This window comes from Diabrotica virgifera, chromosome 9, assembly GCF_917563875.1.
Source record: "Diabrotica virgifera virgifera chromosome 9, PGI_DIABVI_V3a".
Classification (NCBI taxonomy): Eukaryota; Metazoa; Arthropoda; class Insecta; order Coleoptera; family Chrysomelidae; genus Diabrotica; species Diabrotica virgifera.
Genome location: NC_065451.1, coordinates 159,466,721 through 159,610,899, shown reverse-complemented (window position 1 = coordinate 159,610,899; position 144,179 = coordinate 159,466,721). Strand labels below are relative to the sequence as shown.

The window sequence follows — 144,179 nt, the reverse complement described above, 5'->3', positions numbered from 1 at the left end:
ATCGATAAAACATTACGATCTGTCCGAAAACATCGGACAGCCAAGTCAGTGGCGTCGCTTCACGTAATGATCGCCTAATTTAGTTTTAATGTTGTTCTGAAGCTATTTCCTTGTGGCATTTTTATAATTACGTATTTTTTATGGGAAATAAGCCACAATTTTACTAAAAAATGAATTTATTAACGTTTCGAAGCCCAAATCGGGTTTCGTTGTCAAAATACAAAATACTATTAAAATAAAACAAACATGTTGTTGCTAAGTAAAAAAATTCTTCTAATAATTTATTCAATAGAAAGTCAATAGAAAGAAAATACCACGATTAGTAAGTCAATAACATATCGAGTTTTTATACAAATTTTATATTTTAGTATTACTTATTGTATATCTATGTAATATTAATATTATTTATAACTTAAACATATTAAAGTCAGAATTTGGTATTAGTTTTTTGAAGGTAGATTAAATGTAAGACCAAATACTTACGATGTCGGGATAGTATCACGAGGTTTTTTCCTGGTTTTCCCTCGTGATTTACTATGGAATCTCTAACGCGAGAATTTTACTGTCATCGTTGCATTTGGTTGTCTTTTTAAAGACAGATCACATGCTATGATTTTTTTTTTTTGCGACGGATATTCTTGAGTTGGGATTGATTTCATGTAATCGAATGAACTATCTTTTAGTAAAGTCGTCCCAGGAACGCAACTCATAAATATTGGCGATATCATTTTAAAGTCTTCTACTTTAAAATGTATAATATACGTCTGAATTACCAATATAAATGAGTCAGATTAAATAAATTATTAGAAGAATTTTTTTACTTAGCAACAACATGTTTGTTTTATTTTAATAGTATTTTGTATTTTGACAACGAAACCCGATTTGGGCTTCGAAACGTTAATAAATTCATTTTTTAGTAAAATTGTGGCTTATTTCCCATAAAAAATACGTAATTTAGTTTTAACATAATGTCCTTGTGGCAGTTGAGATATTAAAAATATACAAAAACTTTATTGAAAAAAACTTTTAGTTTTAATTATTTAACAATGTGGTAAAATGCAAAATTTAATATTTTTAATATAAAAATTTAGATTTTTGACATTTATGTGGCAGTTCAAAATAATTTTTTTTTATTAATATTTAATATCAAAAATTTTGTTTTTATACACTTCAACTTTTTTCAATTGCATTTTACCATTTTAGTAATTTCGAAAAATCTGCCCACCCTAATATATATTGCATATAATACTATCTCTATTGATAACATATGTATAGTCAAAGTAGTGAAGCTTAAAATAGGACAAAACCTCCCAATTTTTACAGAATAGATCGATTTGCTTGAAAATTTGGGAATAAATAGTGGATAGTCCAAGGATCAAAATCTATATCCTGCCGAAAGGCGCTTTTATCATGGGGTGGTTGCCACCCCATCTCGGGGGTAGAAATTTTGTATTATATTTTGACCGCAAAAGTTGATAAAAACATTAATTCTAAGCAAAAAATGTTCTATACATGTCTTTGAACTTGATGAAATACTTGATGAAACTAATTTAAAGTATTTAAAAATATCTATGTCCAGAAATAAAAAAAAAATAGTCTCTAGCTCAAAAATTAAGTGACTTACAGTGGCGGCTCGTGACCTCATTATGCGGGTAGGCGACACATATACCTTTATATTATATTCTATACCAGGTGGCCAAACTGTGGCTCGCGAGCCACATGTGGCTCTTTGAAGTATTATTTGTGGCTCTCAATAAATGTCCCCGAATTACTTTTACTTTTTGTGTTTCAAAATGTCTTAAATTACTGGCAACAAATATAAAACACTAAGCAGGACTTAAACAAGGAGATCCCTTATCACTGTTGCTATTCAATTTGGCCTTAGAATATGTAATAAGTAAAATATCATCTGAGCTGAAAGGAGGATTTGCGAATCGAGGATCAAAACTATTGTTGTCCTTCGCTGATGATATAGGTGCAGTCGCTCATTCTACAAGAGACGTGAGAGAGGTGTTCTCACAACTAGAGGAAGAAACAGGTAGTCTGGGCCTTCGAATAAATAAAGATAAGACGAAATACATGCTAGTAACCAAACATCCAAAGCCAAGAGTTAGGCAGAACATAACTATTAATGACCACAACTTCGAAGTAATAAAAGAGTTTAAATATCGAGTGGCGGTAATCACAGATTACAATCACATTATAAAAAGAGGTTTCAGCAAAGATAGCTGCGTGGAATGCAGCATTGTACTTCCTATCATCATTATGAAGATCTAAGCTGCTAACAAACATCTAAATTAAGACTGCACAGCCAATTATTCGTTAATTGTTACATATGGAAGTGAAACATGGACTCTACATCAGTGGGAAATAAATCTTCTTCAGATGAAAATCCACTAATGGATGTTACCGATCACATTTTCCATTACCTCTGTGTTTCTTGCAATATGTATCAGAGATTGTATCTCGTCCATTGTATTATGTTTCGGAGCCAGGACATTTTCTTCTGTCCCATTCCTCTCTTGCCTTCAATTTTACCCTCGATTATAAATTGGAGGACTGGTATTTTTCATTTCGCATGATGTGACCTAGATACGCCGTTTTCCTTTTCTTAATAGTTTCGAAAAGTTGGCGTTCTTGGTTGATTCTTTTAAGGACACCTATATTTGTAACTTTCGCTGTCCATGGTATTTTTAGGATATGGCGATGAAGCCACATTTCGAAAGCTTCTAATCTTTTTATATCCCTCGTTTTAAGTGTGCAGCCCTCTACGCTATATAGCAGCACCGATCATACGTAGCACTTAGTAAACCTTAGTTTCAGTTGAAGATCGAACTCTGAACAGGTCAGTCAGTACCTTCCCGAATTTTACGAAAGCTTGTCGAGCTTGCTCAATGCGACATTTTACTTCTCTGTCCGATGCTCAGTCTTTAAAAAGCCACGTTTCCAGGTATTTAAATTTGCTCACTTTTTCAATGGACTTGGTACTCATTATTATGGTCGAGTTTTAAAGTGCATCCATGTTTCTGGAAATGATCATGAATTTGGTTTTTTTTGGTATTAATCTCTAATCCCATTCTCTTACTGTATTCTCCGATTATAGGGACAAGCTATTGAAGATCCACTATGTTGTGGAGAGTGGTACTGAAAACATCGTCAGACATACAAAAGCTAAGATAAGATGGGCAGGTCATGTGGTAGATCAGAGGAAGACAGAGTGTTAAAGACGGTGTTTTCGAAGTATAGAAGTAGTAAAGGCTGCTTGTAGAATTATTTGCATATTGAAAACAACGATGTGAACCATTTCATTTCACTTAAAAATTCGTGAACTCCGAACAGTGAGAGAAAATTTTAATCCCTTTTTTCCACTTTTTAGATAATTGTTTAATTGCGGCTCGCGAAAAATTTCAAATTTTGAAAAATGGCTCGGACTATCACCGAGCTTGGCCACCCCTGCTCTATACTCTACTATTATACTCTACATATTTATACTCGTATACCTATATACACAGTGTGTCGCATTTAAGATGAAGACACCCCTATATTGCGGCTATCAAAATAAATACAGATTAAAAATTTTGCAGTCAAGTAAGTGTGATGGTTCATATTTTTAAGATAGTCATGGTCAACTCAAATTTAAATTTTAAACGCTATCTACTGCGAATCTACAAACAGGGCGAATTTTCGATATTTTGCTTCGCGTTAGAGATATCGGAAAAAGTTATTTGGAAAAGTTGTTCCAAATATTATTCTAACCCCACGTATTAAATTTCACGACAAAATTCGCACTTTTAGTTTTTTCAATATTTGTAGTTAGGATTCTAAAACATACAATTGGCTATCCCGAGGTGCAGCTCGGAACAACCATTGTCGAAGGCGCAAAAACATGTAGCCTAACTTAGCCCCAAAAAGTTCCCGGAAATTCTCGTCCACTACATCTAGACAAGCCACAGTTACAGCGCTGTGCTTAGCGTGAAGAATCAGAGGAGAGACGCATATCATTCTGTTCTGTTCTTTAGGCGGATTTGAAAAGTGCCTGACTTTAGGTTAGTATCAAAATAATAGTGAGTAGCTCTACTACGAGAAGCATACAATAATTACAACTTCGAAGAGAAATTAAAAAGTAGCTTTTTTATTTTAGATACTTACGTATTGTGTCAAAATTTATAAATTACAATTTTGAAATAAGTAATTTATATTAATAAATAATTTATTATTGTATTGTACCGGGTGTCCCAATAAGAATGGCTCTCGGCCATATCTCAGGAACCGTTTATAGTAAAGCTTTGAAATAAAAAATTTTATAACAAAAGTTGCCTCAGGAAAAGCCTGGAAATTATTTTCATAATTGTGGGACCACCGCTAGAGGGCGTAATTGAATATAAAAAATTAAAAAATCTAAATTTTACAAAATTTTCCTAATGAAGGGGCACTGGAAATCCGATCGTCGTATTCTTCATAAAATTCTACGCATATTTGATTTGACAAGTTTAGGTCTACCTTTGGAAATAAGAGGTGGGGGTGAGTGGGAACCTTGTTATGAAAAACTGGCTGTGAGTCCGGTTCTGCTTAATCAAATTTTGCAAACTTGGTCTTGTTGAAGACAGATCTTTTTCGTTAATGTAAAAGTTATGATTTCGAACCAACTTACTGAGTAATATGCCAGCTAGAAGGCGTTATTTAATTTTTTTCAGAAATCTAGTGTTCCTTGGAAAATATTAAATACAAACATGCATTTTTAATACCATATTAGAAAATTAGACAAAATTAGCAACAGAATAGCGAAAACCGCATGTTAATACCTTTTTTCTATCTCGAGATATCTTACAAAACGTGTAAATTTAAAAACATAACTGTTACTGTCACCGGTAAACGAAATAATTCATTAAAAGTAGTGTGCTATGGAAACAACAAAGAAACATTTTCCAGCTGTCAACGTATATTAGGTCTTTTCAACGCTTCTCATTTGTTTCGAGCCTCGTTCATATCTCGTATATTAATATTATACACGGATTATACGGCATATGACAGAGGCTCGAAACAAATGAGAAGCGTTGAAAAGCCTTATTACAAAGAAATAAAAACAACTATTTAGTGATGACATAAACGTTCAAATTTTTGCCCATCATTTTCGTTGCAAACATTTACTCTTTCAAGAGTAGATTGAACAGCAGTCTCAATTTCTGCTCTCGATATGCTTTGAATGGCGTTTATTATTCTCTGGATAATGTATTCTAGAGTAGTATATGATGGGCAACAATTTGAATATTTAGGTCGTCACTAAGTAGTTCTTTTTGTTCTGTGTTATATTTAATTATAATAGTATTGTTTCTCTTTATATTGTTGTTTTAATTAATTATGTTTTTATACGTTGACATCTGGAAAATGTTATTTTGTTTTTTTCCACAGCACACTACTTTTCATTAACTTAGTTTACCGGTGATAGTAACAGTTATGTATAAAATTTACACGTTTCTCGAGATATCTTGAGATAGACAAAAGGTATCGACATGCCGTTTTCGCTATTCTATTGCTAATTTAATCTAAATTTATAAAGTATGATTAAAAATGCATACTTGTATTTAATATTTTCCAAAGAAAACTAGATTTCTGAAAAAAATTAAATAACGCCTCCCAGCTGGCTTATTACTTATTAGGATGGTTCAAAATTATCACGCTTACATTGAAGAAAAAATCTGTCTTCAACAAGACCCAGTTTTCAAAATTTGATTTAGCAGAACCGGACTTACAGCCATTTTTTCATAACAAGGTTCCCACTCACCCCCACCTCTTATTTGCAAAGGTAGACCTAAACTTGTTAAATCAAATATGCGCAGAATTTGATGAAGAATACAATAATCGGATTTCCAGTGCCCCTTCATTAGGAAAATTTTGTAAAATTTAGATTTTTTATTTTTGATATTCAATTACGCCCTCTAGCGGTGGACCCACAATTATGAAAATAATTTCCAGGCTTTTCTTGAGGCAACTTTTGTTATAAAATTTTTTATTTCAAAGCTCTACTATAAACCGTTCCTGAGATATGGCCGAGAGCCATTCTTATTGGGACACCCGGTACATTTGAAGAGGTTAGGCGGCGCCTACCTTGCCTACCCCGATGGGCCGCCCCTGGTGACTTATAATGAAAAGAATGTAAGTCCCTATTTTTTTCAACGAGAAAGTGTTCGGAAGCAACCCCCTAATCACCACCCTAATTAAAATTATACATTGACCTTCTTTGGTCTTCTTTATTTATGTATTGTTGATAGGTTCTAGAAGTTCGACCGGCTTAGGAGGATTAGTTAAAAAAAATGGAGTTAAAAGCGAATAACAAATTTTTGTAGTTTGGAAAAAATGGATTTCTTCAGAATAGAAAGATTAGCATCAGAGATACGAAAAAATGTTTAAATATGAAATTCTAGCTTAGCTAATTCCCAAGAACCTGGTTTGCAAAATTTTTTTCTACGGTAAAAATTGAGTGAGATATTGACAATTAAAACTTGTAATAACATGCCACCTTTACCTACCCTATCAAAGTCACCTCTTTTTGCGACTGAGCATTTTAAAAATAATTAATATTAATAGGCTTACAGATCTTATAAAAACCTACAAAATTCTCTTTACCAAACTTTCTAAAATAAAAAATAAAAAAGTTACGGTTAAAAAATCAATATATTTTTTTGAAAAAAAGGAGAAATCCAATTGGAAGCATAATAATGTAAGTTAGCGGTGTTTTTAGTCATTGGCCTTATTCATTCTTCTTTATTTATGTATTATTAATAAATTATAGAAGTTTGACTGGCTTAGAATGATTAGTTTTTATAAAGTGTAGTTAAAAGCGAATGACGAATTATTGTAGTTTGGTAAAAAATGTCATTTCCTTCAGAATAGAAAGATTAGCATCAGAGATACGAAAAACTGTTTAAATATGAAATTTTAAGTTATTTAATTCCCAAGAACTTGGTTTGAAAAAATTTTTTCTACGGCAATAATTGAGTGAATCGTAAATGAGTATATTATCGAAAAACTTCGATGTTTTCGATATAAAACTAACACTTTCGATAGCGAATAAATCGATAACTATTACATTTATCAAAAAAATGTAAACATTTTTTGCTTAGAATGAATGTTTTTATCAACTTTTGCGGTCAAAATATAATAAGAAGTTTCCACCCCCAGGATGGGGTGGCAACCACCCCCATGGTAAAAGCGCCTTTCAGCATCATATAGATTTTGATCCTTGGACCATCCACTACTTATTCTCAAATTTTCAACCAAATCGATCCATTATGTAAAAATTGCTAGGTGAAAAGCTTCGATTCCTGGACTAATTTATCAACTATAAAAACATTTTGGAATGTAAATCCACAGAGATTGGGTGGAATGTTTGGAGTTCGTTGTGCAGTATTCTGCAAAAATATATGGCATTTTCAATCGATATCTTAGATTCAATTATCTAATATACTACAATGTTCGACAGCAATCTGCAAAAAACTTTTTAAACTAAATTACAATGTAGGCCATTAACTGGCCTCTATAGTGACCAGACTTATACATGTTGTAGAAACTCCAAACGACATGAACTTAACCCATGACCAACACTGAAATAATGGAACTGTTTTAATTCAAATATGATTAATTAGAAATATGAGACAAAATTAATTAGAGATCTAGGTTATCAATAAAAATAATCCTTATAAATAAGTAGATGTATTTATTAAGTACATTAGCTCTTAATGTACCTAAGAATTAATATTTTTTGCATTAATGTTAAATATAATTATTTTTTAATACAAAAAATTATGTTTAGACCAATTCCTCGTTTATTAAATGAGATTACCTGATTACCTGATTACCTGAAATAGTAGAAGAGCATTTTCTTTGAAGAATATTTGGTATTTCTTTAACGACTTTGGTAGAACTAAACTTCTTTTAAAATTAAAATTAGTTTTTATAAACTTAAAAGTAATAAAAACTGTAGAAAAAACTTTGACAATTAAAACTATAAAGTCTTTAAGAAACAGTACATATTTTAAATTATGTATTGCAGGCTAATTTTCAAGAACAATTTTTTGTCGTTTAAAAAATACAGAGTGAGTCTGTAATTTGGAATAAATTCAATATCTCAAATACTACTCGTTTTTTTTTAAATGCTTAAACCCGTCGATTAGTATTTCAAATTGTCCTTTTTGACATACAATAATAATGTAGGGTAAAAGCACCAGTTATTGGCCTCTTAAGGAGAGCACGTCAATATATCTATGAGATGTTTTGTCACTGTGGCCTATTATAACTATTTTTAACATCATGGAATTTTATTATTATTTCTACATATTGCAAAATTTTATTATGTTAATATTTCATGTCTGAAAATATTTTATATGTGTTCTTTTGTAAATGTGCAAATGAACCAGTTATTGGCCACCCTGTTCCAGTTATTGACACCATATGTGTTAGTGATTGGCCATCATTTTTTACAGTGATATTTACCAAATAATTCGTAAGTTAAAATAGGTAGATAGGTAGGTGTTAGGGTAAGCAAGGATTTTGTGTTGAGTGTGGACACAAAAAAAGATAATTCAAAGTAAACTTTTATTTTTTATTCTGGCAAGATTCGCAAACATATACTTGGTCTGTGTCGCCATAGAATCTTGTTATGCAAGTTACATGATATTATGTTCTAAGACACATTTGGCATCTAATGCCTTCCTTACACTCTGTAACATAGTATACATATAAATAACACACACCTTTAGAAACTTTTTGTTTTTAAAATGTGATCGAATGTTTGATACCAAGTTTGTATGTATTTTTAAAACGCGGAAAAACATTTGTTACCATGTTTCGATTTTCGAAGTGTGAAGGAATATTTGATAATAAATTATTAGACAAAATTGTAATTTTTGTTGAGGACTGATTTGTATTATCATCAAATAATTTCCGTTTGCGTACAATTTTTTTCTCAGGGCTTGGGATTTAGTGTGAGCGAGAAATATTTTCTGACATAATCTCAAATCCGCTTCTGGTGTAGGTGAATGCTTAAAAATGTCAATATTATCTTGGTTGTTTACAGAGCTTGATGATTTTTTGTGAGAATGAAATTCTGGTGTAGGAACTTTGACAAATTCAGGTAGTGGTGACTCAAAAACCTCAGTATGGTTACTTCTACTTTCCTGGTTTAGAGGAGAACACACTTTCAATGCTTTTTTTGTCTTTTCTTGATATTTTTCAATAGAAAAGTAAACTTTGAAACCTTTTTTTAATTTTTGCCAACTATTTCACAACATTGTTTATAAGCAATTATTGTATTTGGATCAATAAGTGTTGGTAAATCATTGGGCTCATCCAGATTATCTTCAGTTTCAAATTCTTTCCCAAGACATTTTGAATAGTCAAGAGCAGAAAAATTCCAAGGAAATATACCGCATGCCCTAAACCCACTTCTCATAACATCTGGATTTAACCTATCTATAGCAGATTTTAAAACAGGGGCAAGCTGTTGTACTTTCGTTAACACTTTTTGGGGGCTGTCTCTCCTAAACTGAAGCACAGATTTGTTCCAAAATGTTTTTAGAGGCTTAAATGCAGTCACATCCGCTGGTTTCATTAATCTCGTGGCATTAGGATATAAAGCCACCTACTAAAATAGTTTTCAAATCTGAACAAAGGTGACTTGTACAGTTAAATGGGTTTTATGCGCATCAACAAAAAGTATCACCAGACGTGTAATATTATTTCGATCTAAATAAGGGTTAAATATATTTCCAATATATTCATAGAAGTTTTTGTTGTCCATCCATCCATTTTCTGTTAAACCAATACCCCACGAATTCGGCACAGCACTTAATATATCATTTGGCAATCTTTTATGGGGATAAATTATCATAGGAGGTAAAATATTGCCTATTGCAGAAAATGTGAACATAACTGTTAAGTTAACCTTTGGGTTATATTCAATTTCATAGACGTTTCTGGAACCCTTCATAGCCAAAACCTTTTTATTTTTGGGACATAAATAAAAACATGTCTTGTCACCATTGAAGACTCTCCTTGGATCTTGAAGAACGTCCGAAATTCTTTTTTTATCTAGTTAAGATTTTATGTCGTCAAACCATTTGGTAATATCTATTTGATTAATGTTTGAACTTGCTAAAGTCACTTCCTCTGAAGTCCTTAGCGAAATGTTGCGATTGCGCTTTAGAAATGCTGATAGCCATGTTCTACCTGGTCTATTTTCAACAAATGGATTACCTCTAGGGTTACTCTCTAAAAATCATTTAACGGAGTCCTTAATGTCGTCAACACGAACAGGAAATCCTCTATTTTGACAATGAAAAATCCAGCGTTTCAGTTGTTCCTCTTCATCCTTCGAAAGAAATGGATCTGGTCCATGCGTTATCTTGTTATGAAATTTTTCACTTTTCCGGTAACGTATGGTGTCTCTGGGAATATTAAAAATTCTTAAGGCTTCTCGCTCACTCATACCATTTTTAATTAACTCTAACGCTTTTTTAACATAGTCTTCGGAATACTTTTTTATAATTGTTTTCAGTTTTAGATCGTTTTCGCATATTTTCTAAAACAATTTATAATAATTAGTTATTGGCCACACATAAAACACTAGTTATTAACATATGTCAATCACTAGATTCTTACAAAATCTAATGTTTCAGTTATTGGCCATCGAGGCCAATAACTGATACATTGATAATTTCATGCATTAGTAGTTGGCCACCTTAAAATTTACGTTATTTGAATAAATAACGTTATATTCGTTATGTAGTTTGGAGCAGGACATACACTATATTCTCACAAAAACATAAAATATAAGGTAGAAAGTGAATTGCAGTATATAGTACTTACCGACCAACGCAGGTTTTTCTAGGTAAATAACAAAATTTCGGTTGCACACTAGCGGTACAGAACAGTGTCTCGTTCAACATAGAATACTGACCAAAATGTAATGGTTACCTTGAAACTAGATGTGTCATACTCTAGGAGACAAGTTTCCAAACTTAAAAAGTGTAGTTAGAATTAACAAAATACCAACATTTTCCTAATTCTAATCAAAATATATTAGTAGGCCAATAACTAGCACATGGCCAACAACTGGTGCATTTACCCTATACAGGGTGTCCCAATTTAAAGATATGACGTCATCGTTGATGTTCTTAAATGGCAACACTGCCATTTTGATAGCTATTTTGATAGGATGTGTAAAATTATACATAGCTGCAAAATATCAAATTTTTATTCTCTACTTTTAATAGATAATAAGCAATAACAAAGTTATGTCTGTAATTTGGAATAAATTCAATAATTCAAATACTAATTGTTTTTTTGAAAAATTCTCAGACCCATCGATTAATATTTCAAATTGTAATTTTTGACATACAATAATAATGTATATAAGGTGTACCAATTTAGAGATATGATGTCATCGTTAATTTTCTTAAATGGCAACACTGTCATTTTGATAGCTCTTTTCATAGATTGTATACATAACTGCAAAATTTTAAATTTTTATTGCCTTACCATTTACAAGATAATAAAAAATAACAAAGTTATGAAAACAAGTAATCAAATAATAATTGAATTTAATTATTTCAATTAAGCAAATGCTCATCATGTTGCCCTCAATTACTGTCAAATAGTCAATGGGCAGCATTATGAGCATTTGCTTAATTAAAATAATTAAATTCAATTATTATTTGATTACTTGTTTTTCATAACTTTGTTATTTTTTATTATCTTGTAAATGGCAAAGAATAAAAATTTGAAATTTTGCAGCTATATATAACTTTACACACCCTATCAAAATAGCTATCAAAATGACAGTATTGCTATTTAAAAAAATCAACGATGACGTCATATCTCTAAATTGGGGCACCCTGTATACATTATTATTGTATGTCAAAAATGACAATTTGAAATACTAATCGACGGGTCTGAACATTTTTCACAAAAAAATTAGTATTTGAATTATTGCATTTATTTGTTGTTAGATGACCTACCCCATAAAAGTAGAAAAATTTTATGCGGGAACTTTAACATTGATTATGCTGCTGCTTGTGGTACACAAATATCCTTGATCAACATATTTGAATCGTATGGTCTAACAATGCACGTTGATTCTCCTACAAGGATTACAAAAACTTCATCTACCATAATTGATTATACTCTCTCAGATTTCTCACCCCTTGATGTCCACTCTACAATTATTAATGCTGGACTATCTGATCATGAGGCAGTTTATACGAAGTTTAATATCTTTAGCAAACCCTCCTCGAAAACCCGACCTTTAGGCAGGATTTTTTCTACCCGGAACTTTCGTAATTTCCAAAATTTATGCTTAACCTCTGAGTGGCACTTTCCTGCTATGGACGTGGATAATAATTTCAGTGATTTTTTAGATAAGCTTGTCTTTATCTTCAATAAAGCATTTCCTTTAATTCCAATTAAGCCAAAACAAATAATTAATTCCAAAGAAAAACTTGGATAAAAGGGACCTCAGAATTATCTTCAATATTTACTATAACCAGAAGGCGAATATTAGAGTAGAACGGGAAACAACCGAGGAACTCGAGATCAAAAAAGGCGTAAGGCAGGAATGCATACTTTCACAAACCTTGTTTAACTTATATTCAGAAGATATTATAAACAGAGCCCTTGCTGACCAAGATATAGGAGTTAAAATAAATGGCACTTTAATAAACAATTTGAGATACGCTGATGACACAGTATTAATAGCAGAAACCCCGGAAGATCTCCAGACACTGATAAACAGAATAGTAGAGTGCAGCGAAAAGTTCGGTTTATCACTTAACATCAAAAAAAAAACAAAAATAATGATGGTGTCGAAATCTCCACAAAATTTTTCTGACATAACCGTACATGATCAAAGAATTGAGCGTGTTAGAAAATATAATTACCTGGGAACTGTTATTAATGAAAACAACGACAACTCTGAAGAAATCAAGATCAGAATAGAAAAAGCTAGAGCTACTTTTACCAAAATTAAAACAGATTTATGCGGAAGAGAGCTAAGTTTAAATCTTAAAATTCGCCTCATGAGATGTTACGTGCTGTCAGTTCTTTTCTATGGAATGGAAGCTTGGACACTGAAAAGATCGATACAAGGAAAATAGAAGCATTCGAGATGTGGATGTACCGCAGGATACTGAGAATATCGTGGACAGAGAGAGTGAAAAACATGGAAGTGTTGCGAAGGATGCAGAAAGAAAAACAACTTGCGCTTACTATTAAAAAGCGCAAACTGCAATACTTGGGACATATAATGAGGGGACAAAAGTACCAGCTACTACAATTAATTATTCAGGGAAAAATAATAGGTAAAAGATCCATTGGCAGAAGAAAACATTCATGGTTGAAGAATTTAAGACATTGGTACAAGTACAGCAGCTGCCAATTATTTAGATCTACGGTATCAAAAATACGCATAGCCTTGATGATAGCCAAACTTCGGAACGAGGACGGCACCTGAAGAAGAAGAAGCCAAAACATCGCAAACCCTGGACTACTAAAGATATCCGAATATCTTCCAAGAATATGCGTTCTCTACTCTACATCAAGAAATTTACTACCAACGTCTCTATCACTGAATATATCACCAAGTACAGGGCAACCTATCTTAAACTTATAAAATCAGCTAAAAACGTCTACTACCAAAACCGTCTGGGAAGCTCTAAAGTGTTGCAAAAGAAACTTGGTCCATAATAAACGATCTTCGAAATAAAACCCACACTGCTCAAACATTTTCCCTTCCAGACCCTGAAAATCTAAATGAATACTTTGTTAATGCGAGTAAAAATATTAAATCAACTATTTTATCACAACAAAATCCCATTTCCTATCTCCCTAATTCAAGAAAGTTCTCGAATTCATTCTTTATATAACCAGTCAATAAATCTGAACTGATCCAAACAATCAATAGTACCAAAAGCAAATCTTCCTGTAGTATGATGGTATATCGATAAAAATTTTTTCTAATCTCCCAGAAAATGTGTTGGAAGTCCTCATCTCACTGATTAATGATTCTTTTGAGAAAGGCAAATTTCTAGAGTGCCTAAAGACTGCCATCATTGTTCCTCTTCATAAGGGTAGTGAAATATCTGCAATTATAGACCTATTGCACTTATACGGGTACTCTCCAAAATTATTGAGAGACTCATAAAAGCCCGACTTATGTCCTTTCTCGTTGAAAAAACATTTTATCACAAAATCAGTTCGACTTTTTAAGTAATAAATGCACCACTGATGCCATGTTTTCTGTACTACATGAGGTTTATCAAGCACTGAACAATAATCTTCACACTGCCACCGATTTTTGTGACTACGCCAAAGCTTTTGATTGTGTAAATCACAACATTTTGATAAAAAAACTAAATTGCTACGGAATTCGAGGTATTTCTTTGAATTGGTTCCAATCTTACTTGTATGATAGGAAACAACTGGTTAGAGCAAATGATACAGACTCTAGTCTCAAAAACATTGTATGTGGGGTACCTCAAGGAACAGTATTGGGTCCTCTACTTTTCCTTATCTTTATTAATGACATCACTAGTTTAAAAATCGATGGAAAACTCGTTATTTTTGCTGATGATATCAGTATCACTTGGAGCAACTCAAATATTGCAACTCTTCATGCTACTATAACTTCTGATCTACTTACAATAAAAACCTGGTCTGACTCTAATTTACTCTCGTTTAAAGTAGACAAAACAGTAGCATTATCTTATAAAGGAGCTCTCCAACCCTTACCTCTTAATAACAGCCAGGTCAGTACTGTTGATTCTGTATAATTTCTTGGTATTTTTTTAGACAGCAACCTTAAATGGTCCCTCCATATTAATTTTTTAAGGAAGAAATTATCTTCAGTTTGCTATGCTATAAGATCTGTTTCAAATGAACTCAATTTAGCATCTTCCAAAATAACATATTTTTCTTTGTTCGAGTCACATCTTCGTTATGGTCTTACTTTTTGGGGTTCTGGTACAGCTGCCCAATTCGATGTTATTTTCAAATTACAAAAAAGAGCAATAAGATATCTGTTTGGCCTCAGAAGAACAACACATTGTAGAAGTTACTTCAAAGATCACAGACTTTTAACCCTTCCATCTTAGAAAGTGTTTGCTTAATTCGTAAACATCTACATGTCTTTCCACCAAGACCTAATCATGACTACTTCACGAGAAATTCTACCTTTGACGTCTATTTACCGACCCCGTCATCTGAGTTAGTAAATAAATTTATATTATATTCCGCAAAAAAACTTTACAACCATCTCCCTCTACAACTTCAATCTGCAGTATCTTTCCCCAAATTCCGTAAACTGACAAAAGCCTACCTATCCGAAAGACCATATTATGCAGTAGAAGATTTTCTTAATCAATAACTAAGAAATTACAGTATCCTTTGCACAAGTAGAATTTTTATTGTTATTTTTCATCTGTATTTGGGTGTCATATGCAGTAGCTTAACTTTTAAACTTAATTACTAGGTAGACTATGCAATTTGCAATTTATTTAAATTTTTAAATGTTGCAATTGATTAACTGTTTAACTTCATTATTATTTATTTTTATACTGACGATTTATGTAATTTTAGTAAATTGATTTGTTATTGTTTTGTTTTCTTAACTTTTTGTAAGCTTTGTCGATATAATTGTACAATTTTTCATGACAATAAAGCATACATATTTCTATTCTACTCTTATCTATTCTATTCTATATTACAAATTACAGACATAACTTTGTTATTTTTTATTATCTTGTAAAAGCTAGAGAATAAAAATTTGATATTTTGCAGTTATGTACAACTTTACACACCCTATCCAAATAGCTATCAAAATGACAGTGTTGCCATTTAAGAAAATCAACGATGACGTCATATCTCTAAATTGGGACACCGTGTATACATTATTATTATATGTCAAAAGGGACAATTTGAAATAATAATCGACGGGTCTGAGCATTTTCCAAAAAAACGATTAGTATTTGAGATATTGAATTTATTCCAAATTTCAGACTCACTCTGTATAATATTAAGACCAACCAAATATATAGAAACATAAGCTTGTCAACTGCACACCAGAGAGTTATTTAAAAAATTTAATAAACACGAGGGAAATAAATGGAGACAGCATATTGCAAAAAATCACAATTAAAAAGAAAATCGACATGCTTCGGGATTTTTCCTTGAAGTCGTCTGCTTATGAAATAACGAATTTATTCATTTCATTTGCACCATACTGTATATTTTAAACGTTACTTCGATATGTATGCTTTGTTAGCAAGCATTTTCCGTTTATGTATTTCCTCCGCCTTGCTGCCATCCTCAGTTATCTGTAGATCCAGGTACGTGAGCTGTTTGACTACTTCAGTGTTAGCGTCGTCCATTGTCAAATTCTGCAAACTTCATTGGTTGCTTGCTTGTGTTAGGGCTTTAGTTTTTTATCTTAATTGACGACTAGCCTTATTTATTTTGCAGTTTCTTCAAGCTATACATAAAATTCTGTGATGTCTGTTACGGTTCTTTCTCATCAAGTTTACATCATACATATTCCATACATATATTAAACATAGTAAGATACAACACGCAATAGCTTGACAATGAAGAAAAAAGAAAAAGATACCAGGAGGAATTCGACAACAATATAGGAAGAAAATAGAAGTAGTTAACGAAATTATCGAAGAATCCTGGACAAACTTAAAAACTGCTATCAAAGATACATCCGAATAGGTCCTTGGCAAAAAACTCAGGAACAATAAACCATGGATTTCAAAGGATACTTGGGACAAGATTGTACAAAGAAGAGAAATTAAACAAAAAATATTAACAACAAAGCAAGATAGAAAAAACGAACTAAAAGAGGAATACAAGAGAAAAGACATCGAAGTCAAGAAGAGTTCAAGAAAAGACAAAAGAACATACTACGATAATTTAGCAACAGAAGCTTAACAAGCTGCAGCAACTAATGATATGAGGAAACTTTATGAAAACACAAAGAAACTCGCCAGGAAATGGACACCACACAACACACATATTAGAGATAAAGATAATCAAATACTAACAGCAGAAAAAGAAATATCAAGACGATGGATGGAGTATTTCACCGACTTGTTTAACCACAATGTGAATTCAGAAAATATTGAGAAATAAGAAAACCTGGAACCGTTAGATATTGATATCTCCAACTTCAGCAGAGAGGAAATAATAGAGAGTATAAAACAACTCAAAAAGGGAAAGGCAGCAGGTCCAGATGATATTGTAGGTGAGCTGTTTAAAGTAAAGACTGAAAAAATGACACATTTACTGTATAAACTATTTGAAAATATATGGAGTCAAGAGAAAATTCCCAAAGAATGGACAGAAAGCATCATAATAACTATCCCGAAAAAAGGCGACACCTCAAAGTGCGAGAACTGGAGACCTATAACCATGTGTTGCGAGTAAAATAATGACCCGTATCATGCTTATGCTTCATTAATAGAATGAGAAATAAAATAGACCAAAAATTAAGACCAAATCAAGCTGGCTTCCGAGCAAATAAGTCATGTATAGACCAGATCTGCACGCTCAGAATGATCATCGAGCAGTCAGTGGAATGGCAAAGTAAACTATATCTAAACTTCATTGACTTTAGAAAGGCGTTCGATATCTTACATAGAGAAAAATTGTGTGAAATAGTAGAGAGTTATGGGATACCGGACAAATTCTTAAGAATGATAAGGTTGTTTTATGAAAAGACCACAGCAAAAGTATTATACGACGAGAATTTAACAAAATCAATCGACATTAACAGCGGTGTAAAGCAGGTTTGTATACTGTCTCCCACTCTGTTTATTATTATCAAGGACTGGCTTATGAGAAAAAGCAGCAACGGTAAAACTGGGATACACTGGAATACCTTTGAACAATTAGAAGATCTTGAATACGCAGGTGATATATGTCTACTTTTAGCAAAGAGACAGAGCATGCAGAAAAAAAGTGAGAAATTAGCCAAAGAAGGTAAAAAAGTGGGTATGGAGATAAACATGAATAAAACTGAATTAATGAAGTTAACACACCGAGACAAATGGGCATACAAATAGGAAACCAAGAGCTGAAATCAGTGGAAAGAGTTAATTACCTAGGAAGTATACTGAACACGACAGGAGGAGCAGAGGAGGATATATAGACACGAATTTCCAAAGCACAGACAGCATACTATATATAATATGTTAAATATTATATGGAAACAGCGCCGGATAAAGGGGCGGGCGAGCCGGGCGATCGCCTGTGGCGCCGAATTTTGAGAGGCGCCAAATTTTGAGGGATGCCGATATAAAAATAAAATATTTTTTTATAACTTTGAGCAATATTCCTAAGACATGATTGAATAATAATTTTACTAATAAGAAAACTATTGCGACCTATAATCAGAATCAATAACTCAAAAAAAGATTAATAGACAAAAAAAAAAAAAAGAATTCTCTAATCACAATAATGTAACTTAAGAATTTTTATCACCCATAAAATATTAATGCAAACTAAAATGTTTTTTACGATCTAAAAAGTTTATTCAGTTTTTAAAAGGACATTTTTGTCACGTACAGCTGGTTCCTAAAAAAACTGATACGACTCTTAAAGGGTATTTTGTAGAAAATTGAGCAGTGTATTTTGAAGGTTAAATACTTATTATTTACATACTGTCACTGTCACTGCAAAATCTTAAAATTGGTCAGATAACTTATTCTGTCCAACCAAATTAGAATGCCGGAAAGAAACATTTTAACGTAAGCAGAACAACAGTTTTTAATATTAATAAAAGATGAAGAGAACAAGAAACGCTCGAAAGAAATCAAGGTTCTGGAAGACCAAAAATATCTACCGCTCATGAAGGTCGTACGCTTTTGGAGAGATTAGAAGAGAATCCTTTTGAAGATGCGAAAACTGCAAGAATTCAAAATAATATCAAAATTTAGACCTTTATAATTATTACAATTTATGAATATGTAATCAGTTGTTTATTTGTTTATTTTATTATTTGTCTGTCATAATAAATATAATATACATAATGTCAAACCAATCAAACACACTGCTCAACATGATCAAATCTTACTAAGAGTCGTATCAGTTTTTTAGGAACCAGCTGTACATCACGTATACGCTGTGAGCTCGTACGTAGAGGGGATATTTAAAAATTTGCGAGCGCCAGTAGTGACAAGTCTGTAAACGTTTACTGGAAATTTGACATAAATGTCAAAGTGAATAATTTAAAATTAAAGATAAAAACAATAATTATAAAAAAATATTAGTTGGTCAAAGCTGTGGTATATATTTTTACCTTAAATATACTTACGTTTTAAATACTGAATTTAAGTTTTTTTAATGTTCCATAATATGTAATTATAAATTAATCTATTAATCTTAGCGCCATCTACACGATAATTATGAAAGTATCCGAAGTAAAAAATTAATATTTCATCAATAGAACGTCAAAATGATTAGCAAAATCTTAAAAAAATCGATTAGAATTTAATTACTTTTTTGCGTTGTAAATACAGTGGAACTTAGTTATAACGTCATTGAAGGGTCCATTAAAAAAATGACGCTATATCAGAGTGACGTGATAAGAGAGGTATAGAAAAATAAAATTTTAACGAGGAAAAATTTTATTACAGCAATATTCCTATATTAGATACATTAGATATATTATTTTTTTAATGAATCTACATCAGCAAGAGCGCACTTCCTAATTTTTTAACATTTTCTCCGTCCTCTTAAAGGCATTTAAAATTATATCCTTGTTTTTTAGGATTGAGCCAAGATGACACTCGAATTAACAAGTCCAAATTGCTGACATACATCAGTAATTTAACCATATTCAAATGTTCTTATAACACGCACTTTATCTTTAATAGGCAAAACCTTCCTTTTAGTACTACAACTTGCCATATTAAAAAATAAAAAGCTAATTACTAAATTAAAATATGAAACAGAAAAATTTGACTGTTAGTACGGTACTGACAAATGAGAAATCATAGAACTGTAAGGTCACATAACTGTACAAAGAAGGGATGATTTAACTTTCTCACATTCTTGGAAGGAGCAATGTCGCAAAGCCGCACTGCACTTTATTCTTCATAAAATAAAAATATGACAACCTACTGTAAAATTTTATGACGCTATAGACGAGTGTTACTTTATTTTAAGCCGCTACAACCGGGTTTTTAATAATGTTATTGAATAGTTTTTGACCGGACCTATTAAAAATTGACGTTACAACCGAGATGACGTAACTACCGAGGCCGTTATATGCAAGTTCCACTGTTTTAAGCGATAACAATTAAATAATAAATTTAAAAATTACCGGTGAAAGTTGCATTACTAATCCGCTAGGAGCGACACCAGCGAAGCTCAGAGCGTATACTTAAAAAAATTGACAAAGATCAAATTTATGAATAGTCAGGGATATTGTAATACTGGCGTTTGTGTATATGTCAGGGATGTTATAAATGCCTCAGTGGTTAAGGTTAAATAATTTTGTCTTTTTGTTCTGTACACTTTGTGTTAACAAAAGTGGCGTGTGTCCGGGGTGTGAAATAAAACAAAGATTTGTTAGATATTGGGAATTTGTGGCATTGTGGTATTAATTAGCTATTTTTTTATTTTTACGTTATACAAATTTCGGTAAGTAGGTATCCACGTATAGTATAGTATAGTTGATCCAAAAGATGGCATAACCCAGACATCCAAAGTGAAAGTTATCCTTCAACACCAAATTGTTCTATATGGTCCACACAATGTCCAGAAAAAAGTCGCACCATTTTGAGCGTCGGGTTTGGGGGGGAGAGGGGGGAGAAATCGGTAAATTCGTAGTTTTTTAAGTTTTTCGCCAATATTTCTAAAACTATGCGGTTTAGCACGAACAACCCTCTATACAAAATTGTTCTACATTCAATTTGAAATAAAAAAGGTCCTATGCATAATCTTTCTAAAATGAATGGTTCCAAAGGTATGGAGGTAGTATAGTATAACTGGTCCAAAAAAAGGCCTAACCCAAACATCCAAAGTAGAAGTTTTCCTCCAACACCAAAATGTTCTATATGGTCCACATATTGTTCAGTAAAAAGTTACACCATTTTGAGCGTTAGGTTTGGGAGGGAGATGGGAGAGAAGCCGGTAAATTAGTAGTTTTTTTTAAGTTTTTCTTTTTTTTCGTTTTTCTACATGAAATTTAAAATGAAAAATGTTCTATACATAATTGTTATAAAATCAACGGTTCCAGAGTTACGGAGGGTGAAAAGTCGAGGTTTTCGATACTTTTTATATTTTTTGGGCAATATTTATGATATAACTATACCAAAAACCCAGACATCCAAAGTGAAAGTTATCCTCCAACACCACATTGTTCTATATGGTCCACATAATGTTCAGAAAAAACTCACACCATTTTGAGCGTCGGGTTTGGGGGGGGGGGGAGAGGGGGGAGAAATCGGTGAATATAAAAAGTATCGAAAACCTCCAATTTTCACCCTCCGTAACTCTGGAACCGTTGATTTTATGACAATTATATATCGAACCTTTTTTGTTTTAAATTTTATGTAGAACATTTTTCTATAGAACATTCCTTACGCTAAAGCATAGTTTTAGAAATATTGACGAAAAACTTAAAAAAACTACTAATTTACCGAATTCTCCCCCATCTCCCCCCCAAACCGGACGCTCAAAATGGTGTAACTTTTACTGAACAATATGTGGACCATATAGAACAATTTGGTGTTGAAGGAAAACTTTTACTTTGGATGTCTGGGTTAGGCCTTTTTTTGGACCAATTATACTATACTACGTCCGTAACTTTGGAACCGTTCATTTTAGAAGGGTTATGCATAGGGCCTTTTTTATTTAAAATTTAATGTAGAACAATTTTGTGTAGAAGGTTGTTAAAAACCGCATAGTTTTAGAAATATTGACGAAAAACCTAAAAAACTACGAATTTTCAGATTTCTCCCCCCTCTCTTCCCCAAACCCGACGCTCAAAATGGTGTGACTTTTTTCTGAACATTATGTGGACCATATAGAACAATTTGGTGTTGGAGGATAACTTTCACTTTGGATGTCTGGGTTTGGTTCTAACTATACCATACTAGTAATAAAAAATATAAAATTTATGGTAGGAAACATAATATTAAATTGCACATTGTCAGCAGGTAAACGACGGGAATTTTGAACATTTGAAATGATTTTTTAAAATTATTATTCTCATCCGTAAATAAATTTACCTATTATTTCATTGAAAAGTAATTTATTTCTTCTTTTAACAATTTTTTCTGCCAATAAACTGCGTATGAATCAATTAGAAATGACAAGTTCTTCTTCTTATGAATATATAGAAACTTATTTCGAATACTTTGTAAGGTTAAGATGTTTTATTTTTGCATAAAATGGTGCGTCGCATGAAAAAAAGGAAAGATAGATTTTTGTATCACAAATTGAAGAGGAATTCCAAAATGATTTTTTATTTGAAATATCTCAATGGCGTACTTTTTTTAATTCAGACCATTACCCGTATTCGGACCAATTCTTAATTTTATGTAAAAAAAATGCTCAATAATTATCTCTTAAAACCTATCAAATTCCATTTGCATATCATAACCGGTTTTAGATCACTAAATAAATCGTCAGTTTGTAAGAAAAATTTCAACATCCCGTATCTCGGAAACGAAACATTTGCGGACATACGTTTATAGAAACTATCATTATTCTTTCATGTAGCCCTTAAAGTTTGTCGCACTTATTTAAAAACACCCTGCATATTACTAAGGATTTATGCAGTTTTCACTGTATTGTTGTCTTAAATGGACTGCATACTCTATTATCCATTTTATAGCTACATACTTTGTTATTATTGTAGACTGCTTTTACTGCTCTTATTAATATTCGTGGAACTTCGATGTCTTCCATTGCTTCACATAGTTTGGTTCTAAGTATCGAGTCATAGTCCTACTTATATATGAGATAAGTAATAAAAAAAATAATGAATGATTTTTAATTGAATTTAGATGATTTTAAGGCCAAGGATACGACAGTGGCTCTAACATGGATGGAAAAAATAAAGTTGTACAAACTCGTGTTTGCAAATAATATCGTCTTGCTTTTTTATGCCATATGGACGCCACTTCCTCAATTTAGTCCTTGGTGATACAGCTATATCTTGCGCACAATCAACATCTTTTTTTTGGATTGTACAACATTATGCACATTTTTTTCTGCTTGTTGACAATCTGCATTTATCTTTATCTTTTATGTCGCCCCTTCGTCGTTTGAACTTCCTTATGCTATGCCATATGTTGGATCAGTTATAAATAATAACTAAGTACTGTACTATTTTTTAAATAAATTTATTTTTACATAGTTCTTTACAGAACAAACTTTGGAACCAACGATCATCTCCAAACAATAAAACAACTCATCGAAAAATCCATAGAATATAACAAGCCCTTAGTTTTAACATTTGTAGATTTCCACAAAGTATTCGACTCAGTAGAACTCGACAGTGTTATAGAAGCACTAAACGAGAGCCGCATTGATAGCCGATATTCGAGGCTAATATGTAATATATATAAAAATGCGACAAGCTCGATACAACTACACGCTAACAGCAACCAAATAAAAATCCAAAGAGGTATCCGACAAGGTGATACTTTATCACCTAAACTTTTCATATCGGCTCTAGAAAAAGCGATCAAAACCCTCGAATGGGGTGACAAAGGAATAATTGTGGACGGAGAGATGCTACACCACCTAAGCTACGCAGATGATATAGTCCTGATTGCAGAAGATTTGGGACAAACAAAGAAAATGTTGGAAGAACTTAGTACAGTCTGTCATAAAATAGGCTTAAAAATGAATATAACACAAACAAAATATATGACGAACTTAGTACCAAGTAAACACCTTGAAATACAAAATGAACAAAGAGAACTGGGAGACAAATATATATATCTAGGTCACGAAATTAAGATAGGTAAGGACAATCAAACAACCGAAGTATCCAGAAGAATACAAGGATGGGCAGCATACGGAGCTCTTAGGAACGTTTTTAAGAGTGACATTCCAACTAATATGAAGAAAAAAGTTTTCGACCAATGCGTGCTACCGGTGATGACCTATGGTGCAGAAACATTATCGCTCACAAAGAAAAACGCACAAAAACTAAGAGTAGCGCAGAGAACAATGGAGCGATCAATGATAGGGGCCACTCTGCGAGACAGGATTAGAAACGAAGATCTACGAGCTAAGACCAAAGTCATAGACGTCATTGAAAGACACTGTAACTTAAAATGGAAATCGGCTGGACACGTTGCCAGAATGAAGGACGGAAGATGGACTCGTAAACTAGTTGAATGGACCAAGAGCCGATAAGCGTAGCAGAGGAAGACCACCAACACGATGGCAAGATGACTTACGAAGGACAACAAAAAACTGGTTACAGCAAGCACAAGATAGAACACTTTGGAGACAAACAGGGGAGACCTATGTCCAGCAGTGGATTGAGAGAGGCTGATGATGATGATTTATAGTGAAACTTTGATTTTTTTGCTGGTTTTTATATTTACAGTAAATTTGTAGTTATATTCTTGTTTGAAAAGGCGCCAAGTTTTATTTTGCCCCGGGCGCTCAAAGCCCTAGGACCGGCCCTGTATGGAAATCTAATAAGACAAAACTGGACACCAAAGTAAAAATCTTCAATAGTAATGTAAAGGTAGTACTATTATACGGATCACAAACTTGGAGAATAACAAAACACAAAACTGGAAAGATTCAATCCTTCATCAATAAATGCTTACGAAACATTCTAAGAATATTTTGGCCCAACAGAATCACAAGCTCAGACTTATGAAAAAAAAAACGAAGCAAGAACCAATACATAAAGAAATACGAAAGAGAAGATGGAAATGGGTGGGCCATACTCTGCGGGAACCAGACAGACATAACAAAACAAGCATTGGAATTCCAACCTCCAGGAAAACGGAAAGAGGGGAGGCCGATAAATACATAAAAAAAAACAATTATTAACGTGGAAAGAAGTTAGAGAAAAAGCACAAGATCGGCAAAAATGGAGAATGACGGTAGATGGCCTATGTTCCAGTGGGAACGAAGAGGATAAGTAAGTACAGCCCATCCCCCTGTTTTAGCCCTTTAGTTATCTAAAAGGGATCTGTCAGTTGATTCTAAACTCGCACTTGCACTTCTGTGTGAGTCATGGTGGCTTGAACTAACTTTACCAATTTCCTTGGTATAACAAATTCTTGCATAGTTACATATATTTTATCTCTATGTTATTATTACTATTATTATCATAGACTTGTCGAAAATCTACAAAGATTTGGCAAATATCTATGTCGTGCTCTCAGGCCTTAGCTAATATTTGTTTTAACGTTGAATATCTGGTCAAGACTAGACCGTCCTGGTCTGAATGCAGCCTGGTATTCTTTTATAGTCCAGAAAACCACTGCGCATCCGCTAGGAAAAATATTCCGATTCGGATTTTTTGCACCATCTTACTCAAAAAGGACCACTTTTAATAAGTTTGCATGTTGCCAGGACCAAAAGTGGGTCAAAAATTAAACGTTTTTTTTGTTTTTTTTCCTAAAATTATTTTTTTTTTGCATGGAACAAAGTTTTTTTTATGTTTTTTGGATCATTCCAAACAGAAAAGGTCTTTAGTGACATTTCTCTAAAGTTAATAGTTTTTGACATTTATAAGTGATTATAAATTGAAAAATTGCGAAATTGGCCATTTTTATCCCTCAGAAACTATGTGAAAAACTGAAAATTTGAGTGTTGCCAAAGTAGGTGGATATTCTTTAAACATCGCTTGATGAAATTCCGAAGAGTTTTTTGCAATACAATATTCAAAACTCCTTTGTTTTTTAATTGCTAATCAAGCGTGCGCGACACTATTTTCCACCGACAGTATGGTGCAAATGAAAGGAATAAATTCGTTATTTCGTAAACCGACGAATCCGGAAACAGGTCGATTTTTATTTTTAAGTTATGATATTGTGGAATATATGGTATACTAGTGACGTCATCCATCTGGGCGTGATGACGTAATCGATGATTTTTTGAATGAGAATAGGGGTCGTGTGCTAGCTCATTTGAAAGGTTCTTCAACTCTCTATTCAGTAATATAAACATTTATATAATTATTTATACAGGGTGTCCTTCTACTTCTTTTTTTTTCAAATAATTTAATTTAATAAAAATTTTTTGGACACCCTGTATAAATAATGGTGTACATGTTTACATTACTGAATATAGAATTGAAGAACCTTTTAAATGAGCTATCACACGACCCCTATTCTCATTTAAAAAAATCATCGATTATGTCATCACGCCCAGACGGATGACGTCACTAGTATATCATATATGCGACAATATAATAAGTTAAAAATAAAAATCGACCTGTTTCGGGTTTTTTCCTTAAAGTCGCCGGTTTACGAAATAACGAATTTATTCCTTTCTTTTGCACCAAGCTGTATACACATGCAACGGTGGAAAATAGTGTCGCGCACGCGTGATTAGAAATTAAAAAACAAAGTAGTTTTGAATACTGTATTGGTAAAAACTCTTCGGGATTTCATCAATCGATGTTTAAAGAATATCTAATTTTTGAAGGATAAAAATGACCGATTTCGCAATTTTTCAATTTTTAATCGCTTATATGTCAAAAATAATCAACTTTAGAGAAAAGTCACTAAATACCTTTCCTGTTTGGAATGATCTACAAAACCTAAAAAAACTTTGATCCATGCAAAAAAAAAATAATTTTAGGAAAAAAACAAAAAAAAACGTTTAAAACGTTTTTGACCCACTTTTGGTCCTGGCAACATGCAAATTTGTTTAAAGGGGTCCTTTTTGAGTAAGATTGTGCAAAAAATCCGAATCGGAATATTTTCCTAGCGGATGCGCAGTGGCTTTCATTTGTTTGAAGTTCAAGTGAAATATACATATTTATAAATAATAGAAATGTATTAAAAGCTATATCTTCCTTGGTTGGTTGGTCCAATTCATTGTTTTCATATAACTCTACCTAAGAAGAGAAGAGCAAAAAATGTGTGCTGGTTATAGAACCATCAGTGTGTTGATCTATTTATTGAAAATATTTCTAAAGGTAATACATGTTGGTTGTTGTTCTCTGGTCGTATCTCTATGTATAGTAAATGTGAGGAATACTTAAGTCACACCCGATTTGGTTTCCGTAGTATTCTGGGCTAATTGGCAAAATACAAGGAAAAGTTATTTACCAGCAATTTTATTGCTGGAATCGAATCTTATGATTGTGTATATTAATAATATAGGTATGCAAAGTCCGCAGATAGTGTGCTACTTTTATTATAAACAAAATGGCGCCTGAAAATCGTGTTTTTTTTTAATTTTTGCTCAATAACTCCAAAGATTTTAACTTTACAAAAAAACACTCAAACAAAAGTTCACCGTAATTAAATTCTGCATAGAGACGTGTTTCTCCCGATTTTCTTCGACGAAAATTTTCCACGGAAAATGCGGGGTTTACCAACAAAATCTTTAATTTTCAACTAAAATTTTAGATAAGAACTATAAGAATCTAGATAAGATTCTTTATCAATAATTAAATAACTTGGTAATATAAAAGCACTTTTTGTATAAATTATAATTCCAGCAGCCGATGGAAATTGAATAAACAGTTTAGCAACAATTAAATTGCAAATTAAAAATTTACGGTCGCTATAATAACCACAATAATTACGATACATAAGAATAACTATAATTTTTGTATAAAAGACACTGTACCTATCTAATGTATTTTACAGAATTAAAATTGGACTATTTAAGCGACCTCAGGAATATTTTAAAATTATAAACAATTTTTTGGCTATAAACAGATAGAATATTTTGGTAAATAATAAATTAAATTAAATTATGAAAACGGGATTGGAAAAAAGCGGCAGGACGCTTCTTCTAAAAGAAAAAACGTTTAATTATGATGACTGGTTCCTGGGATACAACCGGTCAAAGTTGACCGGCATTTACGGCAAAAATTTAAACAATAGGATTATAATTTTCGAAGCATCACCTTTTTATTTTGGTCCTATTTCTCCACACCAATTTTCATATCTTTAAAATACTTACAACATATATTATTATAATAAAAACTATCGATATTACGAGTGAAAATTGACAAAAATAGCAAAATTCCAATAAAAAATTAGGTTGGAGAAAATGTAATCTCAAAGTTCTAAATCGGTATACGTTAAAAAAAATGCGTTTTCTCGGCTTCCTATGGAGCAATTTTCTTCAACTTACTGCAAGTGTACCTTTTAACGTTAAAAACCGTACCTGGATCCCGCGTATGGAAAAAAAGTTGATTAATAGCAAGCTGAAAATTTGTTAGTAGCTTAAGGGTGTCTAGTCGGATAGACTTTGATATATGGGAACACTGGAACAGGGGCAGTTTTAATTGTGGAATAGGTTAAATGTTTGGAACGGTCACACCACAAAAACGGCACATTTATTTTGTCCGACAGAACAGACTTAAACTCTCCGACCAGAGATTAAACTCTCATGCATAAATCAGACTGCTATTTATCACCTGTCATAATTCCTGTCATTTGACATATTCTACATGTTCCACTGATTAAAACGCCCATTTGGTGATAAATAGCAGTCTGATTTTTGCATGAGAGTTTAATCTTTGTTCGAAGAATTTAAGTCTGTTCTGTCGGACAAAATACATGTGCCGTTTTCGTGGTCTGACCGTTCCAAATTTTTAACCTGTTCCACAATTAAAACTTCCCCTGTTCCAGTGTTCCCATATATCAAAGTTTGTCCGACTAGACACCCTTAAGCTATTAACAAATTTTCAGCTTGCTATTAAGCAACTTTTTTTTCATACGTTTTTTTCGCTAAACTGTTCGTTCAATTTACATCGGCTTCTGGGACTATAATCTATACAAAAAGAGCTTTTATTCTACCAAGTTATTTAATTATTCATAAACAATTACTTATCTAAAATTTTAGTTGAAAATTAAAAATTTTGTTTGAAAAACTCGCATTTTACGGGGAAAATTATCGGCGAACTAAATCGCGAAAAACCCGTCTCTAAGCACAATTTAATCACGGTGAATTTTTATCTGGGTATTTTTGGTGTAGAGTTAAAATCTTTGGAGTTATAGAGCAAAAATTGAAAAAAACACGATTTTCGGGCGCCATTTTGTTTATAAAAAAGTAGCACACTATCTGCGGACTTTGCATACCTATATTATTAATATATACAATCATAAGATTCGATTCCAGCAATAAAATTGCTGGTAAATAACTTTTCCCAAAAATGGCCTATTCTCCGATAATTAATCTGCCCAGATTATAACGGGTTTGGAACGAGAGGCGTTGTTGGGGATGAACATACTTTTTTAAAATATGATATTTGTTTTGGTACACATATACTGTTGTATTGTTTATTGACATTCAAAAGGCATTTGACCATGTTAATCACTTTATGTTGATCAAAAGTCTAAGACACATTGACCTAGGTGGCAAAAACGTTCGCATAATAGCAAATTTATATTGGAATCAAACAACATTAGTTTTAGCAGACGGTTTGGCACTACAGAAGAACAACAAGGTTTTAGGTCGGGAAGGTCATCCACTGACGCTATATTTGTAATGAGGCAAGTTCAAGAGAAACCGTTGGAATACAACAAGTTGCCATATTTATGTTTCGTGGACCTTAAGAAAGCATTTGACAGGGTCACATTAAAGGACGTTATCCATTTGTTATACTCGAAAGAGGTACCTCTAGGAATAATTAAAACGATCGAAATCATCTACCAGAACAACACAATAAAAGTAAAAGTGGAAGATGAACTAACTGACCCAATTGAAGCCGGCAATGGCATAAGACAGGGGAATTCCTTGAGTCCTTTATTGTTGAACCTTATCATGGACGAAATAATAAAAGAAGTAAGAACTAAAAAAGGATACCAAATGGGAGAAAAACAACTTAGAATAATCTGCTATGCAGACAATGCAATATACTAACCCCTCAAAGTGTAGATGATTTACAACGTATGCTGCAAAAATTTAACATAACCGCCAGAAAATTTAACATCGTAATTTTCCCAAAAAAGACAAAATGCATTGTTATAAGCAGATCCAATAAGATGTCAATTGGAGCTGGAAGGTCAGATAATAGAACAAGTGATGGAGTTTAAATACCTAGGCATGACACTTTCTAGCTATACGGAAGGCTCGAAACAGAAGTGGAAGATCAAGTGAATAGAGCAAACAGAGCCGCAGGTTGCCTGAATGACACAATTTGGAGAAATAAAAATATCGGAAAAGAAATGAAAGACAGAATTTACAAAACAGTGATCAGACCAATAATGACATACACGGCAGAAACACGACCCGACACAGAGAGGACAAAAATATTGCTCGAAACAGTGGAGATGAAAACCCTCAGAAAAGTCGATGGTAAGACTCTATGGGACAGAGCCAGAAGTACAGATATACGACGGAGATGCAAGGTAGATAACATTAATAACTGGGTAAGAAACAGAAGAATAAAATGGAATGTCCACATAAGCCGAATGACAACAAATGAGGTAGTCAGGACAGCGAAAGACGGTTCCCTAATAGGAACACAATCAGTGGGAAGACCACGAAAACGATGGAACGACAACTTACTAGAAGCACATTGAAAAAAACAGACAGAGTCATATCTATACAAAAAGAAGAAGAAGAAGAAGGTTTGGAATTACAGGCTGTTAATATTAAAAGAGGAGTTCGGTAGGAATGCCTCTTGTCGCCCCTGTTTTTCCATGTTTATCCCGAGAGAATTTTTATAAATGCAGAGTTTCTGGAAAACAAGAAGGAATAATTGTAAACGGTGAAATCTGGTTATGATTTGAGAATACGAAGTCCAAAGTAAACAGTGAATTATTGATTCTCTGGTAAATAATGGGTATAATATAGTATATTAAGTATGGAGAACGGTAAGGGTTTTGTACCGATCGAAGACAATTGTTTGGAGGAGGAGCAGAGCGACGACTCCAATTATTGTCTGAGATCGGTTACCCTTAACGTTCGACATGCTTATAACGTTTTTTGCACGATTGATACCATTATAAATTATAAAATTAAACATTTTCGTCATATTGACTAGTTTCATTCATTTTATCAAGATAGATACTTTGGTTGTTAGGTAATAACTAGGGTGCATAACAACAATGGAGAATTGAGTTTTTATTTAGTTGTCAATAATTTTAAGTACATCCCAAACAAGTGGGATTTCATTAAATAATTTAACAAATTGTACCATAAGTTTCAATATTAATAAATAATTCGTTAGTTTTCTTTATTCTTTCAAAAAATAAATTAAAATTAAGAGATTTTTTAACTCGACGGTAAGTGAATTACTTACCGTCGAGTTGGAGTACTTACCATCGAGTTGGATTACTTACCGTCGAGTTGCTAGTAAATGTCACCTACTGACGTAAAATCTGTCACGGTAAACAGTCAAAAATGATCAATCGTGCAAAAAATTATATACTGCTACAACTTAAATTATAAAACAAAATCGGTGAATAATTTTTTCGAATTAGTCTCCAATCACAATGATATTTTCAACGTTTACTCTTGTCCCTACTCTTTAATAAAATAAAGCTTAATATGTTTTGACCACTCGATTGAGATGCATGTTAATGACCACTCTGTATGTTAATTATTAATTGTTTACAATAAAAACTATTTATCAATACATAGCATTTTTGTCATAACATTCATATGTACCTACGTAGCTTTAAATATGCGGACACATCAGTAATAAAAAGTGCAGTCTAACTTGTGAAATCAGTTCTGCAGCAAAATGATCGCTGCAAATATTCTACTTGTTTTAAATTTTTTAACCGCATTTGGAAAAGCAAAAGGTAAGTTTTATTTATAAATATAAAAAGAAAAAAAATATAAAATGTTACTCTTTCTTTCTTCTCCCCTTCCTTTTAACCTATCTGGATGTCGTACTTGGGCTAGATAGTTTCATTTCCATTTACTCATCTCTTCAATTTTTTGTATTTCCTGCCATTATTGTCAATTCCTAGAGTGATTTTTGTTTAACTGTTCTCGCCTCTACTACTTGCTATATCCATTTTTTTTTTGCTTCACCTGTCTCTTTTCCTTTTTACGATGTTCTTTGCTTTCTAACTATTATGTTATATATTTTTATTCTTGTTTGAACTGTATTGTATTTAACTTTGAACTTTTTAAAAAATGCACAAGGAAAAGAAAATGTTTTTCTTGTAGTTGACTGTATACCATCAATCACAAAAATTGGAAAAAATCATTCGTAAAAGGTATAAAATTTTTATTAAAATCCCTTTAAAGGGCTACATCACAACAAGACGTTTTCGAATTTTATAAAAAATTATCAGTGTTAGATAAACTGGATGCTAGCTGAGCCACCAAAGAAAAATATTCGTGTAAAAACCCTTTAAATATAACATAGATGCGTTAAAACTGCATACTTTAATAAAATGCCTTATGATGGTCACATGTCAACTAGGATAATGCCCCAAGGTAATGTAATGAATTTCCCAACAAGTGGGATCCAAATTGAGTTGTTTACATTCCAATGACTTAATGGCAACTGACTCAGTATTTCTCTCACTCGAATGTACTGCGTTGGGCTTCATCCCTTTTCGTCATTGCTCAGGTTTGACAAACATATGGGTCTAATCAATGTTCTGTAAATAGTCATTTTGGTTCTTTTGTCTAATAATTTCGGTGTCATCAATCTTTTAATAGCTCTCCCCTCTGGAAATGCGTGCATTTATTTCGACCCTTACGGAATTCTTCTGATTTCTGTGCCCAGATATGTGAAGGCATCCACACGTTCAAGAGTGTAGTTGTCTATTGTGATATAATTTTCAGTGTCAGGTGTTCTTTTGACGGTCATGTAATTCGTTTTTGCTTCGTTTGTTAAAAGCTCCCTTTATCGTGCTTTAGGATCAATGTTTTTGAACGCTCCAGTTAGTCGTTTTGAAGTGTAGAACTACATCGTCTTCATATGCAGTAATTTGTACTGTCTTGGTATTTCATTCGTTTTTCTGACGAGTGACTCAAGAACTAGGTTCTTCGTTTTCGCAAGAACAAGACCAAGACCAAGACCGCCTAATTTTAGCAAGACCAAGACCAAGACTTACCGTGCAAGACTTGAGCAAGAACAAGACTAAGCCTGCGAGACTCTTGCGTCTTGCAGTTGGAACTAAGGGTCGTTTTAGGGAGTATATAAGTTCGGCTATATTCTTAAATACTCTATGAGAAACAAAAAAAAATTGTAAAAAAATTTTGAAAATTGGATTTATGCGCATTATGAACAATACCATAAACCGGTGCCGCCCAAAATCCCGACAGCCAAAATCCCGACAGCCAAAATCCCGACGGCCAAAACACCGACACGCCAGAATCCCGACATGCAACAATCCTCGCATAAGTAAACATTCCGACTTTTGTTAATACTTTTAATACAAAATACTTTTGTTTAGTAACAAAAAATAAAAAACAAGAAATAAATGTAATTATATGTTAAAAAGAAACTTATCAAACCTGTCGGGATTCTGACCTGTCGGGATTCTGGCCGTCGGGATTGTGGCTGTCGGGATTTTGGCTGTCGGGATTTTGGGGTAGACCCACCATAAACATACATAGCGAATAAAAATACCCATTAAAAAACACGACACATTTGACATGTACTCAGAGGTCATTATCATCATGTAAAAATAAAATATTTTGTACATTCTTTCCCAGCAGCCGAATTATTCGCTCTGAAATTAATTGTCCAGATTTTGAGAATAGTCGCCTTCTAATCATAACATAACATTCCTGCTTTGCGACGCCTACAGTAATATCGAATATCGTATATAAACTCTTTAAAAATGTGTCACCCTAGCTAATAGAAAATAGACTTAATAGGTATATAAGTAATTGATTTTTTTCATCATTAGTTTTCTAGGAATCCAAACACCAGAAATCTTATCGGTATGCATAATATTATAGTAAGACGTTTTTCTAAGATATGCAATAGGCTAATGGGCAACTGCGAGACTTGCAAGACTCTTGCTGCAAGACCAAGACCAAGACCGGGAGCGCAATACCAAGACCAAGACCAAGACCAGGTGTACTGGCGCAAGACCAAGACCAAGACTGTCTAAGTCTCGTCTTGGTCTTGAATTTGGGCAACACTAATTATTATCAGTAGTAATTGCACAAGAGCTCTAAAATTCTATATTAATTTTAGAGATCGAGTGCAATTTGTTGCGATTTTTTCATGAATAAAACGGTTAAAAACCAAAATTTTATTGTAATTTATGTATGTAAGTACAAATTAGTACAATTTATTAAACACACAGTTGTTATAAATATTTTACGGTTGAAAGTCACCACTTTTATAATTTTTAAAATATTTATTGTCATTAATGTCACTGAATGTATTTTTTCGTAGCAACAAAGGGCATCTGACGTAATATACTTGACGACGGAAAATTATCAAAAATTATCGGGTATAATATCACAAGAGAGTGAGAATAAATGGAAAATAATGCGACAGTTTTTCGAAAATTTGTTGTCTGGCAATAGACACGAGTAAAAATGAAGCATTATTTTTTTATTTATTCTTACTGTCGTGTGATATTCGCAAGGTTATTTTTTTAATACGTATATTATGGATATTTTCTTAAATTTGACAGTTGTCAAAACTAGGAAACAGGTTGCCATTAAACAGAAACAATCTACTTAAAAAATTCTATCGGTAATTTTCTACAGTAGATAATTCTCAGTATAATTTTAATCTGATTGGACAGAATTAAACACGTGATCAAATATCTTACTATACGATTGGAAGTTAAAATCATCAAAAAATAATCGAGATTTAATTTAGATTTATGTAGCTTTCTATTGGTCAGAATCTCCTATGAATGAAATAATCATGTATAATGTAACTCTTAAAATCGCGATATCTTACCTTTTTCGTGAAAAATCCAAAAAATCTCAAATTTTCACCTTTGACCCTGAATAAATTTTATTGCACACATAGGATCGATGGGGATTTTTAAAACTTTATTTGTTATGGTAAACCTTTGCGCTCACCTGCGCAATTATGGCAAAAATTTGGATTTCCAGCGATTTTTGTTATTTGCCAACTATTTTGATGTCTAAGTTGACAAGATTAATATACGTCACGGAATCAGCAAAATTTAAATCATTAGTAATAAGTTATTTATTTTTAGACAATCTGTATAAAGAGCTGCCATCAATATTTCACATTGACGATTATGAGAAATGTAAAATGGAGTCAAAATTGTTCTGCAAAGTATCTGTTACTCTTAAACCATTGGATAATAATATATCATCGAAGCACTGGAAGATGATAGAGGTAATAATATGTCAACTGCATTTTGAATGTGTTATGAAATAAGAGTAGGTACGACATATTCATCTTTTTCTTCTTTCTGCAGTCTGTTTCCTTCCACTCCTGGATAAAAGCTGAGTTATCCACTCTTCACTGTTTTGTGCTATTGGATGCCAGTTTCTCCATACTCTTGCTTTGGTGTCGCCAAGCCATCGTTTTTGTGACTGCGTAATAAATATAGTCTGGGCAGATTATTGGAGAAATGGTATTGGAAAAATGCGACAGGAGGCTTCTTTTAAAAGAAAAAAACGTTTAATTGCCATGAAAGGTTCCTGAGATACAACCGGTCAAAGTTGACTGACTTTTACGGCAAAGATATAAACAATAGGTCCTCTTTCGGACCTCTTTCTCTATACCAATTTTCGTATCTTTAAAATACTCATAACGTATACTATTATAATAAAAACTATTGATATATTACAAGTGAAAATTGCCAAAAATAGCAAAATTACAATAAAAAATTAGGATGGAGAAAATGTAATCTCAAAGTTCAAAATCGGTATACGTTAAAAAAATGCATTTTCTCGGCTTCTCATGAAGCAATTTTCTTCATTCTTTTTTTCCCAAGTAACTCGAGTGGAGCCCACTAACTAACGCATTATTAAATGTCAAAGTTGCTTTTGTTTTGTTATAATAAATTAATTTATTTATTATAACAAAAATTTTTAATTTGTTTAAATAAAGATTGTTTAAATAATTATACAGCTTTCAAATGAGAATATTTGTGTTTTTAAAGTTAAAAGGTGCACTTGTAGTAAGTTTATATAAAAAAAGTCTACAACTGGAAAAAATATGTAGTTTTCTTCTCTTATAAATATATTAATCTATTATAACAAAACAAAAGCAAGTTTGACATTTAATAATGCGTTAGTTAGATGGCTCCACTCGAGTTACTTGGGAACAAAAAAAAAAAGAATGAAGAAAATTGCTCTATGGGAAGCCCAGAAATAGTATATTGTACAACAAGAGAGGAAAAAGACATATTTCTCACGAGCGCAGAAGTTTGTTGCCCGCAAATCAAGCGAGGGAGAAATATGTCGTTTTCTCACGTGTTGTACACAGTACTTTTTCTATGTATGCGTTTTTGCCAAGAGTTGAAATTTCAAAATGAAATAATTTAGGGGCTTTTATGTAGATTATATGACAAAATTTAAATTAAATACATATTATACACATATGTAGGTATTTAATATTCTTAATATTTATATACTTTTATTTATTTAAAATTATCGTTACCAGTTATATTTGAACAGTTTTGAAAGGTAATTCCTGGTAAGTTTTGATTTGACACATTTTATTTGACAAAAATATTTGTGTTTGTATTGTGCATGTTACCATGGAAATCGCGATTCTACGTATGGAACCCGTGAGAAAAAATATGTCTCACTTCAATGGCCGACTTTTCTCACAGCCTGAGAAATTGTTCGTTTTGAATGTATGTAACTAGTGAGAGAAGTTGCACATAGTATAGTATCTATAGAAAAATGCATTTTTTTAACGTATACCGATTTTAAACAGATTACATTTTCTGCAACCTAATTTTTGATTAAAATTTTGCAATTTTTGGCAATTTTCACTCGTAATATCGATAGTTTTTATTATAATAATATATGTTATTAAAAGTTTGTTTCTTTTAAAAGAAGCGTCCTGCCGCTTTTTTTCCAATACTGTTTTCATGATTTAAGTTATTTTAATATTTCCCAAAATATTCTATTTGTTTATAATTTTAAAATATTCCCGAGGCCGCTTAAATAGCTCAATTTCAATTCTGTAAAGTACATTAGATAGGTACAGTGTCTTTTTATTCATAACTCATAGCTATTCTTATGTATCATAATTATAGTGGTTATCATAGGGACCGTAAATTTTTAATTACCAATAAATTCAATTGTTGCTAAACTGTTCATTCAATTTCTATCGGCTTCTGGAATTATACGAAAAGAGCTTTTAAATTACCAAGTTATTTAATTATTGATAAACAACTACTTAACTAAAATTTTAGTTGAAAATTAAAGATTTTGTTGGAAAAACCCGCATTTTCCGGGGAAAATTTTCGTCGAAGTAAATTGGGAAAAACACGTCTCTATGCAGAATTTAATTACGGTGAATTTTTATTTGGGTATTACAGTAATTTTTGATCAAAGTTTTGCAATTTTTGGCAATTTTCACTCGTAGTATCGATAGTTTTTATTATAATAATATATGTTAGTCAACGTTTGTTCTTTTAAAAGAAGCGTCCTGCCGTTTTTTTCCAATACTGTTTTCATGATTTAAGATAATTTAATAGTTCCCGAAATATTCTATTTGTTTAGAGGCCAAAAAATTGTTTATACTTTTAAAATATTCCTGAGGCCGCTTAAATAGTCGAATTTCAATTCTGTAAAGTACATTAGATAGGTACAGTGCCTTCTTATTCAAAACAAAACTCATAGTTATTCTTATGTATCATAATTATAGTGGTTATCATAGCGACCCTAAATTTTTAATTAACAATAAATTCAATTGTTGCTAAACTATTCATTCAATTACTATTCATTCAATTTCCATCGGCTTCTGGAATTACAATCTATACGAAAAAAGCTGTTATATTACCAAGTTATTTAATTATTGATAAACAACTACTTAACTAAAATTTTAGTTGAAAATTAAAGATTTTGTTGGAAAAACCAGCATTTTCCGGGGAAAATTTTCGTCGAAGTAAATTGGGAAAAACACGTCTCTACGCAGAATTTAATTACGGTGAATTTTTATTTGAGTGTTTTTGGTGTAAAGTTAAAATCTTTGGAGTTATAGAGCAAAAATTGAAAAAAAAAACTCGATTTTCGGGCGCCATTTTGTTTATAAAAAAGTAGCACACTACTGCGGACTTTGCATACTATATTATTAATATCTACATATATACAATCATAAGATTCGATTTGCAATAAAATTGCTGGTAAATAAATTTTCCTTGTATTTTGCTAATTAGACAAGAGTAATATTAAAATATATCAGTATATACGCAGACCTACCACACATTGGTGTTCTTGTGGCTCCAATATTCATTGTTCAGCAGATTTTCTAGTTTTTATTCACTTCCCGCAATTAATACAGCATCGTTGGTATATCGCATGTTATTAACAATAATTCTTCCGGTACCTTTAATACCTTGTAGTGCCTCATCCATAACTCGTGCAAATATTTCCTCTAAGTAGAGGTTAAATAATAATGTCGAAAATATACAAACTTGTTTAACTCTTCTTTGGATTTTAATGGTGATGTTCTTGTTCTACCAGGACCACGTTTACCTTGGATCTTTCACTGAATGGCCAGATGTAAAAGATCATATTTCAGTGTGTCTCATGATGTGACCTAACTATTCCAGCTTGCGTTTCTCTATTGTACTGACCAGTTGTTTCTTCTTCTTTGAGTGCCTCTCCTATCGGAGATTGGATATCATTAGGGCGATTCTAATTTTATTTACTGCTGTTTTGAATAATTCGTTAGTGGTACAGCCAGACCACTCTCTCAAATTTCTCATCCAGGACATTCTTCTACGGCCTAGATTTCTTCGTCCTTGGATTTTTCCTTGCATTATATTTTGTAGGAATGTGTACTTTTGCCCTCTCATCAGGTGACCTAAGTATTCAAGTTTTCTCTTTTTTATATTCAGTAGAACTTCTGGCTCGTTAATTATTCTGCGTATTACTTCTTCGTTTGTAATTTTATCCACCCAACTTATTCTTAGTATACGGCGGTAGCACCACATCTCAAAGCTTTCAAGATTTTTAATATTCCTCTGTTTAAGAGTCCATGACTCAACACCGTAAAGCAAAGTACTGAATACATAGCATTTTAACATTCTAGTTCATAGATGAATACTAATATCACGATTACAAAATAATTTTTTTATTTTTATAAAAGTAGACCTGGCAATTTCAATACGTCTTTTTATCTCGTGATTTTGGTCACCTGTTTCATTGATAAGGGTTCCCAAGTATTTGTATTCGTTTACTTTTTCAAGTTGGGTACCGTTTATTGTGATACTAGTGTCATTTATTGGATTCTTACTGAAGGTCATATATTTGGTTTTCTTGACGTTCATCCTTATGCCGTAGTTATTACATATCTCATTCATACTTTCAACTAGATGTTGTAGATCTTCCGCTGTTCTTGCCATTATCACAGTATCGTCAGCATATCGAATGTTATTAATAACTTCTCCATTGACTATTATCCCTTCGTTTGCATATGAGAGAGCTTCTTGGCATATTTGGTTTGGTTTGGTTGGAAACTCGCCTCAGCTTGCTATGCAATACGATCTGTCTCAAGGGAACTCAATTTAGCATCTTCTAAAATAACATATTTTTCGTTGTTCGAGTCTCATCTTCGATATGGTCTTCCTTTTTGGGGTTCTAGTACAGCTGCTCAATTTGATGTCATTTTTAGATTGCAAAAAAGAGCAATAAGATATTTGTTTGGCCTCAGAAGATCTACACATTGCAGAAGTTACTTCAGAGATCACGAAATTTTAACACTTCCATCTTTATATATTCTAGAAACGGTTTGTTTAATTCGTAAACACCTTCATGTCTTTCCATCAAGGCCCACTCATCTTTACTCCACCAGAAATTCAATCTTTGATATTTATTTACCGATTCCATCCACTGAGTTAGTAAAGAAATCTATATTATATTCCGCAAAGAAACTGTACAATCATCTTCCGTTACAACTTAAATCTGCAACATCTTTCCCTAAGTTCCGTAAAATGACAAGAGCCTATCTATCCAAAAGACCATATTATTCAATAGAAGAATTTCTTAATGAATAACTAAGAAAATTGGGTTCCATGCGCAGTAGCATAAACTCAGTTCCTTATGTTGTACCTATTTTATTTTATTTGTTGTATGTTCAATTTGCAATTTATATATATTTTGCAATAAATTGTTTTTGTCTTGGCTTTTATATCTTATACTGTACATTATTGACGATTTATCTAATTTTAGTAAATTGTAGTTGTTATTTGTTATTTATATTATGTTTTTCTTTTGACTGTATGTAAGCTTTGTCCATAAAATTGTAAAAATTTTCAGTGACAATAAAGCATATTTCTATTCTGGTCGCTGTAGATATTAAACAAGAGCGGTGACAATATATAACCCTGTCGTACCCCTCTACGTATTTCTATTTCGTCCGATAGTAGGTCTTCTATTTTTATATTAGCTCGCTGATTCCAGTACAGATTTAATATCATTTGTATGTCTCTGGTGTCAATGTTCTTACTCTCCAGGATTTATTTGAGTTTACTGTGGTGTACTTTGTCAAAGGCCTTTTCAAAATCTATAAAGCAGGCGTGTACCTCTTGGTTAACATCTAGGCATCTCTGTGTTAGAACGTTCAAGGCAAAGAGAGCATCCTTGTACCTAATACTTTTCGGAATCCCATCTGTGTATCGTTAATATCGATGTCTAGTTTTTGATAGATTCGGGTGTGGATGACTCTAAGAAATATTTTAAGCAGGTGACTCATCAAGGATATTGTTCGATGATCTGAACATTGCAATGCCTTAGTTTTCTTCGGTATGGTGACAAACGTAGACAGCAACCATTCTTGCGGTATTATATCAAACCATATATAACCAGTTGTTTGGTTTGGTTCAACTCTCTAAGGACCTCGTCATTCTAACTCTATCGACCTAGCCTATTTTTAGTAGTCGTCTGTATATCTATGTTCGTCTCAAAGGCTTCTACGCGTTTAAACATAGCCTCACTTAGAGTCCACATTTCCACCTTATACAGTAGTACTTGAAAGATATAGCAATATGTCATTTGAAAGCGAAGGTCTATACTAATATTGTGGCTGCAACGTACGTTTCTCACTTTCACAAAGGTAGCTCCGACTTGTTCTTTTTTCTTTCTTCTTTTCCTTTTATATAGGCAGTACTGCCTGATTTTCTTCTACGGTGACTTTCATTCTGTCCCTTAATTGTCATTCCATCTTTTCCTTGGGCGTCCTATACTTCTTCTACCTAACGGTGACTTGTTGCTTGCTATTCTTACTATCCTTCATTCAGACATCCTGCTTATGTGTTGATTCCACTCTTCTTTTCTGTTCTTTACCCAGGTATCTATATTGTCTACTCCACATATGTGTTTGATTTCTTCACTTCTTACCCTGTTTTGTAGTACTTTTCCAGCAATCCTTCTTATGATCTTCATTTCGTTATCTCCAGATATCTTTGTTTTGCTTGTATCTGGTTTTGTTTCGCCGTGTAAGCCATTGTTTCCACTCTTAGATGTTTGTTACTTCTTCTATTCTTTTGTTACTTGTTCTATTCTGCTTTTAATTTCTGCGGTTGGATCCCAGCTCTCCTAGACCGGGAGATATTATACAGAAGTTCAGCCACGATTTTCTAAGTCCTGCCTTTTGCAATACTGGAAGTGTAGACGCGGTACTTACAATATGTGGAAACATCCACAACTTTCCTGTGACATTTTCCTGTAAAAACTAGATTTTCCCAAAAAATAAAAATTGGATTTTGCGATGAATTTCTGAGTCCTGCCATATCCGTAGAATGACAGGATACTATCGATTTTATGAAGAAAATTTTTTGGACAGGAGGGTTGCAAACGGGCTAACGGAGTATATATGTATACAAACATGTAAGGAAAATAACGAAATTTTCATTATTTTCTGGGTCCTGCCAACTAAATAAATTAAACCTAATATTTATTTCAAAATGATCAAAAAAATATTGGCATGACGTCTCCTAATGTTTAAGTATACTTGTCCCTTGGAAAATTCTGCGGAAGATTTTCACCCTGATTCCGTTATTTACTGAGTCCTGCCTTTAAAAATTTATAATACTCAAAGGCAATCAATACTTTTTCGGTACTCGGCAGGAAGGTTAAACGGTTCTTGTAAGACGGCAGGAGTCCTAGATTTGTAAGAAAATTCATAAAAAATTCCACGATGTTCTGAGTCATGCCATTTTGCATATGTTTCAAGAATCTTAATGTAAGTGTATTTACAAAGAGGCAGGATGGTTTTATAGTTATTTCGTATACAGGGTGGGGCATTAGTGTGACAAAGTCCAATTACTCGTTTGTTGTAAGAGTTAAGAAAAAAAGTTATTTAGGTAAAACGTGGGGCAAAGATAGGATCATACTTTAAAAATATTTTCTAATATACAGGGCTACCCGTATTGACAGGGCGACACAAACTTATGTTTTTTTAAATGGAACACCCTGTATATATTTTAAGATTCTTAAGATAATTTTAAGACAATTTAACACAATTCACCTAATCCAAAAATGTTTTCTAAGGGAGCTAGAGCTCTTTGAAGGTGGCGCCTGGTAATTAGTTTTTTTATATCTCCAGAACGCTTCCATGTCGATAGACAAAAACTGGTCCGCCTTTTTATCTTCCAGAGATCAATCGATTCCATCAATTACGAATGTCTAGTACCGGTCGTAGTAGTCCGTTTTGTGTAGGGCAACGGTTATTTTATCGCATACATTTTTTGTCTTAACTTTTAAGCATTTTTGACATTATATTATTAAATTGTGAGGTATTCTAGTACTAAAAGGTACTCTTGCGTTAAGTTGGTAGGATGCACCGTTTTCTAGAAAAATCAATTTTAAAATTTTTCGTATTTTGAATTTAAGAAAAATTTTAAAAATAAAAATAAATGCAAGACTTAAAGCAAGAGTAACTTTTAGTACTAGAATACCTCATAATTTAATACTTTACTGTCAAAAATGCTTAAAAATTAAAGCAAGTTGTGAGATTTCGTTGATCTACCCAAGACGGACGCCTTTGACCGATACTAGAAATTCACAATTGATAAAATCGATTCATCTCTGGAAGAGAAATAAACGTACCAGTTTTTGTTTTTCGAAATAGTTTTATTTTTATTTTTTTTTTCAAATTCAAAAACCGAAAAATTTTTCAGATCGATTTTTATAGAATATGGCGTATCCTACCGACTTAAAGCAAGAGTACCTTTTAGTACAAGAATACCCCATAGTTTAATATTCCAGTGTCAAAAATGCTTAAAAGTTAAACACAGAAAAGTTATGCGATAAAATATCCGTTTCCCTACCCTATACGGACGTCTATGACCGGTACTAAAAATTGGCAATTGATGGAATCGATTTATATCTGAAAGATAAATAGGTGTACCAATTTTCGTTTTTCTGAATAGAAGTGTTTGGAGCTATTTAAAAAAAAACTAATTACAATACGCCATCTTTAAAGAGCTCTAGCTTCCTTAGGAAGCATTTTCGGACTAGGTGAATTGAGTTAAATTTTCTTAAAATTATCTGAGGAATCTCCGGGTTTCGTTTGTTAGAAGAGTTTCTGGACACCCCCTGTATAATAGGTACAACCCCTACTATAACCAATTAATTGTAAAATTATTGATTTTATTAATATTACTTTTATTACGTTTACTTAGATACAAATATGATTTAATCGCTTAAACTAAAGATCTTACAGTTTGGTATTAGATTTGAAAGGTGTGTAAAAATCCGAGACATTACTCAGGAAAATAATATCAATTTAATACCGTACGATTGTTCTCACGATATAAAAATTAATTTTTATGTATTAAACATCTTTGCGATTATCCTGCCACGTTTTTAACGGCTTTAAGTTAGTGTTTTTTAAGCATACTTGACATGCCATGACTCAGAAAATTGTGGTGATATGAATATGTTTGTATAACAACCTGAAATAATTTTACAGGCCTAAAATTTGATTTCTATATACGAAATAACTGCACAACCATCCTGCCTCTTTGTAAATAGCCTTATATTAACATTCTTGAGATATGTGCAAAATGGCACGACTCAGAAAATCGTGTAACTTTCCACGAATTTTCTTACACATTTTTTAACTATGTATAGGAAAAATGGTGTAACTAAACATCCTGCCATTTTGAATAATGTCTACTTAAATTATTTATTTTGTAATAACATTTATTTTATGACTCAGAAAATCACGGAACCAGCAGTTAAACATTAGGAGACGTCATGCCAATATTTTTTTCGAACATTTTCAAATAATTATGATTAATTTATTGAGTTGGCAGGACTCAGAAAATTATGAAAGTTTCATTATTTTCATTACATGTTTGTATATCTATATACTCCCTTAGTTCTTTTGCAACCCTCCTGCACAAAAATTTTCTTCATAAAATTGATAGTATCCTGTCATTCTATGAATATGGCAGGAATCAGAAATTCATCGGAACTCCCCATTTTTTTTTTCTCATGGAAAACCTAATTTTCACAGAAAATTGTCACAGGAAACCCGTGGATTTTTCCATAAATTGTAAGTACCTTTTTTTACCTTCCAGTATTACAAAGGGCAGGACTCAGAAAATCGTGGTTGAAGTTCTGTTACTTACCGGTTTATCCAAGCTGTGATGTGACTGCCAAGATACTCTAGTTTCTCTATATAATTTTATTTGCCACTTATCAATATGCATTGACCTATATTGTACCGTATTATTTAAACAATTTTTAATGTTTTAGCATTCTATAGAAAACAAATATGCATATAATCATGATGAGCTCTTTCATGCGATATGTGTTAATGATTTTTGTCCTGAAGCCCAGAAAACTTTAACTATGGGAATAGAAAAAACGATATCTGAGTGTTATCAAAGAAAGTTTTCCAATTCTGGACTGGTTCCTAATATTGCCAACTTGAAATGTGATAATGTTGATACAATTTATGAACCTACAATAGTGGACTACGTTTGGATGTAAGTATAAGATAAGAATTCAGTTATGTGGTTTCTTGCTTTATATTTAATTGTTGTTGTTTTTGTTGGTTTTTTTTACTTTAATGCGCTCTTTATTAATTATCAAAATATTCTTATAGTCCATTGAAATGTTACATTTAGGGTTGCATTTATTAGAGGAGTCAATTTTATTTTTTTTAATGTGTAGACGGTTCAGTAGAAGCTTAAGTTCAAGTTTTTGAGGTCGCCACCCTTGTCCCCCGGCCGCCATCTTGGAAAAGGGGTGCAAAGGAATATCGCGATGTATCTCCTAAACTAGCAGCCCTACAGAAAATTTAATTGCATATAAAATGTAGCAAATTAAATTTTCTATAATTTTATATCTATTACTTTTTATCGTCAAGTGACCAACAAAAAAGTTATAAACAAAAATAAGAGAATATTTTGTAAGAAGTTTCCTTTTGGAGGTTATAACTTTTGTTGCGTTCATTTCACAATAAAATAACATCATAACGATTTTGTAGAGGATTTTTCAACGAACAATTTACACTAAAAGTTGTTTAATTTTATTTATTTATCTAAGGTTTTACATTGCTCCAAACTTGACGAGATTCTCGAATTCTCATAGGAATACAATAAAAACAAAACCTTAGGCTTACTTTTCTATCTATATATTTATTTATTATGATTTTAGCATTCATATGCTATTAATAAGCTATTTTTGACTCTTTTCCCCGCCACCTAGGAGGTAGAGTCTGGAGAGGCGTTTTTTGTGTGACATCCCCAATAGGCCTAATCCACGGACAATTTCTAGACAAAATAATATTATTTATTATATGTTGAAAAATATCTTTCATAGTTATTATTTTTTCATTTTTTTCGATGGTCCAGGCTGCAAGTCAAGATATGAATAAGTATGCGAGGTGAAGTTTTGTGGTATAATGTGAGTTAGAGTTGGCGTCATTGTCGGTAATTAATCTTCAAATTCATTTTCTTCGATAAATTAACGTTGATATGTCTACGATGTTGCTGCAAATTTCACCACCATAATGGAGGCAGACTGCTAAACATTTGAGGCCTGCTTTTCGGCAACCACAGGCACTTCCAGTTTCCATTGCATCTGCAAAAGATAAATAAGATCGGGGATAATAAGATATAATAATAAGATGAATAAGATAAGTTCGGGGGTACTAGGCTTGGTTCGGGGGTACTGGCTTGGAACGTATCCAAAATTTTCCATGCTTTTTCCAGCCCCAATCTCCTGGATCACAATGTTTACCGAGCCATGTCTGAATCTGGTGATACACTCGGAGTCTATGGAAAAGGGCTGCATCTTGTGTTGAAGGAAGTGAGAAGAGATTAAATGCATGTTTTGTCATTGTTTTAGCGAATCGATTGTATCTTAGGGTTTCCAGAGAATCGTCTTTATTTCCGCCATATAAAGAGACGAAAAACATTCGCCGACAACACTGAGTAAAGATGGCTCGACTTTCCCACTGACAAATAATTTTCCCCAGAGGTTTCTTACAAATAAAAACCACCACTCATAATGCGCGCTTACAAAAAACCCAAAATGCTTATCTAATCACACAAATATAAATTTTACCCACAAGACTCTCAATAGTATTTTATATAAAACTCAAAATACTTTTCACAATTTTTTATACGACTGCACGTGGCCAAATAGGTAGCACAACTTTAAGAATATGTTAAGTAGAGGGAACCGACTGCTGTGCCACCTAGGATAAATTAAAAAAATAAAAGTAATAGCAGACAGATATTCACTCCGGTACGAAAGAAGAATGACGTAACTGCAAATTTTGTTAATTACTGTTTATTGCGCAATAAACTTCTAAAAAACCATGTACAGATGATACAAAAACACCCGAACTGTAAAAATGTGCTGAGCCACTATAGGGTAGTTGCGTCGTTACTTAAATACGAGTTATGTTAGACCTTGTTTCAGATGCATAATGACGCAACTGTAGATAGGGTTGAAAATGGGGCGAATAAATTAAGATAATAAAATTCGAACCAATATCGATGAAAATAAAAGCCATCGTTGTCAAAAAACAAACGCCATACCGATACTCCTGGATGATTACTCTTCATTTAATCCCTATTTTAATTATTTAAAAATCGTTTTTTGCTCTTCTGTAGAATTTTGCATTTTGCGGTTGCGTCATTCTTCTTCTGGACCGGTGAATTTGTCCTGACTTCTTGCGCCTTTTCTATATATGCTTAGGGTTCTAAGGTTTATAGTGGGGAGAAAGGTCAAAAATAGATTAATAATGGTATAAGAATGTTAAAATCATAATAAATTGTAGGAATAAAAAATATATAGATAGAAAATTAAGCCTAACGTTTTGTTTTTATTGTATCCCTATGAGCATTCGAGAATCTGGTCAAGTTTGGAGCGCTGTAAAGCCTAGATAAATAAATATAGTTAAAAAACTTTAAAGTGGAAATTGTTCGCTGAAAAATCCTCTACAAAATTTCTATAATGTTATTTTATTGTAAAATGAACTAAAAAAAAGTTATAACCTCCAAAAGGAAACTTGTTAAAAAATTTTTACTTATTTTTGTTTATATATTTTTTGTTGGTCACTTGACGATAAAAAGTAATAGAAACAAAATTGTAGAAAATTTAATTTTCTACATTTTATGTTTTATTAGATTTTCCGTAGGGTTGGTAGTTTACGAGATATAGTGCGAAACCTTTTTGCACACCTTTTCTAAGATGGCGGCTGGGGGACAAGGGTGGTGACCCCAAAAACTTGAACTTAAGCTTCTGCTGATCCCTTCTACACATTAAAAAATAAAATTGACTCCTCTAACAAATGCAAGATACGGCCTAGAAAATGTAACATTTCAATGGACTATTATTAGTACATTAAAGTAAATACATTTAGCGTTACGTGTTTCAGACGACGCAATTTTATTTTGTTCATATATAGGGGATTAGTAGAAGTCCAAAGGAATGGAGCGAGGGTGTAATCATCAAGATACCAAACAAAGGCGACTTAAGCAGATGCGAGAATTGGCGAGCAATCACACTGCTAAGTGCCACATCCAAAATAATGTCCAAGATCATATTGAATAGACTGAAGCCAGAGCTAGACAAGAAACTAAGGAACAACCAAGCAGGCTTTCGAGCTAAACGCTCCACTATCGACCACCTTTGTACTCCAAGAATTATCTTGGGACAAACTAGTGAATGGCAAAAAAATATAAACATAATGTTTATTGACAAAGACAAAATACCTCTCAATTGGCGCTGAAGCAGAACAACTCGATATCGAAGACAATCAAAAAATAAATCCATGTGACGAATATAAATACCTGGGCGTCATCTTCGACCGTAGTGGAAAAGACGAACGAGAAACAGAAGATCGAATCATACAAGCACGAAGAGCTATAGCATGTCTAAACGGAGTTCTATGAAGTAAAGAAATATCAAAGAAAAGAAAATGGAACATAGATGAGACAATGGTTAAAACTAGCCTACTTTATGGAGCCGAGACATGGAGAATAACCGAGAAACATAAGAAAAAGGTCGAAGCTACGGAAATGGATGCCATCAGAAGATCGATGAGAATATCCAGGGCCGCCGCTACCATGTGTGCAAAGTGTGCATCGCACACGGGCGGCCGATTATAGGGGCCATTGATGTCACAGCAGTCCACTGATGATAATTTTTTTTAAACGAAAATAAATTCAAAAAACAAATAGCAATGATTCAGATATTTCTATAAACTCTAATATTCCAAAAAATCTAAACAAAAATGCCAAAAAATGTTACTTATTATATGATTTGCACTTTTGCAGCTGTAGTCATAAAGTAGTTCCGGGAATGCTTTTATATTCAAAGTGGCTGGCGGTTTTCGGACTTAAAGAATATTTTTATTTACGTGGTCCATATGCGAATTTTTCAAATTCTGAACATTTATGATTTGTTAAGAAAGTACGACACGACAATAGGATACTTTCCGAGAATTTAGATAAGTGCTTGTTAAGTTGCTCTCATTGAGCAATAAAAAAATCTTTTTTATTACTCGATGGTTTAAAAATTTTTTTTTATTACTCAATGGTTACTTTGTTATAATATTGTTCCTTTATGCTTACGTATGGTTATAGATGGGTTATAGTTCAGTCTAAGTTGAGAATTTGATGATTTTAGACACGCTTTTGATAAACGATTTTGTTTGTAATAGATGTATAGTTAGTGTGATAGGGAGAAAAGCTACAAAGCTACCCCTACAGTGAGGTGGCCTAACCACAACCATGCTAAAACGGAGGGTGTTTCCTTTTTCCAAATCACCCGACGTAAAAATCATAGCCTCCCCGGGTATGTCACACGTTGGTGAGGGGTGGAGGAAAAAACCTGGGGGTTAGATAGGTACCGATCCAAAATTATTTGCTCTTTTGGAGCGTGACCGGTTTGATCTTCGGACATGTGGGTCCCGTTGACTAGCAGCGGTACACACATGTCCCTAGGGGGTTGGGATGATCAGCGAGTGTGAGTGAGTGAGTGAGTAGTGTGACCGTTTCTTTTGCACACTACTGTATTTCAAATAGGCCTGGAACCCGCGTGCCAAAAAAAAGTCGATTAATAGCAAGCTGAAAATTTGTTAATAGCTTAACGGTGTCTAGTCGTGCAAACTTTGATGTACGGGAACACTGGAACAGGGAAAGTTTTAATTGTGGAACAGCTTAAAAATTTGGAACGTCAGATTACGAAAACGTCCCATGTATTTTGTCGGACAGAATATCAGTGGCGGCTCCTGACCTCAGTATGCGGGCAGGCGACACATATACCTTTATAATATACTCTATACTCTACCATACTCTACATATTACATACTCGTATACATTTGTGTGTCGGATTTAAGATGAAGACCCCCCTATATTGCGGCTATCAAAATAAATACAGATTTAAAATTTTGCAGTCAAGCAAGTGTGATGGCTCATTTTTAAGACTCTCATAGTCAACTCAAATTTAAATTTTAAACGCTATCTACTGCGAATCTACAAACAGGGCGAATTTTCGATATTTTGCTTCACGTTAGAGATATCGGAAAAAGTAATTTGGAAAAGTTGTTCCAAATATTATTCTAACCCCACGTACCAAATTTCATGAGAAAATTCGCACTTTTAGTTTTCTCAGTATTTGTAGTCAGGATCCTAAAACATACAATTGGCTATCCCGAGATGCAGCTCGGGACAACCATTGTCGAAGGCGCAAAAAAATATAGCCTAACCTAGCCCCAAAAAGTTCTCGGTAATTCTCGTCCACTACGGCTAGACAATCCACAGTTACAGCGCTGTGCTTAGCGTAAATAATGAGAGACGCATATCACTCTATTCTGTTCTTTAGGCGGATTTGAAAAGTGCCTGAAAATTTATAGGGTAGTGCCATAATAGAAGTGAGTAGCACTACTACGAGGAGCATACAATAATTATAACTTCGAAGAGAAATAAAAAGTAGCTTTTTTATTTTAGATACTTACGTATTGTGTCAAAATTTATAAAATACAATTTTGAAATAAGTAATTTATATTAATAAATAATTTATTATTGTATTGTACATTTGAAGAGGTTAGGCGGCGCCTACCTTGCCTACTCCGACGGGCCGCGCCTGCAGAACATCCAGTTGATTTGTTACCCTTTCAGTAAACTCTCATGCAAAAATCAGACTGCTATTACTAACCAACATGATTCCTGTCATTTGACATGTTCTTCGTGTTTCACTCATTAAAATGCCCAGCTGGTCATAGACACCAGTTTGATTTTTGCATGAGAGTTTAATGAAATGGTAACAAATCAATTGAAAGTTATGTCCGACAAAATATATGGAACGTATTCGTAGTCTGACGTTCCAAATTTTTAACCTGCTCCACAATTAAAACTTCTCCTGTTCCAGTGTTCCCCTACATCATAGTTTGTCCGACTAGACACCGTTAAGCTATTAACAAATTTTCAGCTTGCTATTAATAACCTTTTTTATAACCGTAACCATAACTTACCCGTTATGGTTACGATGTATCTCCTGCACATTTCTTTAAATACTGGTACCTATGTTGAAAGGACTAAAGTGTTAAAAGGGGGGCGGCAAAAATTAAGTTGCACACGGGCGGCCAACACTTTAGCGGCGGCCCTGAGAATATCAAGAGCAGAAGGAATGAGGAATGAGGTAATAAAACAACAAATGGGTGTGGAGGGCACTATAGTTGAGGATATTGAACGAAAACAGCTCATATGGTATGGGCATGTGAGCCGAATGGGGGACGAAGGCTTGCCTAAAAAAACTATGATGTGGCAACCCCTAGAGAAGAAAAAACGAAGAAGATCACCGCAGAGCTGGAATCTGGGAGTTAGGAAAGCGATTAGCGCTCGAAATCTAAATGACCTAACTCAGGACAGAATACAGTGGCGTTTGGACTACCAATGAAATATATTAACTTGATCAGACCATTCTACAAGGAATATCGAGCCACACTGGAACATGCGGGGGAAATGGTAGAAGATAAAGGAAATGGGAAAGTAAGCGATACAAAAACAGGTATTAGGTGGAATTTGCTTGACCAGTTGGAGGACTTGGAGTTCGTAGACATTTGCCTCCTGACCGAACATAGCAGCCATATGCAAAAGAAAATCGACAAGCTTTCAAAATTCTCCTACGTAATGGGCCTAAAGATAAATGAACAAAAAAAAAACAAAACTCTTGAAAAACAACAACCAAGGAACTAAAATTGAAATAAATAGAAGATAAATAGAGAAGGTTGACAACGTTACATATCTCGGATCAATCATGAAAAAAAAAAAGGTGGTAGTAGATCAGATGTAGAAAAAAGAGTAGTAAAGGCACAACATGCATATAACTTACTAAAGAAAATTTGAAACACACGCAATATATCAGAATTAACCAAAATCAAAATATTTAACAGCCGTATTAAGAATATATTATTGTATGGCACAGAATTTTGAAGAAAGGAAGTAGACTAGGAATGATCTGTTTTTAGGTGGATGTGAGAAGTGACATTCGGATTTTTGCGGATAAAGTTAGGTGATGACTTCCGTAATAATAATTGACTTATGCTCCTTCTTAAATATGCCCGGAAGATTATTAAAAAATAAAATATTTAAAAATTTCAAAAAATTTCGTTTTTTTTTTCAACTTTCTTTGCTTATAACTTTAATCCAATTCATTTTGGAACAAAGTCGTATAGAAATAAAACAAAGATAATTAAATTTTCTATCAGATACGATTAGTTAAAATGTCTGAGTTTATCACCCTTGCTGCAAAATAGCAATAAATATAAAATAAGGGGACAAAACAAGCCTGTTTTTATTCAATGTTTTTCCATCACTTAGGCTACACTTGGAACCTTCCTAGTTCGCTTAGAAAATTTTTGTAATGTGCTAAAACCGTCTACCAAATTTCATTAAAATTGACTCACTAGATTTTGCATAATAATTTTGCAATCTAAACTTTTTTAAAAAAATTAAAATTTTTTAAAATCTTGCACAACAAAAACTAAAATATACAAAGATTTATCAATTTTTTTACATATAAAGGAGCACTCCACCTATCTCATGCACTTTACAGAATTGAAATCGGATTATTTAAGCAGTCTCAGCAATGTTTTAAAGTTATAATCAAATTTTTGGCAACAAATTGGTACTGTGGCCAGGAGGGGGTGGCTCCTTTATTTAGATGGACTAACCCAAGTTTTTTTTATGTATTTTGACCCGTAGAACACGAATTTTTTGGGTAACAGTTGATCTGGATGTCGATAAGTTTGTTATAAACAAAGAATTTGAGAAATTACATAACATCCATTTTTCTCAAAATAAAACATTTTTTGTATTCCTTGGGTAATTCTAAGCAAAAAATGTACTTACAAGTTTTTTCGTAGGATGCATAGTTTTCGAGATAAACGCGGTGGAACTTTCAAAAAATCGAAAAATTGCAATTTTTGAACGCGAATAACTTTTGATTAAAACATAAATTAGCAATTCTGCTGAAAGTATTTGAAAGTTTAAGTCAAATTATACCGGTTTTAATTATTTGCATTGCTAAAAATCAATTCTTTCATTATTAAATGAAGCTATTTGTTTATAAGCCAAAAAATTGTTTATAATTTTAAAACATTGCTGAGGCTCCTTAAATAATCCGATTTTAATTCTGTAAAGTGTATTAGATAGGTAAAGCACCTCTTTATATCTAAAGAAAATTAGCCAACTTCTAAATGGTCTACTTTTTGTTCAGAAAGATTTGAACCAACTTGAACTTTTTTAAAAACATTTTTCTACAACCGTGTTAAAAATGCAATTTTTAGCACTCCATACGAGCGTTAAAAATTCTACTTTAAGGCACTAGTGCTTTAAAATTTTTATGGCACTGCAATTCGTATTGACGTATAGGCAATTTTGATGTAATGTCATAAAAATATAAAAATGTAATGTCAGTCAAGTTCAAGTAAAAGTTTTTGTAGATATTGTCCTGTAATTACGTTTGTAGAAAAAATATTGTATGATATGCGTGTTAAAAAGTACAAAAGTAACGTGTACTTTTAACACTTATATCATAAATAACTATTAGATTGCAAATTTATTATGCAAAATCTATTAGGTCGATTTTAATGAAATTTGGTAGACCGTTTAAGTAAGTTATAAGAATTTTCTAAGCGAACTACTAAGGTTCTAAGTGCCACCAAAGGGGTTAAGAAACATTGAATAACAACAGGCGTATTTTGCCCCCTAATTTTGTATTTATTGCTATATTGCAGAAAAGGTAATTCCTTAAGACATTCTTGACCAGTCGTATATCATACAAAATTCAATTATCTTTATTTTATTTCTGTACGACTTTGTTCCAAAACGAATCGTTTTAAAGTTATTAGCAAAGAAACTAGAAAACAATCGATGTTTTTCGAAATTTTTAAATATTTTAATTTTTTTATTAATGTTCCGGGCATATTTGAGAAGGAGCTTAAGTCAATTATTATTAACTTTATCTACAAAAATCCGAACGCCACCTCTCACATCCAAAAATAGACGTTTTTTTTTACAAATTAGTCCTGGCATAAAGAGACAACTACTAAAAGATTACAAACCTTTATAATAAATAAATCGTTGAGAACAATCCTGAAAATATACTGTCCGAATAAAATAACAAACATAGATCTATGGAGAAAAACAAAACAAGAGAAAATAACAGTCACGATTAGAAGAAGAAAATGGAAATGTATTGGACATACTCTAAGGAAGGACCGAAATAATATAACTAGACAACCACTCGAATACAAACCAAACGGAGAAGAAGAAGAGGAAGACCCGATAATAGCTGGAGAAGAACTGTAACAAGAGATCATGAAAGAATTAGCCTGAGATGGAGGGAAGTGTAAACTGCTCGTCAAAAGTTAGGGATATAGAAAATTCTGCTGAATTTTTATAGTAGGTTTTTTCGTGAACAGATTAACGGATTCCGCTAATTTTTTTTATTATTTTAGACTTTTCTTTAGTATTTACACAGTTATGCAAAGGTTTACTCAAACTTTTTTTTTGTACTTATACCGGGTGTAAGAAAAGAAATATATCGAAATCGTATTGTAGTCATATGTTTTGTGAACATTTTGTTTTTTGAATGTCCCTGATGTCTTTAGAAATAAAAAAATAGACGGTTTTGTAATTTGACATGTGTTTTAACCAAAACAAAAGTTTGAGACACCTTGTAGGGAGAAAAAGGAACAAAGGTGAGTACACCTCGATATTTTGTTGTAGTCCCATATTTTGTGAATATTTTATTTTTTTAATTTCTCTGATATCTTTAATAACAAAGAAACTAGACGATATTACTCTTTAATATGTGTTTTAACTGATGACATGCGTCACGTCACACATGTGAAACATAGAAAAACATATTAAAGAGTAATACCGTCTAGTTTCTTTGTTATTAAAGATATCAGAGAAATTAAAAAAATAAAATATTCAAAAACTATGAGACTACAACATAATATCCGGGTATACTCACCTTTGTGCCTTTTTCTCCCTACAAGGTGTCTCAAACTTTTGTTTCGGTTAAAACACATGTTAAATTACAAAACCGTCTATTTTTTTTATTTCTAAAGATATCAGGGACATTCAAACAACAGCATGTTCACAAAACATAAGACTACAATATTATTCTGATGTATACTCACATTTGTACCTCGTTCTCCCTACAGGGTGTCTCAAACTTAACACAAGAAAAACATATTTTTTTCTACCACCCGGTATAAGTACAAAAAATAAGTTTGAGTAAACCTTTGCACAACTATGTAAATACTAACGAAAAGGCTAAAATAAAAAAGATAGCTGAATCCGTCTGTTCGCGAAAAAATCAACTATGAAAATCGGCAGAATTTTCTAAATACCTAACTTTTGACGAGCGGTTTATAAGCCTGATGGAAGGTGTAATAAATAAAACAAATACAATACTATATTAAATAATTATTGTATGTTTAACAAGTATCTTAGTTCACATTTTTACATGCCGGTAACGCTAACCTAACAACCCTGTACCTAACTCCTGTCACCGTCACCTCGCTGTCAAGTCATCTTGTTACCAACATGAATAATGTGAATGTCACTTAACTCTGTATCATACAGGAAGTCAAACAAAGAGCGAGAAACAGAGAGGAATGGAAAATACTTGTAGAGGAAATCTCGAGAGAGTAAAACAGAAGAGAATGCGCTGATCCAGATAATCAGTCATCTTTCACTTTTGGCTAAGAAACTTAAGAGCGCCCAATACTCCATTAGGAGGAAAGGCAATAGAGTGAGAGAGAGAGAGAGGGAGTGAGTAGAAGTTCAAGATTGTGGGGTCTCCACATTTGTCCCCTGGCTGCCGTCTTGAAAAAAGCGGTGCAAATGGGTTTAGCGCTATATAAGTAGTAAACCCCATAGAAAATTTTATGACATTATTTGTAGCAAATCAATTAAATTAAAATAAAATTGAGAGTAAAAAATTTAAATAAAAATAACTAACAATTTTTCTTGGGTTTTATATTTTTTTCTGGTCGTTAAATAATAAAATGGTATTAGATCAGTTTTATAGAGGATTCTTCTACGAGTAATTTCCACAAAGGGCCTAGCCGGGTAAGATGGTGAAAAGTGCCCCCAACTCAATTTAAATTCCATATAGGTCACTTTTTAGCACATATAGAGGAACTCACTTTCTAAAATTTTTAGCCCCCTAGGTGGTCACGTGACCCCCCTAAAGCCTAATTAGGCTTTTTATGTTTTTGTTTTTATCTCAGCCGCGTCAAGAGCTAGCCAAAAACTTAATTAAAAAAAGTTGTAAGTTTAAAAAAGATCTATATGAAAATTTTTTTTTAATTTTTTGGCGGGAAATTCGAGTTTTTAGAACAATTTTAAACTTTTAAATAACTCTGAAAAAAAACTAAGACACTTGTTTTTACGAAAATCAATTATAATGTGTATTTTTGCACAATCATTCACCCTGAATTTTTTCAGATTTTTAAAATTGGTGAAACGTACGTTTAAAAATAAAAAACCGCATTTTTTTGTTTTTTTTTTTTCGTTTTTTGATACAATTTTATACATATTTTTCAAAAAAGGTAACACTGTCACTAGAATAGGTAAAAAAATGAAAAATAATTGGGGTTTGCTTAATAAAATTTTTCTGTAAAGCCATCCATTTTCAAGATACAGGGCGTTGAAGAAAACAAAATTTTACACATTTTTTACGATTTTGCCGAAACTACTGGCAACATTGCAATAAAATTTGGCAGGTTTTAAGAGGTAGTTATTGTGCATTTTTTGACATACAATTAAGAATTTTATATTCATCATTGGCGCGCATACGGGTAATGGTCTGAACTTTTTAAAGAAAAAAAGATGGTACGCCACTGACATATTTCAAATTAACAATCATTTTTAAATTCCTCGTTCCATTTGCGACAAAAAATCTATCTTCCCATTTTTTTCATACGACGCGCCATTTTGTTGCAAAAAATAAAATATCTTAACGCTTCCAAAGTATTCGAATTAATTTTTATAATGGATGTACGAGTTCATGTATGTAGATGTAGAAACTACTAGAAGTTCGAATGCTTTGTAAGGGTTAAGATCTTTTATTTTTTGAATAAAAATGGCGCGTCGTATGAAAAAATAAGAAGATAGATTTTTTATCACAAATTGAACGAGGAATTCAAAAACGATTGTTAATTTGAAATATGTCAGTGGCGTACTATCTTTATTCTTTAAAAAGTTCAGATCATTTCCCCTATGCGCGCCAATGATGAATATCAAATCCTTAATTGTATGTCAAAACATGCACAATAACTACCTCTTTTTTTTTATTAATGGCTTTGACAGAGCCAATTAGCCAGACTATTTGTGTTTTTTGTATGGTATTACAATAACAATTTTAAGTTAATATCTAAGCCTACTTATTATCTAAATTTACAGAGTGTTATACTACCTTAATGGATACATTTTTCAATTTTGTGTGATATTTTTACAATTTTATAATTTTATTATCTAAGCCTATTTAAAATTTAATAACTACCTCTTAAAAGTTTTATTACAATGTTGCCAGTAGTTTCAGCAAAATCATAAAAAATGGGTAAAATTTTGTTCAAAATTATTTTTCAGTTTTTTACCTATTCTAGTGACGGTGTTACCTTTTTTGAAAAATATGTATAAAATCTTATCATAAAACGAAAAAAAAAACCGAAAAAATGCGGTTTTTTATTTTTAAAGGTACGTTTCACCAATTTTAAAAATCTGAAAAAATTCAGGGTGAAAGATTGTGCAAAAATACACGTTATAATTGATTTTTGTAGAAACAAGTGTCTTAGTTTTTTTTTCAGAGTTTTTTTAAAGTTTAAAATTGTTCTAAAAATTCGAATTTCCCGCCAAAAAATAAAAAAAAAATTTTTTCATATAGATCTTTTTGAAACTTACAACTTTTTAAATAAAGTTTTTGGCTAGCTCTTGATGCGGCTGAGATAAAAAATAAAAACCTAAAAAGCCTAATTAGGCTCTAGGGGGTCACGTGACCACCTAGGGGGCTAAAAATTTCAGAAAGTGAGTTCCTCTATATGTGCTAAAAAGTGGCCTATATGGAATTTAAATCGAGTTGGGGGTACTTTTCACCATCTTACCTGGCTAGGCCCTTTGTTTAATTTCATTAGATTATTAGTCTGGTCAGATTATCGGAGAATAGGCCATTTTTGGGAAAAGTTATTTACCAGCAATTTTATTGCTGGAATCGAATCTTGTGATTGTATATATTAATAATAGGTCTGTTCGTAGAACGATCAGCAACCGTTTCCAACTATCAGACGCATGCGTGTTCGAAGTCTACGATCTCTAACTGGCAACTGCGCAGCGCTAACTGGTAACTGCGCATGCGTCTGATGGTTGGCAACGGTTGCTGATCGTTTGGATCGTACTACGAACAAACCTAATATACGTATGCAAAATCCGCAGATAGTGTGCTACTTTTTTTATAAACAAAATGGCGCCCGAAAATCGTGTTTTTTCAATTGTTGCTCTCTAACTCAAAAGATTTAAACCAAATACACCCAAATAAAAATTCACCGTAATTAAATTCTGCATAGAGACGTGTTTTCCCGATTTACTTCGACAAAAATTTTCCTCGAAAAATGCGGGTTTTCCCAACAAAATCTTAATTTTTAACTAAAATTTTAGATAAGTAATTGTTTATCAATAATTAAATAACTTGGTGATATAAAATCTCTTTTAGTATGGATTATAATTCCAGAAACCGATGGAAATTTAATGAACAGTTTAGCAACAATTGAATTGTTAATTAAAAATTTACGGTCGCCATAATAACCACAATAATTATGATACATAAGAATATCTATGATTTTTGTATAAAAAGACACCTTTATATTATCCAATTAATATTTCCCCAAAAGAAATACGTGTAGATACGCTTGAAAATGTTGATACAAATTTTATGTTGGATATTTTAGATTTATCTTCCCGATTGGGATAATGATGCAAGACAGGTTTATTTTTATTTGCCGCTATTTAAAAGTTTTCCTGCATGGAGATTTACAATGAGAAAATTAAACAATATGTATTTTTTAGATTGTTTATAGTATGTCACACATCTTATGTGCTTATTGCCACGTACTGGGATCATCAGCAGAAAAAATCTTCGATTATTTCACAAGAGTTTGGTGAGTATTTAGTAAACTAGTAGCATATTAACATTTGCAATTTCACAATAAGTTTAGAAGTTCCGCGTTAGTAATGCGGATAACAAAAAATAAATAAAAAAATAAGAAATGCAGAGTAAATCAGTCTGTTTTATTTATCAGACTTTAATTGAAGGGCTTAATGTGAAGCAATGACAAGCCACACATGAGTTCAAAACGAGTTAGTGTTATTCTTGGTTAAGGTAATAGTATAACAAGCCACTAACAAATTATCTCAGCCCTTCGTTAATAGATGGCCCGATAAATCTATGGTCACACTATTGCTTAGGCCTATTTTGTCTCTAGTATCTACTCGACATAATGACAAGCCACACCAAAATGGCGAACATAGGCTGAATCATTTCGGATAATTATTGAGTTTTGACGATTCTAGAAAGAAAAATAGTAAAGTAGACTAGACATTCGATGACAGTGACCGTGACCCTAACTATGTAGAATCTAGAAGTGACTCAAGTAATGAAAATACAGCGATATGTAATTTTTTCCTAAATGTGGCTTATCACATTATTACCATTCGAGATTAATGTAGTGGCTTGTGACGTGGCTTGTTATATTATTGCATTTTTGGTTGTAGGATAATGAACAAGGTCCGTCAATAAAAAGGACAAAACCAAACAATCTCGTCAAAAATTTCAACAAGTTGATGAAGACAAAGAAATAAACACTGTTTAACACCTATAGCAGGGGTCACCAGTTAGTTTCCCCGAGGTTCCGTTTCGAAAACCTATGACACTTCCGGGGTTCGGATTTAAGGCTGCCTGTTTCTGGTTGTTGAAATTCGGATTCTTTGCGAATTCTTGTTAAGAAATATCCCCTATAAACAAATCAGAAGGGTGCCGGGCGAAATTTTAGGGCAGAAATTGTTTTAACAATTTTTTTAACAAATTCAAAACATCACCTTTTTTGTCCCCGAAAATATGTTTTTAGCATTTTTGGGTCATCTTATACAAAAAAGATCTATCATTTTGTTACGTTTCAAAATCGTACTACGACACTCCACCCTGTATATCCATCACAACATTGATATTTGTAAATTAATAATTAATTATTTCATACCTATGGTGTCACCTTGAGGTCAAAAACCCAGAACGCAAGTGTTGTCAACTATAATTCCTACCTCTGGTGTGGATCTATTTCGTTAATTAGAAAACAGATGGACTTTTGGCATTGTTTGTAGTACCTTTACGGTGTTGTCTTATTGTATTTATTGTCTTTCTGTTATTGTCTTACTAAGGGATGAAGGAATTCTCGCGGAGCGTGTTTTCCATAATTTCCCATTATCTTAGTAATGTTGGAAATAGTAGGGTATTTTAGTATAAAGTATAAATAGGAATAGTACTGTGCCATGTGAGAATGCCGTAGATGGGGTGTTTTGCGGGTATTCTAGGTTGTTGTAGATGCTTGGCAATGTCGTAGAAGTTTGACACTTTTGGTGGAACGAAGGAAAGTGGAAAGTGGAAAGTATGGTCTTTTATTTTGTGTACGGCGCTCGGAAAAGAGGTGTTCTCTTCACCAGTTGGTGGTTTTAAAGGCCGTAGCATATCTAGAAGGGTGGCGAATGTGGTTGGACCAAACCCGTCTTCAATTTTTTTGGATCAAAAGAGACTAATTATAGAAAAACCTCGAGATAATCTGAATTGCGGTATTATTTTGAGGTTTTTATTTTGGGGGAAAACAGATTTCCCGTATACTTTTATCTCTGATGAGAGATTTTTGCAAACATATTTTGCTGTAGTACCGTATTGGAGTTTTTGTGAATGGTATCTAGTTTCCCGGATTCGCTTGCATGTGGTTCCATTAAGGTTCTGGATGAACCATGCGGCGTAGATGGACCTTTCCAGTGGAACGGGTTAATTAGTAACTTATTCAGTTATTTCTATAGGATTTTTAGGAGTCCCGTGGGAGCGTAATGACCTTAGTTGGGGACAATTATTGGAGAAGTGTAAATAACTATTTTAATTTATATTGCTTATTGACCTGGGAGGTAAGTCTTTAACGTTTTTTTTGATTTGTGGAAAAATACAGTAAAACATTTATTTCAATATAACAAGCTAAATATCATGAGCAAGCCATTCTGAATTTTTTGCCGCGTAAATATCTGTTGTAGTCGACTACAAAAACGATAGACCTGACTATCTCACATTTCTATGTAAAAAGTATCATAACATCGGCAGGTATACAGGTAATCGTTTGTAAAACGTTATGCTTGTAAAAAAGGGTGTTTAGTTATATTTTATTCAATTTATATAAGTTTTCTTTTTAAGTTTTAATTTTAAATAGCCGTAACTTGCTCATTAGGTAATAATATATTTAATTATTGTGGTATATTGTTGTTTTATTTATTTTGATGTACTTGTGTTTAATAGCGTGACGTTTATAGCTTATGATCATTTAGGTATATTCTTCTTCTTGTCGATTCAGAAGGAAGATCACTGTTGCCTAGGGGTTGTACCGTCGAGGAATCGACTGGCGCCCGTACTTTATGGTTTTCTTGAGGTCGTCTTAAGGCCCACGACCCATCCCGCTGCCTGACAAGGTAATAGCTGGCCGGTCACACCCCTTGTTACCCCATCCTGTGCGTTAGCTGAGGAGTGGGGGTAGCAATTTTATCGAAACTTGATAGTTTTCAAGCATCGAAAATGTGTATTTTCGCATTTTCTGGCCCTTTTGTTGTTTAAAATCATTCAAGAAACATAAAAATACATTTTTCGAGGCAAAGAGGTAATTTTGAATTTGTTTAAAAAATTGTTTCGTCCGGCACCGTTCTGATTTGTTTAAAGGGGACATCTTTGAAAAGGAATCCGCAAAGAAATCAAGTCAGAAATATTTTTCGTACGAGAAAGAGACCTCACACATGGACTAATATGAAAATGAAAATAATATCTATCTAATTGTTTTTTGGTCACTGTAGGTAGAATTAAAGCTTTCCTGGTACAGTAAATATAAAAAATATAAATTCATCGTGTATTGTTTTGATGTTATTATCGGTATATTTTGAACATAGCAGTATTGTAAATTGTTGTTACTGAGAATATTTTAAAAGTTAGGAATTTATATTTTGAATGCTAATGAAGTTTTTAGACATCTTCAGTTTTGTAGAAAGGAAACTGAGGAATTTAAAATAAATAATCATAGTACAAAATGGTAATTAATATGTTATCTTTTCTACGTTAGTTTCAATGCAAGCTGTTTGTTGCAAACTTATTAAATCTGAAAATTATTTCAAATAAATTCACAGCTGAAAAGTTCTCCCACTTAACGTACAGTAGAGAGGAAATGAATATAAAAAAACGAACGTGACAATTTTATATTACAGTTTACTTAAATTCAAAATTAATGATTATAGTAATACGAATAACAAAGGGGAAAAACTCTTTACAAAATTAAATTATCAGAGAGAAAAATGACATTTTTGTTCAAAATTGCCAAACACTAGGTATATTCTGAATCTAATGGCGGTCCGCAAAAAACTAGCCCACGGTCCGGATGCGAACCGCGGTCCGCCAATTGGTAATTCCTGACCATTAGGGTTGAAACCACACCGAACTCAGTAAATAATAGAAAATTCTGAATCTACATCTACATACAGTGTGGAAGGCACTTACGGAATAAAATTATTTCGGTCCTTGTATCAAAAAATTATAAAAAACGTTTAGACCCGTTGATTTTTAAATGAAAATATGCACTTTTTAAACATAAATTTAAATATACAGGGTGATCCTTACAAGATTAGCAGAGTCCATATAATTTATTTTTAATGGAACACCCTGTATATTCTTATATTTTTAAAAGCTGCTTAACAACTTGATTTCAACGAACTATATTATGTAGGGTATATTATGAATAATACAGGGTTAAATTTTGAAATTAACAAGTATGGAAACCACTGACGGAATAAAATTGTTTCCTTAGTTTAAAAAATTATAAACAATACTGAGACACGTCAACTTTTAAATTCAAATACGCACTTTACAAATGTAAATTTAAATATACGGGGTGATTCACGCAAGTACAGTATAGTCCATGATCTTTAGTTTTAATGGATCACCCTGTACATTTTTATATATTTAGAATCTGCTACACAACCTCATTATAAAAAAGTGTATTATGTAGGGTCCATTATGAATAATACAAGGTGAAATTGTGAAATTATTTATACATTTTTTTTAAGACATTAAATACAAAACCAAAGCGATTTAATACTTAGTTTAAAAAATTAATGCCTTTATTTAGCTAATTTAAAATATATAGCATTATTTAAAGCATTATAAATTAGAGGAAAGTAACCAAATATGGAATAGTGACCTAATATGGAATTCCTTGATTTCTCCAAAAATATAAGTTGGAACCGCACTACAAGACCATCCTCTATTTCAGTCGCTATCTTTATTATCGTATTCACACCTCTGTGTCAGATGCGCGAACGATACGTGTCTGATAGGCGCGTTTTGTTTTATCGTCTTGCAGAAAATTTCAAAGGTAAATATATCCAATGAGTATTATTGGTTATTATGCATGAATACAGATTTGTTATATTATTGCGTGTATCAATAGTACCTTTATTTTGATATTTTATGACCTTCTGTAATTAAAACATTACGACTTGAAACAATGTTGATACTAGTTTGAACTAACGTACAAATCCAAATATGGACAGTCGTGGGTGCCAAATTATGGAATAGTGGATTAAGTGTAAGTGGGCTCAGTATGATTGTGCTGGTCCAGAGTTTCATACATGTATCTGTGATGTCTGCATGTGAATTAAGCTACTTCTTTCATTTTTCACAATTTTCTTATTTAAATTTATTTGATCTCAGGTGTTTATGTCTATTTTGTTATTGATATGTTGGTTTATGCCTATATTCCATATATGGGTACCTATTACATATTTGGCTACTCATTTGGGATTTTGTTTTTTGTTCGATTTTTTTTTGTTAATTAAGATATTTAATAGAAGGCTTTTAATTACTACATAAAAATGTATGACTGATGTGTCATAACAATAAATTGTTTTCATTTCTATAAAGGTATTAAATTATATCCCCAAAACAAAATGGTATTCCATAATTGGCCACTTTCCTCTATTAATTTTAAAATTTTATGTACCTAGGTATTTACTATCTTGCCGAAAATTACACATAATTTTAAAATTTCACCTTGTATTATTCATAATAGGTCCTACATAATGGGCATACACTTTTTTGATATGATGTTGTTTAGCAGATTCTAAAAATATAAAAATATATAAGGTGATCCATTAAAACTAAAGATTATGGACTATGCTGTACTTGCGTGAATCACTCTATATATTTTAATTTATGTCTGTAAAGCGCCCATTCGAATTTAAAAGTTGACATGTCCCAGTATTTTTTATAATTTTTTAAAATAAAGACAAACAATTTTATTCCATAAGGGGTTTCCATACTCTTTAATTTGAAAATTTCACCCTGTATTATATATAATACACCCTACATGATATAGTTTGTTGAAATCAGGTTGTTGAGCAGCTTTTAAAAATATAAGAATATACAGGGCGTTCTATTAAAAATAAAGCTTATGGACTCTGTAAGTCTTGCAAGGATCACTCTGTACATTTAAATTTAAGTTTAAAAAGTGCAAATTTTCATTTAAAAATCAACGGATTTCAGCATTTTTTTAAAATTTTTTGAAACAAGGACAGAAATAATTTTATTCCATAAGTGCCTTCCACTCTGTATATCAGGGCCGGACTGGCTCATCAAAAAGGCGCCAACCAAAATTTTAAAAAAGGCTCCAACCTAAATTTTAAAAAAGGCGCCAATCTAATTACTGAAAAAAAGGCGCCAACCTAATTACTGAAAAAAAGGCGCCGAACACCCCCCCCCTCCTAAACTTTTTACATCAAACTTTGTTGAAATTCTAATGTACCTATGTACAGTAAATTATTGCTTGTGAATTTCTTTAAGTTATATTAAGTTTACTTTGGAATAAACTTATTAAGATGCTACAAAAATATAGACTAAAAAGGGGTAGTTCCCTGGGTTGGTTGTATACCTTGTAGTTAAACAAACTGGAAAATGAAGTAAAAACCACTTCTATGTACAAGGTATATTTACTAAAACATTTTAGAATCCCAATGGATTCAATAAAATGAGTTCATCAGAACGTTTTCAAACCTATCGGTCAATCATCAGTGAATTTGAATACTTGCAAAATAGCCCCAGAACCAAACAATGGTTGTGATTATAAATAGATCTACATTATGTTAAAATAAATTTAAAATGGCTAAACGCCGATGTTCAGGGATTAAACCTCTGGGAACATGGTGAAACTCTACCCGAGGACCCAATCAACCATCTTCGGTCAACGATGACTACTAAGTCTTAGTAGCACTTAGTAGTCATCGTTGACCGAAGATGGTTGATTGGGTCTCCTCGGATAGAGTTTCACCATGTTCCCAGAGGTTTAATCCCTGAACATCGGCGTTTAGCCATTTTAAATTTATTTTAACATAATGTAGATCTATTTATAATCACAACCATTGTTTGGTTCTGGGGCTATTTTGCAAGTATTCAAATTCACTGATGATGGACCGATAGGTTTGAAAACGTTCTGATGAACTCATTTTATTGAATCCATTGGGATTCTAAAAAATTTTTAGTAAATATACCTTTTACATAGAAGTGGTTTTTACTTCATTTTCCAGTTTGACAAAAATATAGCTTCAATTTCCCAGAAGATATCCCTTTTACTGCAAGTCTTTAACTTTAACTCTTTGGTACTCTCTGGAAACTCCAGACAAATTTTTGAAAATATGATGATTAATACTCTTCTCTAAAGTATATATTACTTAAATCCAAAATGTAATCATTAATTTTCTATTATTATTTAAAATCTAAATTCAACATTTTGAAAAATAATAGCAAAAACCTCATACGAAGTGACAATTGTTAACTATGGAGGACTAAATGTATTTCTTGTACACTAAATAATAAACAAAACAAAATAAATTTTTTCGAAAAAAAGCACTATAATCCTCTCCTCTAAGAATTTCTCACTTAGAACAGGCTGGCAGTGACTAAAATTATCATTATTTGTCACTATTGTCAGGTATTGGAATACTAGTTTCCGTACTTTTCTTAGGCCGAAAATTAGTTATTTTTATAATAGACTCTGCTGCATTTTCTTTGTCTCTTCCTTCTCGATCTATTTTAAAATCGTTACCTCATTTTTTTCTTTGGTGGTTCTTGTCGACAAGTCATGCTCGACATTACCAAAAAATGCTTAAACATATTATATGTATAAGATGTCGAGATACAAATAAAATTACAAAGTTTTACTTGACGTATGTTACGAAAGTGTGAAACTAGGTTATTTCTCTATATTTACTACTAGGAATTGTATAATGTAGTCAGGCGAAAGGCGCCCGAAGGTATTCGAGGACGCCGCGCGTCGCATATAAGCTATTAACACAAAACTCTGGATACCATTTATGCAGCTATGTATGCAGAAAACTGCACCTGTATATTTTAAGCAAATTGTGGGATGTAACACTCTTATATTATAAGAAACGGCGGATATTGATACCTACGAAAAGCGCCCAAAGGTCTTCGAGGGTACCCCGCGTCGTATCTAAGCTATTAAACATAATACCCAGAGTGCTTTTTTCGAGCTATGTGTGCTGGCATTTGATTATCTGATACTTGACACGAATTGTATTTTATTGTATCCACTGGCTTCGTTATGTATGATTCGGGGCGCAACAATCCTGTATGTATAATGTAGTGAGGCGAAAGGCGCCCGAAATCTTCGAGGGCGCCGCGCGTCGCATCTAAGGTATTAACACAAAACCCTGGAAGCCATTTTCGACCTATATGTGCTAGACTTTGATTATCTGATACCTGATACGAGTTGAATTTTGCAAACACATTATGCTCAATTGATCTTTGTTTCAATAAATCTTTGTGTAAAATTAAAAAAAAATGTCAGCGTTAAATTTCTTAATGGATATATATATAAACAAAAGTAAAAGGCGCACCGGCGGCCCAGTCCGGACCTGCTGTATATCTAAAATTTGGGTATTAAATAATAAATTTTATTGTTAATGGAATAATGTAACAAGCCACATTTTTTTAAATAAAGGCTGTTTTTTCTCGAGTTTCAAGTAATTTGATTAATATTATTGTCAACTATAGTCACATAGGGCATCGAAATATCTAAACTAAAACAATAAAAGTTGTTACTGGATTTTTAATATTATTTTTAACATTCAAAGTCAAATATCTCACTTTAACCTTTTTGAGGCTTGTCATTGTTTCACATTAAGCCCTTCAATTATTGACTTTTGCTTATGAGATCGAAATAATTTGGAAATTCAATCTATAAAAATAGTATCAGAATAAGTTTTGCAATATTAAAAATGAGAAAAAAATGCAATCCGTTTTGTAACATTTTTAGGTGAAAAATATTTCCTCCCATTTTCAATTATCAAAAACTACCAAAAATTCAGAGCAGTTAAGGACAACGAAGATTTCCAAAAATTAAAATGTATCCAAGGCATCAGGTTTTACAATATGTTGCTAATAATATTTTGCCACACGTTTTCCAGTTTTATTGGAGGATACGTAATGAATACTGAGTATATTGAAAATGTAAGTATCTTTTATCATTTGTTTCTTGATCAGCTACTGAATTCCATTTTATCAGAGCAATCAGGGTAAACATGTAAATCAAAAATGAATAACCATTTTCAATTGCGTTGCAAAGCGAAAGTACAGCCGCGTCATATTCTAGTCCAATCAGAGAGTGCAGCAAGCACCTCTACCGGTTTCGAAACTTATTAATTTCTCATCAGGAGGGACATATGGTGCTCTCTCTGATCCAATCAAAACGGTTTGCAACGAACGAAATAGCATAGATGCCCTAGCGGCAACTGCTAGCAAAAGACTAAGTTTTCAATCAAATGGCATATAAAACAATATAATGCTATTCTACATCCCACCTGTAGAAGCCTCTGAGGTATAACCAAAGATGGTTCCCATTGTTTTCAGTCTGGTGGAATGTAGAATAGCATTGTTGTTTTATATGCCATTGGATTGAAAACTTAGTCTTTTGCTAGCAGTTGCCGCTACACGCCGGGGTTTGTTTTGGTTGGATCAGAGAGAGCAGCATATGTGCCTCCTGATGAGAGATTAATAAGTTTCGAAACCGGTAGAGGTGCTTGCTGCACTCTCCGATTGGACTAGAATATGATGCGGCTGTACTTTCGCTTTGCAACGAAATTGAAAATGGTTATTCATTTTTGATTTACATGTTTACTCTGATTGGAGTACGAAGGGAATCATTCTCGTTGGAACTTTACCGCGCTGAGCAGATGGAACGTGAATTATATATTGTAAAATTGCCTCATCTTCCTTAGTCTCAGCATCCGTTATGGCTTGAAAATTGTAGAAGCCTCGGAGGTGTAACCAGAGATGGTTCCCATTGTTTTCAGTCTGGTGGGATGTAAAATAGCACTATGTTGTTTTATATGCCATTGGATTGGTAACTTAGTCTTTTTAAATTATTTTCATTTAAAAAAATTAAATAAATGTTATTTCCTTACCTGAGGGTTATTAAAATACTTTCTTCCGGCCGAACACATTCTCGCATTGGAGTATTTTTCTTATTAATTGCAGGTACAAGCAATTGTACTAAATTTAAATAAGATTCTTTTGACATCCTCTAAAGCAGGGGTCGGCAACCAGCGGCCCGCGGGCCGCATGCGGCCCTTTTCAAGTTTTTGCGCGGCCCGCCAAAGCACCAATATAATTTTAGGAAAAATCAACAAACTTAGAGTTTGTGGCTCTAAGTTTGTTGATTTGTCGTTTTCAAGATTTTTATGCAAAATAAATGGACTGTATTTGAAAATCATTTAAAATTTGATATTTTAAAAGCACTAGACAATTTACAACAAGTTATTGACCTTAGACCACACTTAAAAAAATTATTACCCCCCTCATTTTTTTTATTCAGTTATTCGTGTCGAGTCGGACAACTTTTCTAATACGGAAAATTTTCGGAGGCGGGCGTTTCATAAAAAATATAAAGGTTTCTAAAATTCGGTGCGTCCGACAACTGAAGTACATACTTACCCTTAAAAATTTGTTGGAGAATATTACCAATAAATTGTAAGTATTTTTATCAAACAATCTTGCAAAAAACATCATCGTTTATGACTCCATAGGCGCCCCACGCATTATAAAGAGTCATAAAAGTTATATTCTCACAGTTTATTTCTGCAGGATTGTTCGATAAAAATGTTTAGAAGTAACGGGTAATATTGTCCGATAAATTTTTAAGGGTACTCCAGTTGTCGGACGCACCAGAATGTTTAGAAACCTCTATATTTACGAAACGCCCCTCTCCCGAAATAGAAAAGTTGTCCGACTCGACATGAATAACTGAAGAAAAACAATCTCATGAGGCAGGTAATAAATTTTTTTAAGTGTGAGTCCAAGACCGTTTAATTGAGTTGCAATCTAACAATGTATATAAAAATAATTTTAAAGAATATAATTGCACGTTATTAAAATTTGACAGAAAACAAATTTTCAAATTTAAGAAATTTTACAAAATCAATTATTTGCATTTTCTAGCATATATTTATTATAAATATTTAATAAACACATGCTATAAAACTATAATAGGTCTGGATCCCGCGTATGAAAAAAAAGTTGACTAATAGCAAGCTGAAAATTTGTTAATAACTTAAGAGTGTCTAGTCGGATAAACTTTGATTTAGGGGAACACTGTAACAGGGGCAGTTTTAATTGTGGAACAGTTTAAAATTTGGAACGATCAGACCACGAAAACGGCACATTTATTTTGTCCGACAGAACAGACAAACTCTCCGAACAGAGATTAAACTCGCATGCAAAAATCAGACTGCTATTTATCACCTGTCATAATTCCTGTCATTTGACATATTCTACATGTTCCACTCATTAAAACTCCCATTTGGTGATACATATCAGTCTGATTTTTGCATGAGAGTTTAATCTCTGTTCGGAAAGTTTAAGTCTGTTCTGTCGGACAAAATACATGTGCCGTTTTCGTGGTCTGACCGTTCCAAATTTTTAGCCTGTTCCACAATTAAAACTTCCCCTGTTCCAGTATTCCCATACATCAAAGTTTGTCCGACTAGACACCCTTAAGCTATTAACAAATTTTCAGCTTGCTATTATTCAACTTTTTTTTCATACCAGACCTATTATGCGAACAAACATTTTCAAATTTCTTAAATCAAAATATAGAATGACATTGACAGTTAAAAATTTACAAAATTTGTTGATGATCTCAGTGTCTCAAGCACAATTATTGGACTTAAATGAATTACCAAATAGTCAAAAAAAGCAAAAAGCGTTTTGAATGTTAATGAATGAATAAAATGAAACATAATAAACTATTTTTCTTAATTTTGATATATTTTATATTTACATATTTATAATATGTAATTGGAATTCTATGCTCTTCTTTTCTGTTTTAAGATTTGCACTTTTTTTGTTCTCTGACATTATTGTTATTATTTTATTATATAGCATGTCAATAAAAATTTTTTTTCTATATTTATTTCTAATAATATTTATACTCATATAATAATATGATACAAAAGCACGATTTGAGTTACATTTGAATGTGCGGCCCGCATAAAAAAAATATTTTGAAAATGGCCCACCGTCCGAAAAAGGTTGCCGACCCCTGCTCTAAAGTGCAAGAAATTTAACATCACTTTCTTGTAATTCTCGGGTCTATTTTCCTTTGGTTATTTTCTATGACCTTTAATACATTCTCTAAACATTTTTCATATAGGTAATAGAAGACCAAACTGGTGAAAGGCTGTAAGTGTTATACCAAAGCCTTGAACAACTATAAAGGTAGTGTAGGTACACAAAATAGGTTGACAAGTAAGATGACAGTCTTACATAATTTCTGTTGAAGGCAATAGAAAAAATTCTTGATAGACATATGAAGGAAGGCATTGAGGAATATCCTCTCAATGGTAACGAGCATGCATATTAAGAAGAAAAATCAACAAAAAGACCTTCTTCTTAACGTGTTCTATCAAGTCCCCTTGACGTTGGTGATTAACATAACGAAACTGTCTCTGTCTCTAGCTATTCTAAATAGTTGTTCTGCTTTCTTTATTCCTGTCCACTCCCTGATATTCTTCAACTAAGAGGCCTGCTTTGTACCAATTCCTCTGCGTCCTTCGATTTTACCCATCATAATAAGTTAAAGAATATTATATCGGTCTTCCCTTACTACGTGTCCACAATAGGCCATCTTTCTATTTATATTTGATGTTATCAAGCAGCTCGCTGGCAGCATTTGCTCTCTTAAGGACTGCCACATTTGTCAGCATAGCCGTCCATGGTATTTTCAATGTATGTCTGCGCAGCAACATTTCTAAGGCCTTAAAACGATTAATGGTAGATATTTTTAATGTCCATGCTTCCACACCATACAAGAGGATTGACCAAATGTAACATTTAATCATGCGCTTTCGAAGTTGAAGTTGCAAGTTATCATCACAAAAGAATGACCCCATGTTTAAAAAGGTTGAGCGGGCTATCTCCATTCTACATTTTATCTCTTTATCTGGATCTAGTTGTTCAGTAATATGGCAACCAAGATATTTAAAACTGGGTACTCTTTGAATTATATGACCATCAACATATTATCGTGAATCTTGAAGGGCAAAACGGCTAAATACTACGTATTTTGTTTTTGAACAGCTTATGTTTAGGCCAAACTCTTTTACCACTGTGTCAATGGCATTTAAAAGGTGTTGTAATCCATTTATATCATCACTTAAAATAACTGTATCGTCTGCATATCTGATCGTATTTATCAGAATTCCATTATCTTTCACACCCCATTCCAAATTATGCAGCGCTTCCTTAAATATTCTATCTGAATATAAATTGAATAACAGTGGGGACAGTATACAAGCCTGTCTGACACCTCTTTGTTTTTTGCATATTTCTGTTAATTTTCCATTTATGCAAGCTGTCGCTGTTTGAGGCCAGTATATTTTTTCTATGATTCGTACATCTTGACTATCAACTCCTTCATCTTTTAATATTTTAATTAATTTGTGAGGTTGTACTCGATCAAAGGCCTTTTCATAGTCAATAAATACAGCAAAGACATCTTTGCTTTGATCTCGGCATTTCTGCAATATTACATTTATTGCAAAGAGTGCGTCCCGGGTTCCCAGTCCATTTCTGAAGCCAAATTGTGTTTTATCCAAAAAGACCACTGGACGAAAATCGTTCAGAAAATCAGTCAGTTAATAATGCATTACCAAATTCTTTTTATGATGCAGTTGCATCAAAAGGGATATCTGCTACCATGTGCAATTGAACCAAAGCAATGCTGAAAAATAGGCTCATCCGAATAGATCTGCAAGGAGAGAAGGTTTTCGCCAAAACAGCGAAATGTGCACAAGGGGAGTACTTTCTCCTATCCTATGGTTACTCTTAGAGGCTGACTTGATATTGCTCCTTGACGTACAGGAGGGAGAAGTGCTTCTTTATGCGGATGATTATGGTAAGAAGAAAATATGGTATCGTTCTATCCAGCACACTCCAAAGAACATTAAATATTCTTACAATCTGATGCAAGAGGGAAAAAATCTCTGTCAATCCTAGTGGCCTAGAGGTCAGACATCTAGGTGTAATACTAGTTTAGCAGCTTAGAAGGAACGCCCATTTGAAAACAATAATCAACAAAGCAAAGTTCTCCTTTTGGACAACATGCCGAAGGATATGTGGTAAAATGGGGTATGAAACCCAAATATGTATTGGTTATACATATATGAATTTAGTTGGACCTATGATTACTCATGACGTGTTAATATGGTGGTCTAAATAGAACACATATATATTAAAAGTCCATCGAAAAGAAGCTTAATAAGCTTCAATGACAAGCATTTTCCCGTGAAGGACATACTTGACTTCCCTCCACTAAATATATGAATTTAGAAGGAGGCAAAGGTAGGAGCATAGAGAAGGTGAATAATATATCAGGAGTTAGAACAAAAGGATACCGGGATCAAATCTGGAGAGATAAATAAAAATCAACCATAGCTGGAAATGGGTATTATACCAGATGCGATGCAACCTAAATTTCGAAAGGCTCTTTACCCTCCTCTTTCCAGGAAGAGATGAATGGGAGTTGATTAAAACGAATCTCATAATGGAAGATCAATGCTGGTATTCAGGCAAAGTTCAGATTCTGTCGGTTTGATGACGAGCCGAGAGGCGGAACGCGTTCTGTGCATCTGCTCAGACTACATTTGAGTCTACATTCAATTTTAATATTTTTTCTGCAATTTTTACAGTATAATTTTATTTAATTTTATATAAAACATATATAAAATTTTACTCTGTAATTTATGAAGAGAACGGTACCTGCTTTAAGCATTAATTCTTATTCTGTTAAAGGTTATGAATTTTTCAAAGGAAAAGGTGCGGATTTGTGCATTGCAAAGTTTAATCGCAAAAGTTGAGTGACGAAATTTAAAATTTAGCCTTTTAATTACGTGTGTGTTAAAATAGAGAGTACAAAGAAGTTTTCTGGTAAGTTTTTGATCAAAATGATTTATAGAAAAAAAAAATAGTGCAACTTTTAATGTCGAAATTGAAATCCCCAATATAACGCTTATTTTTCGAGATACTGACAATGGGTGGAGAATGGCTAATTTTGGTCTTAGATTATGTTTTTGACGTTGCTGAAAACGAAAATGAAATTTATTTTAAATTTTAGGTGGGGGAATATTGTCAAAATCGCAAAAAAAGTAAAATCACTTTTTTTGCGTTGAACTCGCTACAACTCTGGTCGATTTTAATATTTTTGTCCAAGGTTTGTACACTATATGTTGCTCACCTTGTGTCTGTTTTAAGATTTTAGTTTTATTCTAGTAAAAGTTATGAATTTTTTAAAGTACTAGGTGCAGATTCGTGACTTGCAAAGTTTAATCGCAAAAGTTAAGAGGGAAAATTTAAAATTGATCTTATTAATCACGTTTATGTTAAAACATAGAGTACAAAGAAGTTTTCTGGAGAGTTTTAGTTACAAATGTTTAATAGAGAAAAAATGGCGCAACTTTTAATATAGACGTTAGACATCCCCAAAATAATGCTTGTTTTTCGAGATACTGACCATGGGAGGTGAATGGCTAATTTTGGTCTTATTTTATGTGTTTGATGGTGCTGACAAAGAAAAAGAGGTTTATTTTAAATTTTTTGTGACGGAACATTGTCAAAATCGCAATTTTAACCTAAAAATGAAAAAAAAAGTGAAGTCACGAATTTTTACGTTTAACTCGCTACAACTCTGTTCCATTTTAATATTTTTTTCTAAAATTTCTACGGCATATATTTCTTACCTTTGTGAAGACTATGAAAGTAACTGTAGTCTTTCAGTCTTTTTTTTTTACAAAAGTTATGGATTTAAAAAATAAAAGGTGCAGATTCGTGAATTGCAGAGTTAAATCGCAAAAATTAAGTGACAAAATTTAAAATTTATCTATTTGATTACGTTTATGTTAAACCATAGAGTTCAAAGAAGTTTTATGGGGAGTTTTAGGCCTAGATGTGTTATAAAAAAAATATGGTCCAACTTTTAATTTTAAGAAAAACGTGGTTTAACTTTTTTTTTATTTTTAGGGCAAAATTGCGATTGTGACAATTTTCTCCTACCTAAAATTCAAAATAAACTTGATTTTCGTTTTCAGCACCATCAAAAACATAAAGTAAGACCAAAATTAGCCATTCACCACCAGTGACCAGTATCTCGAAAAATTAGCGTTATTTTGGGGATAAAATTTAAAATTTATCTATTTGATTACGTTTATGTTAAACCATAGAGTTCAAAGAAGTTTTATGGGGAGTTTTAGGCCTAGATGTGTTATAAAAAAATATGGTCCAACTTTTAATTTTAAGAAAAACGTGGTTTAACTTTTTTTATTTTCAGGGCAAAATTGCGATTTTGACAATTTTCTCCTACCTAAAATTCAAAATAAACTTGATTTTCGTTTTCAGCACCATCAAAAACATAAAGTAAGACCAAAATTAGCCATTCACCACCAGTGACCACTATCTCGAAAAATTAGCGTTATTTTGGGGATTTATAATGTAAATGTTAAACGTTGCACCATTTCTTTTCTATAAAACATTTTGATCCAAAACTTTCCAGAAAACTTCTTTGTACTCATGTTTTATTTTTGAATTTGATTTAAAATCTCTATCTCAAATTTTGTCAGTCAAATTTTGCGATTAAACTTTGCAATTCACGAATCTGCACCGTGTACATTAAAAGATTCATAACTTTTACTAGAATAAGACTAAAAACTTAAAGCAGAAACCATTGTCTTCAAAAAATTGAGCGATATAAAAGTGATTACAGTGTACAAACTTTAGAAAAAAATATTAAAACGGACCGGAGTTGTAGCGAGCTAAATGCAAAAAAACGTGATTTAATTTTTTTTATTTTTACGGTACAGTTGCAATTTTGACAATATTTCCCCACCTAAAATTTAAAATAAATTTCATTTTCATTTTCATCACGCTCAAAAACATAATCTAAGACCAAAATTAGCCATTCTCCACCCATGGTCAGTATCTCGAAAAATAAGCGGTATATTGGGGATTTCTAATGTCGACATTACAAGTTGCACTATTTTTTTTCTATAAAACATTTTGATCTAAAACTTACCAGAAAATTTTTTTGTACTCTTTACTTTAACATAAACGTGATCTAGAAGCTAAATTTTAAACTTCACACAACTTTTTTTGCGATTAAACATTGAAATGCACTAATCCGCACCTTTTCCTTTGAAAAATTCATAACCTTTATCAGGATAACAATAAAAGCTTGAAACAGGTACCGTTGTCTTCAGAAATTTAAGAGCTATATACAGTAAAAATTTTAGAAAAAAATATTAAAACCGAACAGAGTTGTAGCGAGGTAAACGCAAAAAAACGTAATTTCATTTTTTTTTTATTTTTAGGTTAAAATTGCGATTTTGACAATGTTCCGACACATAAAATTAAAAATAAACTACATTTTCGTTTTCAGTACCCTCGAAAATATAAAGTATGAATCAAATTAGCCATTCACCCCTCCGTGGTCAGTATCTCGAACTAAGCGCTTTTTTGAGGGTGTCCCGCTCGTGTATTAAACTTACGGGTCAGCCACAATAATATACTTCTTAGTACATTTAGAATACCTTCATCTGCAAAATGGTTTAGTAAGTATGTAAAGGCCGCGTCCCACCATCAAATAATTTGATCAAACTGGTTTGAGCAGACTGAAAGTGACAGTTAGTGACGTCACATCCTGAGTGTTCATTGTGGATAATAATGAAAAATTTTAATTTTAAATAAAGTACAAACAAGTTAGGCAACTCAATACAAAAAATTTGATCAAACTAGACTGATAGTGAGAGCACAGATTTTTAGAATTTCAAAAAAACTGCAATTGTGACGTCACTTTGACGTACTTCCGGAGTTTGCTCAAACTGTTTGATCAAATTGTTTGATGGTGAGACGCGGCCTTTCGTAGTTGGCAAAAGGGTTTAGACAAATATTTAGGCATATCAGAAGATATAAATTCAAAACAAAATGGACTGCAAAAAGGGCCATATGTAACGTAAATTAAATTCTGGTAGCAGATAAATATAAATAATATAATTGAAATTGAAGAAACGAATTTAGAAAACTTAAGAAACTGAAGGAATTATTGTTTTACTGGAAGTAATTTATTTTTATTTTAGATATCAAATAATCCATTCAGACATGGTTTGAGAAATTTAATGGTATTTTTAGTGCAAACATTTTTTCTTTTCTCGTCATTCTTAATGTCCTACCATTTTTTCCAAGTAATGGAGAACAAAGAAAACGAACAACATAAATTAAAGGTAGTTTTGCTGACCTTTTTTAACAGATATTTGAGGTATGTATAAACAATTTTAGTGACACCTTTGGTTAATTAATTTCTAAACACATTATTTTTAGAATATTACCACCAGTGTTAATAATGGTTGGTTGGGGGAGCACAGTGTGGGTTGTCAATTTATTTTATGGTCCCGTCAAAGACCAATACGCAGACCCAGAACATTTACGATGTCAAAAAAATTGGTGGGCATCTTTGTTATTTATTCATAATCACTATAACCAAGAGGATATGGTAAGATTCAGCAGTTCTATAAAGCTTTGCTTTTCCTTCTTCTTCTTATTTTATAGACATAACTCTCCTTAAAGTTCTCCAACTTGCATCTCCGTCATAATGTATCTAGCTTTAGTAAATTCAGAGAGATTTCTCGGCGCTGCCTCTCCGTCTATCAGTAACGAAATGAAAGGCAGAATTTACAAAACAGTCATCAGACCAATATCGAGAACGTCAGACAGCAGAGATAAAACCCCTTCGACCCTTCGAAAAATAGATGGTAAGACACTACGGGACAGTGCTATAAGTACATATTATGTACTTATAGCACTTATAGCACTGTCCCGTAGTGTCTTACCATCTATTTTTCGAAGGGTCGAAGGGGTTTTATCTCTGCTGTCTGACGTTCTCGATATTGGTCTGATGACTGTTTTGTAAATTCTGCCTTTCATTTCTTTACTGATAGACGGAGAGGCAGCGCCGAAAAAATCTCTCTGAATTTACTAAAGCTAGATATTTCACAGTTGATTACTGTGATTGTGTAGAGAAACATGCTGCGATCGGTCAAGCGAAACGCAGAACAGGTGGTACTGACAGCTTGTCAAAGTTGCTTACCTGCGGAGGTAATTAAATCCATTTACTAGGGCTGACAATCAGTACACACATTCTAAATTGAAAATAAATAAATGTTATTATAGTCGGTCCGCTGTACGACGGAACAGAACCGGTCGGTCGGCCCCAATAAATGTACAGAGTTATTCACTATATTTTGACACCCCTCTAAACTGCTTTATTTACAGAATTAGAAAAAAATGTAAAATACAAAAGTTGTTCGATTTTTTAATTATGATTTTTTGACATATATATCGTACTGGTGACGTCATCCATCTGGGCGTGATGATGTAATCGACTATTTTTTTAAAAAAATCCAATGATTTAATTCGTACACTTATTGAAATGAAATATTTTCTTCCATTAAATCTCACACACATTTTGTTAGCTGTCAATAAAAACACCTTGGAACTTTTAGTAAATATTAAAGAAAATAAAATACAAATTTAAAACGGCATAACCCACATCTCTGTAGTTATACTATAAGAAAATTCCTTTTACAACTTTCTGTGGCAAATGGACTTGATTCCATGCCATTATCTTTCCATACACACACACACACACACACACTATTTTTTTAAATGAGAATAGGGGTCGTATGCAGGGGAACAATATTCAATAGATCTGTCCAAATTCTAGCATATGCAGACGACGTGGACATTATAACAAGAACCAGAGCTGCGGAACCAGAAAAGAGAACTGCGGAAATCCTAACCGAGCTAGTAGCAGCAGCAGAACAAATGGGGTTACATATAAATCGAAATAAAACAAAATTCATGGCGACTAACACAAACACAAGAGCTGGAAATGTTGACGCAGATCTAATCATCAATGACCAAAACTTCGAAGCGGTTAAAGAGTTCATATATCTAGGGACATCGGTTAACCCCAATAATAACACATCAGAGGAAATAAAAAGACGAATAATAATTGCAAACAGGTGTTATCATAGTCTATCAAAGTACTTAGCTAACAAACGTATGTCTCAAAAAACTCGTATAAGGCTGTATAGAACATTGATAGTCCCCGTTCTCACATATGGATCAGAGGCATGGACGCTAACTAAAACAGATGAATCCACTCTGTCGATTTTTGAAAGAAAGGTGCTACGTAAGATATTCGGAGCGGTCTGTGAGAACGGAATATGGAGGCGTAGATATAACTTTGAACTGCAGAATATCTACAAGCATACGTTTGGTGGAAAAGATATTATCACTATAATTAAGCGAAACCGCCTGCAGTGGGCAGGACATGTAGCCCGGGCCCCTGAATCGAACATGATAAAAAAGATTCTAACAGCGCAACCCGTGGGAATGAGTATTATTCAATTCTATATACAGTAATATAAACATTAAGATCATTATTTATACAGGGTGTCCAAAAAAAGTTTTTGAATTATTAATTAAACAATTAATTTAATTAAAAAAAAGAATGTGTGTGTACTTTGTACGCACGTAAGAAGTTATACTTCTATTATATGATTTCTTAAAAATAAATATACTTTAAACAGTTTCTTTTAATTTTTTTTTAAACACCAAAATAATTTTGTGCTTACCGCTTTCAAAAAAATAAAAAAAAGTATAGGATTGCACTGGATTCGAACTCACGACCTCTCGATCTCTGGCCGAATTAGTCGAGGCGTTGAAGCACAAAAAAAGGCCTTACTCTCGATGTTTGGCGCAGTAAGACGGATTTTAATGCAGTTTGGTGCATTGGATTCGTGAGAATGTCAGGAAATTTTGTGAACTATTGTAATGAATAAGAAATCTGAAATTGCATTTGTGTATAAGAAAAATTCATTTCAAAAGTGCATTTTGAAATAGGCAATTATTATAAATTTGCAACCCGGTAAATAGTTGGGCAACATCCCGATTAATTATTTTAATTATTTTTAATTATTTTTAATCATTTATAAGTCCATATAATAATAGTCTAAGATGTCAATAACCATTAATAATAAACAAAAAAAATTCCTTATGTGGGAATCGAACCAAGTACTAACGGGTCCGTAGCTAAATACACATACCGCTAATCTACGCAGACACTTGCTAGACAACGGCGATATTAGGTATAAACAAAACAAATTGGTAAGTAAAAATTGTAAAGAAAATTACTACATAGGTACTTAAATGTATTATAAAATTAATATATTCCTAAATTTTAGAAGAAACATTCGTAAATAGGTATTATTAATATCTATTAATGTTACTAAATGAAATATATATATTTTGACGTTTCACAATTTGACAATTCACTTTTAACTGCAATTCCTTAAAATTTTTAAAGCACCGGTGCTTTAAAGTAGCATTTTTAACGCTCCTATGGAGTGCTATAAATTGCATTTTTAACACGTTTGTAGAAAAATACATTCAAAAACACTAATATATTCTTTCCACACCTTTCCTGGACTGATAAATACATAAATTAAAACATTTAGTAACGAACTCCATACTGCCTGTGTGCGCAGATTACTAAAATTTCACCCTCAATGAAATCGCGCCTAAAGAAGTATAACTTCAAAAAGGCAGTATAACTATTAACTAACCTTTGTTGTTTCTCTTCCCACAAATTTTAACACTCAACAACCATACATTACATAACCAAACCGTCATCCGTCCACACCACAGCTGTGCTACAGCTGCCATATTGGATAATTTTTGACATGTCATTTGAACATCCAATCAGAACAAAGTTATAATGCGCATGCGCCCGGATCATAGGTTTTATCATATAAAAATTCACCCTCATATCGCGCGTAAAGAAGTATAACTTCAAAAATTTGGACACCCTGTATTAACAATCATGTTAATGTTTATATTAATGAATAGGGAATTGAATAACCTTTCAAATAAGCTAGCACACGACACCTATTCTCATTTAAAAAATAGTCGATTACGTCATCACGACCAGATAAATGACGTCACGTAAACAACTGTGAAATAATTAGCTTTAGTAAATTCAGAGAAATTTTTCAGCGCTGCCTCTTGGACTATGATATTTTTATTTCTCCATATTGTTTCATTATTTACTGTTCGAAAATGCATAATGATAAATTTTGTTTTTTTTTGATAAAACTAACTAAAAACTAATGTTAAATTTTTGATGGTTATACTAAATTACTATAATACGTTGTAAAGCATCTTCACTTTGAGACATTAGTATCTAGTGCATCGTCTGCGTAGCAGATTATTTTGAGTTGTTTTTCTCCCATTCGCTATTCTTTTTTAGTTCTTACTTTCTTTTATTACTTCATCCATAATTAGGTTCAATAATAGACGACTCAGGAAATCCGTCTTATTCCATGAGCCAGTGGGTTATTCTATTTTTACTTTTATTGTGTTGTTCTGGTAGATATTATCGATCATCTTAATTCTAGAGGTATCTTTTTTGTGTACAATAAATGACTAAAATCCTTAAATTTGACCCTGTCAAATGTCTTCTTAAAGTCCACGTTTTATTTTGTCGAAAAAATCATTTTTAGCAAAAATATAGCCTGTAAAAAAGTGAAAAAAATGGTGTATATATTAGGACTCTATACTTAGCAGAAGCAGAGTTATAGCTAATGAAAAATAGGTTCATATTCGTCAAATTCCAAATCGACTATTTAACTTGAAATAACCAAAAAACGAAGCACTTTTTGCGGAAAACTCATTTAAACTTTTTTAAGGTGTTTAAAAAAGCTTTATTTTTGTTTTATAAAAATATTTCTAGCATCAAAAGTAAACAAGTTACGCTCAAAATAAAGTTGCTCCATTTTATTTTGGCAAAAAAAATCTTGAAGATCGACCCCTAATTAGCAACTTAAATGATATTAATCATTATCGCTTCACAAGTTACTTTACTTATGTTGTGTTTATATGATCTGTAAGTTTTATCGGTTCAAAGTGCTCATTTTGAAAAAAAAAAAAAATTGGTTTTGAAGTAAAATTTTTAAAAAATTTTTAATTTTGGAGAAAATGCATTTTTTCAAAATAACTTAAAAATTGTTAGAGATACCAAAAATCTGAAACAACAAAAAAAAGTAGGCTTGCCTTTCTGAATATTTTGTATTTTTTGTTTTTCTGTAAGACAAAAATTGGTTAAGATTTGGTGTATCTATATTTGAATACACGTGTGATTATTGAATCTTTCAGGCCCTTTTAACTAGAGCCCTCTCAAAAATAAGCACTTAAAACCAATGAAACTTACAGATCATATAAACAATACATACAGGAGTAAAGAAACTTGTCAAGTGGTAACGATTACGTTCATTTGAGATGCTTTAGGGGGTGATTTTCCCGATTTTTTTACCAAAAGAAAAGGGACCAACTTTATGTTGAGCGTAACTTGTTTATTTTTGATGCTAGAAATGTTTTTGTAAAACAAAAAAAAAGCTATTTTTAAAGAGGTACTTTAAAAAAGTTGAAATGAGTTTTCCCAATAAAAAGCTTAATTTTTTGGTTATTTTAATTTAAAATATTCAATTTGGAATTTGACTAATATGAACCTATTTTTCATTAGCTATAACTCAGCTTTTGCTAAGTATAGAGACCTAATGTATACACAATTTTTTTTTACTTTTCACAGGCTATATTTTTTTGAGAATATTTTTTTCGATAAAATACTTACTTTTTGAGTTATTTGCGAAAAACCGTCTAAAAACGTGGTTATTTTGTTGAAAGATGAACAAGTTCACTTGCAACCCGAAAAGTATTGACTTGGCGAAAAAACTCTATAGAACAAAAGTTGCTTAGAATTAGTCAGTTTATCGATTTCCTGACTTATTTTGGACATATATTTTTTCACCCTCGAGAGGGGGTGAAAGTCACCCCCAAGGCAAAAGCACACATCGGCACAATATCCCTTTTTTCGTTGACCTGTTAGCTAGAAGTATGCCAAATTCCATATCAATCCAAGCGGTTCTTTAAAATTTAGAGGTTTTGCAATATTTTACCGTTAAAGAACGTACTATTTAAAAAAAAACTGAATATTCGCATTCGCATCCGCATTCGCGAATGTCGGTAGCAGATATTCGCATTCGCATTCGTATTCGCGAATGTTCAAAAAATGACACTCGTTACATCACTAAGTCTGCCCATGTTTCCTTCTTAATGTGCTTCGTGTTTATTAGTTCGTTCATCTCTTTTCTTTGTCATCAAATCTGGTCACTTTTAGTGTGACCAACTTCAATTCAGTCGAACTCGGGACAAAGCTGAAAAAAATACCTGAAATCCGGGACTTTTCAATGAAAATCAGGCTATTTTTTTTAAATATAGAACTTTATGGAATCGGGTCATTTTATTGAGTATTTAACATTTTTATGTTGGCAATGATATTTTTGTTGGGATTAAACGACAATTGGTTGTGATGATAATTACATTTTTCTTAGTTTTTGACGTTTCGACTTTCAATCCGGAAATCGTTCTCAAAAAGGGAATTTTTGATGTGGTACTAGTATTACAAAAAGCACTGACCGCTAGAATGCTGGGTTAAACACCGGTTGGAAAGCCAAGAAAGCGCTGGGAAGACACAGTAAACAGAGACACACAAGCACTTTTAGGAGTCCATGTATGGAGAAGAGCAGCCATAGACAAACAAGGGTGGAGACAAAAAATAAAGGAGGCCAAGGCTCAATTTTGGCTGTAGTGCCGTAGAAGAAAAAAAATAGTAATAAATTCTAGAAATTGTCGACTTTTTTGCGTCCCACCAATTCAATTTGATGTGAATTCTTAAAAAAATAACGTATTCAAAATTTCAAAATAAAATTTTACCAAAACGTTGAAAATTCGGATGGCCCGGAAGCCTTGTCCGGGACGCCGGGACACGACTACGTAATTCGGGCCATGTCCCAGATTTTTCGGGCTAGTTGATCACACTAGTCATTCTCCATATTTCGTTTTGTGTTCCGTAGAAGTAGTGTTCCATCTTTTTTGAGAAGCTCCGCCAATGTTCCCTTTTACTCTGGGCTAATTAGCAAAATTCATGGAAAAGTTATTTACCAGCAATTTTATTGCTGGAATCGAATTATAAGATCCTATATATTAATAATATAGGTATGCAAAGTCCGCAGATAGTGTGCTACTTTTTTTATAAACAAAATGGCGCCGACAAATCGTATTTTTTTCAATTATTGCTCTATAACTCCGAAGATTTTAACTTTACAACAAAAACATCCAAATAAAAATTCACCGCAATTAAATTCTGCATAGAGATATGTTTTTCACGATTTGCTCCGACGAAAATTTTCCTCGGAAAATGCGGGTTTTCCTAACAAAAACTATAATTTTCAAACAAAGTTTTAGGTTAGTAATTATTAATCAATAATTAAATAACTTAGTGACATCAAAGATTTCTTGGTATAGATTGTAATTCCAGAAGCTGGTGAAAATTAAACGAATATTTTAGCAACAATTCAATTGTTAATTAACAATTTACGATCGCAATAATAACCAAAATAATCACGATACATTGATCAAATTTATAGAGATTATAAAGATGAGATGATTGTTTAATATTTTATCGACAAAATATAAAATTTTCTTTTTTTTGCATAATCTTTAAATTTTGAAAAAAAATAGTTATAATACGTTGGTCTAATTAGTAAAGTACAAAGGTTATTTACCAGCAATTTTATTGCTTTAATCGAATTATAAGATCCTATATATTATTAATATAGGTATGCAAAGTCCACAGATAGTGTGCTACTTTTTTTATAAACAAAATGGCGCCGACAAATCGTATTTTTTTCAATTATTGCTCTATAACTCCGAAGATTTTAACTTTACAACAAAAATACTCAAATAAAAATTCACCACAATTTAATTCTACATAGAGGCATGTTTTTCCCGATTTGCTCCGATGAAAATTTTCCTCGGAAAACGTGGGTTTTCCCAACAAAATCTCGAATTTTCAAATAAATTTTTTGGGCCAGTAATTATTTATTAATAATTATATAGCTTGGTGAAATAAAAGCTTTCTTGGTATAGATTATAAATTCAGAAGCCGGTTAAAATGAAACGAATATTTTAGCAACAATTCAATTGTTAATTAACAATTTACAGTCGCAGTGACAACCAAAATAATCATGAGACATTGATCAAACTTAGAAAGATTATAAAGGTGTGATGCCTATTTAATATTTTGTCGACAAAATATAAATTTTTCATTTTTTTGCATAATCTTTAAATATTTAAAAAAAATTGTTATAAACAAATTAACATTTCTCAGAAATTGTTCATTATATTCTAATTTTAAAAAATACTTAAAATGCGTATTTCAAAGGTCTTGAAAATGAATGCTTTAAACAAATTTTCCAACCATTTGCAAAAAAGTTAAGAAACAGCAAATTAAATATACGATATCTCCATTGTTTATAATTTGTTTTAATTGTTTCAAAGCTTAAAAGTGAGTCTATGGTACAATCTAATTACTCACAAAGAATGTCAAAAATTAGTGCAATGGTTATATTTTACTCAAAGATTAAAAATACTTTTTTTTTGTAATTTTTAGCGCGAAAGTAGGCTTGATACAGAGCCGGAGATAAAATGTTCACTCGAAGCGACTGACACGCTTAAACTCGCGCGAGTTGTTTATGTGGGCGGGTAGCTACGGTACTGTATTATTCTACTTTCGCGCGTGTAAATTACAAAAAAATATAATTATAATCTTTAATTAAAATATAACCATTAAGCTGATAATCGGTATTGTTTTATAAATAATTAGGTTGCACTTTAAACTCACTTCTACGCTTTGAAAGAATTAAAAAAAATTATTAACACCGTAGTAATCGTATGTTTACTTTGCTGTTTCATAACTTTTTTGAAAATGGTTGCAAAAAAGTTTTAAAGCATTCATTTTCAAGATATTTGAAATGCGCATTTTAGCCATTTTTTTAAATTATAATATAATAAAAACTTTCTGAGAAACGTTAATTTGTTTATAACTATTTTTTTTTAACATTTGAAGATTATGCAAAAAAATAAAAAATTTATATTTTGTCGACAAAATGTTAAATAGGCATCTCATCTTTATAAGATTTCAAAGTTTGATCAGTGTATCATAATTATTTTGGTTATTATTGCGACCGTAAATTATTAATTAACAATTGAATTGTTGCTAAAATATTCGTTTAATTTTCACCAGCTTCTGGAAATATAATCTAAACCAAGAAGGCTTTTAAGTCACCAAATTATTTAATTATTGGTTAATAATTACTTATCTAAAACTTTATTTGAAAATTAAAGATTTTGTTGGAAAAGCCAGCATTTTCCGAGGAAAATTTTCGTCGGAGCAGATCGGGAAGAACACGTCTCTATGCAGAATTTAATCATGGTGAATTTTTATTTGAGTGTTTTTGTTGTAAAGTTAAAATCTTCGGAGTTCTAGAGCAATAATTTAAAAAAACACGATTTTCGGGCGCCATTTTGTTTATAAAAAAGTAGCACACTATCTGAGGATTTTGCATACCTATATTATTAATATATATGATCTTATAATTCGATTCCAGCAATAAAATTGCTGGTAAATAACTTTTCCCAAAAATGGCCTATTCTCCGATAATCAGCCCAGACTATTTTTATTTGTTTGACTAAAGTATTCATTTCGTTTCTGATTCGTTTGTAGTGGTTGTATGCCTTTTGTGTTTGTTTTGTTCTGTATTCTAAAGCAGCTTTTTCTTTTATTCACGTTTTATCTCCACTTCCTCCCTAAACCTTTCCTTTTTTGATAAGTCTGGGTTTTTGGGTTTTCTCTTTTATTATGCCTCTATTCGTTACTTTCTCCAGGTGATTATGTTGAGGCTTTAGTTATGTTAGTGTCGCTCTCTTCAGTGTGAAGTATTTTATAATGATTATTATTTTACTTAATACCAGGCTATGGACGCTACCTACATCTACAGAGTTGAGGCATCTTATGCCAATTATTTTTAGTGGATGTATGTATATCTCTGTTGGTTACAACATAATATATCATAGATTTTTGTCCACGGGTGTTATTGAAGTACCTCAATTAGCTCCTTCCCACGGTCTGCGATTCTATCTCTTTCAATGTTTTCGTTTAGCATATGGTGTGAAATGTGTATTATGCATACGGTGACCATATCTTTTTAAAGAAAAAAAAGTACAAAAAACAAAAATGTATTAAAAACGCAAAATGTATCTTGTTATTGGACAAATATAACTTTTTGGAATTAAAAATAAATAAACTACATAATATGTAGCTAAACATAAAAAATTATATCAATTAAACTAAATATAACACATTACATTAACTTTGAAAAAGTTACAAGCCTGCAATTAAGAGTTTTTAGATGAGAGACCTGGAATAGCCTCATCTTCTTCCGGTTTTTTGCATCATTCATATTCTTTTGAACTTAAAATTAATTTAAGAAGGTCCGGCTTCGACTGAAGTAAATGAAACATTTCATTCATCAAAATTTACGTACACCAGAATCGCTGCCTTGAGAGTGGATATGGACATTTGTGACTTTTCCGATGTCCAATAATAATTATTTATTACAGAAAATAAACACTCGATAGCCGCACTAGTACCCGGAGGACAAAAAATAAATTCGCATAATATTTGTAAGTTTTTCAGTTTGAATTGATCTACACACTTAAAAACTTTAAGCCATCGATCCTGACTATTTTTTTCTTTTGTTCCACTCAGCAATTTTTTCACTTGTAGCCACGTCTTTCAAAATTCCCAGTTCGTCAAAGAGTTGATCTTCGTTTAACATGGTTGCCTTGATATACAATTTAAAAGCTTCGAGAGAATAACAAACATTGTTCCATGTTATTTCATTTCTTATGCGAGCTCTACACTCTCGCCGAAGTCGATCGAGGTTCAACAAGTACGAAAGTGTAGACGGCCACCTTGTGTAACTTTGCCTCACTTCGTTCTACTTCCATTTCCTGTCGGTCTGGTCAAAGGGATCTTTGTCGGTATCGCACCGCTCTTTGTCGGTATCGCACTTCCTCGCGAAGTAGAACGAGTGTGTAGAGAGGGTACTTCGGACTTCGGTCAACTTTGGCGAAGTAACTTCGCCGAGAGTGTGGAGCCCACTTTAGATCTATGCTGTTGAATGGTTTAAATTCATGAAAATTTGTACTCCAGTTTTCTAGGTAGATTACACATTTTGTGTAAAAATGTTTCACTTGTGCAGTGGAGTTTTGTGTACGACCACCGCACCATAAGCCTAATGTCTCACACACTTAAAATGTTTTTAAAGATCATTCATAAACGCATTTACCAAACACTTGATATGAATATTGAAGAAACCCACTTTGGATTTACACTACTAATCCAGAGATGCTTGGATGTGAACCAGGATATGTACGTCTGTTTCATAGATTACAGCAAGGCTTTCGATAAAGTCCGCCACAAAGAGCTAATGGACGTCCTCAAAGCAAAACAATTACAATACAATGACCTTTGAATTATAACAAATCTATATTATAAACAGCAGGCACACATACGCATTAACGAACACACATCAGAAGAGTTCAAAATTAAAAGAGGAGTGCGACAGGGGTGTGTATTGTCACTACTACTATTAAATGCATACTCTGAAGAAATTATGAAAAAAGTTCTTGAGGGAGAAACAGCAGGAATAAAGGTACCTAAATGGAACGCCAATTAACAACATTAGATATGCGGACTACACTATCATAATAGCGGACAACCTCCAAGACCTCCAAAAGCTAATGAACAAGATAGTTGAGTATGGTGAACAATATGGATTATCAGTAAACATCAAGAAAACTAAATTTATGAGGATATCAAAAACCCAAAATAATGATAAAAGCCTGACTGTAGAACAAGTGAAAACTACAACTATTTTGGCACAATAATTAATCACACAAACGATTACTCCAAAGAAATTAAAATTCGAATAGAGAAGGCAAGAACCAGCTTCAATAAAATGAGAAATGTAGTTTGTGCAAGAGAACTGAAATAATTAAGACTTGAGAGTTAGGCTGGCAAGGTGTTATATTTTCTCGACTCTGCTTTACGGGATAGAAGCATGGTCAATTAACGCGTCGACTACTAAAAAGTTGGAAGCATTTGAACTGTGGGTGAAGGTACCTGAAGATAGCATGGACCGAGCCTGTAACAAACAACGAAGTCATGAGAAGAGTCAACAAAAGAATGGAAATATTGAATGGATCAAGACACAAAAGCTGCAATACCTGGAACAGTATACAAAGAAATTTGTTTAAAAGTAGTAAAAGATAAAAATATTCATTTTTTAGAAAAAATAAGTACATTCGCGTGTCCTTAGAAAGGTTTTAAAGTACATTAGGACAATATTTAAAAATAAGTACTGTCCTACTTAAATAAGTACATATGGTCACCGTAATTATGCACATTCCATGTAAATCAATAATTACACACATATGTATTTTATTTTTAACAAATTGTGTTAAATTATCAACTTGTAAAAAAAATCGTTGGTCAAAAACAATAAAATTTGACCGGAACATTTTAGCATGGGTGTTTTTCTTTATTGAGTTAGGTGTTTCATTAAAAAACGGTGTGTCAGCCGGCCAAAAACCGGGTCTTTTAGGCAAAACACGATGAAATATGAAACAAGATGGAAAAACCCTACAACTAAATATTATCAAATATTTATCTCCATGGCTTACATCCATCATGGCCTAAAATACCTAGCTCCTGGCTTTCACCCAGGCGAGCCGGGTTCCATTACCCACGTTGGAAGTTTTTTTTTATTTTTAAAATTGAGATTTTGATTTTAAAAATAATTATTTTTATAATACAACGTTTTTAATATTTATACGACACAATATAAAAAAGTCTGTATGTCCTTTATAGAATCGTAAACTATGCATTTGATCATAATATATGATGACCTCCGGCAAAGTTGTTGTACATGAACCCGGGAAGGTTTCTGAGTTAATACGATTAACATAAGTAATCATTATTTACGCAGACAGCACAAACAACTACTGCTTATTAGAGAAAAGGGTTGTTTAGGGTTGTATGTATCTTTTGGTTCTACATCATATAAAATTAAGAAAAAACAGTTTGTCCAAATAAATAAAAAAGGATCTAGTGGGGGGGGGGGCAACCCCCTATTCACTTAGATTGGTCGTACCAGCAACCTTCAGTCATGTACAACAACTTTGCTTAACCCGGCATTGGTCGCTATATGATATTTTCCCTCATGGTTTCAGAATATTGCACACAATTTTTTCCTTGGTAAATTACACATGCTGTAGTTTCTTCTAGTCTCCGAATTATCCTTCCTCTACAATCGAATAGACTCATCTGCTCAGATGGTGGTTCAGTTGACTTAGTATGGCCCAATTGTTAAGTCAGTGCGCTTAACGTGAGATATTCTCTCACTGCTCGACCACCGTGTATAATATTATTCAGCATTATTTTATAGCATTATTTTATTTTGTATTAATTTGCAATAATAACAGATAAATGGTAATCTAAGAATGTTGTCTAAAAAGGAACCAAACACGCACGTGGAAAACAAGTGGCAAGACTTAAAAGAAGCCCTAATAAAACCCGCTCAGAATATCCTTAGCAGAGGAAATACGACAAAAAGACAAGAATGGATGACAGAGAAAATTTTAAGTCTCATGGAGGAACGAAGACAGTTTAAGGGAAAATGCAAACAAAAATAAAACGAGATACACAAACAAATTAGAGATGAAATAAGGTCAGCGAAAGAAAACTTTTACAAATGAAAATGTGAAGAAATTGAAGAACTGCAATTAAAACATGACACGTTTAACCTACATAAAAAGGTAAAAGAATTGGCAGGTATACAAAAAAGGAAGTATCTCAATGTGCTATACAACGCAAATGGCCCAAATAATAACTGACCTACAAGAAAAGCTTACGACCTGGAAGAATTATATAGAAGAACTCTTTGCCGATGAAAGAGAGGATCATGATATTGGTAACATACAAGGTGAGGAAGGACCAAAAATCTCTAAAGAAGAAATACTATATGCTATAAAAACAATGAAAAATGGCACATCACCGGGTCCAGATGGACTTCCATCGGAACTTCTTAAGCTTGTGGAAGATGAAACAGTAAATGTTTTGATTGACCTCTTTAACTGCATTTATAAAACAGGAGAAATACCTAAGGAATGGCTTCGGTCAACGTTTGTAACTATTCCAAAGAAAACAACCGCAAAACTGTGCACCGACCATCGCACAATAAGCTTAATGGGATACACTCTAAAAGTATTTCTTAAAGTGATACATACAAGAATTCACAAACAACTAGACGCTGACATCAGTGATACTCAATTCGAGTTTCGAAACGGGCTTGGAACAAGGGAAGCACTATTTGCACTTAATCTTCTTCTTCAGGTGCCATCTCCGCTACGGAGGTTGGCAATCATCATAGCTATTTTAATTTTTGAGGCAGTAGCTCTAAATAGTTGTTTTGAGCTGCATCCAAACCATTCTCTGAGGTTCTTCAGCCATGAAATTCGTCTTCTGCCGATGCTTCTTCTGCCATCTATCTTTCCCTGCATTATGAGTCGCAGGATGCCATACTTCTCGCCCCGCATCACATGTCCGAGATACTGTAGTTTTCTTTCTTTAATTGTAAGTTCAACTTCCTTCTCTTTACCTATTCTTCTCAGTACTTCATTGTTCGTAACTCTATCTACCCAGGAAACCCTCATAATTCTTCTATAGGTCCACATTTCAAAGGCGTTAAGTCGTCTCATTGTCTCTACATTTAACGTCCATGATTCCAGTCCATAGTATAGTACACTATATACGTAACATTTTGTTAGGCGTACTTTAAGAGCTAATGTTAAATCTTTGCTACATAGGACCTTTTTCATTTTCATTGCACTTAATATCATGTGCCAAAGATGCCTAGTTGTTAACCAGGATATATATATGTGCTTTATTGACTACAACAAGGCGTTCGATAAAGTTCGCCACGAACAACTGATGAGACTGTTGGTAGAGAAAAACTTGGATAAAAGGGACCTCAGAATTATCTTCAATATTTACTATAACCAGAAGGCGAATATTAGAGTAGAACGGGAAACAACCGAGGAACTCGAGATCAAAAAAGGGGTAAGGCAGGGATGCATACTTTCACCAACCTTGTTTAACTTATATTCAGAAGATATTATAAACAGAGCCCTTGCTGACCAAGATATAGGAGTTAAAATAAATGGCACTTTAATAAACAATTTGAGATACGCTGATGACACAGTATTAATAGCAGAAACCCCGGAAGATCTCCAAACACTGATAAACAGAATAGTAGAGTGCAGCGAAAAGTTCGGTTTATCACTTAACATCAAAAAAACAAAAATAATGATGGTGTCGAAATCTCCACAAAATTTTTCTGAAATAACCGCACATGATCAAAGAATTGAGCGTGTTAGAAAATATAATTACCTGGGAACTGTTATTAATGAAAACAACGACAACTCTGAAGAAATCAAGATCAGAATAGAAAAAGCTAGAGCTACTTTTACCAAAATGAAAACAGTTTTATGCGGAAGAGAGCTAAGTTTAAATTTAAAAATTCGCCTCGTGAGATGTTACGTGCTGTCAGTTCTTTTCTATGGAATGGAAGCTTGGACACTGAAAAAGATCGATACAAGTAAAATAGAAGCATTCGAGATGTGGATGTACCGCAGGATACTGAGAATATCGTGGACAGAGAGAGTGACAAACATGGAAGTGTTGCGAAGGATGCAGAAAGAAAAAGAACTTGCGCTTACTATTAAAAAGCGCAAACTGCAATACTTGGGACATATAATGAGGGGATAAAAGTACCAGCTACTACAATTGATTATTCAGGGAAAAATAATGGTAAAAGATCCATTGGCAGAAGAAAACATTCATGGTTGAAGAATTTAAGAGATTGGTACCAGTGCAGCAGCTGCCAATTATTTAGATCTACGGTATCAAAAATACGCATAGCCTTGATGATAGCCAAACTTCGGAACGAGGACGGCACCTGAAGAAGAAGAATTTGCAATATGAATCGTGCAAAGAGAATTTTAGAAGTTACCCTGTTGCAGAAAAATAACATAAGGGTATAGGTCTGGATCCCGCGTATGAAAAAAAAGTTGATTAATAGCAAGCTGAAAATTTTTTAATAGCTTAAGGGTGTCTAGTCGGATCAACTTTGATATATGGGAACACTGGAACAGGGGCAGTTTTAATTGTGGAGCAGGTTAAAAATTTGGAACGGTCATACCACGAAAACGGCACATTTATTTTGTCCGACAGAACAGACTTAAACTCTTCGAACAAAGATTAAACTTTCATGCAAAAATCAGACTGCTATTTATCACCAAATGGGCGTTTTAATGAGTGGAACATGTAGAATATGTCAAATGACAGGAATTATGACAGGTGATAAATAGCAGTCTGATTTTTGCATGAGAGTTTAATCTCTGTGCGGAGAGTTTAAGTCTATTCTGTCGGACAAAATAAATGTGCCGTTTTCGTGGTGTGACCGTTCCAAATTTTTAACCTGTTCCACAATTAAAACTGCCCCTGTTCCAGTGTTCCCATATATCAAACTTTATCCGACTAGACACCCTTAAGCTATTAACAAATTTTCAGCTTGCTATTAATCAACTTTTTTTCATACGCGGGATCCAGACCTATACTAAGTAGTACAAATTTGAAATTTATATTGAAATATTAAAATTAATATTATTTCTATATTTTTAGAACGGTGAAAACCAGGAGCTAGGTGTTTTAGGCCATAATGGATGTAAGGCACGGAGAAAAATATTTGACATAATGTAGCACTTAGAAATAAGGGGGAAGATAAAAGCTTGGAAAATTTAGATACTGCTTAAATACAAAAGGGTCGAGAAAACTAGGGGATATTTCTAAAAACTACTTTGCTACGGCGGCTCGTGTTTTGGTTGGAGAGCTAAGGTTGTGAGTTCGTTAAGAAGAAGTTAGGGATTAGGGAATATTTACTACTATCAAAAATTTAAACAAGGGTACTTACAGATATCCTGGGGTGTTAAATATAAATCCTGGCTATATTTTGTTAGGGCGCCTTACCAGGAGTTTTACTTTCTATGATCATCCAACATCTTAAAATTTGACTCTAAAAAGCTTTTAAAGTTTGTGGTTAAAATTTTGCCAATAGGTTAGCGGTAAATAAACAGGACAAAATACACAGTTATGGCATTTATTGAAAAATTATTCCTTGAGATAACAAAACTTTCAGATTACATAAAAAATTACCTGTAAAAAAATACATCTACTTTTCTGAACATAGGTTATGGTGCACCAAAAGATAAACAATAATATTATTGCATTGAGGATTTGATATCTGACTTAATTATGACTTGTATAACTGACTGACTGACCTAATTATGACATATATTATAGCATTTGCATTAAAACAAAAATTTATATTCATTCAGGGAACAATGTTTACATTAAAGAATTACTGACTACTCCTCGTAGTACTTAATTATTGAAAATAACAACAACTATGTCACCTGTCAAATATCATTCCGTAAATCTTTTATTTTTAACTGTTTCAAAAGGTTTCAAAAAGGATTTTAACATTAACTTACAATTATGTCTTTACAATAATATTTTAATGATGGAAGCAAAATTATTCTTTGTTCTGTTCAACAATTTACTTTTTCATTTTTGTATTTTAAGTTCCAAAAAGATTTATTTTTTTATGTTGAAAGAAATTAACGTTATTAGTTTGAGAATTTTATAATTATTAAAAGTCACTATACCTTAAAATTCAAAACTTCACCATTGTGAAACTTGACATGACACTTGACAGCACGTACGTAGTTCATACGTCACTCGAAGGGGAAAATGTCAATGGAAAGTTACTGATTGCACCATATACCATTATACCATGAAAATACCATAAAACAAAAGAAATTTGCTTATTTACCTCGGGAAATAGGTTTTCTAATCCAGGAGACGGGAGGCTTGGGTTTAATTCATCACTACGATATTAGTACTATGCCGGCTTTCATAAATACATACGCAGTATTTTTACAAAGCGTATATTACACTTTTACCATCAAAAAAGGAACTGCTACACCATCAAACTGATGGTACACCTACTTAACAACAACACAGAAGAACTTTGATAGATCCCATTTACTTGGAAATTCTTTTTGCGTCACAAAAAAGCCGGTTACTGACTATCGATGTTTACTGATTCACTACCATTGTAAGAATGCCTGCTTTCTTCTCCGTCTCCTGCCAAAATTCCTTGATCCTGTCACTACGCAATTTCCGGCTTCCGTTCTTCAGAGCCAATTACGAGCTTCGATCTTTGTACCAAATTCAAACAAACCAATCAAATTGATTTTCAACATTTCTTCTAGAAAGTTCATCTACGCATTAGAACTGTACTTTTGTCAAAACTTCTTACAAATTCTGTTTTTGCGTCTCAAATAAACAGGAATCTTGTAACACATTGAAATGTGCGCAATACTTTGTAGATGTATACAGGTGCGGTTTTAGAAAATTCCTTGCAATCTGAATTTAAGTAAAAAACTGAATAAAAAAATTTGGACTTCTTAGAGAGGGATTGTAAAATCTATACAAATCTAAAGATCATATTTTCACTGGTTTTTTAAACGCTACACAGCCTCCTCCGAAAAGAGAAAGCTCGGATAGCTATCCAGTTTTCGATAAACCAAACAAAAATCAACCATGACTCCTTGAGTGAGGCTAAACAATCACATCAAAATTTTTTTAGATGATGGCTAGTGGGGATTAAATTAAACAAACAAACGTTAGGGATTGGGCTAGCGTACCATCGATCGCCAGACTCTTTAAAGTCGAGTAGACTGAAATGTGTAATGACTCTAAAATGAACTGTAGGTGACAAGAGTTTCTGTGCCTTGGGGAAGAAACTAACATTGTGCCCTGTGTGGACCTCGCTGACATCCACAACAGTAACACAAGTGAAATATCAGGGCAGGCACAGCCTTGTCACCTCGTTGCCTAACTGCGAGCGGTTTTCGAGAACTAAAAAAATCATTTGAGCTCTAGGCTCAGCAGATAGGCATCTGCCTAAACTCCACTAAACGCCTAGCGAGTTTCAGGGAATTTTGTTGGCAACGGTTCAGCAAAAATGAGGATTTAGAATCTCCATTCAAAATACCTCAATGAGACAACGTAATCTTAACATTTGTCTCAAGTCGAGATCGGTAACTTTATGTTAAACGTCTCACAGGGAATATACTCACTTCAACAACTAGACTAAAATAAAAGAAGACTAACAAAGGGGGATACAACAACAACAAGGGCCAAATCACAACAAATTCATACAAGGGGGTATACGACAACAACAGGGACCAAAAGACGACATACCAAAATCAAAGAGAATATCAACTTCTTATCAAGACTAAGGGAACTGAAGAACAATACAGGGGGAACAGGGAATAGGGGATCAGGACTAAGGGGATGACATATTATCTTCATCACATACAAAAGGTTTTAAGTCTTTAACATGCCATTTACCAAGATCAGAACCATTTAAATCAGATAGACGATACACCACTGGTGACAACTTTTCACGGACTGTAGCTTCAATGTACCTCGGTGCTAGTTTAGACATAAACTTGTTAGCAGCATTAGACAGGACTTTATTCCTTTTCCATACTCTATCTCCTACTTGGAATTGGACTTCTCTTCTTCGTAAGTTGTAACTTCTAGCGTTACGTTCATATCCTTTTCGAAGATTAGCCCTGACCTTTTCGAAGACTTGACTTAATCCTTTTACTTCTGAAGCATACATATCACGGTTACCAGGAATAATTTCTAGATCTTGCTTCCGTTGATCGTTTTGATCAACACCATAGTAGTTTCCACTCAGGGGAACATGACGGCCATAATTAAGGAAAGCTGGGGTGTATCCAGTTACTTCGTGCTTTGCGGTATTAATAGCTTGTCTGATCTTTGCTAAATTCTTGTCCCAGTCTACGTGGTCTTTTATATACATACGGATTGCTGTTCCAATGGTTTTATTATTTCTCTCCACAAAATTACATTGTGGTGCATACACGGGGCTAAACCATACTTTCTGAACATTATACCTACTACAGAGATTAATTAGAAGAGGGTTGTTCAGATTTGAGGCATTATCACAAATCACATACTGGGGAACACCAAACATCAGGAAGACATTATCTTCCAAAAATTCAGTAATACTCTTAGCCGTAGCCTTCCTCAAAGGATGGACTAAGGTATATTTACTAAACCAATCAGCAACCACTAATAACCATGTATAACCTTTTTTAGAACGAACAAAGGGACCTATCAGATCAATGGCAACTATTTGCCAGGGGAATTGGGCTTCTCTCTGCTTACCCATTTTACCTAAAGGAGCATGATTTGGTGTTTTCTGAGCACCACAAACTTTACATGATCTGACAAACTTAAGCACATCACAACGCATTTTGGGCCAATAGTACCTTTCTTGAATACGGGACAAAGTTTTATAGAATCCAAAGTGAGCACACGTAGGTGGCTCATGACAAGATTGCATTACTTCTAATCTTTGGGGTTTGGGAACTAAAATTTTCCATTCAATATCATTAGTCTAGAAAGAATTGGGGGATGGGGCATACTTGTAAATGAAATCATTTTCCACTTTCCATTGTGGAAAATCACCAGGGGAACGGAGTATCTTTGATCTTAAATCATCGAACCAAGGGTCTATTCTGTCAAGATCTATTTCTAGATAATCAACTTTTTGGGCATCTTTGGGTGTATCATTGGTATGAGCTCGAGATAAAGCATCAGGGACTAAATGGGATGTTCCTTTTCTATGAATCAAATCGAAGGTATGTTGTCTTAGGCGCATAGCCCACCTGGCTAATTTGCCTGTAGGATTGGACAGTTTATTCAACCAGAGAAGTGAATGGTGGTCAGTAATGACCGAAAACTTAACTCCTTCAATATAACCTCGAAATTTCTCGATAGCGAAGATCACTGCGAGACATTCTCGCTCTGTAACTGAATAATTTCTTTCAGCTCGGGAAAGGGACCTACTTGCATAAGCTATAACTTTTTCTTCACCATCAATAGTTTGAGTCAAGACACCACCAAGACCAGTGTCAGATGCATCACATTGCACAACAAAGGGAAGTTCGAAATTGGGTTGGGCTAAGATAGGGGCAGAAATTAGGAGTTCTTTAATTTTCAAAAAAGCTTTTTCAGCTTCACTAGTCCAAACTACTGGTTGTTTTTTCTTTCTATGACCTTTAAGGAGGTCATTAATAGGGGAGGCTAAACTGGAAAAATCTCTAATGAAACGACGATACCAGGAACACATACCTATAAATCTTTTAATTTCAGTAGAATTAGATGGCCTGGGATAATTAACCATAGCTAAGATTTTTTCAGGATCTGCTTTAAGGGAATTGTTACCAACTACATAACCAAGATACTTCAATTCAGATTTAAAAAAATCACACTTATCGATGTTAATGGTCAAGTTTGCTTCTTTCAGTTTATCTCTTATAATTTTCAACAATCGGATATGTTCTTCAAAAGATGGGGTACACACTATGATGTCATCTAAATAACAGAATATATAGGGTTCAAATTCAGGGCCAAAGATAGCATCAACTAATCTTTGTTGAATCTGTGCACTATTACACAAACCAAAGGGAACAGAAGTGAATTGAAAGGAACCTCTACCAGAAACATTAAAGGCTGTCTTTTTCCTAGAGTCAGGATGCAGCGGGATTTGCCAAAAGGCTTTTCTTAAATCAATGGAGCTAATGCATTTAGCTCCTCTAAGCAACGAAAGAATTCTGTCTATTTGGGGAAAAGGATAAGTATCATGAACAGTGACTTCATTCAATGAACGACCATCAAAACAAAACCTATATTCACCTGACTTTTTCTTTACTAATAATACAGGACTTGACCATGGGGATTGGGCTGGTTCGATTACTCCTAATCGTAACATATCGTCTAACTCTTCATGTAGTATTTTATTCATGTATGGGGATAAAGGATATTGTCTTTTCTTAAATGGTTTTGCATCACCAGTGTCAATAACCATTTCAATTTTATTGGTTCTTCCAATGTACTTGGAACTAGAAATTTCCTCAAAAGAAGCGACTGTGGAATCTACTAAATTTTTTTCAGTGGGGGAAAATGAGTCTACAGAATACAAAGTTTCTGTTTTCTCTTCCTTTTGGGAAGAATGCCATGTTCCATCTCTAAAATTCAAGAACACTGAAAATTTATGCATAAAGTTACTTCCCAAAATAAAACTATGGGGAACGGAGGGTACGACAAGAAATTTCACTACTTGGGAAACACCATCAGCCTCAATTGGAAGATCAATAGTACCAACAACTGATTTTTGAGAACCATCTGCTAAGCAGACGTGTTTACAGGGAGTAGAATTATATTTAATTCCTTGGGAATCCAAAAATTTAACTCCAGCGGCACCTACTACGGATGTGGTGCAACCACTGTCTAAGAGGGCGACAAAGTTTTTAGAAAAGATAGAAATACTAACATGAGGACGACTGTCACAACCTTTCTTTTCAAAAAGAGGGTTAAGTATGTTTTGGGGGAATTTGTCGGGCTTAACTCTATATGGAGTGTAACTGCCGACTGGCTGCACACTACCTAGTTTTTTTTGACACATACAGGAGGACGTTCTCACTCCTTTATTACCACAACGAGAACAAGACATTTCTCTGTTTGTACAATTGCGAGAAATGTGGTTGGGCTTACCACAAGTAAAACAAAAAATAATTTTTCTAGGGTTGTCATGTGTTTGGTAGGGTTGTGGAGGGGGTTGCATTGAATGAGGTTGATAAGAAGAAGACTGATTTCCATACGGTCGATAGGGAGGGGATTGCATCAACGGAGGTGGATAAGAAGACTGATTTCTGTGGGGTGGATAAGAAGAAGAAGACTGATGTCTTTCTGGTGGATAAGAAGAAGAAGACTGATGTCTTTCATCAGTATCTACTGGAGGATTGGGTCTCTCATTTCTCTGCGTAGACTTGGATTTCTTAAAGGGACGATCTTGCTTTTCTCGTTTGTCTCCTTTGGGGTTATCAGGCTTGTCTTGTTTATCAAGTACCTGAAGCTTCTCTTGGGGTTTTTCTGAATCCTCTAATGAAATACCAGCAAGACCTTCTGTAGTTTGAAGCAGGGGCAAAACATTTTGCTCCAAACGTTTAACAGTTATGACTAACATTTCGACAGTGGGAAAATCTTGAAGGGCTACGAGTGGAATATAATCCACCAAAATATTTTTTCTTAAAATCTTTACTCGTTGGGCTTCAGACGGGTACTCTTCTAAACGTTTAAAGAGATTCTCCATGATTGCGGAATAAATAGTGATTGACTCAGACTTTTTTTGTTTTCGACCTTTAATTTCATCAAGGAGATTATCATTATAATCTGGGGGTAGGAAAGCAGTTTTGAGAAGGGTTACCAACTCATTCCAACTGTTAACTGTATTTCCAACACTCCTATACCAAATAGCAGCGTTTCCGTCGAATAACTCAAAAGCTGATCTAAACAGGACATCATCAGAAATATTTCTGGATCTAGCAGAATCTCTTACTTTTTCTAAAAATGTGGGAAGGGCTTTACTCTCACCATTAAATTTGATATTTAAATCAGAAACTCTAACAGGAGTTGAAATTTGTATAATAGGGGCTGAAACTGAACTAATAGGGGCAACGGGGACTGCAGTTGTACCACTAGTCGATGGGACGGACACATTGTCAGATGTCTCTTCCTTTTCTAAGACATCTCCAGTCAACATCAATAAATCCATCTTATAGTTGTCAATAACTTCTTTTATAGCTTCTTCTACATTATCAGGGAAATTTTCCAATCTGAAATCCAGATGACTGGACCTTGTTTTGAAACGAGCAAAGTCAGCCTTTGATGACTGTGCACTCATTGCCCGCGCAATACTTTGCAAATCTGCTAATATTGACTGGATTGTAGGCAACTCTTGATCAGGATCGACTACATTTTTAGTCAAATCAATGGAAGATGAGATGGTCTCTTTACTTAACTGACCTCTCAACAACTTACGTTTTTCTTCAACAGTCTTATTTTGGACATTAAAACCTCTTATGAAAAGTTCATAAGATAACTCATCGGTTTTCAGATCATTAACTTGGGTAGACTTCATTTTTAAAACTGGGGTGAAAACAACACACAGGGGAAAGACCAATGGGAATAGTAGAAAGTATGACTTTCGGACAAAAAAACGTTTCTATTTATCAAACGAACACAAACCTCACTTGCACTCTCACGCAGCCAGATCCTAACCTCACTGACTTTGTTGCAACTTCTGCTCTTGGTCTGCAATCACTCAATAAACAAAAGAGGGGTCAATAAACTATTCGTCAAAAAATTCACACTCCACCACTGACACGGACTAACAGGGAATAACACAAGGGTACACAAAACAAACAGGAAACAACAGACTCAAATATTTTCAGACAAAACAGGGATAGACAAACACAAACAATATTGAAACTTGCTTCTCGAATGAGCTTACACGGGATAACACCAACAACGGTTCTTGTTCCGATAACTATTGGGAGTGTTCCTAGACAACTAAGCACACTTCCTTTATCACGAGTATTACACTTGTGATCTATTCTGGTACAAGAAGGGAAAGACAAATAGTAATTGGACTGACTAACTACTTTACTTCACGGATACACTCAAACTACTTCACAGGCAGACTCCAACTAACCTTTGGTATCTTTATGACACTGACAAAGCTAGATTAGTTGAGAAAAAAAATAATGGGACAACTAGACAACATTGGGAGTAAAAGCTCAAACGGAAACTACACAGACTATACACATATACTCAAATGACGAACAAAAAAAATCACAAAAACAAGTTATTCTGTAAAAAATTGTTAATCAATTATGAATAAATGCACAAATACAACTAAAATGTTATACTTTATCAATAGTTTCAATATTGGAATGTTCAACGTTACTTATATAGACTACTTGTCTATACAATCAATACTTTTTTTAAAAAAATTTAAATATTGCTTTCACCATGGGTACTGTATTAACATCTACTATAAGTACATACATAAAAACAATGTTAATACACTACAATGAGTACATATTTACACATCCTATTGAAAATTTTATACCACTTCGTAACGTTAAAAAATGTAGGGGCTCTTGGGCTAAACTATGTTGCGATACTGGTTGTGATAGTAGAATCGGTCTCAAATCTGGGGCAAGGAGAGGAAATTAAGTTGAAAAACAGTTGGGACTAACTAAAAAAATGTAAACTACTTGGGAACAACTTAACGATATGACTGGGGGGTGAAAAGAGACTGGCCTCACGTCTGAGGGTGCTATTTTGTAGCGCACAACTGGACACTGAAAGAGGCAGAAAAATGAATCGGCCCCACGTTCTAGGGCGACATTTTGTAACACTTAGAAATAAGGGGGAAGATAAAAGCTTGGAAAATTTAGATACTGCTTAAATACAAAAGGGTCGAGAAAACTAGGGGATATTTCTAAAAACTACTTTGCTACGGCGGCTCGTGTTTTGGTTGGAGAGCTAAGGTTGTGAGTTCGTTAAGAAGAAGTTAGGGATTAGGGAATATTTACTACTATCAAAAATTTAAACAAGGGTACTTACAGATATCCTGGGGTGTTAAATATAAATCCTGGCTATATTTTGTTAGGGCGCCTTACCAGGAGTTTTACTTTCTATGATCATCCAACATCTTAAAATTTGACTCTAAAAAGCTTTTAAAGTTTGTGGTTAAAATTTTGCCAATAGGTTAGCGGTAAATAAACAGGACAAAATACACAGTTATGGCATTTATTGAAAAATTATCCCTTGAGATAACAAAACTTTCAGATTACATAAAAAATTACCTGTAAAAAAATACATCTACTTTTCTGAATATAGGTTATGGTGCACCAAAAGATAAACAATAATATTATTGCATTGAGGATTTGATATCTGACTTAATTATGACTTGTATAACTGACTGACTGACCTAATTATGACATATATTATAGCATTTGCATTAAAACAAAAATTTATATTCATTCAGGGAACAATGTTTACATTAAAGAATTACTGACTACTCCTCGTAGTACTTAATTATTGAAAATAACAACAACTATGTCACCTGTCAAATATCATTCCGTAAATCTTTTATTTTTAACTATTTCAAAAGGTTTCAAAAAGGATTTTAACATTAACTTACAATTATGTCTTTACAATAATATTTTAATGATGGAAGCAAAATTATTCTTTGTTCTGTTCAACAAACACTTTACTTTTTCATTTTTGTATTTTAAGTTCCAAAAAGATTTATTTTTTTATGTTGAAAGAAATTAACGTTATTAGTTTGAGAATTTTATAATTATTAAAAGTCACTATACCTTAAAATTCAAAACTTCACCATTGTGAAACTTGACATGACACTTGACAGCACGTACGTAGTTCATACGTCACTCGAAGGGGAAAATGTCAATGGAAAATTACTGATTGCACCATATACCATTATACCATGAAAATACCATAAAACAAAAGAAATTTGCTTATTTACCTCGGGAAATAGGTTTTCTAATCCAGGAGACGGGAGGCTTGGGTTTAATTCATCACTACGATATTAGTACTATGCCGGCTTTCATAAATACATACGCAGTATTTTTACAAAGCGTATATTACACTTTTACCATCAAAAAAGGAACTGCTACACCATCAAACTGATGGTACACCTACTTAACAACAACACAGAAGAACTTTGATAGATCCCATTTACTTGGAAATACTTTTTGCGTCACAAAAAAGCCGGTTACTGACTATCGATGTTTACTGATTCACTACCATTGTAAGAATGCCTGCTTTCTTCTCCGTCTCCTGCCAAAATTCCTTGATCCTGTCACTACGCAATTTCCGGCTTCCGTTCTTCAGAGCCAATTACGAGCTTCGATCTTTGTACCAAATTCAAACAAACCAATCAAATTGATTTTCAACATTTCTTCTAGAAAGTTCATCTACGCATTAGAACTGTACTTTTGTCAAAACTTCTTACAAATTCTGTTTTTGCGTCTCAAATAAACAGGAATCTTGTAACACATTGAAATGTGCGCAATACTTTGTAGATGTATACAGGTGCGGTTTTAGAAAATTCCTTGCAATCTGAATTTAAGTAAAAAACTGAATAAAAAAATTTGGACTTCTTAGAGAGGGATTGTAAAATCTATACAAATCTAAAGATCATATTTTCACTGGTTTTTTAAACGCTACAATAATATGAATTTAAATTTCTTACATTATAGATCTGCGAATTGTTGAGTTCGACCTTGTTTCCCATTCAAAGTAAATCTTCAAAATTTGTTTTTGTTGAGTTTGCCCTTACTATCTGCATTTTTAAACCCAAATTTCTCCAAACTTTCTTTTGTTGAGTTCGCTCTTACTATCCGCAACGCCTCATATAAGTTGTAGAGTTTTTCCATCTAGTTTCCATATTTTATCTTTTTTTTGCCTAAAAGCCCCGGTTTTGGGCCAGTTGACACATCATTTGTTAATAAGCTTTGGAACACCTAACTAAATAAAAAGAAAACAGCCATGCTAAAATGCTCCGGTCAAATTTGACACTACCTACCGGGCTATAAATCCCCCATTCAATTAAATACAAACGCTGACTTCTTTTCAATTCATCTAGCCCAAAGTGAAAGTATACAACTGGCGTTTACTGTGTTTAAAAAATCATGACAGTGTCTGCATGGGCCCATAACGCACCTTTGATCTTTACCGACTTTCAACGGATCACCACAGACGTATCTGTGCTACCACGGACGACCACTTCTCACGGTGCGTGGTGCGAGCTGGTCTGTGTCCGTCGGCGAAATTACCGATCCTGGGAAGCCGTTGTTACTACGGATCGGCACAGACGCGTCTTTGCTACCATGGACGATACACTTCCCACGGTGCATGGTGCGAGCTGGTCCGTGTCCGTCCGCAATATTGCCGATCGTGGGAAGCCGCTATAAGTGTGTTGGCCTTGTGGCCAAAAAGGTGTTGTTTATCCTACATTCGTTATTCGTGCAGAAGTCTATGATGTTCTCTATTTCCATTTTTAACATTTTCATTATATTTTTGCTTAATACCGGGTTCTACTTGATTGCCTATTCGAGCATTAAATCTCACAGTACTACCTAAATCTTCCCTTTAACTTGATGTACTACTTGTTGCGATTCGTCAGTCTTATAAACTATATGATAATATTTTTTTTCTACGATCGTTTAATAATATGCTCATTATTCACTATTCTGAATGGATAATAATAATACCCATTACTTTACCCGTGAGTAATAATTCATTACTCACGGGCTGAAGTTACTCGCGGGTCATTAGTCACTGGTTGAAGTTAAATAATTGAAGTGCTGCATGCTGCATGGCACTTTTAATAATTATGAGCAAATAAAATTATCTAAACTTGTTTATTTAATAAAATAATCACTGTAACTTATATCAACAATTACCTTCGAAAAATGTTTAAAAGATTGTCAATTGTAACAATGGATTAGTATATTTTTTACGTATAAATTTAAAAATTTGACATTTTAAGATTGACGTTAATAAAAGGTAAACAGAAACAAAAGTACTTATTCCGTAAAAGGGTTTACGGATATTATACGGATTATATCAATGAATTCTGTTTTACTTACTGTTGATTGTACAATAATTTTTTCTTGGGAGAAATACTTATTTTCCTAACTAGTGCGGAAAGTAATTCTTTCACGCACAAGACTGCCGTTGACCCGAACGACGCAATAGCGGAGTTCGGGCAACCAGTCGAGTGCGGGGAAGACACTTTCCGCATGAGATAAGAACAATATTTTTTCTGGGGCCGTACGTTTGGAAAAAAGCCACAAAAAATAGAGTTATATCAATTTTTATTTAGGAGTGAAAATACACAAATTAATTCTTGGACAAGGTTGTCAAAACCAAACTTTCAATATAATGGGTTACCACGACGACGATATTGGTTTCCATGACGACGATTTAAAACCATTGTAATTGTCTGCTGATCTGACTTTTAAATATTATGTCAAAGTAATTTTATTTTATCGAATTATCAGTAGTAATTGCACAAGAGCTCTGAAATTATTGAATTTTTCCCGAGTGACACTTTGACAGTTTTAATTTCACGAGCCGAAGGCGAGTGAAATTATGTCAAAATGTCACGAGAGCAAAAATTCTATATTAATTTCAGAGGTCGAGTGCAATTTGTTGCGATTATTTCATGAATAAAACTGTTCAAAACCAAAAAATTTTATTGTAATTTATTTATGTAAGTACCATTAAACACACAGTTTTTATAAATATTTGACGATTGAAAGTCATCACTTTTATAATCTTTAAAACATTAATTGTCATTAATGTCACTGAATGTATTTTTTCGTAGCAACGAAGGGCATCTGACGTAATATACCTAACGACGGGAGATTATCAAAAATTATCAATTTAATTTTTATTTCTGTAGCTTTCTATTGGTCAGAATCTCCTATGAATGAAATAATCGTGCTAATTTCATTAAAACATGAACACAATAAGATAAATTTGAAATAAATTAGTAAATAATATCTAAATATTAGTTTATTGCATGTATTATAATATATTATAATGCCATATTACAAGGTATTTTACTTTCCCGCACGGCGTGCGGGAAAATTTACTTTCACACACGCCGTGCGGAAAAATGCAACTTTCGGAAACGAAATGCGTGCGTGAAAGTGGCTCTTTTAGCACGGCCGTAGAAAAACGTTCTTTTTGATGTAATTGCCTTAAAATATGTCTTAGTTTTAAAAGCCACCGTCATTAATTTTAAGGGTAATTGTAACAGTGTTGCCATAGTTATATAAAATATGTTTTCTTATGAAAAATAAAATCTTTTGATTTTAAATAATGTTAGTAGTTGATAATTATATCTTTCTACTAATCTAAATAAAAAAGGTCGTAGAAAAAATATGGTATTCTACTTGCATGTAATGGCTATTACTCACTCTGATGAATTACTACACTCGCCTACGGCTCGTGTCGCAAACTTCATCATCTTGAGTAATAGCCATCATTACATGCTCGTTGAATAATATACTATTCTTGAATGTTTTAGTGTTACTTTACAACGTGGTACCTGGCAGCTGATACTCAACTATACCTTTTATCTCTAATCATACTAACAATAATTTGGATTAATAGAAATACTGCTAAGCATTTGCTATCCGCATTTGTGGCATTGGGAGTGCTAATTCCTACAGTTATATGTTACATATATGATTTGGATATGATTTTTAGAATCACACCAGAGTAAGTATGTTAATTAGTTCTATACAAAACTACTTTAAAACTGAAACTGTCTATTATTCAATATAATAGGTCAGATGCGGGAGCACGCCAAATAGAATTCTATTTTAGTGAAGTTACGTTGCCTAGCAACCGTCAATTCTCCCATTATGAAATTCTATTTTGTGACGTCAGCAAAATAGAATTCTATTTGGCGTGCTCTGGGCCCAGTTTGTTTAGACAGACAAAAAATTGACTAACTTTCCATGGCGAGCTGTCCCAAATTTTATTATTCTAAAAAAAGAGTAAAATCCTTTATAAAAGGTATATTTAAAATCCCTAAAAAGGGTCACATCACAATCACATAACTAGTTTTCAACTGGTTTACCAGTCATCATCAATGCTTACCTAAAATGAATATAACCTGGTAAAATAATGCAAAGATATTGAAATATTGACTACGGTTAAGAAAAGTTGTAGGTTATACTCACGTGACATGTACATGCTAATCACCAAGATCTAAATTTACAAAAGAATGTGGGTCAAAGCCCTGTAAAAGTAGTCCGTCAAGGAAACATCGGTTTAAAATGCTACATTAAGCATGGATATTTAAAGTATTTTACTAATATGCCCTAGGTAACATCTGAGCTGTCGATTTGACTTGTTCACATGGTGAAAGTGTGACAGCAAGTGACAATGAAATGGATAGAGACCTCCGAACGATGACAAGACAGAAATGACAGTTACACAGGAAGTTGAAAAATTAACCTATCATATTTAAAGACTATGATGTACAGCTTGTTAGAATTAGAAATGAAACAGAATTACAGCACACTCCATTGTGAAAATTATCATTTAAAATTCAGTATACTAGTAGTTGTAGTTAAAAATGTATTCACTTATACGGTAAGTGGAGGTAAATAGGCAAACCACATTACAAAAATGTTGGTATTCAAGAACTAAAGTCAGTAATCAAATCTTGTTATCAAGAGATCTAAGATTTACAAAAGCAATTTTGTGTTGATTTAAAGTTATCGAATTCATTTAACTTATTGGTAGCTTTTGGAACTTGTGTAAGTAAGTGTGTAAGAAATAACAATGGGAGTGACTGAGGTGTAAAAATTCCTTAAATAATCTAGGGGGATGTATCATTAAGAAAGACAAGCTCAAACTTAGGCGACTAATTCCTAAAGACCCCGCAGGCTGCCCGGATCCCTAAGGGTCCAAAAACCAAAACCGTCATAAGATGATGAAAGTAGGGGCTGGGGGGTATAAAATGTCTGTGAGGAAATTAGTGTGGAAGGAACATGAACGGGACCCAGAAAGAAAATTATACTTTTGATTTGATTTTGCTATAGATTAGTGTTATATTTATGTTGGTAATGACAGATTGAATAGGTAGGGTGAGAATAATAGCCATATGTAGAAATAGGGTGTTGAGTTGTATGTAGATGAAATTTTTTATAATGTGGATGTGTGTGGATGATGATATCAGTAATGTATATGTATGTTATGGATAGATAAAAGTGGTTAGATGGCTGAAGATGAAAAAAAGAATCATTGTGGCTAGTACCAGATAAATTATAAATGTGAATGTGAACGAAGCAGTAGAAGGGGGGTGAAAAGTGATGTTGTAAATGTGTTAAGAAAAAAGTTGTCGGTGGAGTGGTTGGAAGTCCCGATTAAAAGAAACATGGCGGTTGATATAATTCGGATTTTTTGTTTTTCTTTGATTATTTCTAGGTCCTCGTACAAGTCTGGGTAGAGCGACATCATCTGGGATATTCTATTCTAATCTAGGGATTTTAAATATACCTTTTATAAAGGATTTTACTGTTTTTTGTATTACATGGTATACAGCCAACTACAGGACAACTTTTTCCTTGTGGATTTTTTATTATTCTAACTTTTAGGAAGGGCCAACAGTGGTGTAAATGCAAAATCGCGACTGAATTTTGCCGCTGCGTTAGCCTCATCTCGATTTTAAAAGAGAACCGGTTCTGCATTTACAGATCAACTGCAACAATTGTTGCAAATGCGATTTTCTATCATTTCTTTTTTACAATTTTTTCGTGCAGTCGATATTATCCTAGTTAAAGGGATAGACGCAAAATCCTAATTCCAATGATATTTAAATGCATTCATTTTTTTCGAATCCTGAGAAAACTAGAGAGCGCCATAAGTACTTTAACCTGTTTCGAACCTTGTTAGGTTCTCATCAGAAGGTGCATATTATGACTTCTCTATGACCTATACCAGTGGTCGGCAAAGTGCGGCTCCGGAGCCGCATGTGGCTCTTTGGCTCCTTAGGTGCGGCACTGGCACAAATATCCACGGAAAGCGCAATCATATTTTCATTAAAAAAAACCTTGGTAGAAAAAACATTACCTACATCTTATTCTGATAAATTAGCTTTCTAAAAAAGGAGGTATGACGCTCTAAATTCGAACGTCTTTGTGTTGATTTGGAAATATTGGAGAAGAAAAAAATGTTCACAACACAAGTGGTCTACTTTGAATGACCTGGAGAAGGAAGACATGATCATTTTCAACGCTTGGAATAGTATTCATGATTCTTATGATCAGCTGAAAAAGCTCACGTTTGCTTTTCGGTTCTACATATCAACATTTAAAAAAATAGATTTTGCGCCAAAAATTTTGTAAAAAATATAGTGTTGTAGGAAATAAAACCGTAGTTGTTCTCTGATAAAACCTTACAAAACGAAACAAAACGAAATGTGTTTTTTTATTTATGGAATATCGCTGGGAGCATTTTTCACTATCTTAACCGAATAGACCCTTTAGTTTTATTTAGTGTAATAAAAGTTTGCTGAAGAAACGGATTTGGCTCCCAATTTTTTTTAATAGTTATAATGTTTATAATTTGGCTCTTTGGCTAAAAACTTTGCCGACCACTGACCTATACCTATATGACCATATCAGCTCTCTGAATAAATGGTTTAAAGGAACAAAGGTTCGAAACCGGTTAGAGTGCTCACGGTGTTTTCTGAACAAACTGAAATATAAGACGGCTCTTTTTTCATTTTTACACCGAAATGATTATTTATTTCTATTAGTTTTTCTTCTGAGTATGCGGGACAAATTTTCGTTGGCATTTACCGCGCTAGACAAGCGAGAAGTAAGATGAAACTTTTAGATCTCCCTCAGCCTTCTTTGCTCCAGCATTCGTTGGTTTGCAAATTTTAGAAACCACTAAGGTGTTACCAGAAAACTTGGGTTTCTGGTAAGGAAACTTGGTCCCAATAAAGTTTTATTTTTAATATTATTTAATTTTACTAAAGTAAAACTTTCGCTTTTTATAAGCAGATGTCGCCAAGACACCCATATCACGTTGTTTTGTTGTAATTCGATACTAGCAGCCCGATTTGTTTCAGTTTGTTCAGAGATAGTAATAATATGCAATTTTTGATAAGAGCCTAACAAGGTTCGAAACTGGATAAAGTGCTTATGGAGCTCTCTGAACGAACTGAAACATAAGACAGCTCTTGTTTTGTTTTGCAACGAAATGATTGATTATTTTTTTTTCATTTCCTTTATCGATTGTTCAAATTGTTCCGTGGTGGTGGTTGAGTTGCGTGTGTGATCTTATTGTCCACGGAAACGATTAAATAAATTTAAAATAAATGTAAAAACAATAAACTGTCTGTCAATAATATATTTATTTTAATCGGTAAAAAGAACGTGAAAATGTCTCGAAAGAGGGTGTAGTATTCTAGCGAGGGTGTGACCGCACAGAGTGCCTGCTGTGACTCCACTGAACTACAAACATCAGTTTGTCAATATGTGGCTTTAAGGGCCGTCTTCGAATGCATTTAAAAAGTGATTTATTGACATGAGCTCTGATAAGGTAATTTATTAAATGTGGAATTTTTTGTTTCCCATACATAAACTGAACAGGCCATTAACATCTGGTTTCGTATAAATATTATGAGCAGAAAGAATGTGAATTTTAAATGGGACATATTATTTCATTTTGAAAAAGTTATTGAAAATTAAAACTGAAAATTAGCAAAATAGTAATTGAAGCGTGTCGCCACAAAATCATGACATAAAATCGTGAAATCTTAAATGATGATTCTAAGGCTGTTTTTTAGTAATTTGTTTTTTGATTTTTGTGTAATAGTTTTTAAAATAGTTGTTTTAGATTTAAGGATGTAATTATTTTATTTTTAGAAACTCCAAAATAAACAAATTTAGATCAGTGAATTTCCATGTGGTTTATTCTTCCACATATTCCAATATGGCTACATACATGATAGGACTATGTTTTGGATATTTCTATTTTACATTACGAAATGTTCGAATTTCATTTACAAGAGTAAGTACATCATTAGATAATATATATTTTATTTTTGTTTTAAATTACATTCTACTAGGAGTCTTTTTACTCACGGTTTTTGCTGCGGATTTTAAAGAACAGCATGGATTAACGTATAATTTGGCATACGAATAACTAACATGTCAAAGAAAATAAGTGATATTGTGTCGATGTGTGCTTTTGCCCTGGGGGTGAGTTTTATCCCTTCTCGGGGATGAAAACATATACGTTCAAAATAAGTCCGGAAATGGATAATCTGGCTAATTCTAAGCAACTTTTATTCTACAGTGCGCTGGAATAAGTGTTACCCCCCTTATTAACTTATTTATTTTTAGCACATAAGCAAAACGCTCCAAAAAGTCGATTTTTAAAATAATCATAGTATATTATAGCATCAATGTTTCGAACTTTGCGCGATCCCTCTGCAGGTGACAGCCGTAACTTTGATTTTTTTAAATGGGAGAGTACATCATGTGACACCTAATTTAAAATCCTTTGAAATACTGATTACAAAAATGTATAATACTTTAATCCTTTTGAGAGCGTAGGCGCAAAATTTCTGTTGAATTATTTTTCAATGCATTCATTTTTTTCGAATCCTGAGAAAACTAATAAGTATTTTTGAAAAATTTAAATTATTAAATATAATTAATTTTGAAAAATTTACTACTTTTTACGCAAACTATATTGCTTCTTTTTTATGATGTATTATCGAAAAAAAAAAGTTACAACGAAGAAAGTATCCTTCTATCAGAACATACTGTTCACGTTTAGTGTTATAACTTTTAAGGATAATGGGTATATCTTTACTTATAACTCTATATACCAAAAATAAATCATCCTTTTAATTAAATTAACTTATCTTTTGTCTATTATATCCCAAGATATAGCTGTATTCTCTAAAGCGAATTTTGTTCAGTAGAGAAGGTTAGGGGAAATCCAAAGAGTTACATAATCTGCCATCTCTCGGAGACTAGGGTACTTACACATGTAACTATTTTTTCCATAGTAGAAGACATTATTTGGAAGCTATTGATGCAATAAAAAAACTTTAACATTTTGAGATGTAACCCTGTTCTTCCAAATGAACGATATTATTATTACAGTTGAGTCCCAGAACCTTTACCCGTGCGTCATCATTTTAAAGCATACGAAATAAGTCGATGATAAGTAGGTGACTTGCTGTTGCGTTTAGTAAATTTCAATTTTCGACTTATCATCGACTTATTTCGTATACTTTTAATGATGACTCACGGGTAAAGATTCAGTGACAACTGTATATATAATAGGGTCGATCTGCACCGTATCTGTATTGGATAAAAATTATTGGATGTATAATTTAGTATGTATGTTAACAATTATAAAAAACAAAGGTTATATAAAGATTTAATTTTGTACTGAATATAACAATTAATTACACTTTGACTTTTATAGACGTCAATTACAGTCATATAAAAAACAGCTCCTGAAAATTACTATTTAAATAGTGAAATAATATATTTTGGGCTTGTAAAACTCGATCTATTACATCCTTAATAGTTTTTTATTCCCCGTGACCAAGAAAAACCTAGAAGTTAATTGTATTTGAATTTATTTTACCCCATTTGGGGTTTCCGTTTGGAGACGTCAATAATTGGAAGTGACAAAGTGTTCAGTTATTAAAAACTCTAAAATTTAATATGGACTATGCAGGGAGACCTCCAGATAAACCTCCAGATATTAACAGGATGGATCAAGATGATAATATAGAGAAAAGTAACATCAATATAAATAACACATGGGACGGTAAATCAAAAAATAAAGGAGAAACTGTAAGTAATAAATCTGATTTTTCTACAGACAATATAAGAGAACATTTACTTTATCAAAGCAGTGACGTAGGTCCTTTCCATTTATATATAGAAAACAATACTCCGAACTTTAAAGGTCAGCTTAATGCTATCAAAATTGGCGACATTATACTCTCTAATTTTTCGAATTTAGATAACAAAATTACTAGTATTGATTCAATAGGCAAGAATAGAATTAGAATTAAATTTAAAGATTATCAATCAGCCAATTTTTTAATCAATCAAAAAACTTGCTCATTGTTTACAAACAACAATTTAGACGTTTACGTTCCGAAATTTATACTCCATAGACAGGGTATAATTAGGGACATAGATATAGAATTTTCAGAAGAATACATCAAAAATAAAATTAAACAATACGATATGCACTGTAAGTTCGAAGTAGTTTCGGTTAGAAGAATAAATAGAAAGGTAGAGAAACATATCGAAGATAAAACAATAATAGACAAAGTTCCAACAAAATCATGTATTGTTAATTTTAAAGCACAAACTCTTCCTAAATATATCACAATTAATAAAGTGATCAAAGACGTTGAACCCTATGTTCAAAAAGTTCTATTATGTTTCTCTTGTCTACGTTTTGGACACCTTGGATTTAATTGTAAAGCACGTCCCAGGTGCAACAAATGTCATGATTTCCATAATACAAAAGATTGTACAGTAAATGAATATACTCCAACTTGTTTCAGCTGTCAAGGTAATCATTTGACTACACACCTAAGTTCATGTCCTGAATTTTCTAGACAGAAACAAATTAAGAATACGATGTCATCATTAAATCTAAATTTCTTTGATGCATGTAAACAAATTCCGAAAGTTTCATATGCCAATATTGCTGCCAGAAATAGTAGTTCTTCCTTGCCAACCAATTCTAATCAGAATGAGCAATCTTATCAAGTAATTCCAAATCAATCAGCTTCATCCGCAAAAAAATTCTCCTCACAAATGTTCTTCAGCAGTAATAACCCAGAAAAAATAAATTTTAAGCGACACCGGCCAAGTTCTCCCAATACTTTGGAATCAGCTAGAAAAGAAATCCTTTCTCAAGAAAATATTCCTAGACAAAAAGGTGGTATTTATAATACGTCTAAATATACAGAGCATACACATACAACAAACTTGAAAACACAAGGAGTACCATCCCAATTAAATAATGTAATTTTAGAATTGGTTCTTTATATAATTAGTTCATTAAAACTCACTGAAAATTTAGACAAATCAAAAACAGAGATTATACAACAAATTAATAGATACTTAAGTACGGCAGCGATCTCACAAGAAGACTTACTATCTCAAACATCATGTCAGACACAACTAACCCTTTAAACTTTTTACAATGGAACTGTCGCTCAGCTGTTTCTAATAAACCAAATTTAAAAGCCTTACTTATTCAAAAAAATGTATATGTGGCCATGTTATCAGAAACATGGTTTAAACCAGAAAAATTTTATAACTTCTCAGGATATAATTGCTTTAGATCTGATCGCCCTGATGGGTACGGAGGCACAGCAATTTTAATTAAAAATAAAATAATTACAGAAGAGATAAATTTATTGGATAATTATAATTTTACTTATACTTGCATGGCTGTTAAAATTTCGTGTATCAAGAAACCAATACATATAATATCCGTATATAAAGAACCAGGTATTAGAGTAACGGTTGAAGAATGGGTCAATTTTTTTCAAAACATTCCTTCTCCATTCATCATTGGAGGGGACTTCAACGCTCACAACATGGCATGGGGTTGCGAAAATAATGATAATCACGGTAAAGTTTTATTAGAGGCGATAGAACAATGTAATCTATTATACTTAAATGATGGTTCTCCAACTCTTGCACTAACTTCCAGCCCATCAGCAATCGATATAACAATATGTACCCAGGACATTGTATCTAAATTAACTTGGTCTGTTATTCAAGATCCACATGGTTCTGATCATCTTCCATTGATCATAGCCTTGGAAAACTCGGAACAAGCAATACAACCTGGTGACAATACACACAAAAGATGGAATTTACATAAAGCAGATTGGAATTTGTATTCATCGAACTTTTATTCGGGAAAACAACCACAAACTTATGAAGAATTAGTTACCGAAATAAACCGATGCGCAACCATTTCAATTCCAAAATCATACAACAATAACAGATATCCTACAAACAAGATACCAAAACCATGGTGGGATAATAACTGCGAATCAGCTGCAAATAACCGCAAAACAGCATATAGACATTATAAAACAAATCCTAATCTTCACAATCTAATTGCATACAAAAAATTAGATGCCTTAGCAAAGAAAACTTTTAAAATTAGAAAAAAAAAACAAACTTGGATAAATTACTGCGAAAGCTTAAACTCCAACACTCCAATCAGCGACGTCTGGAAGAAAGTAAATCGCTACAAAAACCGAAAGCAGTCCAATCAACTTCCGATAAACACCGAAGCTGCATGGATAGAAGAGTTCCATTTCAAGATTTCACCTCCTTGGGTTCCAAGTCAGATAAATGAAGCTACAGTTACCGTACCCAGAGAAAACTTCAATCTAGAGAAACCATTTGAATTATGGGAATTAAATCATGGACTCAAGCAAAATAATAGTTCATCTCCAGGGATGGACTGTATATCATATTCTATGCTATATTTTCTACCTACAGAATATAAACTATTATTACTACACATTTTTAACACTATATGGCAAAACAAAAATTTAATTCCCAAAGCATGGAAGGACTATATTGTATTACCTATAAAAAAGGCAGGAAAGCCAGATAACAAAGTTGAATCTTACAGACCTATATCTTTAAGTTCCTGTATACTAAAAACTCTAGAGAGATTAATCAAAAATCGGCTTGAATACTGGCTTGAGTCCGAAGATATCCTTCCCAAATCTCAGTACGGCTTCCGAAAATCCAGGTCTACACAAGATGCTCTCACTTCCCTAGTCTCTTCTTTACAGGTCAATTTTACAAATCAGGCGTCGACAGCTGCAGCATTTATAGATGTAACTTCAGCGTTTGATAACATAAATTTAGATATTCTTTATAAAAAATTAGTTGATCTTGGAATGCCACTTAAAATTTCAAATTTCATTGTATCCTTGTACAAGAATAGATGGACTTACTTAAAAATAAACGAGAACCTTTTACCACCAAGGTTAACGAGTATAGGTATACCACAGGGTAGTATTTTAAGTCCACTTCTCTTTTCATTGTACAATATAGATTTAGAACATATAGTACCTCCACACTCTAATATTTTACAATTTGCAGATGATGTTGTGTTGTACACCTCCCATTCTTCCCTAGACATTTGTAGACGTCAACTTGAATTTACATTAGATTGTGTAAAAAATGATTACCATTCTCTAGGCTTATCCATATCAACCACAAAGACTGAAATTTGTTTTTTCTCTAAAAAACGCCAAATTCCTCAAGGCACCTTCAAATTAGGTAGAATAGAATTTCCGATAAAAAATTGTGTTAAATATCTTAGGACGTATTTGGATCGTAAACTGTTATGGAAGGATCAAATTCATTCTATTATAAAGAAATCAGAAAATTCTATGAATATCCTTAGAGCTTTTTGTAGAACCGGTTGGGGAGCTGACCCGAATATTGCATTGCTATTCTATCGCTCAATGATTCGACCAATTTTCGATTATATTTGTCATTTATATGGGTCTGCGTCAACAGGATATCTTAATAAAGTTGAAATCCAAAGGAATAAATGTTTGAGACTCTGTCTCGGTTACTTAAAATCTACTCCTATTACTATTATTGAGATTGAAGCTAAGGAACCACCACTTACTCTACGTAGACAGTTTTGTACAGATAAGTTTGTAGCTAGAGCTATCTCAAAAAACGTCAGCTACTTAAGGACTATTCGTAACTTGAATATATTAGATTTAAGCCATAAATATTGGTGTACTAAAAAAACCCCCATATACGTTGAAAGCTACAGGAAGTTGACAATGAATGAAAACCAAATGTACAAAAATAAAATACCTTTAATTTACACTAAACCTCCTGAAACTCTCTTTTCCAAGGTAATACAAACAAACTACATGGATTCAAACCTTCCAGGTAATATTATCAACAAAATAATTAAAGACAGGTAGCCTATGTTTCAATATATTTTTACTGACGGCTCCAAAATTCAAAATAAAACCGGATGTGCAATATATCACTGCCGATTGCCTAATGAAGCTTCAATATATACTGCCGAATTATCAGCTTTATTACTTGCGTTAAAATATATAGCCTCTGTTGGTATGGACAATTATATCATTTTCACCGATTGTAGAAGTATTGTGGACAAACTCACTTCTATCCAATCGACAAAAATCTAAACCACATTGAGATAGAAATTAAGAGTCTATATTATGATTTTACTTCCTCGGGCAGTTCAATTATTATTTGTTGGGTGAAAGGACATTCTGGAATATTAGGAAATGAAGAAGTCGACAAATTAGCTAAATCTGCAGCTTTAACCAAACAAAACATAAGCAACATACTTCTACCAGTAACCGATATAGATAATATCAGTAAAAACCATTGCAAACAAAATTGGCAACGTGTATATAACCAAAGTACAACGGGAATAAATTTTAGAAATTGCCAGCCACTAATTCCCAATGAGAGATGGTTTAAACAAGAATCAAATAGGCTATTTATAAAAACAATAAACAGAATGAGGTCAAATCACGCACTAACCCCAGCATACAAACACAGCATAGGTATCAGTGATAACCCATATTGCGCCTGTGGTGGAATGGGAGATCTACAGCATCTCATATTGGAGTGTGGACTGTACAGACAAAATATTAAAGTAATGTATGAAAAGTTAATTGATCTAAATTGTCATTTACCTGTCAATTTAAACGAAATTCTTTTTCCAAAAAATAAGCAGACGTTACAATGTCTTTACGAATATGTAACGTCCTCTAAATTTAAATTTTAAATAGGCTTAGATAATAAAATTATAAAATTGTAAAAATATCACACAAAATTAAAAAATGTATCCATTAATATAGTATAACACTCTGTAAATTTAGATAATAAGTAGGCTTAGATATTAACTTAAAATTGTTATTGTAATACCATACAAAAAAACACAAATAGTCTGGCTAATTGGCTCCGTCAAAGCCATTAATAAAAAAAAAAAAAAAAAACAATTAATTAAAAATTTAAATATACAGGGTGTCCAGAAACTCTACCGACAAACGAAGACAGGAGATTCCTCAGATAATTTTAAGACGATTTAACCCAATTCACCTAGTCCGAAAATGCTTCCTAAAGGAGCTAGAGCTCTTTGAAGATGGCGCCATGTAATTAGTTTTTCTTAGATACGAAAATAAAAACGAAAATTTTCATACATATTTACTTTCCAGAAATGAATCGATTTCATCCATTGGGAATTTCTAGTACCGGTCATAGGCGTCCGTTTTGGGTAGGGCAACGGTTATTTTATCGCATAACTTTTTTGTCTTCAACTTTTAAGCATTTTTGATACTGGATTATTAAATTGTGAGGTATTCTAGCCCTAAAAGGTACTTTTACATTAAGTCGGTAGGACACACCGTTTTCTAGAAAAATCGATTTGAAAGTTATTAGATTTGGAAATTTGAAAAAAAAAATTGAAAAAAATTGAAAAAAATTGAAAAAAATTAAAAAAAAAACGATGTATTTTACCAACTTAAAGCAAAAGTATCTTTTAGTACTCGAATATCTCATAATTGAATAATCTAGTGTCAAAAATACTTACAAATTAAAGACAATAAAGTTATGCTATAAAATAACTGTTGAACTACCCAAAACGGACGCCTATAACCGGTACTAGAAATTCGCCATTAATGAAATCGATTAATCTCTGGAATATAAATAAATGTACCAGTTTTCATCTTTCTAAATAGTTTTTTAATCTTTGTTTTTTAATTCGAAGAACGAAAAATTTTCAAATCGATTTTTCGAGAAAACGGTTTATCCTATCGACTTAAAGTAAGAGTACCTTATAGTACTAGAATATTTCACAATTTAATAATTCAAAGTCAAAAATGCTTAAAAATTAAAGAAAAAAAGTTAGGCGATAAAATAACTGTTGCCCTACCCAAAACGGACGTCTATGACCGGTACTAGAAATTCGCAATGGATGGAATCGATTCATTTCTGGAAAGTAAATTAGCATACCAATTTTCGTTTTTCTAAATAGAAGCGTTCTGGAGGTATTTAAGAAAAACTAATTACATGACGCCATCTTCAGAGCTCTAGCTCCCTTAGGAAGCATTTTCGGACTAGGTGAATTGGGTTAAATTGTCTTAAAATTATCTGAGGAATCTCCTGTCTTCGTTTGTCGGTAGAGTTTCTGGACACCCTGTATAATAAACTTTTTCTATAAATAAAAGCAAATTTCGACCCAAGCAGACATTATTTCAGATTTTTTGAACAAAAAAGGTATTTTGTAATTTGTTTTTCTTAAGTTGATCGTTTTCTAGTTATAAACAATTTAAAACTGAAAAAAGAACGAAAGATGACGATTTTCCAGGCTCAAAAACATAAGTAAAAAATATCTTTTTTGAAATTACGAAGTGTACTCAGCGCCAATGTGTTTTAAATGCATTAATTTTTTTCGAATCCTGAGAAAACTAAGTACCTATTTTTGAAAAATTTAAATGCACATTGGACGATTGCATTATTACCTAGGGCCGAAACTCCCTGAAAACTTCTATAATGTTTATTTTAATAATTTACAGGGGTGAAGAAAAAAAGAGAAAATTTAGTGAGATTTTTAATTTCAAATATCTCATTCAAAATAAACTGTTTGGATATTCTAAGAGACTTTCGGTGCTCGGTAATAATGTAATCTTTCATTCTGCGTTTAAATTTTTTAAAAGTACTTATTCGCTTTCTCAAAATTCGAAAAACCATGAATTGATTTAAAACACATCGGCACGAAATTTTACGCCTACGCTCTGAAGATGATAATTACAAAAGACCTTTTTATTTAGAATTTTCAAAAAAATATGAAATAATATCTGCCTGAATCGAAAATTGTTTTTTTAAATGTTGAATGGGTTGCATGTGAGAGTTCATTTTGAATGAAGTAAAAAACAGACGTACTCTCAATCATCTATTGTAACTTCCGACGACCGGTTTCGCTCTCTAAAGTATGCAGAGCATCTTCAGGTCAACGGTTACAAGTCAGTAAATGCTACAAATAAAAACCAGAACAATGGTTGTAAAAGATGCTAAAGGTCCATAATATCAAGCCAATATTGAACATATATAAAAGTAGTTAAGACAGCAGACAAATACATATGCATGTACAATCGGGGGCGGTAACAAATGTCCCCAAGCTCACAAACACATGCAGATGTATGTTGTCTGTAATCATGCAATGATAACGTGTCGTACTTACATTCGGTTGCAAGGAGCTACTTCCTGAGTATTCATTAACATGATATCTTGCTTAAGTTATGCTAACGGGATATGTTGGAATAGACGGAGAATGTTGTAAAGGTTAACAAGTTTATGGAAATTGGAAATTCTTGAGGGTGATGAGATAGTTGGTGAAAGACAAACAACAAATCTGTGCCAGTTATTTTGTTTGTGAAGTAGACTAAAGTGAATGTCATATATACAATTTTAATATGTGATGGTTTTAAAGATTTTTATTTCTATTTATTAAAAGACTTATATTTATTAATGTATGTGTTAGTGTAAGGCTGACAACGTTTGGGTCAAAACGGGTTGATATCGGGTAAACGGGTAAAATGCATGTGTTTGTGAGCTTGGTGACGTTTGTTACCGCCCCCGATTGTACATGCATATTTGTCTGCTGTCTTAACTACTTTTATGTATGTTGTTCAATATTGGCTTGATCTTATGGATCTTTATCATCTTTTACAACCACACATTGTTCTAACTCTGGTTTTTATTTGTAGCATTTAGTGACTTGTAACCGTTGACCTGAAGATGCTCTGCATATTTTAGAGAGCGAAACCGGCGTCGGAAGTTACAATAAATGATTGAGAGTACGTCTATTTTTTACTTCATGTTTTTTTAATTTGTAAAAAAAGTCATTTTGTAATTATTAATTACCTAATTATAGTCAGAAGAAAATTAGATCGGGCGCCCCTCGTTTTGTATAACTGTTAACATATTAAATTAAATATCCAATAATTTTTATCCACTAAACAGATCGGACACGTGGCACGACAAAACATCGAAAGGTGGACGAGAAACATTGTACTTACATTGGAGACTACGCGAGCACAGTCGTAGTAAAGAAGACAAGAACAATGGCTAGAGGACATCAAAGCAAAATGGGGAGAAACCGGAATGGGACGTTTGATCGCCGCCGGTTCATCGCCGCCGTTTCGATGCAGCCGGTTCATCGCCAGTCGATTTCATCGCCGGCCGTTTCATCGCCGGCCGTTTCACCGCCGGCCGTTTCATCGCCAGTTAGTCAGTTGATCTTGTATTATGGGAGATGACACGACACGATGTTAAATTCAGTTCAAAACTTACGACAAATAAATAGATAAAAAATATTATTATATTAATTTACTGTTCTATTTCTACTTCCCCTAAATTTGATACTAAACAGTATTAAATTTGTAGTGTTAAATTATATTTTATATTATAAAAGTTTAAAAGTCTATTAAAAGATTAAGTATGGCAACGGGAATTGTCATATCTCGCATTTCCTAGAATTCCTAAGTAATACTAAAAATAAATAATAAATGTAACTGTCGAAAATTGGTCGAAAATAAGGAAATATATCAGTTAGCGATTAACTGACTGGCGATGAACCGGCGGCATCGAAACGGCCGGCGATGAATCGGCCGACGATGAACTGGCGGCATCGAAACGGCGGCGATGAACTGGCGGCGATGAAACGTCCTAGACCCGGAGAAACTGGCATCAAATATCACAAAATAGAGAAGAATGGAGAACTTATGGGGAGGCCTTTGTCCAAGAATGGATGCAAACAAGCTGAAGGAAAAGAAGAAGATACAGATCGGGTACAGTTCGACCTTATATCGTATCTTCTACTAAGAGGCAACATTTAATAACTTTCAACTATATTATTTTAAATTTGAGTGTGTTTTCCTTTCAATTATGATTCATTTTAGGTGCAAAGACTGTTATGGTTCTCAGCATTTCTGGGTTTACCTCTATTGGTTGTTACGATTTCGTCCAATGACTATCCGAGACTACTAAGTGCAATCTTTAGCGGGACTGTGAAACCTGTTTATGCTATCGGAATAGGATTTGGTGTGTTTGGAATGTCAAGAGGGGAAGGAGGTCAGTATAAAGTTAATTTTAAGCGATACTGTACAACTGACATCGCACCTCCGCTCAAATATAGTGTCACAACTTAAAAAAAAATAATAAAAACGGTCTTATTGCACCAACAGATTAATAAAACTAGAAAATCTTATCTCAAAAAGGGTTACGTTTATAGTTCAAGTTTTTGTCGTTAGATGGCACTAGAGTCATTATATGATAAAATCAACGGTGCACCGAACACAAACAGTGTCACATATCGACTTGTACAAGGTATTTGTCCATTTAAGATGTCTATAAAGCGTCGTTTGTCGAGTTAAGACAGTATAATATGTGATTACTTTATTCAAAACAAAAATCAATGGGAAAATCCCAATAGTTGGCTCTATACCATAGTTTAAAAAACTCATACAAAAGTAAAAACTTCAAGTTGTATACTGGTATAAAATCGTTTATTAAAAAACTTCATAAAATGTCGTGCAAAACGTTTTCGTTCTAATTCAGAACATCTTCAGTGCCTAGAATGAAGTATTTCCACGTTAGATTAAGGCAAAAAAGGTTAAAATTGTGACTGTTAATAAGAAAAACATGTTGGATAATACTTACATTCTGCTAAGTAATTGTAGCTTGCACACCATTTAAAGTGGTAACTTCATAAATGGTTTACATGTTAAATTTTATGAAAATATGGTGACTACAAATCGATGTTATAAGATTAAATTAAGTACATGCTTAAAGGGCAACATGCTTCCATGCTCGAAAAAAACTAGGTACTTTCCCAGTTCAATGGGCACAGACCAACTGATAAAATAGGAAATTGACTTTCAATATGACAAAGAGTGACATGACAAGACAAGATAAAGTCAATTTTTGGTTAAGAACTTCAAAAAGTGTAGTTCTAATTTTGGATTTTAATTAAAATGTAATGGTTGTTAATAACTGTTTGAAAATGCAATTAAAATTGTTTAAGAAATTTTGAATCTATTGTAAAGTCTAAATTAGCTATTCTCTATTCCAGAAAAAACATTTGGATTGTTGGATTTAAGGTGGGTATGTTTCATGGTTTAAAGTGTGACGTCATCGATTGTAAAATGATAACGTGAAAGTTTAATTTAGTTTAATAAAATGAGATATATACTACATAGTAAACAATTAATGACCTGACGTGGAAGAATTGGAAACTAAATAAAGCAAAATTCTAATTTTAAATGTTTTAAAAAAATGTACTGTTGGTTGCCTAACATAATAGGAAATGTTTAGATTTAGCTGCGTACTATTGTAATGATTAATTCTGTCTGAAAAAAAAATGGGAGAGGAATTGTGGAAAAATTAAAGTAACTAAAAGAATACAGTACAGGAAGTGAATGTTAATGTTAAAGAAATAATTTTAAATAATAAAATGAATAAAATTATGTAATGAAAATAATAACGAAAAGGGGAAATAAAATATGTGACAACAAAATCTAATTGAACTTTATGTTGTTTTCGATGGACTAAAATAATTCAAGGAAATATACCATGATAGGCTTCCAGACGAAGTGGTTAGTGTGTGAGTGAATAATAGAATGAGAGCTAACTAATATAGGTCAAGTTGTGTGTTAATGTCAATATGTAACGGAAGAATCTAAATTGACTGAGTACCTGAGATAGCGAACTATGAGTTTGGATTCTGTAAGTGGTAGTGGAGTTAACAAACTGAACCAAGTGTGATATATTTTTAGTGCAAAAGTTTATAAACTTACGTCCCAGCTAGCAAGATAACGTTACCTTAACGTTAAATTTAGGTTTTTTTGTATTGTTACGTAACATCTATCAAATAATGACGTTACTGATACAAAAATTTTAATACGTATATTATACGTATGAATTTATTCGTTTGTGAAACGTAGCTCTTTGGTAGGTATAATACGTATGAATTTATTCGTCCCTTAAACGCGACTTTTTGGTAGGTAAGGCCACGTAAGGCAATCTCGTTTAGAGATGCATCAAGTCAAACTAGTTTGATTTTATTCAACAAACTTGACTTGACTTGAAAAACAAACTTTTTTTGTAAAAAAGTTTGACTTGACTTGATTTCGATATCTTTAGGTTTGATTTGAAATCAAACTTCTTCAAACAGTTTGAAGTTTGAATGTCATATTGGCAACGTGTTATTTCCAATTCTAATCGAGAGCGTGCGGATTTAGTTGTGACTTATTTGGATAGGTCTGAATCGTTATTCTGCTACTCCGCAAATTAGTTTGTAGTTCATATTTAGACGTCCATGTTTGGCTTGTTTATTACGTTCGTTTTGAAGTGTGTGGCTTTGGGAGATAATATCTGAATGTGGATATTTTTCGGTTCAGAACAAATTGAGTCTGATATTGAAGGTATTCCCACTGCAAAAATTAAGAGAAACAATCTGTAGTCGAAGCAGTATTAATTAGGAAAAATAAATATAGTGATTTATTTAATGTTGCGGCAGGTGATTTCAAAACAATGAAAATTGCAAAGTGCATACATACTTCTATTATGTAAAAATAAAGAACAGCGTTATAAAATCACAAACAGTGAACTAATTCTTTAAAAGGACAGCGTTATGCATAACTCAACCAAGCGCCATTTCTTTAAAATCGAGATAACAGCGGATTCTGGTGACACATAGCTAAAACTATCTTGGAAAAATCCCTTTTATTGTCACGTTAACGGTTACTAAGAAAAACAAAAATAAACCAAGCGACATTCTGTCTATTAAGGGTTTTTAGTTTTGCATAACAAGACTATATTCATAACTGCCATTCTTAACTGCCATTCATAACTACCATTGATAACTGCCATATATCCATAACTGCCATTCATAACAGTTTCGTAATTGTAGACTAAGCGCCGACTTTGGTCTGTTTATGCTAAACTAAGCTTTTGGCCAGAATAACAAGGGTTTTTAGTTTTGCATAACAAGACTATATTCATAACTGCTATTCTTAACTGCCATTCATAACTACCATTGATAACTGCCATATATCCATAACTGCCATTCATAACAGTTTCGCATTTGTAGACTAAGCGCCGACTTTGGTCTGTTTATGCTAAACTAAGCGTTTGGCCAGAATAACAGTTTTGTCCTCATTAATGTACACATTAATTTTGAAGTTTCCGTCAAAAAATGATGGAATTTTTTTAAAGTGAAAATGTTGTGTTTATATATATATATATATATATATATATATATATATATATATATATATATATATATATATATGTAATTAAATTGAAAAATACAAATAATCTTAATAAAATCTTTTTATTATGTCTAACGTGCTATGTACTCTAAGAATATACATAGTATAAGTCATAAAATGGACCTTTCGGGATTCATCTATATTTTGAATTTTGAATGTCTATTAATCATTTCTGTACTAAGAGTATAAATCAATAGCCTGTTTTTCATGTATAAATATTGATTTTATTCCAATAATACAATTTTTTTTTCAAAAGTCTGCTTTGTAACGTACAGGTCAACTTCTACTGTTAGTACCTTCTGCTTTCACTTACGCAGCTTGACTTATACTTTTAGTACACACCACATGTTATGGTTATGAGATTCTAGGGCGCTTGCATTGAAAAAATGTAGATAATCCAAATTTGACCATAAAATTTCAAGGAATTAACATCCTTAAAAAGGGGTTGGTACTTTGTTTTCTTCCTTTTTAACTTTCCTAAACCTTTTTTATGACTTTCGTTCTGTCGTTGAAGACGGTGCCGATGTTTATTGTTATCGGCTATAAAAGCAGAAAATTATAAAAATAGCTAGATCCCATTTAAACCAAAAACTGTTCATTTAGTATTTTTTTATTTAATTTTGTTGTGCCTGCTAAAAAATAGTTTACTGTGAAAGTGTCAGTGTTCTATTGTACATGATTTTTAAAAATGAGTAGAGGGAAACAAATACTAAAATTATTGGAACTAAAGGATGATTTATATGGCACTCAATGTATTATTAAATTTCTTATCTTAATTGCCAACGGACATGTCTATCTCAACAAAAAAGTATATAAAAACATTTACAAAAAATAAAATACAGGATCCTTTGTAAAAGGTATATTTAAAAGACCCTAATAATGGTTACATCACAAAACAAAACGTTTTCGGATTAACAAGTAATCCATCATCAGTGTTAAGCCAATAACATGCATGCGTGAGCCACCAAAAAGTTATGGGTAAGAACCCTTTAAAAGATATAGTTGACACTCAATTTTCAATATGTGAGGTTCATCCCTTTCATATCACATCCACGTGGGTTAGAGTCCTGTGTTGCCCTGGGTAATATTCAGGAATATTTGACATCTAACTATTTTAAACATAATATGTAGTATAATATAAGATCTTATACCTTTTAAAGCGTTTTTACCCATAACTTTTTGGTGGCTCACGCATGCATGTTAATGGCTTAACACTGATGATGGATTACTTGTTAATCCGAAAACGTTTTGTTTTGTGATGCAACCCTTATTAGGGTCTTTTAAATATACCTTTTACGAAGGATCCTGTATTTTTGTGATTTATGGTATACAGCCAGCTACAGGAATTTTATTTTCCTCGTGGATTGTTAAAAAATTATATCTACGAAATAAATTATTTTTCAAACTCTTTCAAACTAGTTTGACAAACAGTTTGAATTTTCAAACCTGTACGATTGACCAGTTTGACTTGACTTGAATTATTTGTCAGAAGGATTGACTTGAGTTTGACTTGAAATTAAGTAAAACTCAAGTCAAGTTCAAACATTCAAGTCAAACTTGTGCAACTCTAATCTCGTTTAAGACTGCAGCGCCATCGCGTATTTATTTCGAACTCGAACCTTTAAAATAGACATTAATACATAACCTTACATTTCCGTGCTTAAAATGTGTTTGCTTTAATTAAGTTATGGCAAAAAAATCAAATTATTATTGTTGTGTGCGTCAATGTGATTTTTGGATAAAGCGTAATAGTACCTAATAATTTATCGTTTCATTATTTCCCGCAAAAGAATAAACAAGAAGAATTATATTTAATGGCAGTTTAGTTCAAAAACGAAACGTATGGAAATATCTTCTAAAAATGGAAAAAGAGCCTAGTCCTTAGGTATATGAAAGTGTGCAGTTTACACTTTAAGAATGAAGATTACTTTAAGGGTATGTTTCTTCCTATCACATAAAAGTCAAATATATGTATAATAAATGTTTATTTCAAATATTTAATAAATGTGTCAACATCATGTATGTGGTTTTATTTTCACAATAATTTTAAGTCCTTTTTACATAGGTATTATTTATACCGAAAATTCAACTAGAAAGTGACGTTAAAAAGGTTACGTAGAAATAACGTAAAACTGTTACGTAACATCGCTGTGACTTTTATACGTATATTTTAGGTAAAATCTGATGTAACTTTTGACGTAATTTCTCCCAAAATGTTGACGTTTGTTTGACGTGATATATACGAACAGGGGTGACAGAGATGACCAAATGAATTAAGACATATGTAAAAAAGAACTAATATGAAATTAAATTAAGATAGCTGAGTAATGTGGGTTGCCTGATATGAAGGTGGAAAATGTAAACGAATGGTATATATACAATTATAAACTTAAATATTATGATGTGAAAAAATGTGAATGAATGTATGGTAGTCACTCTCTATTTCAGTCGCTCTCTTTATTATCGTATTCACACCTCCGTGTCAGATGCGCGAACGATACGTGTCTGACAGGCGCGTTTTGTTTTATCGTCTTGCAGAAAATTTTAAAGGTAAATATATTCAACGCGTATTATTGGTTATTATGCATGAATACAGACTTTTTATGTTATTGCGTATATGAATAGTATCTTTATTTTGATATTTTATGACCTTCTGTAATTAAAACATTACGACTTGAAAAAATATTGATACTAGTTTGAACTAATGTACAAATCCAAATATGGACAGTCGTTGTTGCCTAATTATGGAATAGTGGATTAAGTGTAAGTGGGCTCATTATGATTGTGCTGGTCCAGAGTTTCATACATGGATCTGTGATGTCTGCAAGTGAATTAAACTACTGCTTTAATTTTTCACAATTTTTTTATTTAAATTTATTTGATCTTAGATGTTTATGTCTATTTTTGTTATTGATATGTTGGTTTTTGCCTATATTCCATATATGGGTACCTATTCCTTATTTGGTTACTCATTTAGGATTTTGTTTTTTGTTCGATTTTTTTTGTTAATTAATATATTTAATAGAACACTTTTAATTACTACATAAAAATGTATGACTGATGTGTCATAACATTAAATTGTTTTCATTTCTATAAAGGTATTATTTTATATCCCCAAAACAAAATGGTATTCCATAATTGGCGACTTTCCCCTAACAGTCACAATTTTAACCTTTTTTGTTCTAATCTAACGTGGAAATACTTCATTCTAGGCACTGAAGATGTTCTGAATTAGAACGAAATCGTTTTGCAAGACATTTTATGAAGTTTTTTAATAAATGATTTTATAGCAGTATACAACTTGAGGCTTTTACTTCTGTATGAGCTTTTTATTCAAAACAATTTGCGTATGTGCTCAAGAAAATTAACAAATGTAGATATCACTTATTTATCGTTTTTTTGCAGTATTTTTTGTTTAATGTTGTTACTTGTGTTTAAAAGTTACTTCGTTAAAAATTATAAGTCTGTTAAACAGATAATAATAATGATATTATATTCAGTATTGCATGAGCCACTTTTGATAATAATCTTTCGTAAATTTTTCGTTGGGGGATAAAGGGGTAGAATGCGAAAGCATGGAGTTGATAGTTTACCCCAATTAGCCTCTTCTACTAAAATCCTACTCTCATCTTCACGTTTGTGTCCCCTGTTAACCGAGAAACCCAATCTGGAGATCCGGTATCCAACCCCGGGTGGAAAGTTTGGTCGGGAGCTGACGAGAGCGGGTGAAATGGCCCCCGAAAAGGGGGTTAGGCGTTGGGTTAACTACCCAACCCCGTAAAAACCCATATTTACGAAATCTAAAGTTAAAAATGCCGGACGGAAATCTCAACGACGACCTATGCAAAGAAATAAGGACAACGATCTTAAAGTATTTACCTGGAACGTTCACACACTCAACGAACCTGGAAACATCCGCAAACTGTGCGACCCAAAGCATAATATAACTCCGATATTACTGCGATACAAGAAGTACGATGGACAGGCCATAGCATAATCCAAAAAAAAAACTAGAACATATACTTTAGTTGCCACAAAACTAGACATGATTTTGAGAAAGCCTTTATAGTTAATAATAAAGTCAAGCACTTGGTTATAGATTTTAAGCCGATTAATCCACGAATGAGCTGCTTAAGGATCAGTGGCAAGTTTTTTAATATTAGACTTATTAATGTACATGCCCCAACAGAGGACAAGGAAGACGAAGAAAAAGATGAGTTCTATGATGAATTAGAAAGAACATATGACAGTTGTCCCAGAAATGACATTAAAATAGTAATCGGTGATCGGAACGCAAAAATCGGAAGGGAAGAAATATATCTACCGCACATCGGTAAATATAGTCTCCATAATAATACCAATTCGAATGAACACCGAGCAGTCACCTTCGCAGCCGCAAAGAACATGATCGTAGGAAGCACATGTTTTCTACACAAAAAAATGCATATGGGGACTTGGACCTCGCCCGATGGATTAACGAACAACCAAATTGATCATGTGATCATAGATGATAGACACTTTTCAAACCTAATGGATGTCCGCACCTATCGAGGCGCCAATATTAATTCAGATCACTTTCTAGTTGGCACAAGAATTCGACCTAGAATCTCAAACGCGAAGAAGTAAATAAGTACCAGAACAACGCGCCTTAATATTGAACTCCTCAACAACCAGCGAACAATGGGAAATGTGTAAAAATAATATTAAAGACGCAACAAATAATATTCTAGAACCAGAAAAACCACCATCACGCAATTACTGGTTCGATGCTGAGTGTGAGGACATTACAAGAAGAAAGAACTAAACTGATGCAGCAAATAAGAACCCGAGAAACACAACAAAAATATAAAGACCTTAGAAGAGAAAAGATGTGCATTTGTAGAAGAAAAGAGCGAATATATGAAAATAGAATACTGGAAGAACTTGATACATTAAAACAGGAAAATTAAACAAGAAAAATCTATAAAACTCTGAATAATGCAAGAAAGGAATTCAAACCAAGGCTAAAACTATATAAAGATAAGGAGGGGCATATACTCAATACAAAAGAAGAAATATTGAAAAGGTGGGTGGAACACTATAAAGAACTACTTATTATCGAAGTAGAAGATCCAAATAAACCACCCCTAGGAGCAAACAACAATACATCATTAGAGCCTCCATCAATTCAAGAAGTACGGGATGCAATAAAACACCTAAAAAATAATAAATCTCCAGGAAGGGATGGTATACCCGCGAAACTTAGCCAGTGTATGGAGGTGCTACTCTGGCTAATCAAATATATAAAAAAAAGAATGTGTGTGTACTTTGTACGCATGTAAGGAGTTATACTTCTATTATAATATAATTTCAACGAAATAAATATACCTACTTAAGAGTTACAATACAAAAAATTAACAATAATTACCAAAAATGAACCAAAACTTAACAATTCCAAATATTAAAAAAAAAGAAAAAAATATGAATCGTCTGGGATTTGAACCAATCTCGCGATTTTTTGATCTCTGGTCCAATGCTCTCTACCAACAAGGCCATCAAACCGCAGCAATTTACCTTTCAGATATACATAATTATATATCACGGTGACAAGTGAAATATAAAAATAGACGTTTTATTATTTTACGCCCAAGGAAGACAAATCCAAAGACACAAAATTATAATAAAAAACCTTTTAAACCACCTTTTTCAAATTGCGCAAGTTGTATTATTAATATTAATTATAAAAAAATGAAATATAAATATTTTGACGTTTCACAATTTGACAATTCACTTTTAACTGCAGTGCCTTAAAAATTTTAAAGCACTAGTGCCTTAAAGTAGCATTTTTAATGCTCCTATGGAGTCCTAAAAATTGCATTTTTAACACGTTTGTAGAAAAATATATTTAAAACACAAATATATTATTTCCACACCTTTTCTGGACTGATACATACATAAATTAAAACATTTTGAAGTTTAACTTTAAAAATATAATATGAAAACTATTTAAAAAGGCAGTATAACTATTAACTAACCTTTGTTGTTTCTCTTCCCACAAATTTTAAAACGCAACAACCATACATACCCAAACCGTCAACCGTCCAAACCACAGCTGCGCTACAGCTGCCATATTGGATAATTTTTGACATGTCATTTGAACATCCAATCAGAACAAAGTTATAATGCGCATGCGCCGGGATCGTAGGTTTTAACATATAAAAATTCACCCTCATATCGCGTAAAGACGTATAACTTCAATAATACTGAGAGCCTGGAATGAGGAAGAAATCCCGGAAGAGTGGTGTATTGGAATTATTTGCCCGCTACACAAAAAGGGTAATCAATTGGAATGTAGAAATTATAGGGGAATAACCCTCCCTAATACAGCCTACAAAATATTTTAGAGTATCGAAAATATTTTGTAGGCTGTATTAAGTGTAATTTTTTGTATTATATAGTCGCCTAAGTGCACATTCAGAGGAGCTTTTTGGAGAATATCAAAGTTGTTTTAGGCCTGGTCGATCAACAACAGACCAGATCTTTGTGCTAAGGCAAATACTGGAAAAAGCCAATGAATTCAATATCGACACATACCATCTTTTCGTAGATTTTAAATCGGACTATGATAGTGTTCTAAGAAATAAATTGTATGAAGCTATGGATAAATTCCACATCCCTGATAAACTGATAAGATTGGTTAAGGCTACAATGTACAAAGTTGTTTGCAAAATCCAAATACAGGGCGAACAATTACAGGCTTTTAAAACGCATGTTGGGCTGCGAGAGGGAGATGCGTTGGCGTGTCTCCTCTTCAATATAGCTCTGGAAAGGCGGCCAGAGATGCCTGAATAGAGAAAAGAGAAAATATTTTTAATTAATCATCCCAAATTTTGGCATATGCAGATGACGTGGATCTAGTTGCCCGCACAACACGCAAGCTAGAAGAAATATATACCACCTTATCAAATGCCTCAAAAAATATGGGCCTGCAATTAAACGAGGAGAAAACTAAGATGATGGCATCAACACCCAACAATAGAACCAGAAACATCGGTCACAAATTGACGGTTGAAAATTATACCTTTGAAGTGGTGGACAAATTCACATACTTAGGCTACCTGATCACCAAGGAGAACGTCATGACGGAAGGAATCAAGCGAAGGATAATCCTAGCAAACAAATGCTATTTTGGACTGAGTAGATACATGAGAAGCAGAAACTTAAGCCAAAAAACAAAAATAACCATATACAAAACCCTTATACAACCAGTGTTAACATATGGATCAGAGGCATGGACTATCTCAAAGGCAGATGAAAACCTTCTGTTATATTTGAACGAAGGATCCTGAGAGGAATATTCGGTGGCATCTGTGAAAATGGTGTTTGAAGGAGGAGGTACAACTACGAGGTACACCACAGATATAAACAAAAATTTGGTGATAAAGACGTAGTATCTCTTATAAGATTAGGAAGACTAAGATGGACAGGACATCTAGCAAGATCACATCAGAATAACCTTCCTAGCAGAATCCTTATGTCACAACCTGTGGGAAGTAGAAATAGGGGTAGACCAAAACTTAGATGGAAGGATGGTGTAGATGAGGATGAGAGAAAAATAGGCGCAGCAAACTGGCAACGGTTGGTAATGGATAGGACTGACTGGCGTAATAGACTTGGGAAGGTCGACACTCTTGGATAGGGCTGTAGCATCATTGATGATGATGAAATTTTTCGTTGTTTTATCTGTATAGTGCCACAGCTCAAAAAAATAGGTTTTTAAATATTTTTAGAAGAATTAATTGATTATTTTGTAGAGCTTCAAAAACGTTTGTAACTAACTAAAATAGTTATCATAATAATTTTAACCGTTTTTGAATTAATCCCGGAAGAGTTCTAGCACTAATTTTAAACGTAGTTTTCTCGATACTTTACTTTTTTGACTTATGTCATTGTTTGAGCGGAGATGCGATATTATTGTTTATTAAACAAGGGAAAATTGTTAAAATAGGAAGGATATAGGAATCGATAAAACTAAAAAGGGGGATCAACGCAACGTGTAACAGCGTTCTTTTCCTCAAAATTTATGATTTATGATCCTTGCGCTAGTACCGAACCATGTATAGTCCAAGAGCTGGGAGCGGATTTTGCTTGTGATAAGTAATATGGAAAAACTGTACGGGGATATGTTGAATTAGTTGTGTACATGACTTTCGCCAACGGCCGGAAACCAGAGTGGGGGATGAGGGTAGTTATAAGGGATCAAAGTCGCGATTTTTATTTTTTTTGTGACGCTCATGATTGAGATGTTGCACCAAAATTTGGAATTAAGTAGGTCATGACGAAACTAAGTAAAATATCAAGGGTTGACCCCCTTATAACTACTTTCGTCCCCACTCTGGTTTCCGCCTCTGGGGATTTTACTTAGTTATGTCATGGTCTACTTATTCCCAAATTTTGGTGCAGTATCTCAATCACGAACGTCACAGAAACCCTTATAATTTTTATCTTCACCTCTGCCTACTTATTCCCAAATTTTGGTGCACTCTCTCGATCATGAGCCTCAAAAACAAATAACAAAAACCGCGAATTTGACCCCTTATAACTACTCTCGTCCCCCACTCTGGTTTCCGCCTCTGGGGATTTTACTTAGTTATGTCAAGGTTTGCTTCTTCACGTGCCACTCCTAGTGGAGATTGGAAATCTTCATGGTGGTCTTGGTCTTCTTCTTCTTCTTAAAGTGCTGTCTCCTCAATGGAGATTGGCTACGAGAATTGCAAACTCTTCTCTGTCTTCAGCTGTTCTTATTAGTTGTTAAAAGTTTAGCCCTGTCCATTGTCGGATGTTTCTGAGCCACGATAGTATTTTTCTTTCTAGTCCTGTCCTTCCCTCGATATTTTCTTTCACTATAAGTTGAGCATATTAGTACTTATTATTTCTCAGTATGTGGCCCAGGTATGATGTTTTTCTAACTTTCACTGCGTTGAAAAGTTCTCTTGCCTTGTCTATTCTATGCAGCACTTCTTCGTTTGAGGTATGCGATGTCCACGAAATTTTAAGAATTCTCCGGTAGATCCACATTTCAAAGGCCTCCAACTTATTAATGGGTTAATGTCTCAACTGCATAGTGAAGAGTCGACCAGACGTAGCATTTGGATAAACGTAGTCGAATTTCGAGTTTTATTCGGTCATGGTCTACTTATTCCCAATTTAGGTGCACTATCTCAGTCTCGAACATCAAAGAAAACCCCCTATAATTTTTATATTCACCCGTGCCCCACCCCTTTGTCGGCCACGCAGCGTTCCACCCTTGGAGAGTTTACTTAGTTACGTCATGACCTACTTATTCTCAAATTTTGGTGCACTCGATCATGAGCGTCACAAAGAAAAATAAAAACCGCGACTTTGACCCTTTATAACTACTCTCGTCCCACACTCTGATTTCCGCCCGTTGGGAAAAGTCATGTCCACAACTAATTCAACATACGCCCGTATAGTTTTTCCATATTACTTATCACGAGCAAAATCCGCTTCTATCTCTCCGACTATTATTTATAGCCGGCTTGGAGTGACTTAAAGTCTCAAAATGAACAATGAACATGGCTCAAAGGAAGTCAGAAACTGTATTAGACTAAAATTACTTTCTTATTAAATTTTTACTGCCGTACCATTAGTTAAACACAATGTTTTAAAAACTATTTACCTCTTATTATTTTTTCGATAAACTTTTATCGAGATTCAGCTTTCGGAACTAGAACTCGGAGATGAACAAGTTGAATCGGTTTCAGAATGTTCAATATTAAGCTTCTCTTCGCTATCTCTATCGCTTTCCATTCTGCAAAATAATTAAAAAAAAAAACAGATAAAGTGAAACTTTTTGAATATAGAAATTTATCTATAAATCTAAAGTAAAAATTACTTATTTTACGATCAAAAATAATAAATAAAAAAAGTGTGTGTCCTTTGTACGCACGTAAGAAGTTATACTTCTATTTTTATGATTTCAACGAAGCGAATAGATTTTAAACATTTTAATAATTGTATTTTTATTTAAATATTAAACTAATTTTTTCTACAATCGTGTTAAAAATGCAATTTTTGGCACTCCATACGAGCATTAAAAATGCTACCTTAAGGCACTAGTGCTTTAAAACTTTTATGGCACTGCAATTCATATTGACCGTATAGGCAATTTTGATGTAATGTCAAAAAAATATAAAAATGGAATGTCAGTCAAGTTCAAGTAAAAGTTTTTGTAGATATTGTCCTGTAATTACGTTTGCAGAAAAAATATTGTATGATATGCTTGTTAAAAAGTACATTTTTAAGGCACTCATGTGAATTGCAGAACTCGCTGTCGCTCATTCTGCAAACTTTCACATGAGTGTCTTAAACGTGTACTTTTAACACTTATATCATAAATAACTATTAATACTTAAAATAATACCAAAAATAATACCTTAAAATACTAGCCTTTCGAATTTCTGAAATATTTCGTCAAATTTTAAAATCATTAAAAATGGTAAATTGTCGATAAATACTGTTAATCCGTCATTTTTTGACGAACTGAAGCGCCCCAGCTATTGATTTTCCTAGAGGAATCCTAGAAAATCTAAAAAACGTCAGATTTTCTACACTACACAATTTTAATAGAAGTATAACTTGTAACGTGCGTACAAAGTACACACACATTCTTTTTTTCTATATTAATTAGTCCAAAAAATATATAAAAACTATTTAAAAAGTCAGTAGAATTATAAACTAAATTTTGTCCCTGTTCTCACAACTTTTAAAATAAAACTTAACAACCATAGAATCATAATAATAAAAATGACAGCACGTTCTTTAACCACAGCCGAAATATTGCATAATTTTTGACATGTCATCGAGATACCCAATCAGAGCTAACATATAATGTATATGCGCCTGGCACCAACAATTTTGCTGAATTTGCGTACATTTACATTCACTCCCAATCATGCCTAAAGAAGTAATAACTTCAAAAATATTTACAAAATAATATACTTACAATATGCAACTAAAAAACACTGCATAAATCGATGTATGCAAAGAAAAAGCATGTCTGATCCTGTTTGTTTATGTTTGTTTTGTTATATACGCATGCAGGCGCATGCCACTGGCGCACACTCTCAATTACAGCATACAACAAATACACTAAAAACTGCGATTCGGTGAATGCGCCCATAAGAAACAACATGTGCGCCTCCACCAAAAGCTAAGGGCCAATCTGTTTTTGACACTTTCTGTGGTGTAGGCTCATAGGATCGTGACGTATGAAGGGTAGTTGGAAAGGAAGGGGATAGTGAATACAAAGACATATAAAAATTAAACATAGCGGCGTCGGCGTTGTCAAAACGGCATTACATCATACCTTCGCTGTTATTGGTACGATTGTTACGTTTAAGGCGTTACATGAAATGGGAGGGGATATCGAGGCTAACAGAGAAAAATCCAAACACAACGGTGTTGTAAAAATAGCAGTATATCATATCTTCGATGTTACGGATACAATATTGGCGGACGGGACGTTAAAGGAAACGGGAGTGGATATCCAATACAAACACAATCGCATTGCCAAAAGGACACTATATCGTATCTCCATGGTTATTGGTATGATTTTAACGTTCGAGAGGTTAAATGAAAGAGGGGGTAGCGAATATTTACCTCTTCTTCTTCTTTCTCATAATCCTTCAGGGCGTCGGATGTCGAGTTCCGCCTTTTATCCATTTCTTCCAAGCGCTTCTATTGGTGGCCAGGTTCTTCATATCACTCATACGCATGTGTCTCCGTTCACCTATATCCTGGATCTGGTCCATCCATGTCTTCCTCGGCCTTCCCTTTTTTCTTTTGTTTTCCATTTTGGCTTCATGTACCTTCTTTGTAAGCCTCTTTTGCTTCATTCGTTGTATGTGTCCAAACCAGCTTAATTGTTTGTTTTCGATCTTCTTCATTATCGGTTCTTGTTCCAGCTCCCTTCTTATATCTTCATTTCTGAATATATCAAACTTCGTAACTCCAGATATTCTTCTCATAGATTTCATTTCGGTCGCGTTTATCATTGATTCATGTTTATTTTGCACAATCCATGTTTCCGTCCCGTATGTCATTATCGGATTTGCTATGCTGTTATATACTCTGAGTTTAGTTTTGTTGTTTATTTCTGACTTGCATTATTTAAAATCTGAAAAAAAAATTCTGAAAAATTGCATTATTTAAAGAGTAATACACGTTAGTTGCCTTCAGTTTATTAATTATTGCTTATTAAGTCCGTTTTCCCATCATCTGTTATTATATTTCCCAAATATTTAAAAGTAGATACGTGTTCTATTACTTGTTCCCTTACTATTATATTAGTATTCCTTTCTTTTTCCTCATCTTCATTTATTATCATGAGTTTTGTTTTGTGGGGATTCACTTCCGTTTTTAAATTCTCTTTTTGCCAAATATCTATTAGTTTCTGCAAAAGCCAGTTTTTATCGAGATACGGCTTCTTTTTAATATGTTTCAAAGTATACCTATACAAAGAAAAGTAAAATAAAAATAAATTTTTATATTATTACCATACAGTTACCATAATATTATTACCATTATACATACAATTTTACTTAACCATGTTATATGTTGGATTTTAAAAATTTTCAAAATATCTGGATAAAAACTGGCTTATCGAAAAAGTACTAGGAGACAAAAGAGTATTTATTTAGCTAATGGTATCACAATAATAATTCAATTGGAACGTACACAAATATTTGGGGGGTTTAAGGGAACAAAACCTACATAAAATTTTTATGGGGTTCACAAATTTCACTTTAATTTTTTTAAGATGTTACTGCCTTAGGAAAGCCACATGTCTATTTTGAATAAAAAATCTCTGATACATGATAAAGTTACAAGTTGATAAAGTTACAAAATTATTGAATGATTGTCATTTTGTAATTTTAAAGGACTATAACTTTTTTATGTGCACATTTGTAAGGTTGAGTTAGGTTTAATCGAACTAGTGGTGATCCCACAATATGTGATTTAATTTATGGCTTGCCTTTTTGTTACACCCTAGATATTCATAAAAGAAGGCAAATATTAATCATCTTAGGTGGTACTAAACTAAAACAACAATATTGTTGAAATTTAAAAAATTTTAAAGTAACATATTTTCTTCAGGTGCAATTAGAAGCATATGTGAATGGAAACCAGCGGTTATTTTGGGAAGTTTGACGTACAGCACTTACATTTTCCATTATGTCATAGTGTTCTCTCGAACAGCAGCAGCTACTCAGCCATTCTACATGTCAGACTACATAGTTGTAAGTGGTTTTGCTGACATTTGAAATGGTATTTTTCAGTTTCATCATATACAGGATGTTTCATTAAGAATTGTCCATAAATGTAAATTTAAAGACACATACCCTAACTTGTTTCATTTAATTTGTATAAGTGGCATATAAAGCGTCTTTATAAAGCATACTTGTTCGGATTACACTCTAACTGTGATCGAACAAAGGTGACATTTTGGCATAAATTGGTAGTTTATTTTTGACAGTTGCGGTATTGACACTTCAGATTTGTTTTTATTTTTTACTGTAAGTATTTGTTTTATTATATTTATTGTTTTTATTCTTTAGTTTCACGTAAGAATATAACTTATTTCTCGATCTCTATTTCTAATGTTTTGTTTGTTAATATTTTTAACATTAATTTGTTTTGTTAGATAATCCACTTCTGCAATAATTAAATGATATATTGATTTAAACTGGATTCAGAATTATCTTAAACTTTGGCAACAATGTCAACTTAGATCACTGACGTAGATAATGACGTGCAACGGCATCTATGTTGTACTGACTGTATGTTAGGGAAAGAAAGGCCCTCTACTCACAATCCTTTAAATTGGTTTGATTACATTTAAAGTAAGATGGTGCGACCAATTTCGCTGTTTACAAGTTATGCAGCATCGTCAGAAAATTTAAAGGATTGTACCGGGTGTCCCAGTAAGAATGGCTCTCGGCCATATCTCAGGAACCGTTTATAGTACAGCTTTGAGAAAAAAATATTTATAACAACAGTTACCTCGGGAAAAGCCTGGCAATTATTTTCATAATTGTAGGTCCACCGCTAGAGGGCGTAATTGAATATCAAAAGTTAAAAAATCAAAATTTTACAAAATTTGCTAAATGAAAGTGCACTGGAAATCCAATTAGCATATTTTTTATAAAATTTTGCGTATATTTGATTTTACAAGTTTAAGTCTACCTTTGTAAATAAGAAGTGGGGGTGAGTGGGAACCTTGTTATTAAAAAATGGCTCTAAGTTAATGGTAAATCGAATTTTGCAAACTTGGCCTAGTTGAAAACAGCTCTTTTTTGTCAGTGTAAGAGTTATAATTTCGAAAAAGTCTGTCTAATAAGTAATATGCCAGCTAGTAAACGTTATTTAATTATTTTCAGAAATCTGGTTTTCTTTGGAAATTATGTATTTCTGTATTACAGAATTAGATCAAATTAGCAACAGAATAGCGAAAACCGCATGTCGATACCTTTTTTCTATCTCGAGATATCTTAAGAAACGTGTCAATTTGAAACATTACTGTTACTGTCACCGGTAAACGAAGTTCGGGAAAGCTAGTATGCTGTGAAAAAAACAAAGAAACATTTTTCAGATGTCAACGTATATGATCAAATAAAACAACAATAAGACAAACAGCACTATAAAATATAACAAAAAAATAGAAACAACTACTTAGTTGCGACTTAAATGTTCAAATTTTTGCCCATAATTTTTGATGCAAGCATTTACTCTTTCAAGAGTAGACAGCAGTCTCAATTTTTGCTCTCGAAACGCTTTGAATGGCATTTCGTATTCTCTGGATTATGTTTTCTCGAGTAGTGGGCCTAATTGCAAAAACAAGGTCTTTAATCCGTCCCCATACTGGATAACTGGACCGACTGGACCGATAACTGGTCAGATAACTAGACCCTTTATTTTCGATAATGCTATTACTGGTGAACGCTATCTATTTTTTTTTTATTTTTTTTTTAGAGATGACCTGCCTCTTCTTCTGGAGGATGTACCGCTAGCAGTTCGTAGGTCCATGTTGTTTCAGCACACGTTGTCCTGCGCATTTCTCCAGATTAGTTAGAGATTTTTTAGATACGTCATAACGTGACAGATGGATAGGACGTGGAAGCCTATTTTAACAGATTTGAACAGATTTAACTGTTTTAGACTTTTTATTTGTGGGGACGGATTAGAGACCTTGTTTTTTCTGCTAGCTAGGCCGTCCACTGGAGAAAACATGATCCAGAGAATACGAAATGCCATTCAAAGCATTTCGAGAGCAGAAATTGAGATTGCTGTTCAATCTACTCTTGAAAGAGTAAATGCTTGCATCGAAAATGATGGGCAATAATTTGAACATTTAGGTTGTCACTAAGTAAGTAGATGTTTTAATTAATCATTGTTGTTTTAATTTATTATATAGGAACGTTTACATTTGGAAAATGTTTCTTTGTTTTTTCCATAACACACTACTCTTCCTTAACTTCGTTTACCGGTGACAGTAACAGTTATGTTTAAAATTTACACGTTTCTTCAGATATCTCGTGATAGAAAAAAGGTATTGACATGCGGTTTTCGCTGTTCTATAGCTAATTTGGTCTAATTTTGTAATACAGCATTAAAAATGCATACTTGCATTTAATATTTTCCAAAGAAAACTAGATTTCTGAAAATAATTAAATAACGCCTCCTAGTTGGCACATTCCTTATTAGGATGTTTCGGAAATATAACTCTTATATTAACGAAGAACTATTTTCAACAAGACCAAGTTTTTAAAATTCGATTTAGCAGAACCGGACTTACAGCCAATTTTTCATAACAAGGCATCCAATCATTCAACCTCTTATTTGCAAAGGTAGACTTAAACTTGTGAAATCAAATATGCGCAGAATTTTATGAAGAATCCGATGATGTGATTTTCAGTGCACTTTCATTGGGCAAATTTTGTGAAATTTTGATTTTTAATTTTTGATATTCAATTACGCCCTCTAGTGGTGGACCTACAATTATGAAAATAATTTCCAGGCTTTTCTCGAGGCAACTTTTGTTATAAATATATTTTTCTCCAAAGCTGTACTATAAACGGTTCATGGGATAGGGCTGAGAGCAATTCTTACTGGGACACCCGGTAGCATCTAAACATTCCGTATATGTATTTGGAACCTAGGGGTTTTCTATTGGTTCGTTGCAGCACGCGGTCATATTTTAACCAATAGGCGGCGAGGTCCCAAACGTATATACGGAATGTTAAATATTCGTACACCGAAAAAGATAAGTTTTTATTAGAGTCTGTTAAAACGAGATTAATTTTAAAATACTTGTTACTGTAGTATTAAATAAAAATAAAACAATTATAGTATTTGAAATGTTATTTGGTGCGAAATTCACATACGGTATGTTAAATATTCGTAGAACAAAAAGACGATTTTTATTAAAGCCAACTAAAATGTGACTGGTCTTTAATAGTATATTATGCAACCAGCATTTAATGATGGTCATTATGAAGCGAGTATAAGGGATACGAAACGAGCCGCCTAGCGGCGAGTACGAGCTTCATAATGATAATTAAATGCAAGTTGTTTACACGATTTTTTCTATGATCATTCACAACAAAAAATATATTCAAATTTTGTAACATAAATAAATTCAATAGTTCGAATTTAATAGTTTGAATTCAATAGTTTGAATTCAATAAATTCAAACTGTCAGACTGACAAACTACTTAATTTGTTTGCGTTACAAAATTAATAAAGTTGAATATATTTTTTGTGAACGATCATAGAAAAAGTCATGTATACAACTTACATTTAATTATCATTATGAAGCTCGTACTCTATACGAATCTCGCCGCTAGGCGGCTCGTTTCGTATCCCTTATACTCGCTTCATATTGACCATCCTTAAATGCTCGTTGTATAATATACTATTAAAAACCAGTCTCATTTTAACTGGCTTTAATAAAAATCGTCTTTTTTTTTCTACGAATATTTAACATACCGTATATGAATTTCGCACCAAATAACATTCCAAATACTATAATTGTTTTATTTTTATTTAATAATACAATAACAAGTGTTTTAAAATTAATCTCCTTTTAACAGACTGTAATAAAAACTTATCTTTTTCGGTGAACGAATATTTAACATTATGAATTTGGAACCGAATAACATTCCGTATATGCGTTTGGGACCTCGACGACTATTGGTTAAAATATGACCGCGTGCTGCAACGAACCAATAGAAAACTTTTATGTTCCAAATACATATACGGAATGTTTAGATGCCACCCGGTACGTCAATTTAATGGGTTATGAGTAGAGGACCTTTCTTCCCCTAACATACACAAATTTCTGCTAATTTCTTTTTTTTTTGTTTAGATAAAATCATTTATAAGAGATGCAACTCTTTCGTTTCTTTGTGGTTTGGTAGCATATATTTTTGTGGAATTGCCTGCTACAAATATGCAAAACATGTGTATACCTCAAGTAAGATGGAAGAGACTACCAGTTAAATCACGCAAAACTAATTAAATATGCAGTATACTATAAAAAAATTATAATAAATAACATTTTATTGTTTTATTTATTTTATTCCCTTTTCTTTTTTTCAATAATATCGGCTGTACATGTATTTCCTTTATAGTATTTTATATGTTCTTAAGGGCGTAGACGCAAAATTTTGCGTCAATATGTTTTAAATTCGAATTCTGAGAAAACTAATAAGTATTTAGAAAAAATTAAACGCAGAATGAATATCATGAGTATTATGGCAAGAAGCATTAAATACTGATACTGCTGAAATTTGGGAA

General features: G+C 32.9%; 1 protein-coding gene and 1 long non-coding RNA gene across 2 annotated transcripts; one reads left to right on the top strand and one right to left on the bottom strand.

Moving 5' to 3' along the window:
• The first annotated feature begins 31,889 nt into the window (after positions 1 to 31,889).
• Positions 31,890 to 143,919, top strand: LOC126892390 (O-acyltransferase like protein-like). The gene is made up of 12 exons (XM_050661908.1): positions 31,890 to 31,979; positions 35,334 to 35,479; positions 45,034 to 45,266; positions 59,379 to 59,470; positions 67,946 to 68,139; positions 77,310 to 77,488; positions 77,551 to 77,722; positions 107,454 to 107,647; positions 111,817 to 111,961; positions 122,949 to 123,120; positions 139,479 to 139,621; positions 143,749 to 143,919. The coding sequence occupies exons 1-12, from the start codon at positions 31,919 to 31,921 to the stop codon at positions 143,899 to 143,901; spliced, it is 1,884 nt and encodes a 627-aa protein (XP_050517865.1). The 5' UTR covers positions 31,890 to 31,918; the 3' UTR covers positions 143,902 to 143,919.
• Positions 94,457 to 104,576, bottom strand: LOC126892392 (uncharacterized). The gene is made up of 2 exons (XR_007700814.1): positions 103,711 to 104,576; positions 94,457 to 95,040 (listed from the first exon to the last, which is right to left on the bottom strand). It is a non-coding gene; the product is annotated as an uncharacterized LOC126892392 (long non-coding RNA).
• Positions 143,920 to 144,179: the final 260 nt, after the last annotated feature.

Coding starts and splice junctions, on each gene's coding strand:
- LOC126892390 (XM_050661908.1), top strand. CDS start 31,919: ATGATCGCTGCAAATATTCTACTTGTTTTAAATTTTTTAACCGCATTT. Junction 59,471..67,945: donor GATTATTTCACAAGAGTTTG/GTGAGTATTTAG, acceptor TAACATTTTTAG/GTGAAAAATATTTCCTCCCA. Junction 139,622..143,748: donor ACATGTCAGACTACATAGTT/GTAAGTGGTTTT, acceptor TTTTTTGTTTAG/ATAAAATCATTTATAAGAGA.